Source organism: Molothrus aeneus, chromosome 3 (genome assembly GCF_037042795.1).
Source record: "Molothrus aeneus isolate 106 chromosome 3, BPBGC_Maene_1.0, whole genome shotgun sequence".
NCBI classification, from domain to species: Eukaryota; Metazoa; Chordata; class Aves; order Passeriformes; family Icteridae; genus Molothrus; species Molothrus aeneus.
Window position 1 is genome coordinate 110406150 of NC_089648.1, and position 118473 is coordinate 110524622.

General features: G+C 45.7%; 2 protein-coding genes across 2 annotated transcripts; both read left to right on the top strand.

Annotated features, from left to right (window-relative positions):
- The first annotated feature begins 2098 nt into the window (after nt 1-2098).
- PINX1 (PIN2 (TERF1) interacting telomerase inhibitor 1) lies at nt 2099-63904 on the top strand. Its single transcript, XM_066547615.1, has 7 exons — nt 2099-2125; nt 8562-8671; nt 10448-10540; nt 10863-10941; nt 14670-14762; nt 17219-17295; nt 61274-63904. Exons 1-7 carry the CDS (start codon nt 2107-2109, stop codon nt 61880-61882), a joined length of 1080 nt encoding a protein of 359 aa, XP_066403712.1. The 5' UTR covers nt 2099-2106; the 3' UTR covers nt 61883-63904.
- A 6389-nt stretch (nt 63905-70293) lies between these two features.
- SOX7 (SRY-box transcription factor 7) lies at nt 70294-74461 on the top strand. Its single transcript, XM_066545964.1, has 2 exons — nt 70294-70519; nt 72396-74461. The coding sequence occupies exons 1-2, from the start codon at nt 70294-70296 to the stop codon at nt 73313-73315; spliced, it is 1146 nt and encodes a 381-aa protein (XP_066402061.1). The 3' UTR covers nt 73316-74461.
- Nucleotides 74462-118473: the final 44012 nt, after the last annotated feature.

Here is a 118473-nt window from a genome sequence, read left to right on the forward strand (position 1 = left end):
GCCCCTGGATCCCTGGCAGTGTCCAAGGCCAGGTTGGAGCAACCTGGGATAGTGAGAGGTGTCCTTGACCAGCAGTGCCCAGAGGGCAAAGAAGGCCAAAGTGATCTAGGAGTGCACCAAGAAGAGCATGTCCAGCAGGTCAGGGAGTGATCCTGCCCCTCTGCTCAGCCCTGTCAGGCACATCTGGGGTGCTGTGTCCAGCTCTGGGCTCCTTAGGGCAGGAGAGACACAGAGCTCCTGGAGCAGGCCCAGCAACAAGGATGGTGGAGGGCCTGGAGCTTCTCCCTTGTGAAAAATGCCAATCACTTGTTTTCAAAATTTTAAGAGTTTAATAGTAATAAAATGGTTATAAAAATAGTAATACAATTAGAGTAATAAAAATTCTGGACAATTTGGATTAGGACAATATGAGACAATAAAAACAAAGAGTTACCAACGTCCAGGCACCTTTTTCTGAGCAGCAGGAGCCCGAAAAAGGACACACATTAACAAAGGATTGACCCTAAAAACAACAGCCTGTTGCATATTCATACACCTCATACATGATGCATAAATTCCATTCAAACACAGGATTCTGTCTGGTCATCCTCAGCTTCTTCCTCTGAATCCTGACGGCGTCTTCAGGACTGAGTGAGGTGGGAAGAAGTCAATTTCTTCTGATAAGAGAGCAACAAATTCTCTTTCTCTGAAAGATTCAGGTTTCCTGTGGCTGCTATCTGGTGCAAGTACCTCGTTCCTTTCTTAAAAAAAATATATGACACAGCATAGTTTCTATTTAAACCTTATGTTACAACCTAAAACTATATTTAACACACTACTCAAAAAAATTCATACAGCATAACTAACAGAACACATATAATATTCATTTGAATATTTGTGAAAAGCCAATCATAAAATACACATTTTTCACACTAAAAAGCCAGAAAATATGAAAGACCAAGGGCTCAAGAATGTAACTACCAAAAAAAAAAAAAAAAAAGATTCCTGTATAGAAGTGCTTTGATTCAGAATTCATCAGAGGGGCTGCTTCACTCCTCAAACACAATTTGTGGCAAAAAAAGAAAAAAATTTTTTCTCCCCCCCCCCACACATTTCACAGAAAGGCAGGAAGGGGATGTTTCTCAAGATGCCTCTGTGTATTCGTCCACAGTTCCCTCCCATGACAAAGGAATTTGGGGAACTCCAGGGACATCCACACCTGAAATTCCCTGGAATAGTCATCCTGCACCTTATTTCCAACCACACACAGCAAGTGCTGCTCATCCTCTTCCCCTGGCTCGGAAACAGCCGAGATGTGTTTTGAGACATTTATTATGTGAAAAATGCCAATCACTTCTTTTTAAAATTTTAAAAGTTTAATAGTAATAAAATGGTTATAAAAATAGCAATATAATTAGAGTAATAATTATTTGGACAATTTGAATTAGGACAATATGAGATAATAGAGACAAAGAGTTATGAACGTCTGGGTACCTTTTCCTGGGCAGCACGAGCCCGAAAAAGGACACACATTAACAAAGGATTAATCCTTAAAAACAACAGCCTGTTGCATATTCATACACCTGATACATGATGCATAAATTCCATTCAAACACAGGATTCTGTCTGGTCAGTGTCAGCTTCTTCCTCTGAATCCTGACAGCATCTTCATGGCTGAGCGACGTGGGAAGTTCATTTCTCTGGTAATGGAGCAATAAATTCTTTTCCTCTGAAAGATTCAGGTGTCCTGTGGCTGCTATCTTGCTGCGAGTCCTTTCTTTAAAAAAAGTATCCTACATTGCATAGTTTCCATTTTAACATGTTATAACCTAAAACTATATTTAACACACTACTTAAAAAAATTAATACAGCATAACTTTCTAACACAACACATATAATATTAATTTTAATATTTGCGAAAAGCCAATTATATAATACGAATTTTTCACAATTAGAATTGTAGCAAATTTGCAAACTTTATTTTCTTTTTTTTTTTTTTTAATTTTCACTTTGGTGGCCTCCGCGCTCGCCTGTTTTAAAACTTTTTTTAATCAGGCGCTACTCACGCCACCCTTTTTATGCGCCGGCAGTCACGAAAGTCCCCCTGCATGGAGGAAGGCCCCCAAGATGGCGATGCTGGCGGAGCGTGAGTGCCCATCCGGGTGGGAATGTCGCGGGAATGGGGACGAGCTGGGGTCCTGGGAGCGGCGTCAGCCCCTCCCCACAGCCCTGCCTGAGGGCTTCGGGCCGCGCTGCCCCTCCCGATGGGTGCGGGGGGGGTCCCAGGGCCGGATAAAGGGGTTCGGGAGGTTCCAGAGTTAAGGCAAGGGGAGTGCAGGGACTGGGAGAGGTGGGATGAGGGGTCCCTCTGTGCAGGAATTTGGGTTCCCTGTGTCAGGGGAAGGGGGTCATGGCAGGGGGAGACTCCGGGATGGCGGGGAAAAGGGTTCAGGGGCTCCCGGTGTTGAAAAGGGGGGGGGGGTGGGAAAGGCAGGAATCGGGGTTCGGAGGAGCCCGGTGTGGGAAAACGGGGGGGTCTGGGGGCTGGCAGACCCAGGCCGGGGCGGAAAAAGGGGCTCAGGAGGTCCCCGATGTTGGAGAACGAGGGGATTGGGGGTCTGAGAAAGGCAGGAATTGAAGTGTGGGGGGATCCTAGAGCCGAGGAAAAGGGAGGCTGGGGGGGCTGAGGCAGAGGAAGGGCCCCAGGGGTCCGGACTGGGGTCTGAGAAAGGCACGATGGGAGTGTGGGGGATCCCAGGGCCGAGGAAAAGGGGGGCTGAGGTAGAGGAGGGGCTCCAAGGGTCCCTGGGGGTGGGAAATGGAGGATTTGAGGTCTGGGAAAGGCAGGAAGGAGCATCCAGAGAGTCCCAGGGTTAAGGAAAAAGTGGGGTCTGGAGGCTGGGAGGATGGAAAAGGGTTCTAGGGGGACATTGGTGCAGGATAAGGGGGTGCAGGGGGGTTCTTTGTGGGGCCTGTGTGTCCCAGGGCAGGGCAGGAGCAATGGGAATGTCCCGTGGACACCTTTAGGGACAGCTCGTCCTGTCAGTGCTTGGGGCCATTTCTGGCTGTGTGTTTGAGGGGAGACACCTCCAGCACAGGGGTGTGGGTGCTGGGGACCTCCAGGGGACATGGCAGGGCCAGGTGTGGGTGCTGGGGACACCTAGAGGACATGGCAGGGCCAGGTGTGGGTGCTGGGAACACTGAGGGGATGCAGCAGGGCTGGGTGTGGGTGCTGGGGACACCCAGGGGACACAGCAGAGCCAGGTGTGGATGCTGGGGACATCCAAGGGATGTGGCAGGGCCAGATGTGGGTGCTGGGGACACCCAGGAGATATGTCAGGCCACGTGTGGGTAATGCTGAGGGGGACATGGCAGGGCCAGGTGTGGGTGACACCCAGGAGATGTGTCAGGGCCGGGTGTAGGTGCTGGGGACACCCAGGGGAAGCAGCAGGGCTGGGTGTTGGTGTTGGGGACACTGAGGGGATATTACAGAGGCGTGTGTTGGGTGCTGGTGACAGCCAGGGGTGGTGGCATGGCCAGGTGTTGCTGCTGGTGACACTGAGGGGACGTGGCAGGGCCAGATGTGGGTGCTGGGGACACCCAGGGGACATGGCAGAGCTGGGTGTTGGTGACACTGAGGGGACATGGCAAGGCCAGGTGTGGGTGCTGGGGACACTGAGGGGACGTGGCAGAGCCAGGTGTGGATGCTTGGGACATCCAGGAAATGTGTCAGGGCCAGGTGTGGGTGCTGGGGACACCCAGGGGATGTGGCAGGACTGGGTGTGGGTGCTGCGTTCGGTGCTTGGGTCATTTCTGGGGCAGAGCTGGAGCTGAGCTCACCCTGTGCCAATCTCCAGTTCTTCGGGACCTCCAGAGGAGGATTTGGAGATGGGGAAGGGTCTGGAGGGACCAAATGAGCAGTGACCAAGCCAGGAGGGGACCAAGGTCAGATGTTGGGGGTGCAGAAAGAGGGGCTCAACTGAAGAATTTAAAAGATGATTTATTGCAAAATCAGTCATGGAAGGGTGAGGCTGTGAGGTTCTTACATCCAAAGCCATCACATCAGAAACCACAGTAATTCTAGTTATAATGCCTTTTATAAGGCATTTATTATCCACATTTCTGATTTCTTAACCAATCAGCTGCTTCCACAAAATTCATTAGCATCTTCATAATTAATTGCTACTATAATAGCCAATACTATAATAGCCAATTGCTAATTGCTATTATAATTCTATTTATAATGCCTTTTATAAGACATTTATTATCCAAATTTCTGATTTCTTATCCAGTCAGCTGCTTCCACAAAGTTCATTAGCATCTTAATAACCAATTGCTAATTGCTACATTTCACATCATTTACCTCAATTTCTCTTTTTCTAGCCATAGAAAAAGATAAATATCGTATCTATCATTTCTATCATATAACCACAGAAACTTATTCCTGTATCTTCTACTTTTTATCAACTCTTCAACAAGTTCTATTGTTAAATTTGAATATTTTTCTGCTATCCTGCTTAGCATATTTGTTCACTTATATGAAGCCCATATCTACTTGCTTAAAACATATTTCAGCTTAAACTATAAATATTTATTCTTATTTTGGATCTGTTTCACTACTCTATTCTAAAGCTTTAAGCCTTCTCCAAGGCCTTAAATCAAACTCTGTATCCATCTCTATCTCTGAGCCTGCATTTCTCCCAGTCAGAGCTCACCAGGGCTGCAGCTTCTCCTGAGGGACAGCTCCAATTTCTGTTCCCTGTGACAGGGACAGGACCCAGGAATGGCTGGGGCTGTGTCAGGTTTGGGTTGGAGATCGGGAAAAGGTTCTTCCCCAGAGGATGCTGAGGCTCCCCGGGGAATGGTGACATTCCCAAGGCTGTCAGAGCTCCAGAGGGTTTGGACAATGCTCTCAGGGATGCCCAGGGGGAATTATTGGAGTGTCCATACAGGGCCAGGGGTTGGTCTAGATGATCTTTGTGGGTCTCTTCCAGCTCAGGATATTCCATAATTCTGTGAATTTTGTTGAAATTTCCCTGACATTGGAAACAAAGAGCTTCAGTTTTGCCTCTGATGGGATTGAGAATTTGGGCTTCCCATTTCTGACAGGACACCCTTGACCAAGAGCTCAGGGTCTGGTGAATTTCTTTGCTGGGTTGCAGGAAATATGGACAACACAAATAACAAATCTGGTGTACAGTGGGAAATAAAGATGTGATTTTAGGGAAACAAATCTGCATTTGCACATGGAACTTTTTCGTTATTTTCAGTGCAAACTTTGGTGTAATTTTTTCAGAATTTGTCAATTATTTTAATGGGACATATCAGTAATGGACTTATTTGGAGTGGAAGGGACCTTAAAGCTCATCCAGTTCCACCCCCTGCCATGGGCAGGGACACCTCCCACTATCCCAGGCTGCTCCAAGCCCCATCCAGCCTGGCCTTGGACACTCCCAGGGATCCAGGGGCAGCCACAGCTTCTCTGGGCACCCTGTGCCAGGGCCTCCCCACCCTCACAACCAAGAATTCCTTCCCCATATCCCATCTCTCCCTGCCCTTTGGCAGTGGGAAGCCATTCCCTGTGTCCTGTCCCTCCATGCCTTGTCCCAAGTCCCTCTCCAGCTCTCCTGGAGCCCCTTTAGGCACTCTCAGGTCACCCTGGATCCTTCTCTTCTCCAGATGAGCATCCCCAGCTCTCCCAGCCTGCCTCCTAAGCCTTGTCCTTCTTGTGCTCCCCCAGATCATCTCTGGGCACCCAGCAGGGGTTTGGATGGGAGCTTTCAGAAATTATGATTAAAAACATGCTCCAGGCATAGAATTCATCTTGGAAAAGGGATTAGTAATGGATCTTGTCCAGATGATAGAATATCTGAGTGAAGGAGTTGAGTTGTCCAGCCCTGGCTCAGCTGCCCAGGGCAGTGAGGATTCCCCATCTCTGGAGGGATTTAAATTCCATGTGGATGTGGCACCTGGAGACATGGCTCAGTGGTGGCCTTGACAGTGCTGGGGGATGCTTGGACCCGGTGATCTTGGAGGTATTTTCCAACCTCAGTGATTCTGTGATTCACTAAAGAAATGAGGGTTTTCTCCACTGGATGGTGCTGCTCTCCCAGAGTTCCATCACTGTCTGTGGCATCATTTTTGAAGCAGCCCAGAAAATTGGTGTTAAATTAGGAGCTGAATCTTGTGCCTGGTTTCTTCTCCCACTCTAAAGAGATCAGTGAACAAATTTAAATTTCTGATAAATTATTGACTAATTAGTGGATTTTGTTGTTTGTTTGGAAACGAGAGATGATTTTATGTTTTCTGTAAATGGCATGGAGTTGTGCCTGGCTTTCTTAAATACTTCTCTAAAGACGAAAGCAAGTTTGTTTGGGGTTGTTTTCATCCTATTTAAAAATCAGAGTATGTTAACCTGGCAGAAACATGAGGATTAATCCCACAGTGTAGCTAAGAAGGTTGCAATACTTAGATTGAAAATGCTGGCTGGGAAAGTAAATGTCTCTTAATTTCAAGAAATATTTGTGTTTGATGCCCTTGTGCTTTGTTACCAACAACCTCCTGGGAGCAAAACATCACAGGGGCTTCTCCATAGGGAGAGATATTCAGGAAAAACCATAGAAATTCACTTCTGAAGCTGTGATTGAAAAGAAGGGCAGCTGCTCAGCTGGGGAATGTAAGAACTGCTGGAACCCTTGAGCCAGAATCACTAAGGTTGGAAAAGACCTCCAAGACCACCAAGTCCAAACATCCCCCAGCACTGCCAAGGCCGCCACTGAGCCACATCCCCAAGTGCCACATCCACAAGACTCTGAAGTCCCTCCAGGGATGGGGACTCCACCACTGCCCTGGGCAGCTGTTCCAATGTCTAATCACCTTTTCCATGAAGAATTTTTTCCCTCGTGTTCAATCTAAACCTCCCCTGGCACAACTTGGGGCCATTTCTTCTCCTCCTGTCCCTGTTCCCTGGGAGCAGAGCCTGACCCCCCTGGCTGTCCCCTCCTGTCAGGGATTTGTGCAGAGCCACAAAGTCCCCCCTGAGCCTCCTTTTCTCCAGACTGAGCCCTGTGGTTCTCCATGGGGCAGCAGGGAATCCCAGTTTATTTGGAAGTTTAAAATCACAGACCACACTGCTGGTTCCCCATCTTTTCTTAGCACCACAGGCAGGGCTTGGAGGAGTTGCTGCTCTCAAGGTTTCCTGGTGGGAATAATCACAGAATCCCAGGATGGTTTGGGGTGGAATGGACTTTAAAGCTCATCCCATTCCACCCCCTGCCATGGACAGGGACACCTCCCACTATCCCAGGCTGCTCCAAACCCATCCAGCCTGGACTTGGACACTTCCAGGGTTCCAGGGGCAGCCATAGCCCCTGAGGTTAATAAGTTGTTTCCTGTAGAGAATGAACCAGGCAAAAGTTGGATTCCCCTCTGAGCCCTCGAGCCTTTAACCCAGTTAAAAACTGTTTAGGGACCGTTTGGAGCTTCAAAGTTTCGGAAGTGGGATAAAAAAATCCCCCACCTTGAATTCTGACAGTCTTAGTTCCTTAAAAATGAAACAAAACTGGGCAAAAAAATGAGTCAAACATCCCTGTAATATTCAATCCCTCTGGCCCAAATCCCAAATCTTGTCTTTTAGGGAACGATGACTTCCTGATTGCATTGAAAACACCTCGTTGGATTTGGCTTCTCCCTGCCTTGTGTGGCCTTGGGTTAACCGGTCATTTTTGATCCAGCATTTCCCATGGTGTTTAATGAAGTTTGTAATCTTCCTGTCTCCCATTCTTTGTTTGTCTTGTTTATTTAGGTTCTCTTCCTGCCTGGGCTTAGGTGCACATTTGGAGTGACTGGTTAACTGGGCTGGTTGCTCTTCCTTGATTTCAAGGAAGCTGTTCCTGGTGGGAAAGGCAACATGTGGGTCTGGGAATCTGTCATTTCTTTAGGAATCCACATACATCAAGGGAGCCTTGATTCTTCTTTGGATCTCTTAATTCCTGCAATAATTTCTGGCAGCTTTTCAGTTTCCCCAGAAGTCATTTTTGAGAAATCCAAAAGCTGAAATCCCACAGTTTTCAGTTCTGTCATTCCCTTTCTCTGATCACTTACCTTGGATTTTTCGCTTGGCTTTTGTTAGGAAGCCAGATATTAAAATTTCTGTGTTCTGGTTAAAAGGAATCCTGGAGAATTGGTTTTGTCCAGAACTGGGAAAGCAGCTTCATAATTTCCTCCTCTGTAGACTCCATGTTGAAGCCAGATGTAAAACAAAATTGGAATCAATATGGAATTCACACCTAAATGGTAATCTTTAAAGCCTCCCTGAACTGCAGCCCATCCTGTGGGACAGCAACTTCCACAGCAATCCCACTTTGGCATCTTTCCATTAATAATTAATATTTTCACTGAGCTTTAATTGTTGTTATTGTGTTTTTTCATTTAGTAAAATTAACCCCCAAAATGTATCGAATCTGGCATAAGTTCTGGGGTATTTTTTTCTGCAATAAAGAGATTTATTTGGACTGATTCAATACCAAGAACTCTCTGGGAATGCCAGTAAAGCCTGTTTGAATTTTCCTTTCCTGCTGCAGCCCGCAGAAAGCAGAAGTGGTCTGTGGATCCACGGAACAGCGCTTGGAGCAATGATGATTCCAAATTTGGCCAGAAGATGCTGGAAAAGATGGGCTGGTCCAAAGGAAAGGTAAGATCTAAAGGAGAACAGTGTAGATGAAGGGTCTAAAACTGCCAGGGGACAGTTTTGATTTATTCTCTTAGGTGCACAAGGAATTTGAGCAGTGATAAATTTTTACACTTTGTTACAAAGTCTTGTTTGTGCCTCTCCTGCTTTCCAGTTTCTCTCCTTTCTTTGACAATCTGAATTCCCAAGTGAGAGCTGGAGTTGGAATATTTAATCAGGTTAAAGGTTTTAAGCTGCCTTTAAACCTTCAGTTCTCTCCCTGCTTTTGATACTCTTTAAAGCAACTCCAGGACCTGCTTTAGTCTTTCACCTGGTTTTAAGATTTTTTTTCTGATCTGTTCCTTGAACCCCCAAAATGCTGTGAGCTGTGTCCCTTCCCAGCTCCAGCCAGGACCTGTGGGTGAGGGGACTGTTTCCTGACACTAATAAAAACCTCTAGGTCAGCACAGACACCTGCAAACTGCAGGTTTTATTCCACAGAGGTGCCTCAGCAAAGCTGAGATTTGGGGCTGCACATCAGGGCGTTTAGTGATAAGAATCCCCACAAAACCCCCACTACCTTTGATTATTTTTCTAGATTTCCTCTTCCAGGCTTTCCTTAAAAGGCAAAAAATTTAGGATCATTCTCAATTCTGTATATGCCTTAAAACCTATTTTTGGATTTAAACTGTTGCTTCAGTTGTCTCACAACATTTCCCACTTGAGATACTGGATCTTCCTGGCCAACAGTTGTACAAGAAGGATTTATGTCTCCATTCTATTCCAAACTTGGACAAATGGAACTTTCTCTTGGTCCAATTAAGGGGCAAAAGCCCATATGAGCAGTGAAATTAGGCTGCTTAGCACCAATCCTGTAAATGGGGAATTGGGTCGGGGAAGGATGTGTGACCAAGCGTCCTGCTTGCTTCCATACTTTTTGGTCAGCAGAAGTTTCAAGGCAAATTTTCCACCCCATTGACCAAATAAACTCTTCTTTGTTTGTAACAGCAACAGCATTTTCCAAATAGGCCTCATCTCTTCAAATCTTCCATATTCTAGGATGTGTCTGCTGGGCTTCTCTCCACTGCAACACCATATAAATGTTTATTAATTCTAACACATTTGGTGATGATTTGTGACAGATGAGGCAAATTGCAGGTAAATACCAGGAACAAAGTTTTAAACCCACAGCTTTGCCTTTTAATTTTTTAGCCTTGACCATAGAGTTGAGAAAGATAACCCTGGACCTGAATATTGCTTCATATTAAACAACCCCAAAGTTGTTTGCTCCAATATTTTCATCCACTTCTGAGGTGGAGGGAGTTGTGAATGCCCTACTGGCTCCAGTCTGCTTCTCCCCTGCCCCTCCCTGCCCTCTTTCCATGTAAATTTGGTTTGGATTGTGTGTTCTGTGTGGGTCTGCCTCATTCCCATTTCCCTTCCCAGTGACAGAGACATTTTTGGGGTGAGGCACATTCTTCTTATGTAGAGTCTTGTTTGAAAACTGTAAACAATTTGGGCTGGCTTAGGAATGTCAGGTGGCTTCCTGATTAATCACCCAACTACTTAATGTTGTTGCTATTTTAGTGTTTATAATGCTTTGCTGGAGGCTTAAGTTGTAAATTTAAAAAAACTTTATGTGTTGTATGGTAATGCCTGTGAATGAATTCAGCTACAAGCAGGCATATTAACAGGAAGTAGTTATTTTTTTGCTGTATTTCCTTGTGAACTGTCTCACAGTCCAAAAGCTCTGATTGCTGCTGTGAAATCCTTACATTTTTACTCTCAAATCCTCCTTAGGGTCTCGGGGCACAGGAGCAAGGAAATCCAGAACACATCAGGGTTAAGGTGAAAAACGACGTGCTGGGATTGGGAGCTACCATCAATCACGAGGTGAGCACTAGACCCAGGGCAGGGAAAGGATCCCATTTCAGCAAAAGCACAATTATTTGAGTGGAGTATTAGAGAAACCTGTAGTCACAGCTGGTGGTAGCATGTACCAAACAGAATTGTTTAGGATTCCAAGACAACCCTTTTAATTTCATTTCACTTTGGGGTGGCTGTAGGAGCTGTGGTTGCTGTTACCACCTGTGGGGTCCCTCCCACCAGCAAGGATTGGATATATCCAATTAATTTAGTTCTAAGTTCTAGTTTTGTAAAACTTGTGTTAATTCTGAAGACTTCTGCCTTGTATTCATGTGGGTGATATTTACAGGACAACTGGATTGCTCATCAGGATGACTTCAACCAGCTTCTGGCTGAGCTGAATAACTGCCATGGACAGGGTGAAACAGGTAGGTTCATGCTTGGCTCAATCAGATGCTGGAAGCTCAGCAGAGTTTCTATTCTGTGTCTTTAAAAAGTTCCTGAGGCCCAGTTTGTGATGCAAATAATATTTTGGATAAGATTGGGAACTCATTCCCCAAAATCACTGGGAGCCAAAGGATATGTTGCCATCCATGAGCATGGATTTGTGGATCTCAGTAGATCAGTTTTTCTCTCAGTACTCAAAGAAAGGTTTTTTCTTGGGGAAAGAAAACATAAAATGTTTAACCTGTTTATTTCATCCAGGATCACAATATTTGGGGATGCTTTCCCTGGCCTGTTCCTAGAGGAACATTTCCTTCTTTATAAAGCACCCAGAACCTGAGGGCTCTCAACAATCTCTCAGCACTGCAATGCTTTGCCTTCCTTTTGTTGATGAACTGTCACACTTTGCTTCCATGCTCCAGTGGCTTCTTAAATACCTCCTTTTCCTGTCCTTGGAGAGCTGCTCTGTAGCTTTTGCCTCAGAGTTCTACATCTCTGCTTTGAGTGCAGCATTAAGTGATTTTTGTAGCCCTTGTGTTGAGCACACAAGGGGGGAAACTTTCCCGAAAGGGCTATTTTTAAAGTCTTCTATTTTTGAAAAGCTTCTTACAAACTGACCTTGCTTTGTGAAAATGAAGTTAGGAAGTTGTGGTGGGTGTGAGCTTAGAGAAAGAATTGGTTTATCAAGTGATTTATCATCTCTCCTTTAGTTAAATGCAGTTTAAACTCTGGTTTTGTGTCTGAACACCTCTCTGGAGTACTGTTTAACCAAGGGCTCCTGTTTGGACACAGCTTGTCCATATGCTGCTGGGGCAGAATTGCCAGATTAGTGAATTTAGCAACTCTTCATTCATTCATTCTTAACCTTTGAGCACTGACTTTTCTAGGAGAGAAAATGTAGAAAGAAGAGGAGGAAAACCAGTTAGCAAGGAAGTTTTCTAATCCTGGAGTAATAGGATTAAAATTTTGAGCCTGATGCCTCAAAACATCTTCTTTAACTTGCTGTGCAAGCTGTCCTTGTGAAATCATGAGGCCACCCAGGACTCAGTGGTGTCACTCAGCTCCTGGAGAGGTAGGAGAGCTTTTCATGGGGAAATTCCACAAGTTCCTGTCTCCCTGGAGAACTAAATCCTGCCCAAGTTGCAACTTGAGCCCTAAGATCAGGGAGGTGTAACTGGTGGGAAACCTGCAGATGAGCAGAGAGCCAAAATGACTTGCTCAGGGCCACAGTGAGTCAGCAGAGGCAGACTCAGGGAGCAAGGCTTGGCCCTAAGCTCTGCTCTCTTCCCTGGGTCACCTCATGCAAAGTGACCCTTGAGAACTCTAATTTCTCCCTCTTTCACTCAGTTCTTTTGGTCCTTTTAGGAGGTGGGACAATTTTTCAATCACTGAGAACAAATTTGGGTGCACCGTGGAAATTCCAGGTCAGAGTCACATTTGGTGATTTACAGAAAGGCATCACTCTGAAACTTGTTTTTTTGGCAATTGTTGAAGCTGGCAAAACTCATCCAGGAAAAGACTCTGCCTGCAGCTGTGCTGCAGGAGCAAATGTAACATTATTGGCCACCCTCCAGTTTCAAACTGCATTAAAAGTCAGCTGAAAAACTTCATTGTTCTTAAAGAACCGGTGCAGTTGCCAGAGCTGGATTGCAATTAGAGGTTGGAAAGGAAAGGCCCTGTGGGGGTTGATGCCAACATTCAGATACCCTCAGTGTCTGTAGCTTTAGCTGTCTTTTCCTTTTTTTTTTTTTTCTTTTTTTTTTCCTAGCTAGGCACTGAGTGAGGGCAGGTTTAGATTAGATTAAATATTAGGAAGAAATTCATCTGCTGGTGGTGAGGCCCTGCCACAGGTTGCCCAGAGAAGCTGTGGATCCCTGGAAGTGTCAAAGGACAGGGCTTGGAGCAACCTGGGATGGGGAAAGGGAGTTGGAACTCCATGGTCTTTTCCCACCCAAACCATTCTATAATTCCTGGTTCTTTTGCTGGGATCCTCAGTGATGGTGACTGTCCCTTTCCCATGGATTAAAAATGGGAACAACACCCTGCAGTGCTTTGGCACATCCACCTCGATCACATTTGCTGCAAAAATGCCATTTTGGTGGCCTTATTGCCCCGACTAAATTGCTTTAAAAAGCACATTAATATTCCTGCAGCACTTGCTCAGTTTGTCAGAGGATTTTCCAGTCCCTGGAAGACACAGGGATGCATTTCCCTGCCCACTGCAAGTGCCAGCACGTTCAGTAGTGAAATTCCTCCCTGCAGGCACAAGGCGGTGCTGCTGCCCCTTTCCCTGTAGGAATAACGTGGAGGAGGAAGGCTCTGTGGAAACCTTTTGCTGTGTAATGCTCCTTTTGCTACCAGGAGATTGGAAACCAGGCTCAAAGTGCTGCCTGGCTGTCAGGATATTTTAGCTGTGATGCTTGCTTTTCCCGCAGACCCTTTTTATTGAGGATTTTTTTGTTAAAAACTGGATTTGCTGGTCCTTTCTCTTCCCATTAGTGTGGGAGAGTGGGATTCAGCCTGCTGGCCCTCAGCTCTCCCACTGCAGGCTGGGGATTTCAGTTTTAGCTCAGGGATTCATCAGGTGGCACTGCCTTTCAAACAGGGAAGTGCTGGAGTTCCAGTGTCAGAAAAGCTTGGGCAGCAGAGCTTTCCAGGGTGGGATCATGTGAAAAAGGTGACTCAACTTGGCCCTCAGGGTATGGGTTGATTTCCCTACCCATCCCACAGGCAGGAAAAAAACACCTCACCATAGTAACCCTCTGTGGAGTCACAGAGCAGAGACTCCTGTGGTGCTTCTTTTCAGGACTAGTAAGGCAGTAATTAACTGTACAACAGGTTAGCTCTCTCTTTCTGGCAATGTTTTGTAAATTAACAGGTTCTGTGGTTGCAAAGAGAACATTTGTACCCCCAAAATAACCTGCCACAGCAGAGGAACGTGATCTCTGTGCTGTTAAAGAGAGAGCTTAATCCTTCACGTGGCCTTAACCTGCTCACAGTCTCCCAAAGTACTGCTGAGTGACTCTGGGACTGAGCCAGCCCCAGAAACCATTCCCAGAGGACAGTTTAGATGCAGTCCCTCTTCTGGAAGCCTGGAAAATGAGATAATAGGGATGTGGCAATTTGTCCTAGCTGGCCTTAGGGACAGAAAAGCTTTGTCACCATTCAGTTTCCTTACACAGACGTATCAGCTTATGTCCAAATAAAGGTATTTTGTGTAGGGTTAGAAATGAAAATCCTGTTGGGGGGGTGGTTCCCCCCTTTTTCTTTCTGCTCTATCAGTATTTTATTTCCTACTATTTCTTGCATCTTTCTCAGACTCTGGTGCTGGAGATACTCTATGAAAAACAGCATTATTATTATTATTATTAATTTTCATACCACAGAGATGGATTTGCCTTTGACCTGGAGTACCTGTATCTGCCTTTTCAAATTACATTGGATTGGAAATGGGAAAGAAAGGGGATGGGGCAAAAAAAAATCAAGCATTGACATATTTCAGACAAAACTTAGAGTGCTTTCTTCAGTAATACTTTATGATATGTTGTTAACTGTATTTTGAGAGAGGGCATAGGTTGGACTTGATGATCTTAGAGGTCTCTTCCAACCTCATTATTCTGTGAGAAAGTTAATTACAGTGATGTTTGAATTTGGTGCTTAAGTGCCTCTAACAGAACTGGACCCTGTTTGCTTGGGGTTTGTTTTTTTTTAGAGTCCTCAGTGAAAAAGCAGAAAAAGACATTCAGCCTCGAAGAAAAATCCAAATCTTCCAAGAAACGTGTCCATTATATGAAGTTTGCCAAAGGTGAGAGGAGTTTTGTTGTTTCATAAGCCCTGGCCAAGATTAGAACAAACCCTGCTCAAGGTGATCTGTTGCCTTGTGGAGTCTAAATTTGGCAAGTAAAACCTGGGTTTAGAAACACCCCCTGCAGCTACTTGCTTAAAGCTCTAATATTGCTGTTCCTCTTTATTTTGGGCAATTTTGGGTGGCCTTAGGCTGCTGATGTTGGGAATAAAGCAATTCCCTAGTGAAGGAACTGAATAAAGGAGCAGCAGATATTCCAAGTGAGCAGGGATGGGAGCAGAAGGCAAAGGTGAGATGGGAGTGACTTGGGCATCTGTGTGGCACTAACCCCTGCAATCCCCTGCTCAGAGATCATGTGGATGAGATCAGGGATCAGATTAAACCTGCATGAAGGAAGAGGAAAGCCCTCTTACATCGACCAGGTACTTCATGGGATAAATTAGGGCAGCCAGAAAAACTGTCAAGAAGTTGTAGAGTTTAGTAATTTCTTTCTTTCTTAGAGTGATGAGATTATTTCAGTCAGGCCAGGTTCTGGCCCTTGACAGTTGTTGAGTCCTTTCCCTTTTGCTCTGTTCCCCTTTCACACGGTGTGTGCCCGTTTCAGGGCATGGATAGGATCAGTTTCCACTAATGGCTGATTTATTAAACTGAAAGCTCTGTGTAATGTTTTCTGACAGCAAATGCCTCTGCTAAAACAGAGCTAATTGATACCTGAATGGAGGCCAGATTTTCATATCAGGGTTTGGGATTTTTGGTGAAATAATTCAACCTTGAAGTCCAAGCTGTTAACATGAGCCTGCCACTTTATGACATTAAACAATTAAATTGGTTCAGGGCTTGCAAGTACAGAGGCCATGGCCTGTTTGAACAAAGACGATTTATTTTGATTTGGATTTAACCTTTTACTAAATATAGAGGAAAAAAAGAAGTGCCTTTTGAGCATGTAAAATACAGCTCAAGGCTTTCATATTCACAATATCCCTGATTTGTTTGGTCACATTTCCACAAGGCAGCCCCTCATTTGCTTGTACCTTCTGTGGCCTGACCCAGGGAAATTGTCCTTTTTCAGGGAAAGAGGAAAAGTTATTTGAGTAAGACTCGTGTTGTCATGGCCCTTGTTGTTAAGTCCAGTCCTGCTTCCTTTCAGACTAAACAAGACAAGCTCACACAAAAGGGGGAGAAGGGAACAGCGACGGCACCAAACGCGGCTTCCGCTCCCGGGGCTGGTTTGGAGCCTCTCTGCTGGAGGAACAGCCACCCCAGGATCTGGGAAATACACCCCAAGCTCAGATTAAATCAGCTGCTTTTCTAGTAGCTCCTCCCCTGTGATGCTGCAGGAGACTGGGGCTGTCAGCTGAGCTGGTTTTCTGTTAAAGGAAAAATGGGGGATACGTTCAGGGGGAGGCACAGAAAGGAAGCGTAGCCTGAAAATGGGAGCAGGAGGATTTTAGGTGTCACATTTCAAGCCTTGGCCAAGAGAAAGCTGAGAACAACCCCAGTCTCTTCCAGCTTGCTTGGACAAGGCCATTTTGAGGCGGTGCAGTGAGGTAGCAGGAAGCTGGGGAACACTTGCCCCTCTAGGCTGGTGTGTCTCTTTACCCTCCAGGGACAGTTAAGGATCCCAGGAAAAAGAAGAAGTCAGACTTGGGATTTTTTTGTTTTGTTTTGGGTCTTTTTGGCCATTACAAGATTCATTTTGAGGTCACTGATTTTCAAGTGATTCAGACCCCAGCATAGTCTTAACAAGTTGACCTGTCTGGGTTAATTTTGTTTCTTTAACTTTTGCTGACCTTTTCCCAAAGAATTTTTTGACAGAGTCAGTGGACAGCTCAACAACTCCTGCACTGTGGAATTGGCTAAACCTTTGCCTGTATCTCTCAATCACATCACCCTCTCCTTGCTCCATGTCTGATATCCAGCTCACCACACAACAATCAGATGGCAATAATGGCCCTCCTGGAAATCTTTGCTTCACCCTTGAAATACTTTTGAGTTGGAATGACCCAGTGGGTGGCAGAGGTGGAGGTTTTGCTTTTCAGGAGCAACATCAGAAATCAGAGAAAAGTCCCCACTGGGTAAAAATGGATTTTTTTTTTCATTGTGTGGAGGAGCTGTAACTCCCTAATTCTGTCAGAAATGGGGAATCCTCATGAGAATCCTAAGATCCCAATGCATATACACATTTCCTCTTGTGTACCTTCATTTAGTGGCCTTAGCATAGAACCACAGCATGGTTTGGGTTTGAAGGGACCTTACAATTCATCTAATTCCAACCCCCTGCCATGGCAGGGGCGCCTTCCACTATCCCAGTTACTCCAAGGTCCATCCAACCTGGACTTCCTGATTTTTGTTTATGTCCAAGAGCAGTTCCTCTCTGTCTGTTGGTCACACTGTTACCAAAATGCATCCTCAGATGTGAAGGTTTTGGGGTTTTTCCCTCTCTTTCCCCCTTCCAGGTAAGGATCTCTCATCACGCACTGAACAGGACCTGTCCTGCATTTTTGGGAGAAGGCAGAAGAGTGCCAAGACCCAGGTAAACAAGAATCTTCTCCTTTCTCTTATTTCCTTGTTTATTATCCCTTATAACAAAATGTCCAAATGTCTTCTGCCAATTTGTTTTTTCTACTTGAAGTGCTGTGCTTGAATTCTGAGGAAATGAGAGTAAATTTAATCTCTGTTTTTATGGATTATCATGATGTAACTTCTATGGAGATGGAGAACTCCAGTATTTTAATTTTTTGGTAGGAAATGTACATCACAAAGAAGAATTTTGCTTGACCTGAAAGGTCAAAGGTTGGACTTGATGCTCTCAGAGGTGTTTTCCCACCTAAATGATTCTGTGAAAGATCCATGAATATCCAAAATAAAATTGGGCATTCAGTAGCAACTGTGCAATCTCCACAAAGTGCCCTTTTTTTCACAAAAATTGGGAAAGGCTGAGGAGCTGCAAAAGATTCAGAGGTGGCCTGAACAGTGATAAATATTTGATGAGAAGACCTTTCCCCTGACTTTAGGTAATGAGATCCAGGTTTGGACCAGTTTTTATTTTATTTATGTGTTAATTAGCATTTTCACTTGCAGAGCACAGACCAGCTCTATCAGTGGATAAAATAACCGTGACATGACCAACATAATTCCAGAAAAATTCTTTGGAAAAAATACCACCTGGAAAAGCATAAATGAATATACTGCAGGAATTGCCCAGTTGGTTCCAAGTTCTTGGAAATCTCTGGTTTTAAGGGGAAGATGGGGCTTGGAGTGGAAATTTCTGGAATACAGAATACACACCCTGTAGTGTGCGACACCTTGCTCCTTGTGCTCTTGGAAGTTGTTGTGGAGCTTCACTGCAGGTCACTGGGAGCTGAAATAAGGATTTGGGAACTTGTCTGTGAGAGCTGTTGGAGCTCTCACATCCTGTGGGTAAACTTGTACCAGGGAGCCCTGTTGGTTCTGATCACATAAATACACCCTGGATCTTCTCTTGGCTCCCTTGCTTCAGATCAATGGGAGGCAAAACTGGGATTTAAAGGGACAAACTGAGATTTAAAGGGACAAACTGAGATTTAAATCTGCTCAGCACTGCTGGGGTTGAGGGAGCAGATTTTGCCCACTCATGAGTTGTCTCAAGTAGTTGGTATTGTTTTCTCTCTATGTTCTACATCTTTTGAAATTCAGAGTTGGAAAGTTGCTTCTTCTGGGACTTTTTCCTGCAGATCATTGTGGATAAACACTGCAAATCACACGGATTTTATGAAGGGTGTTTAAGTTTGTGCATGTTTTTGCCAATCCCTTGACAGATGCAGTGGTTGGCTGATGGCTGCTGTGCAGATTTCCTGAAATGGTTCAACATTCTGGCAGAAAAGTCACAGACTGTTCCCTCCTAAGCACCCAAATTTCCTCATGCAAATCCAGGCAGGAGGGCACAGAATTTGGAGCTGCATTGTTGTCTTCTGGCTGCTGCTGAGCAGCCACAGGGGGAGGAAGCCAGAGGCAGCACAATTGCTTCCCCCAGCTCCCCCTTCTCCTTCTCTTCATGGATCAGAGATCTGTGGAGTTAGCACAGAACAGAAGTGCATTGCTCAGGCCCTCCAGCTCTGAGCAGTTTCATTGCACTGCACCCATGAACTCTTATGATCCCTTTCCATCATGTCCTGGAGCCTGCTCTTTAAGGTGGCACAAAGAGAAGTGCCCTGTGAGGCTTTGCAGGAATTCTCTGGATTTGCCTTCTGGTTTGAAATCCCTGAGCTCTGCTGTGGCACAGAGCTCCCTGCAGGAGCAGGAAGGTGCTGCCATTCTCCTGGAACTGAGTTGTTCCTACATGGAGATGAGGAAGGAAGGGCCCTGGTGCCCAGCAGAGCCCTGGGTTTTCCTGCAGGTTGTAGTAGGCCCCAGTTCCCTTCAAATTTCAGCTCCTACAACCCTGGGCTGCTTTCCCTGGTGACAGGATAAGGATTTCCATGCTTCCAGAGGAGCCAGAGCTGCTCCTATCCATGAATCTGATTACAGGTTCCCAGCTGTGGGTGCAATGGAGATGATACATGGAAGTAATCCTGTTCATCCTGGAAAAGCTGGAGCAATGGCCACAGGAATCTCATGGATTTAAAAAGACCAAGTGCTGGTGCTGCATCTGGATCAGGGCAACCCCTAGGATCAATCCAGTATGGGGATGAAAGGATGGAGCAGCCCTGGGAGAAGAACTTGGGGGTACTGGTGGGTGAGAGCAGGACATGACCCAGCCCAGAAACCCCTGGAGCTGCTGGAGCAAGTCCAGAGGAGGCACCAGGATGATCAGAGGGATGGAGCAGCTCTGCTGTGGGAAAGGCTGAGAGAATTGGGATTGTTCAGCCTGGAGAAGAGAAGCTTTGAGGCGACCTAATTGTGGCCCTCCAGTACCTGAAAGGAAAGAAAGATGGAGAGAGACCATTTACCAGGACCTGCAGGGAATGGCTTCAAACTTACAGAAGACAGAGTTGGATGGGATATTGGGGAGAAATTCTTCCCTGTGAGGGTGGGGAGGCCCTGGCACGGGTTGCTCAGAGAAGCTGTGGCTGCCCCTGCATCCTTGGAAGTGTCCAAGGCCAGGCTGGATGGGGCTTGGAGCAGCCTGGGATAGTGGGAGGTGTCCCCACCCATGGCAGAGGGTGGATCTGATCTTCAAGGTCCCTTCCAGCCCAACCCAGCCCTACCCAACCCATTCCATGATTTTATACCTTCAAGTCATGTCTCTGAGGCTCTTTCTGAGGTACCATCTCCCTCCTCTGTCCTCAGAGATGCAGTTTGAGAAGCGTTCAGCACACTTGATGTGCACTGAATGACCCCCACAGAGCTACCATTCCACTCCTGATCTTTTGGCAGAGATTTTCAGCTTGATTCTTTTCCCCTTATTTCTGTTTGTTTCAGTCTGGGATCAGAAAAACTTGGGTGTAACTCCATGGGAAGATGTAGGAACTGCTTTTCACAGAATCACAGAATTGCTGAGACTGGAGGAGACCTGGAGGTCTCCAGAGGAGTCACCTGCTCACAGCAGGGTCAGCTATGGCAATTTCTTCAGGAGTTTGTCCAAACTTTTGATTATCAGCCTTCCCTAAAGCCTCCAGTTTAAGCCCATGACAAAATTTCAGTGGGTGGATAAAAGAGGTCACCTAAGGGGCAGAAGAGATCATGGAATCATGGAATTGTTAGGGCTGGAAAAGACTTTTACAATCCTCAACTCCAAGCCTGTTCACCACTTAGCCATGTACTATAGCCATATTTCTTGAACACTTCCAGGGATGGTGACTCCTCCACTTCCCTGAGCAGTCTGTTCCAGTGCTAGACAAACCTTTTCCATGAAGAAATTTTTCCTAAATCCAATCTAAACCTCCCCACTGTTGCACTAGATCTGGCTGGTTGGCTGGTGTCACACCAAACTGCCTTTAAAGGTTAGGAAAAGAGAAGAAAAAAGCAAAACACAGGGAATTCCATCTGTGCTTATGCTCCAAGGGGAATTAGTGGGGGAACTCAAGGCTCAGTGATAGTCTCTGGACCAGCAGGATAATCCTGGCTCTTCTGAAGAAAGTCTTGTCAAAAATCTGTCACCCCTGAACTGCTGCAGTGATGAGCAGGGTCTCAACAAATCAGATGTGTCGCTGTTCCAGTCAGTGCTGCCCACTCTTTTCCAATGTGGTCATTAGCAATCATTCTGTGATCCTGACTGTGCAATCTGAGCTCTCTGAACTGTGGGGCTGATCTCAGACTCCCTTTTTATCTGTCTCAGTGGCCAAGGATTGGTCTGGTAATGGATCCTTTCTTTGGTTCCACACCAGCTCTGCAGCAGTAAGTGGGGAATGCTGAAACTTGGATTATCTACCTTATCAAAGGAAGAGGGAGTTGGCCAGAGGACTGTAAAAATTGCAAAAGAGGGGAATGGCAAAGGATGTGGAAGGAAATGCTGTTTGCCCCTGAGGTCAAAAGGAGTTTCTCTAGAAGTAATAAAACTACAATGCTGTTGTTTTGATGGTCCTGGGATATGTGTTACTAATCAGAGGCAATTGCAACCTTTAATTCTCCTGAATGTTCAACATAACAGTCCTTTTTTTAAAAATTATTTTTGATAAATCATGTGTCCAACTCAAACCTCCTTAATAAACTACACAGGGACCTTTGTTTAAAACAAAAAAAAAAATACAAGTCAAAAAAATGAGGTGGGGAAGAAAACAATGGCTGGGCTTCAGAGTGGACCTAAATTGAAAACGTCTGCAGTTTTTCCCAGGGAGAGCAAGTGATCGAAAATATTGAATTGTAATTATGATGCTCTCTGGAGACCTGCAGTGAGGACCTGTTTTGCAGGCTAAGATCTGCCAGACTTGTTTTTTGCCACCACTTTTCCCCGTGATTTTCTCACTTGCTTAGGAACACTGGGAGCTGGGGAGACAGAAAAACAAATTCCATTAGTTCCTATCTGGTTGAACTTCCTGGAACCCCCACTATTTTTTTTGCTTCTCAGAATTTCCTTCCTCCATCCAGCTGTGTTTCCTGATGGAGCCTTATCACTGGAGAAAATGCTCCTGAGTGAAGCTGAGGATTTGGGAATGAGTTGCAGACAGTCCCAACTTGGTTGCTGAACAACATGGTTCTGGCACTGATTTCACTCTGGGGGCTGGGGGGGAGCAGCTCTGATTTGCTCAAATCCTGTTGGAGATGCATAAAAACCTGACTGTTTTGCATCCATCTCACATGCATGGCTCAGGCCATTCCATGAGTAATCTGCTTCCTCCAAGTTTGTGTAACTTGGATGGAAACCTGCGTAAGTTCCCTTCAGCCACCCAATCCAAGTAGCCCGAAAGTCTCAGGCTTGCAGTGATTTCTTCCTTGTTAGGCATTAGAAATGGAACTGTCACCCCTGGTGCTTTTTCACTTTTTTTTTTTTTTTTTAATCAGGAAATTGTCTTCTGACACATTTTGCAGAACTTCCTCAACTGATTTATATTTCCCAGCACTTATCAGAAAAGCATGTTGGCTAATCTTAAGGGACATAGCTGAAAATTCATTAAAGTCTGGCTTTGCCATGGGCTCCCTAAAGTTATGGGTGAATTGATACCATTCCCTGCACCTCAACTTTCTCTCTGCAAAATACCAATCATGATATTGGTGTTTGTGGGGTTTCACCATTGTGACTTTTAGGCAAGTTGCAAGTTAAATCTTAGTTGTTTTTTTTTTTTACCTGTGACCAAATTTGTTGCAGGGTTAGCACATAAATTAATTTGCTGCACCCTTCTTTGGCAATGCCAGGGAAGGGGAAAAAACCTGCAGAAGAGGAAAATGAGTTACAAATTAACACAGATTTTTCACTGTTCTGCTTTGGAGACCACAGTTAGCATGAGGTATTTGGGACTGAGAAGCAGAACAGAAAAAAAAAAATACATCAAAAACCTGGAGAGAGTCCAAAAGGATTTAGTAAAATGGGAGACAGGGTTAGAGGGCATGTCCTAGAAGGAGAGAGTGGAGGAACTGGATACGTTCATCTCAGAAAAGAGGCAGAAAAAAGATGACCTCTCTGCCTATAAATACCTGGGGGTCATGGGGAGGGAGGAGCAGAGGAAGGGAAGGGACGGTAATCAGAGTAGGCAAAAGCCAGGAATGGGACTGAGGGGTGAGAACTTCAATTAGAAAAAGGAAGACTCAGACTTACTCTTCAGCAGGCTTCCTCACAGTGATGTCAGCGGGGCACTGGAGGAGTCTCCTGAGGGAAATCCCAGCTCCTCAGTGAGTGACGCCAAGAAAAAAGGTGAATTTAACACTTTTAGACCCGTTGGGATGGGCAGAGATGGATCATGTTAAGTAAAACAGCTCCCAAAAGCCATTCTGCGAGTGGCTCCAGTACTGAAGTTGGATTCCTGTGGGTGTGTTGTGCTTGGATTCTGTATGGCTAAAGGAGATGAGCTCATGCAGGAATCCTTGTCCTTGTGCACATGGATCTCTTGGCCTTCCCTGTTCAGTCATGAAATATTTCAGAGTCTTCATATCTTTGAAACCTCTGCTGCTTCAACCAGCACATTTTACTTGCTTCAGAATTTCAGTCCCAAGTGGTAGGACAAGGGGGAATGGTCTTGAGATGAGGGGCAGGGGAGGTTCAGATGAGATATGAGGAAAAATTGTTCCCTGTGAGGGTGGGGAGGCCCTGGCACAGGGTGCCCAGAGAAGCTGTGGGTGTCCCTGGATCCCTGGCAGTGCCCAAGGCCAGGCTGGATGGGGCTTGGAGCAGTTTGGGATAGTGGAAGGTGTCTCTGCCCATGGAAAAGGGTGGAATGGTTTAAGGTCTCTTCCCACCCAAACTATTCTGTGATTTTTATCAAGGGATTTTTACAGCTTCTGTAGTACTGCAGGAACCTCTTTGGCCTCTCCAGCTCTGCTCTGCACCCCACCATGGACTCTTAACTGCTGAAAGGGTCAAAAAGAAGAGAAAAAAACAACCCCAAACCAGATTCTGCCAGCACTGAGGAGTGCAAGGCATTTGCCTCTGCCTGAGGAGCAGCCAGGGCACGCTGGTGGCAGAAAGTAACAAGGAAGACAACAGGACAGTACAGTTGAAGGGTTAAATCACAGAACCACAGAATGGTTTGGGTTGGATGGGACCATAGAGCTCATCCAGTTCCAACCCCCTGCACAGGGGGTACAGGTAGAGCAAATCTGGCAGCACAGACCAGTGGAAAGCTGATCTAAAGACCTGTTGCTTTGAGTTGGTGACTTGCAACATCCTACATAGCAAATCAGAAAATTAATTAGGCTCAAGGTGTTAATTTGAGCCATATATTTAATATTTCTCCATACAGACGAGAGTCTTTCAGGAATACCAGGAATAATTTCTTTTACCCAGCATTCTGTCCTAGTTGTGCTTTTGATAAAAAAAAAGGAGGAAGAGCAAGGTATTGATGTTTTGTTGCCTATTCTATAAGCACCTTGTTAATCAACTGGAGGATAAATTATTGCTGTCCAGATATCAGGAGAGAGGGAGAGGTGGAGATATCTCCCAATCTGGAAGTAAAGGTGCTTTTTCTTCCTCTCTTCATTGGAGAATTCTTGCCTCCACTTTTGTTCCTTGGGGGTGTTGTTAAGGAACAGAAAAAAATCTGGGGGGAGCTCTTTTTGATTTATCTTCTCTCCTTCCCTTTTGGTCACTTCCAGAGGCTTAAAGAGCCAAGTTGGCTTTAATGTGTTACCATTAGAGACCAGGCATTAGCTGGAATAACCCATCCTGCCTCACAGTGAAAAATATCCCTTGATTGGCTAATTAATCAGTCAAAGGGGAATGACATGGCCCTCTGCTTGAGGGACTCTGCTGCACAGGTAAACAGGTCATTGATAAATGGTTTACCCACAAATTCATATATCAAGAAAACTTAGTCATTTTTTAACTACGCTTGGTGTGAAAGCTGTGCTGTGTGTTTTTGGAGGTGGATTTTTGCTGCCTTTGCTTGTTTTTGCATCGTGGAAGCTTTTAGACTGTGGAAGTTTGTGAGAGGAAAAGGCCAATCAGAACTTGGTCACGATTGGAGTACTTCTGGTTTTTTGGTTCTTTTTTTTTTGGAATTAAAAAAAAAACCTCAGGAATTTTTTTCCCCTCTCAAAAAGAGGAAATCATTGACATGGCTTTGTGTTGAGATTGAGTGGGTCTGAAATCAGGATGGCTCAGTTGCTTTTGTCATTTAAATATCTTGAGGTTGCTCAGTTGGTCATATCCAGTCCTCAGGCACTGCGTAGACAAAAAAATATATCCATAAATGGATCTGATGAAATAATTGGGGAAAATCTGTGGTGTAAGAGGTAGGTCTTTGTTGGTAAAAGGCTTTAACTGAGCTGATTTCCTATTGGCTTTTGGCATTTCTGTGCTGGACCTTATCATCTGTATATTTTATAACACCTAGTGCTGCAAAGGTGGTTCTCCAGTGAGATTTTTTGCTGAGATTTAGAGAAAATAGAGGAAAAAAAATTAAAAGTGAAGGAAGGAAATCCAGCTCTAAATTAAATGGCATAAAAATGTGATTTAGAAACACTTTTATCCATGGGGTAAATAGGGTTAAAGCAGTGGAATCGTGTAAGGGACCACAAAACAATGTTTGGCATAGCTGCTTAACTGGGTGCTCAAAACAAATCCTAATTGTGCTTTTTTCTTGCAATTGTCTCTTTTTTTTTTTTTTTTTTCTTTTTTTAACTGCATATTATGTGAGAAAGTAACACACCAGTACCTAAGAATATGGGTTTGGCTTCTAGGGAATAAACCTCACCTCTTTTTTTGTCCTGTGTAATCCCTTCCTTTCAAGCAGCCCTTGCCATGGGCCTGAGCTTTATAGACCAGCTTTGTTTTGTTTTTCCTTTTAAAAATATTTGTCTGATCAAAGAGCTTTCCTTAAAAATAAAAAAAAAAAAAATTGAAAAAAAGTTGCAGTGCAGCAGTTCAAAACAAGGAAAAGTACCTTTTTTTTGATCCTATCATAACAGGATTTGTATATGGAAGTGTGAAGTAAGCAGGTGGCTTCCTGTTGATTTTTAAGCCAGGTGGGCAAGTTCTTGATGATGAGTTGGTCTCTCTCCCTGCCCTGCTTTCCTTGGGGCAGGAATTTACTTATTCCTGTGTCTGGAGGAGTGGAATTTGGGCTGACAACTTGTGGGGATAATGCTGCTGTGGGAATGAGAGGGAAACAGCAGCTTGGTCCCTCTCAGAAATCAGGGATTAGGATACATTTTATTACCTCCATCTATTCAAGCAGCCTGCAAGGACTGGGTGTTCACAGCGATCTGATTTTTGCTGACTTAGTGTCATTAAAGGGTGTCTAACCTTCCTCCAAGGGTGTCTTCTGATTTTGGCCTCATCAAACTGGTTATGAAACTGCTGGTTGGTTCAGATGGGTTAAACAAACCAGAAGCTGGAGCAAAGGAAATTATTCAGCCTGAGAAAGTGCTTAAAATCGAAAGAAACAAGCTTTTCCACTTCCAATCCAGTATTTCAGCTTCTCTGCTGGATTGTTCTTTCTTCAGCTGTGAAAATTTGCTTTTTTAACTCTCCAGTTAGGAGAAATATCTGGTGCAGGAGAGTGACTTGGTGGTAAAGTTCCCCACCAGTGTCCAAACTGGTTCTTTGTCTCTCTGAGCTCTCTCCAGCTCCTTGGCATGTTTGCAAACTTGGCCATTATTTGAGTTTTCCCAAGATTAAGACAAGGTTAAGAAATCCAGTGTCTGTTTTTCACTACATCTGCAGCCTCCCTCTGCAAACCACCATCAATCCCAGCGTGTTTCCTTTGAACAATGATGGTGTTGCCATAGAGAGAGGGACAAATGTGACAAAAGTGCTGATTAATGTCATTAATTTGACCATCTGTTAATAGCATATCCCTCAGCTAAGGAAAGAGGAAGAGGATGATGGGGAAGACAAATCATGCAGGGGGACAGTTGATGCCTTTTGTGCTCATGTGGCTTCAGCATCAGCTTTGAAAGATGTGTCCCATGTCAGGATCCTGGTGATGAGGACTTGCTGTTCTCCCTCATGGAATATGCTGTGAGAAAGGTCTCAGATTTGGGGTTAAGGATGAATATTGTCCTGTTTTGATTTGTTGAGAGGGGAGAGCAGGGACTTGTGGACCTGTTAGAATGTTAAAATCACAAGGATGCTCCCAGGGCTGGAGCCCCTCTGCTCTGGAGCCAGGCTGGGAGAGCTGGGGGTGTTCACCTGGAGAAGAGAAGGATCCAGGGGGACCTCAGAACCCCTTCCATGGCCTAAAGGGGCTTCGGGAGAGCTGGAGAGGGACTGGGGACAAGGCATGGAGGGACAGGACACAGGGAGTGGCTTCCCACTGCCAGAGGGCAGGGGTAGATGGGATATTGGGAAGGAATTCTTGGCTGTGAGGGTGGGGAGGCCCTGGCACAGGTTTCCCAGAGAAGCTGTGGCTGCTCCTGGTTCCCTGGAATTGTCCAAGGCCAGGTTGGAGCGACCTGGGACAGTGGAAGGTGTCCCTGCCCATGGCGGGGGGTGGAACTGGATGATTTAAGGTCCTTTCCCACCCAACCCATTCCATGATAATTGAAATCAGCCACAGGAAACTCAAGAGTTTTGCTGAGTTGGACAGAGTTTGGATACTCTGCTGAAAAGATCCCAAAATTTCCATGCATGCAGCATGGTCTGAAGTCTTCCCTGCACTGCATTAAGGGATGTGATCCATCTGTGGTGTGTAGTTTGTCCCTTCTCTCCTTGGGGACAGTTGTTTGTGCCCTCAGGTGTTTGGATTTGCAGAGTCACAGCACTACAAACCCAGTGGGTGTGGGGAGGAGAGGCTGGAGCTTGCTCTGGCTTTGGAGCACGAGGTGCTGCTGTCTGTGATCATTAATTCCTCAGAAATTCTTGGTTGTAGCCTGGGATGGACCTCCAGAAGGTTCTGCTTCGATGATCCTGGTGGAAAGTTCTGGAGTCCCACAGGATCCAGAATTCCCAGGGTGGTTTGGTGGCCACCTTGCAACTACCTCTGCTGGAGTTAAAAACCAGCATGCGTTGGATAAACTTTCAGCTCCCACAAAATTCAGGATCAAAGATGATTTCACCACAGATAGTAGAGTGGACAGAGGCTGAGAAGTGTGCCTGTCCACAGCCATCAATTTTTCATTTTTTATTTACTGTGATTTATTTTAAACCTGCTCTGTTTCACCAGAAGCTGACTTTTCCCATGTTCTGGGAAGTGTTTTTGACAGCAAAATCCAGCCCAGCTCAGGGTAACACTGATCCTGTGTCACCTGTGTGGTACAGGCTTTTTTAACAAATGAAGGGAAGATCAAAAATATTGCATGCCCTAAAATCCTGTTTTCCAGAATATTGAAGAATTTAAATGTCACTCAGTGTTTCAATACTTGAAAGAAAATTATTTATTCTCAATATTTTTTTACAAAGAAATATCTGAGCTTGGGAGCAGAAGAAAGTTTCTGTAGTACAAGGTAGTCAAAGGCTAATGCTAATTAGGAAATGTTTTCTAGTTCACAGAAAACACAATTTCTTTTTCTTAAAATTTCTAAAAAATATATTTTAATTTCAGATTGTCAGCTTGTGTATTTTGCAATGAATATTTGCAGTTACAAAAAGAGGAATTGCTACAAACATCTTGCTGTGGTCAAGTGCAAGCTTGAAGGTGCTTTTTTATTATTCATTAAACCACTATATCTCATAAGGGAGTAAAAAAAATCTTAGATGAGGAAAAAAATCAAGCAATTTCATTATTTTAGGAAACCCTTTAATTTATGTATTTATTCTTTGATGTCTCATAATATGGATATGGGGTTTATATTTAGTGGAGAAAAAGATGAACAGTTCAGGTACATAAGCAGAAGGTTTTTGTTGGTTCTCTCCAAATCTCATCTACTGCTTAAACTCTTAAAAATATTGAAAAAGCACCAAACACTCCAAGTGCCTGGAAAAGTTCTCAGGTTCCATGAAATATTTGTGAAGTCCTCTGGGTATCAGTGGAGGTGGAATTTCTCTCCAACTACTAATGGATTAAACCACTAAGGAATTTGATATGAAATATGTCAAAGACAACATCCCAAATTCTGTCTTGGTGCATTTTGGGGGCGGCTGACTCTCCATGTCCCTGCTGTCTCACCCAAGCAAAAGCTGTTCCTCCAACAATTCCCAAATTATTTTAGAGCTTCAGGTCTTTATTGACTTGCCTGGCTCAGCTCATCCCAGTATCAGCTCCTTAATCAGTTTGTAAACACCACATTTAGCCCAGTGGATTATTAAGTTTTCTAAATATCTCCCTTTTCTAAGGACTCAGTGCTGTGTAGCACCAGTTCAAAACTGCAGTTGTTCCATGAAGACCACCCTAATATATAAATTATATAAATTATATAAACATCCAGGTGCTGCTCAGCTCCACTCTGGAGCAGTGATATAACAAAACACATGACTGTTGAGTTATCCAACTCTCAAATTGCTTTCCCCTAAAAATATTTCTCCTCCTGACTTAAAGAGTGAATGTTCTGTGGGGAGCAATTCAGCCTTGGCCAAAGTGACCTAAATTCAGCCTTTTAATATCTGTGTCTGTGCTGATGCTGGGAGCTTAAGCATTCATTTACATTTCATCTTAAGAGCAGTGAGAATGCTGGCCCAAGCTTTGAGGTGATGAGAGAAAAATTGGGTAATCCTACACGTCAGCAAGCGGCTGGAAGAGGAAGTTTTTTGTTGGAACTTGCACACTGAGAAGGCACAATGTCCCTGTTTTAACTTCTGCCTTGCTAAACCTCCTATTAATCACTGCTTTTGAACTCCTCTCTGCCAGCCCCTCTGGATTTGGAGGATGGGATTTGTCTGTAGTGGATCCCAGGAATCTGGCTCAGGTGAGGCACAGCCAGGCTTTGGTTCCCTTTCACCACCTGCTGTGCAGCCTTGGGTCAAGTTTGCATCCCAATTTCCCAACCATTAAACCCAGGGATTATTCACATGGTATCAGCCTAATTTGTGTTGTGTGTTGTTCTTCATGAAGTGCATTGAAATACTGAGATGGTAATTGAGAATTTTGAACTGCAAAGTGTATCACTCAGGTTTCTCCTGGGGATTATTCACATGGTATCAGCCTAATTTGTGTTGTGTGTGGTTCTTCATGAAGTGCATTGAAATAGTGAGATGATAATTGAGAATTTTGAAGTGCAAAGTGTATCACCCAGCTTTCTCCCAATGGTTATTTCTGGCAGAGCTGTTGGAAGTGTTCTGTGCTTCCCTATTTACCTTTTGAACTTTACAGCCACGGCGCCCATATTGTGGTTTTAAGACATTGCAGCTTAATTAAACTTTCAAAAGTCCTGGAGCGTGACTGTCTCCAGCTTTCCTGAAATCCCTGCAGAAGCAGGGCTGTTTACATAAAATCTGGGTGGGAGAGGGGTGCTGTGCTCCAGAGCATCCCCTGAGGGCACAGCTGAGGGTGGGGGAGATTCCTGGATCTTGGGAAGTTGAGCTCAGGCAAGAAGTGCAGGAGTATCCCACCTTTGTGTAAGTGGTCAAGTGGAGCAGCAGCCCTTGTTTTGACAGCCAGGACTTTGTGTATCCCTTGAGCTGCTGATTCTCTGCCCTCCTCTCATTCCAGCATTTCCCTCTGCCCAAGCTTTCCCACCCAGAGCGCTGCAGGCTTGGGGGTTTTTCTCCCCAACAGCAGGGTCAAGTTTTTTTCCCCTTTTTTTTTTTTTTAATAAGCCTGGTGTTTGTCAGTTACCAAATGGCAAAGGAATGCTGTGTGTAGCAACTGTGATGGATGTGGTCCAAAGGCAGGGAGCGTGGCCCGTTCCTTTTTCCGGCGTTGTCGTAGGGAAATGGGCGTCTCCAAGAGACGCCCAGCGCTGAGCCCTCGCTCCGCAGCACCGCCGGCCCGGGGCTTCTGATCTGAGCACTTGCTCCTGGAAAACAGAGCTTTGTCACTCCTGGCAACTGGCTGTACAAAAACACTGATAACAATAAAGGGCTCCCTGCCCAGGCCAGGCTTGCTCTTGCTTTCTGGGAATCTTCCAGGTTAGAGGAGATGCTGCCCCTCTGCTTTAACCCACAGTGGGGTTTTGTAGGGCCCTTCTGCTCCCAAATTCTGTGCCTCCTCAGACCTAAAGCCTTGCAGGGCTGTGGCAGATCCTCTTCCAGTCACAGATTTTGAGTCTTGAAACGCCTTTCTTTCCTGTGTCAGCAGAACAAAATGCCCTTCACCTTTACAGAGTGTCTGAAGGGATGGGAACTGTTCACACTCTCAGAGGAAGCTTGGGAAGTAGGAAAACTTATCTCAAGTTCATGTCAGGCAACAAGAGATTAGAAGTTTGCCATGACATCTGTAAAGCACTTTTGGTACTAATTTTCCAAGAAGTTTTTATGGTTGAAAGTTTTGGACTGAAAGCTGCAAAACTCTTTTGTCCTAATTAGTAACTGATTTTTCTGGAACTTAGATTGTCAGGCTGTCAGACCCTGTTTTCCTGGGTCTGAAGTCCTTGAAAGAAAAGATGAGATTGCACCCAAGGGGGAGTTGTGGGGTTTGACACCACTTAAGGGCCCTGACAAAAAATCACCTTCGGGGTGTCACGCAGGAGGCACCCACTTGGCTTCATGTTTTGTCCTTCAGGATACCTTGTTGCTGTGCAGATTTCTTGATCCTGATTGATTCAAGGCAATATTCTCCAATTGTTTCAGAGTTAAGCTAAATGCCTAAAGGAGAGGGAGATTAATCCCAACTGAGAGGTCAAATACAGTGATGTAACATCTAAGAAGCAGGGGAAGAGAAAAGCTTCAGTGAAGAGCCATTTAACCTGCTTAAGGTGTGAGCTCTGCATTTGAGGGTCACCTCTCTCCATTGGACATGAAGATTTAAAGGACATATAAAGCTTCCACTAAATATTAAATATTTGTTTTGAGCTTTAGGTACAAAGCTCTTGTACCTAAAGTTCTTTTATATATATTGCAAATATATAAAAGCTTTATATTATTTTCATTTCCATATAGATACTTAGCAAGGCAATATGTTTTTGACAGTTTCTGTCTTATATTTTTCATAGAGCAGAATGGTTTAGAAAGAAACCTTAGAAGGGACCTTCAAAATTAACTCATTCCAACCCCCTGCCATGGCCAGGGTTCACATTTTTGATGCTTCTAAAAGGATTCAGTCCCATAATATGGCTAGGACCTCAAGGAACTTTGGAAGGGATCACATGTACAAAAATTATTCTGTAGATTAATGCCACTTCCTAACTTATCCTTAGATAAATGATCTTTCTGTCACTTCTGATTGCTTTCCTTTCTCAAGTTCTGCAAATAAAAATACCTTTCTGTAGGAGATACAAGCAGAAATCCTTTTTAAGGCAGAAGCTTTATGTGTCCAGGAATTTATAGGCACCTTTTCCCCAGTGTGCAGCTCTAAATCGGTACCTGGCTCGTATTTAGGAGGGCATATTATTCACTCTTCTCCAATATTTGGGAAAGCAGGACATGCTGCTCATTTGAAAATCATACCAGCTCCTTTATCACTGCCAGTCACAGTCAGCAATGCTGCATTCCCAGCTTGACACGAAGGAGGAGGTTTGCCCTGAATAAATAGAGGAGATAAATGGTCTTTCTGTTCCTCAGAGGAATTTGGGCCACTTTTCAAAGTTGGTGCCAGGAGTACAGTAGCAGAGTGGCATGGTTAAAGTTAATTGCCCTCAGATTTTAGTTAAAAGTCTAACTAGCTTGTCAGCTTTGAATTTATATTTTCACAGTTCACTAGGGAGTGATAATAGGGAGGCTTTGATGTAGCTGCCTGTTTTTTGCTTTGTACGAAATGCTCCAAAGTTTAGTAAATAAACTTTTATTGAGAGGGGGCAGGATTGACAGCTTAGAGCCAGCCAGGAGAATCACAGATATCCCCTCACCGAGGGGTAGAGGGGCAGCAGGACATTGGGGCTTCGTGGCTGGAATGATAAAGGAGATTTTCGTGGAGCACTGTGCTGAGCTCTCTAAGAAACAGTTCATCAGAGATTTGTTAATTGGGTGTCACCCGAGACTTGCTGAAACAGTGAAGCTGCACAAAGCACTACCTAATTAACTCTTTAATAGCCCTGGAATAAACTTGCTAGACCCCTCCACCAGGGAAAGTGAGGAATGCTGGATGAATCCCCTGGGGCTGCCCAAAACTATCCTGAGCAGCATTTGAGAGAAGAGAGATGAGGGACTGATTCAGAGCTTGTAACAGGAGACTGTGGTTTCTAAACCAAGAAAAGCCTCCCCAAATTAATTGATTACAAAGATGGTCATTCTGGCTTCAACTGGAACCAAAGTATCTTTTCCTTTTTTTTTTTTTAACACTTTATTTTAATTTCTGCTTACCCTTGCTCTATACTGTTCCTCTGCCCTATAGCCAGCTGGGAGGGACCCGAGCTGTTCAAGTACAGAGGCAAAAAGGCACATTCAAAAGCATTTAAAGGATTTGCTACACCTTATTCTAATATTATTATCTTATTCAAGGTTACCTAATAATGTCACTCAGAGGGTGGTGAGGCCCTGGCACAGGTTGACCTGAACAGCTGTGACTGCCCCCTCCCTGGAAGTGTCCAAGATTGGATAGGGCTTGGAACAACCTTGGATAGTGGAAGATGTCCCTGCCCATGGTATAGGACTGGAGCTGGATAATTTTTAGAGTCCCTTCCAACCAAACCATTCTGGGATTCTGTTATTGGTTAACTTTCTAGTCACAACATTATTAGGGTTGATACCTTCCAGGCAGCTTTTCTCTGGTTGAAGGTCAGATCAACTCCAAGAAATTGGGGTGCTCCCCCTAATTCTTGCTAAAATCATTCTTGGGACACTTTTTAGTTTTAATACATTTTTAATCCTTTCTCATTAAATGAGAAGGAATAACTTCCTCTCCTGTTTCACCTGGTGCTGTGTGATCAAACCATTGAGCTCCTTGGAGGTGCAAGTGGCTTTCTTGGCTCTGGAGCCAGGGTGGATGAATTCCATTGCCAGGATCTTGCTGCCATACAAACCTTGTCTCAGTGGGCTGCTGGTTTTTGTAATCTTTTTCTGAGCTGTTCTTTTCACTGCAGGTAGTTCTGCAGAGCGAGCTGGCTGCCTTTGGACACAGAGATAAACTTGTGCCTTTGTGCCTGAGCTTACACAAGCACAGATCACCTGCTGGCCACCAGGAATGTGGTCTGATCTTGTTCTGGCTGACCCCAGTGAAAATGGGAACTTGCATTGCCAAAACTATTGGAGCATCCAGTGGCTCCAAGGAGTCCAACAGGCTGCAGACAGGTTTGAACCGTCTGAGTGGGAAGGGACTTTCTGTTTTGCAAGCCCTGCAATATTGATTTCAGCACTGCCTGGCTGGGGCAGAGGAAATGTCAGCTCCTGGAGGAATAGCTGGGGCTCTGTCTGAAGGAAAACTTAGGATTTGTTCACTCTGAAACCATCAGAGTTTCAGAGTGAACAAAGTATGAACAAGAGTATTTCCCTCAGAAAGTTCCTAAAAGAGCATTTGAAGAAAAGAATCCATTTGTAAAGCAAACAATGAAATAGTTAAATGTAAAAAGCCATTATTGCTTTAACATAAAATCATGGAATCACAGGAAGGTTTGGGATGGAAGGGACCTTAAGTTAATCCAGTTCCACCCCCTGCCATGGGCAGGGGCACCTCCCACTATCCCAGGTTGCTCCAAGCCCCATCCAACCTGGCCTTGAATATAAATTTCCTCCTAATTGGAAAATTACTAATTTTTAGTAAAGTGTATGTTTGAGTTTTGGTTCAACTCAAAATTCTGGATTGTTTCACAGAGTCTGCCTGTTGTCATAAGCACTGTATTTGAAAATTATTTGTTTGAGGGAGAGGATGTTGATCTTGGGTTTTTATGGCAAATTTTTGAAAGACATGTCTCTTTAAAAAGTTTATGCCTTTGGGCTGTCTTGAAAATACTTGAATAAATACCATTCAGGAGTCCTGGAATGGTTTGGATTACAGGGACCTTAAAGCTCCTCTAGTTCCACCCCTCTGCCATGGGCAGGGAACACCTTCTGCTATCCCAGGTTGCTCAGGGCCTCATCAAGGTGGGCCTTGGATACCAATTAATAAAATCCATCAAAATTTTGGGAGATTTTCCTTTCGTAAGACACATGAGGATATCATACAAGGAATTGTGAGGATTTCAGTGCTTTGTACTTCCTTCAGGCTGGAATTGCAAATTCTCCCAGAGAGATTTTGGGCTGCTTATGCTGGAGTTGGTTGAGTGGATCAGGCCATGTCTACTAGAGGCCTTTCTACAATGCCCTTCTTGTACAGTCAGGACTTTATAGTTTATTTCATCATTTTTTCTCCTGTCTGTAATGTCACTTCTCCACATATTATACTGAACCTCATTCAAAATACCAATTTGTGTAAAAAAAAAAAAACACCAAACAAAAAGTCCCTAGAAATGCTGAATCTGAGCTTGATTGTGTAACTCGACTCTCTCCAACCCTACAATGAAATTATTTAGACAATCATAATTGTTAATGACATAATTATGTGCTGTTCGTTTCTCTGGAAATGGCACTCACATCATGAACAGCTATTGAGTTTTTTGTCGGTTTTTTTTTTTTTTTTTTTCATTTAGGGTGTGCCCTTGGTCTTTATTTACTAAATGCAATTCAAATGCTGTTTAGAAGAGGGGATTTGGAATATTTTTGCTGGGGATTTGGGAATATTCTTTCTGTGTTGTTTACTGCAGTTTTATCTTCATCCTTTCTGGTCTGGGGGTGGTATCAGGTACTTGTAGAGGACAGTTTGTTAAATACTGCAGAACAAATCAAAATCTGGAATTTGGGTGCAGCTGCCCCACAAGACAATGTAGAAATTTACTGATTTTAGGTTTGCAGGTTGAGATGGCTGAGACCTCAGCTCTTTCTGTTTTCATATTGCTTCAAATGGTTGAATTTGAGCCCAAATTCACACATCTGGAGCTGAAAAATTTTGTGTTTTCACTGCCAGTTTCTAGTGAGATAACTGAAGTACCAAAGAAGAGACAGTTTCTGATGTCAGCCCTGCTGCTTTGCTGTTCATTTGTCATACATGGGAATGCTTTTCTCATCCTTCCACATATTCCTGGATGAAAGGAATAAGCATTATTTCAGGTGATATTCATGGCTGCACAGTGGGAAGTTACTGTTTTTAATAGAGAAGCAAATTATACCTCAGGGAAATATTCTGGTCATATCACCTTCCATTCAGAAGGCTATTGCATATCTGACATGTCTGCAAACAAAGCAGACAAATTTGGAATTTTTTTCCACTATTGGATTAAATTTTTTTTTCATGTATTGACACTTCTGCCTTTTTTGCGAGGGGTTACAGTTTCTTAGATCAGTAGAGTCAGCTGGCTCACAAGGGAAGGGATATAAATACCTGGCTGGGAACTCAACCTCTGGAGTTGCTCTATTAATTCATGCCATCCATCTGGGATGCTGCTGATGGATGTCACCTTGTGAACAATGCAGGTGGGAAAATGGAGCATGAGAGCTTTCCAGACAGAGTTTCCTATAAAAATACCAGGTGATATTTTCAGAGGCCTTTGGCCACCTGAGCATAAGTGATGTCCTTGTGTGTAATACATACAAGCCTGGTGCTTGTCTGTGTGCCTGGAAGTGCTTGTGAGCACAAATTCACAGCTTGTGCCTTGCTGGCATGTTTTATTAATCAGATCCAATTGATGGCACTCCCTGGGAATTCCCTGTGAGCACTTCAGAGTGCTCCATGCACAGATTTTGATTGCTTATACTTCCAGCAGGCTGGAGTTGTGTGTGTGTGTGTGTGTGTGTGTGTGTGATTCCTGGTGCATCCCATGTGGTGGTGTGGCCTGAAGGCTTCTGGAGTCTGCAGAATTCCTCATTTGGGATGGATAAAGGTGCACAGGTACAGAGGGATTCTGCCCCACTCAGGTGAGACCTCACCTGCAGAGCTGCCCCAGCCCTGGGGCCCAGCACAGGAAGGACCTGGAGCTGCTGGAACAAGTCCAGAGGAGACACTGAAATGTTCAGAGGGATGGAGCAGATCTGCTGTGGGAAAGGCTGAGGGAATTGGGCTTGGTCAGGAGAAGAGAAGGCTTCAGGGTTACCTGATTGCCCTTTCCAGTCCCTGAAGGGAGGCTACAGGAACGATGGAGAGAGACTTTGGACAATGGCATGGAGGGATGGGACAGAGCAAATGGCTTCTACTAGCAGAGAACAAGGATAGATGGGAGATTGAGAAGGAATTCTTCCCTGTGAGGGTGGGGAGGGCCTGACACAAGTTGCCCAGAGAAGCTGTGGCTGCCCATCTCTGAAAATGTTCCAGGCCAGGTTGGATGGAGCTTGGAGCAACCTGGGAATAGTGGAAGTGTCCCTGCCTATGGCAGAGGGGAACTGAATGGTTTTCAAGGTCCCTTCCAACCCAGTCCATTCTGGGATTCTGGGATTCTGGGATTGATTCTGTGATCAAGCAAAGCACTTTGCTTGATGCACTTGGGTTACAGAGAGAAAAGCATCCCTGTGTGTTTGCTCAGTGGTCTCTTCCTACTCTGGTTTCCATGGTTGCAACCCAAACCTTTTTCCAATTTCCCATCTTCTCCATAATTTAAGTGTCCCAATCATTTCTGGTGTTTTCATTTAATATGAAACATGTCACAGTGACAATGTAGCAATCATACAGAGTTTAGACTTCACTGAAATACCTCAAAATACCCATTTTTGTGGATGCACAAACCATTTACTTGTTATTAGTGTGGAGTATTTTAAGAGTAGCAGCAGGAGGAGTATCTGTGGGTCAGGTGAAAGTTTCTTGTGCCAGGGTGTAAAAGCATCAATTATTTGTCAGTATTATGAGATTCAAACTTCTCTAATGTGTCACATTCCTATGCCATACCTTGTCCTTTTTTCCAACTCTCCAGCCTGAGCTCTGCTTTTGGGGTGGATGAGGGCAGAAAAGGACAGCTTTGTGTTTCTTGAAGAGCCATTGAATTCACTCCTGGAGAGGCAGGAGCTGTCCAGGCTTTCTCCCCTTCAGATACATGTTATCACACATTAACTTATCTTGATTAATTCTGCAGCAGATATGGGAGCAGTTCCCTGGAGTTCTTGTGAAAATGAGAGGGACCTGCTATCTCCCCATCATCCTCCCTCGGCGTCAGAGTGTCTGTCTCTGGCATGACTGGGAGCCAAGGGAAATTGCTTGACATCACTTCAATTTCTGAATCTCAGTTTGGCACTGGGAAGGTGAATTCCAAAGCCAGTTTTATCCATTGGATGGTACAGATCATGTTGACACACTTCCTTTGCTCCTTGTACTAAATCTTCCAGGAACACTTCCCCAGGTGAAGTTGCAAAGTTGCAGCAGCTTAAAAATTGAGAATTTTCTTTTTTTTTTTTTCACTTTTTCCTCCTCTGTTTTTTTTTTGTTGGTTTTTTTTTTTTTTTTTGCCAGAGGTGGGCAGATGCCGCCCTCCTCCCATCTAACCCCAGACTATTTCTGAACATCAAATTTTGATTCTGGTCACTGTAAGATCCAGATGGTTTTCCCAGTCTGAGGTAAATCCTCTTCTGCATAATACAAGCAAATTAATGAATTTTGGATAGAAAATCACATTTCTATGCCATGATTTCAGTATAATATCCAGGTAATAGGTCTGCATGTCTTCAAGACAGAATTTATTAAAACATGTCACTTTTGGCTCATTTTAGTTGATGGAGGCTTCCTTTAAAAAAAAATGCAAATAGCCTAGTTTCTGCTGGAGAAGCTTTCTTCTGAATTGAGCATGAAATGCTTTTTTTTTATTCAGAAAATCTGTTTCAGATGTGTTTCAGACTTTTCCTTTGATCAACAAATAACTTGACAATCAGCCTATTGAAATTCACTTTTCCAAAGGAGACCAAAAGAAAATTTAAAAAAAAATGTTTAGGAAGTTCATTCCAAGTTTTGTTTCTTCAGACAACACCTCAAAGCCACTTTACCAAACAGATTCCCCCTGAAATGGCTGGTGTCTGTCTTGACTGTCTTTTTGTCCTTTTTTTTTTTTTAGCTTTTCATTTTTGTTGTTCTTTGACAAGATTATCTCAGCAGTGTCAGAAAGGACCTGACTTACCCAAAACAGCAGCAGTTAACAAAATCCAGCCTCTGATCCGGGTTTTCCTCCCGAGACTCTGCTGAGTTTATTTTGCCATTCTTGAGAGCTGGTTGCTTTTCCAGTCAGCTCTGCCTTTGATATCCCAGCTAAGTAAAGCTGCTAAATTTGTCCTGGCTGTGTTTTCTTTTTGAGCATTTTCTGGACAAGTGTTTCAACTCTTCCTTTCCTGTCCTGTCTGATATCCAGGGATAAACACACCCAGACACACAAACACATGCACACACATGCTGGTTTATCCTCAATCCTGGACTCAATGCTGCTTTCATGTGATTGGAGTCTTAAAATACTTCTTTCATTCCAGTTTGAAGGAACATTTGACATTTTTTATGCCATCACTATAATTCCTGAATTGCCCAAAGAGCATTTCATCGTAATTTCCTTATTTTTGTATTATTTCAGGAGGTTTGAGTGAAGAAATTTTTCTTTATTGTGGTAGAACTTAAAGAGAAATGGCAGAATGAAGTTGGAGAAATGCTGAGCCCTCATGATTCGCCTTTTGAATTCTTTACTCAACAGCAGTAACAGTAACATAAATTTTGGTGTTCCATGTATACAGAACAGTGCTTTTCATTTAATGGGGACACTAAGTCATGTTTAAGGCTAAAAATGTATCATCAACACAATTATTTTAAAAGCAAAACTTTAGAAGCTTCTTTTAAGGAGGAGGAGAAACAGGAACTTCTAAGAGGAAAGTTCTAGTTTGCCTAAAATGCCAATAAATTGATTATTTCTTCATTGACCATTGTTCCTTTTGGGTCTCCACATGTTCTTTTGTATAGATATACAGAGTAATCTCTTTCAATCACCTGGAAAGTTAGTAGAATTTAGGATCTTGTGTGCTTTTAAAAATGAAACTGGACTGTTCTTTTAAATGTCTCCCCAGACACCTTGTCCTACAAAGAACTGGTAGCAAAAATAAGTCCAGAATTTGGGAATCTTGAAGTTCTCAAGAACTTTCTCTGCTCTGTCACATCCATTAAGTTCTCCCCCCACTTTTTGGCACCCTATGACATCTGTGACATGGATTTAACAGCTGCTGCAATTACATGAGGGGTGTTTTCTAAAATTGTTTCAATTTATAGATTGACAGTGCAGCCATGATTTAAATAATGGTATTGAGGGCTGGGGAGGAGCAAAGGAGCAATTCTTGAGGTTTCTAAATTCTCTCAATTGCCATTTGGCAATTTTGTGTGGGTATTTGCTAGATGATTTTTGGTTTTTTTCTACATTAGTAGATCCAGGTGAGGCTTTGTGGAGAGCTGGACACTCAGTTTCCATCTGGAACATTTATTTTTCACCTCTGTGTTCAAGTCTTACTTGAAGGTGCCTCCTAAAATGATGTTGAGTCCATCTCACTTATGGCTGACAATGTTTCAACAAGAAGTAGCTCCAGTTTTATAGAGGGTGGAAGCTGAAGCACCCATAATTAAATCCTATGTGGGCAGGAGATGGAAAGATGGGAGATAACCCAAAATCCTTGAAGGCTCTCTCTAGCCTGTCCTCTGCACACTGAGAAAATGAGGTGGCAGAACTGAAGGAACATAAGGAGAAGGAGGGAGCAGTAGAGAGAGAAGGAAAAGCAAAAGAAACCATGAAATAAAACTATTAATTTATAGAATGGGCTTTGGAGCAAAGGAAACCATGAAATAAAAATATTAAATTTATAGAATGGGGCTTGGAGCAACCTGGTCTAGTGGAAGGTGTCCCTGCACATGGGAAGGGGTGGAACAGGCTGATCTTTAAGGTCTCTTTCAACCCAAACCATTCTGTAATTCCATGATCATTTCCATATGCAGGGAATGTCCTTTTGCCAGCTAATTGGTTTTATTTGCAAGGGGAAGAATTCTCATGTAGTAAAGATTATTTAAGTTGTGAGGTATCTTTTAAACCCTAAGTCATCCTGGGTATGTCAGAGTAGGTCAGTCGACATTGAGAATACAGAAGATTTTAGGTAGTTTTCAGTACTCCTAAAAATCCTAGCAGAGTTTTTTCCCCAAAACTTCAATCTTTTGCATTACAATTATGAGAAATACTCTTTCTTTTTTTTTTTTTTTTTTTTTTTTTGTCCTCCTCTTGCTTAAGTTTAATTTTTACTGCCAGCCTTGGTGGTGTCTGTTCTGGAGAGTAGCAGGAAAAGCTGATAAGGGCATAGGACAGAAATCTTTGTGCTTATCTCCCTGCAACACATGGAGCTGAGAGTGCATCCTTTTCCTGTCCTAGGACAGGAGACGTAAACTGACCATCTCCTGACAGCAGGGACTTCAAACAGAGCCTCCAGCGTCCAGAGGGTAGGAATCTTCTCTCAACTTCAGAGGCCAGCTAGGTGAAAGTGGGTCACTGGCTGTTTAGAAAGCTGGGTTAGTGCCAAAAAGAATAAAAATTTAAAAAAAAACCCCACCACAGTTCTGATAACTGCTGGGTCAATAGGCATCTCTGTAGATATTGCGGTGTTTTGTGGTGATTTTTTTCCCCCCAAAGGGCGTAAATTCAGCCTGACTTCTGATTGTTTGTTTAGACTTTGACCAGAAGGTGAATTAAGTTTAAAACTAGGGAAAGAAAAAAAGTGTATTCCAAGAGAGTTTTATAAAATCAGAATTTTGCTGTCAGATTTGGAACAAAGGTCAGATAAAAATTGTCCTCACAGAAGGGGTTATTTGGACAGTGTTGTTACAGATGAGCATTCTTTTATGTATTGTCTTTATGACAACAAAGACCTAAAAGTGACCTAAAAATGAAGGGTCTAAGGCAGAGGGAGTGGGAATTGGAGCAAAGAGAACCTTCCACCAGGAATGCCTGAGCCTTGCTGTGCCAAGGCCTGGGCTGTGACTCCAGGTTGGGAACCAATTCTTGGAAAACTGTAAACACAGTCAGGAATTGGTTAGAGCAGCTCATTTTTGCACATCATAACAGTTAGGGTTCATTCCTAATTTTCACCATTAAGAGAGGCACAGAAAGTCCCAGCTCTTCTGGCTCCATGTGAAAATCTTCCTCAATGGCCTAAGCCCAGGAAGAGAAAGGCAGGAAGAAAACCAGGAGTCCCCACATCAAATATTGATGCTGAACAGTTTGGGACAAGCTGCTTCAGTGCTTCCCAGGCCTTGGTGTCCCTGGTGTAGGACAGCCCAAGAACTCCATGGCAATGCCAAGTTCAACAGAGAGGATCACAATGGGAAAGAATTCTTTGGAAGTGTTTTTCTTTTAATTAAGTGCCTGCCTGGCAGCCTGACCCTTTCCAGAGTGGCTTTGCTCTGGAGTCTCCCTTCAGGGGAACTCAGCACCAGATCTTCATTTTCCCAGAAATCCTGGGACTCTGCAGGTTTCCCAGCTCTGACAGCAGCTCACATCAGCTGAAGGTGCAGCCTCATTCTCTGAACATTTATTTATTGCTCTGACATTGGCAGGCCTTGCTGAGGCAAGTCTCATCTGCTTCATATGTTCACTTGGAGACCTCACCAAGGCTGAAGAAACAGCAATGATCTCATCCTTTCCCTTTGTTTCAGGATTCACAACAGTTCCTCCAGAATGATTGATTTGTTTTATTTTTTTTTTTTAACAGTCACTTATAGTAAATGTGAGGACTGGAGGAATTAGTAGCATTAAATCTCTAAGGTTTTCAGCTCTAGGCTGGGATTTGAGGTTTACTACCGTCCTTAATCTCAGCTCGTGGTCACATAACTTTGATAAAGGCTGGCTTTGAGTGGAAAACCAGTAAACTTTTATCTCTTCCCTCCTTCAGTCCTGTCCCAGAAAACCTCAAATAACTTCCCAAATGCAGCTCAGGCAGTGCAGAGCAGCTCTAGGACCCTTCAGCAGCAGGATGAATGGGATCCCTGGAGTCATGTGATTAATCCCATTATAATCCCAATTTCCTAATTCTCTTCCAGTCCCTGTGAATCAGATGCAAATTGTACCCCTTGGGGTTGGCTAATCTGTCATCAATAGCAGGCTCTCAGCTGCCTCTGCAGGTCTTTTGGTATTTCCAAAATCATCCTCAAACCTTTACATCCTCAAACCTTTACATTGTTGTTCTTGCACGACTTTCTGCTCTCCAGGATTCACGTTATTGTAGGCTCTGCTTTAAAGACAAAGCACAACTTCTGGGGAATGCTGTAAAAGCTTTCCTAAAGTGCTGTGAATCTGAGACCAGGTTAAATTTGCTGAGATTTTAAGGCTTTTCTGCAGTCTTCAAACTAGTGATGGACTAAAGGCCTAAATTTTAGATTCAAACCCCAAATATAGAGATGCTGAGTTTTCTGAGAAGCAGAGGAGCTGGAGCTGGGAGTTCAGCTCCCAGTTTACACCCACATCCCCTTTTCTCCAAGGCAGGAAAACTGGGAACTGGCCTGAGCACAGGGTGTGAAGATCCCAGTCTGGGAGGGAACATTCTTGTACACAGCTCACCCTTCCCCTGGACTTGGCAAAATGAGCTCAGCTTCCTCCCTCTGAATCACTTTTACCTTCTGCACTGGCACAAAGTTGCCTGCTTAGGTGGTGAACTGGGGTAGAAGATGCAGAGGCAGAAATTAGAGTTATGGATGGTTTAGATTGGAAGGGATCTTAAGGATGATCTAATTCCAAACCCCTGCCATGGGCAGAGACATCTTCCACTATTGCAGGTTGCTCCAAGCCCCATCCAGTAACTCTTGTGTAAGAAATTTGCCATTTGCTGTCGAGCCTGAAGAAAAATTCAAGTAGCTGTGGGTTCTGCAAAAATTTCTGTACTCTGCAACTGGAATTTATCCCCAACCTTCCACATCACTTGGCCTCTGCCTGAAAGGCCACATTACCCAGTAATTCCTGTTGGATGTTGCAGAGGCTGTTGCTCATCTCTGGAGCTGCCCAGCAGCATGGTAGGAACCACTGTTAGGTGAGTCCCATCAGCTTTTCCGTGCCCCGGGACATTTGGGAAGCAAATCCCACCACCTGCCAAGGATTTCAGGGCTGTCAGTAAATTCCTTAGTTCCTGGAGAAGTGTTGCCATGGAAGGTGGCCCTTTATTCCTGTTTGTGCTGGCTTGTCTGCATGAGTGTCAATAGCAGCATCAGACTGGGCAAAATGAAACCTGTCAGTAGCTGCCTCCCGATGTTAACGTTGGCAGCAGCTCCTCGGAACTGTTGTAGGGAAGGAGCTCTGGTGGCCAAATTCTTTCAAAATTCAGAGATTACCTGTTTGAATGGTTAACTCCTTCAGGAGAGCTCTCAATCCATTTCCAAGCTGGTTTCTGTACACAGGAGGTAATTTAGGAAAGGATCTAAGAGCTCATGAAATCCATCACCTTTCCTCTGAGAGGGATCAGCTCTGCTCATATGAATCTTGACAGATGTATTTAAAAATCCCTGGTGCTCTTTTACATCAACCCCACAGGCTGTTGAGTGCCTGACTAAACGTGGAAAGGCTTCTCCAGCTCTATAAAAAATGCATCTCTGCTGCTTCTGTTTACAATCATTATTTCTTTACCCCAGGGAGTAGAACATGGAGGTGAGACCATCGTTCTCTCCCAACCTTTGACATTCATGTTGCTCCAGTAATCATAAACCCCAAATCATGCATTCCTGCCTGTGTCCCTGGTTAAGGGTTTAATAGCTACTGGCACTCCAGGCAGAGATGAGGCTGGCAGATTTTCAGGTTTTCTCAATCATCAAGGCTAAATTACCATTTTTCTCCTTACAGCAAGTATAACCTGACCAGCCCTCAGTGTGAATCATGGCAGGCTCAGACTCTGAATCTGTATTCTGGCATCTTAACTATTACTGTGACCCTGAACCAGCAGATTGTTGCTGTGTCTGACCTTTCCTCTGCACATATTTTAGGGAGTTAAACAGGAAAAGACATTTAATATTGTTTAGAAAGTGTGTGTGGGAAGGGGGGAGAAGGTGGGTAGGGCAGGTTGAAAGATGAAGGTGCTGGAGCACCAGGAGTAGCTGAGGGAGCTGGGAAAGGGGCTCAGCCTGCAGAAAAGGAGGCTCAGGGGGGACCTTGTGGCTCTGCACAACTCCCTGAAAACAGATTGTAGCCAGGTGGGGGTCAGGCTCTTCTCCCAGGGAACAAGAACCAGGATCAGAGGAAATGGATCCTCCACAGAAGTAAATTCCCTCCCAAATTCTGCTTGGAAGTGAATGAGGAAACCCTCTCTGAATTTCTGGAGACAGTGTCAGAAACCCATCCCATTCCAGCCATATGGACTAGACTGAACCAAGTCTGGCTCCTTCCACGCTTCCAGCTGTTCTTTAATTCCCAAATGTGGCCTTTCAGAGGATGTTGAGCAGGTACCTTCACTTGCACGTTGGGAAAGCAGTGATGCCTGGCTGTCCTGGGTGGGCTTTGCAACAATTACACTGTTATTAATTGAAAACCAGCTTGAATACACACACACAAAACTTGTAACAAGAATTGCCACAGCAGCATCCCATGGTGAACTCCCTCTGAGCCCAAGCTGAGAGATAAATCCAAATTTCTGCTTTTTAACTCCTAGAGATGTGCAGCAAACAAGGGGAAGACTATTAGGGAATGAAGAATGTGGTCTCTCTCCAGGGAGTTTAATCTGCCCTGGTGACTTGCAGGCTTAGCAGGAGATACAAATGGTTCTGTTTCACTGCTTTTTTTAATGTTGATTTGTTTGTAGTCTGCCCGAGGTACTAATTGGTGTTTTACAAGTAGAAATACAAAGGTGTCTGCCCTGAAGAACTCACTAACAAAAAGCACTGCAGCACCGTCTTAATGACAGTGAAATTTTCTGCCTAATGAACCAATCGCTTTGATAAAATCTCTACCTCCTGGTGAATTCCCTGCTTTGATTTCCCTCTCGACTCCCATCTCCTTTTACGCCTCACTTTGTATTCTTTTTTCCACTCTGCTTTAAATTTTGGGGGCGGTTCACACTCTAATCAACATTTTACAGTGCAGCTGCTGGAAAGAAAGTGAATCACCTCTTTCATTGGGAACAAACAACACCGGGCTGATGTTGCAACTGTGGATATTTCAGCTGAGAAAGTGGAAGCCCCTGGCCTGGCACTGGATTTTAAGAGGATGGTGGCCTGTCATTAGCTTTTAATCCCTTCAACATGCTGCGGTCCCCAACAGGTTGTAACACGGATGTCAGTGCCTGCATTTGCAATGCTCATACCCAGGATAACAATTGAACAATTCCTTCTCTTCAGTGCTGTGTTGGCTTCTTACCACCTATGACTTAGCATGAATTCTTGCTTTTTTTTTTTCTTCAGGAGGTGTTGATTGTTGCAAAAATAGTCATGTTAATGGTTGCCATCCTCACCTTACTCTCACTGCTTCCATTTGGATGTTTCCACATTTCCAGAGGTGGTTTCCTCTCTGGAAGAGGGTCTGTGGCTGCTTCTTGTCTGTTTAAGCACAAAATATTTTTCTAAATGGTCTTTAGTGGTCACTTACACTGTTGTTACTTTTTTCCTGTTTCTCATTGAGTCTCACTTCCACCTTAAATCAACACTCCTTTTAGCACAAGTCCTGTTTGCATGAAGGAGGTGAAAAATGTCTGAGAAATCAGGTTAAGGGTAGTTGGAATTAATGGTAAATAGTTCTGGCACACTTGATTTTGGGGAGCTTTGGACCAATTGGCATTATAAGGATTTCTTTTTTACCTCTATCTGTGTGATATCTTGTTTTTAAAATTGTCCAGCTTCTTTTAGATATGGTATTTTAGACAAGCAGAAGCACCAATGACATCCAGTAATAGGCTGGATGAAATACATCCCAACTTTCTAATTTTATACTATTTCATATTAGGTTCTATTTTACCCAGGTGCATTTCTTTTTATTTATCAACACTGAATTATTTTGGTTTTATTTCAACTACTTAAAAGACTGCCTCATTTTTAGCCTGTCTTCCCCGTCACTTAAAGAATAGATGATTTTTTCTTTGAACACTTACCATTCTTGGAAGTGTTTGGAAGACATGTATGTGGCATTGAGGATGTGGTTTATGGTGAACATGGTGGCAGTGCTGGATTGACTTTTCCAACCTTAATGATTCCATGATTCTGGGATTTTTTTTTTTGTTCTATCCCATCCTCTCTCACTGATTTGAGGCACAATCCACAGGCAGACAAAGGCAGACAAATATGAAGTTCCTAGTCTTTGTGAAAATAAATGGTTGCATGAAAAGGAAAGACAAATAATTTTCCCAACTGGGTTCAACTGTGTCATTCAACATCAAAGAATCCACATGGAGAAAAAGTGTTAAAAACTCCATAACCACAGTTACAGCTTCTATCAGAACCTGTTAGAAGCTTTATCAGGTCCAGGATTATCCAGCCACAATATCCAAAAGCAAAGGGAGTGGAGCTTCTTTGCTTAGAGTTACCACAACCATCCTTTTCTAAATGAAAAACAGAGCTCCCACCTTGGAGCAGCCGTGACCTTCACCTGTGCTTGGAATGAGTTCTTGGAGAACTCCGTGGCTCCACCCTCCTGCTTTTCTCCGGGCATTAAGTGTGGGGAAATGAAGGGAATGAACCTGAGCTGGCATTGCTCAGTCACTGCAGGGATCTGAGATGGGATGACTTGATGGTGGAAGGACCACCCAGCTCTGGAAGCAGCAGGAGGGGTCAGCAGAGAGCAAACCCAAGGAAAGAGCAGGGCAGTGGAGGATTAACTGGAAGGAGGCAAAGCAAAATTAGCAAGGAGATTTAAGGTGGATTTTAGAGTGTAACTGGGGGTAAGCAACGTCTCTTGAAGCTTCTGTGATCCTGCTAAATGCGGGGCCACTCAGATCTGCTGGATGAGGGGACATTCCCCATCCCTGGAAGTGTCCAAGGCCAGGCTGGATGGGGCTTGGAGCAACCTGGGATAGTGAAAGGTGTCCCTGTCCATGATCTTTAAGGTCCCTTCCAACCCAAACCATTCTGTGATTCTTTATTTCCCTTTTCTCTACACCCTTTTAATGCTCAGCATCGAGCAAGAATGTGCTCTTTGCTCTTCTCTTCCTTTGCTGGCATCTGTTTTTTTCTCTGCTTCAGGACACTTAGGACTTCTTGCTGAGCTCTCCTGAGCCTTCCATGATGGATTTGAGACCCAAACCAACAGCACTTCCCTGTCAACAGCTTCTCACAGCTGAAGACCAGGAAGGGGCTGGGGACAGCCAGCTCTGTGTTGGGCTGATACATCCCTGACAGGAGGGTGCAGCCAGGTGGGGGACAGGTTCTTCTCCCAGGTGACAAGTGACAGGACCAGAGGAAATGGCCTCAAGCTCCACCAGGGGAGGTTTAGATTGGATATTAGTAAATATGGAGAGGGTTGTCCAGCCCTGACACAGCTGCCCAGGGCAGTGGTGGAATTCCCATCCCTGCAGGGATTTAAAAGCTCTGTGGATGTGGCACTTGGGGACATAGGTCAGTGGTGGCCTTGGCAGTGCTGGGGGATGTCTGGACTCGGTGATCTCTGAGGGCTTTTCCAACCTCAATGATTCCACAATTCTGTTTTCTTTTCCTTACCTGCAGACCGCAGAGCATTAGGACCAAATGAGACGTTGGGAACAAATTGGTTTTCCCTTTAATCTGACATTTCCTCTTGAGTCTTCATTTTGCTGCTTATTCCTGGAGCAGTTTGCTGCTGAGCTGTGATAAGCATCCCATTCCCACTCCATTTCCAGAGCTCCTGTGCCAGGAGACGTTCGGCTTGGAACGCGAGCGCTGCCTGCAGGGTCGCCTATCTGGCAATTATTTGGATTGTTTTGTACCCACTCTGAGCTTTAACCTGCAAGTCCCTTGGGGCACAGGTTCTGTGTTTTGTGTGGTTCACTGGGCAACCAGAGAGCTCTTCACTCCCCTCAGGGCATTACACAAAGTGTTAATAATAAAATCCTAGGAAATCTATCTGGAATTGCAGGCACGGGGATTTTCTCATTGGCGTTTTTTGCATTGCTGCAGAATCTTTATGCAGTTCCATAAAGCTCGTGCTTGGTGTAATGAAGGACAAGTGTGCCTTTAAAACTCAACCAGGTCAAAACCAGGGATGCAGTCATAACCAAAACAATAAAAAAAAAAAAGGGAAAACACCTCTTCTCTGGAGCCAGGCTGGGAGAGCTGAGCAGGTTCACCTAGAGAAGAAAAGAGTCCAGGGAGAGCTCAGAGCCCCTTCCAGGGCCTAAAGGGGCTCCAGGAGAACTGGAGAGGGACTTGGGACAAGGCATGGAGGGACAGGACACAGGGAATGGCTTCCCACTGCCAGGGGACAGGGATAGATGGGATATTGGGAAGGAATCCTTCCCTGTGAGGGTGGGGAGGCCCTGGCACGGGGTGCCCAGAGAAGCTGTGGCTGCCCCTGGATCCTTGGAAGTGTCCAAGGCCAGGTTGGACAGGGCTTGGAGCAACCTGGGATAGTGGGAGGTGTCCCTGCCCATGGCAGGGGGTGGCACTGGATGAGCTTTAGGTTCCCTCACAACCCAAACCATTCTGGGATTCCATGAAAAACAGAGCAGAAACACAAAGGTCGACCATGGAAAGCAGCCCAAAGAAGTCCAAGGATGGGTTTTTGAAGGTGGAAAATGAGGCTTCTTACTCTCAGGAGAGGAATTCAGTGTAAACCCAAGAGCAGGTTGGACAGATATGGATGTGAAACAAGAATAAATCAAATATTTTCACCTTTAATGCTTGGGAGATCACATCTGTATTGCCCATGAGCAGAAAAGCTGAGATAAGATCCTGACTGTGAGGCTACAAAGTGGCTCAACATTATAGCATCAGAGAATCACAGAAGGGCTTGGTTGGAAGGGTCCCTAAAGATCACTGAGTTCCAGCCATTCTGTGGCTTTTTATCAGTTTTGAAGGGCAAGACCTCTTCTCTTGGACATTTAAGACTTCCTTTACCACTAAAGCAGACCTGGGAAATTTCTCTCCTGTATGTGCTGATCTGAGCTGTTCTCTCCTCAAATGACCTAAGGTTAAACCAGGTGAGTTGTTCTGCAGGTTAACAGAGCCAAAGTTGTGCCAGGGATGGCAGATTTCACCAAGTGACCATGAGGATTCTTTGTCCCAGGTCACAGCAGACGTGCTCTGTCTTGCTCAGGCTGCAGGGCTGGGTGAGACATCCTGGCACTCTCAGGCTCCAGGGATTATCCATTAGTTAGTGCCAACTGCTCCATTACAGATTTTCCAGCTGCTTTGTGGCTCAAATGTGCTGTTCATTTTCCTGTTTTTAGTGGGGATCACCTCAGTTTGGTGTTTCAGGACAGGATCAGTGGTGGGTGGATCTAAAATCAGAATTTCAGAGTATGGTCATCATTGTTGATGTACTCAAGGCTGTAAAATGTGGAGATTTAACCACATACTTTCTCCCCCCTCTTTCCTCAATATTATTCCTTTGTACATTCCAAATGCCATCTTTCTCCATCCCAATAATCACTCCAAACTGATCATTTATTCTTTTCTTCCCTTTCTTCATCCTCCTTTATGCTTCCTTGGCTCCCCAGCAGCATTCTGCTTCAGCCTTATTGGAAACCTTTGTCTAATTGCTTTGGCACCTTATTTTTCAGTATTGAAGGGATGCCCAGGATTCATAACACTCCCTAGGAAGTGTGCAGGAGCCTGGAAGAGCTGTCTTACAGTAGGAAGCCTCAGGAGTTGGAAATATTTTATTTGCTGCTGAAATTAGAGCGAATTTTTAGGCTTTCCCTGATAATTGTTACCATTCCCTACAGGCTGTTGTGGGATGTGTGGATGGAAACCCAAGAATAGGTTCTGTCCTTGTCTCCTCCAGCAGTTTTTTTCATCCTAAATGATGTCATTATGTTGGTGTTGCATCTTGCTCATGGTTACAGTCATCCTGTCTTTCCTTCCTTCAGTGCTCCCGTTGCCAGAGTTAATTTAGAACCAAACTGTGTAAATACTCACAACTGGTCGTGTTAATTAGCAGGGAAAAGCAGCAAAGCCTGAAAATCCAAATAAAGTCAGAACATTTTACATCTCCTTTAAAACACAGCATTCACCTTTGCTTTTGTGCTGCCTTGGAGGGGAATTTGTGCCTCCAGGAACTTGGAAGCTGCAAGCGAGCACGGAACAATGCAAGTCTCTGCAGAAATGGGGCTGTGATAACTTGGCTTTTTTGGCCTACATTTCTCAGTGGTTATTATTTGTTAATTATGTTGTAGAGTGCTCACAAGTGGGCTAATTGCTTCCCCAGAGAGCTTGCAAGGAAATGATGGACAGAACAAGGGCAGGATGTTACACATCTCAGATAGCGAGAGGGTAAGGTAGGACACGGGCAAGATGGGTAGGGAAACACTTGGAGCAGCATTTTGAAGCTGAGAGGAGAAGAGTTGTGTTGGTTTTTGGAGGGGAGGATGAGTCCCAGTTGGAATTGATCTGAGGAGCTGATTGTCAGAAGGGTTGTTTAAGGAAGCATCGGAGAGTTGTACCTGACTGGGTTGTAGTGAATCCTTGAAAACAAGGATAAGATCCTTATGAACTGTAGCCACACTGCATGAATGGTCTTCTTTAAAAAGTAAATCCCATTCCTCAGACCAACTCTTTTCTTCAGACCATTATAGATGGGAGAGAAGGAAAAAAAATGTGCATTCACAGCCCTGCTGTTCTATTTCAAATCTAATTCTCAGTCTTGCTGTTTGTGTTTCTGCATCTTTCTTTTAGCCTACACAGGAGGGCCCTGCTGGTATTTAAGGTATTTCTGGTCTGTCCTGCCCCAAATTGGGAAGTTCTGATTCATTTCCCTGTGCTCTGAGTCCCCCTTTGCACCTGCTTAGAGGAAAGGAACCAAGCCTGATGAAGGCACACTAAAAAGTGACAACGAAGTGACACAAGGTATTTCTCAGGCTCCTGGGCCACTGCTGGTGCTGAAAAACAGGAAATGTCTTTCTCCTTGCCCAGAGGTCTGAGCTGGTTTGGATTCATGGATCAGCTCTCTGACAAATCACCCTCTCACAACAGAGGAACAGAAGAGGCTCAAGTGTCGATTTTCCTTTTGAGAAGCATTTTCTGAGGGGAAGGGGAAAGGAGCAAAGCTTTGGTTTAAATTATCTGCTTCAAATGCTCCTGGAAGCACTTTATTTGTACACAGATCTGCTTTTCCACATTTATTATTAGAAAAGAGCCAGAAGAGTTTGACACAGGCAGGTGTTGTTTTCAGATTTCAAAGCGTGTGCAGTTTCCTCTGTCAGAAGCCAAAGCTGTGCTGCTGTGACTGTGCGTGCTCTTGGAATTGCTACCAGAACTCCTTTCTCTCCTCTGGGTGCTTCCAATGGTTTTTATTCCATTCTTTCTCTCAGCATCCCAAATCTTCAGAGCCCTCATTGATACCTTTGTTTATATTCACAGTCTGGCTGGCCAAGCCCACTTGTCACTTCTTTTGGGGTTCTTCTCTATCTGTGGAGCTCAGGAAGAAATCCTGAACTCAAGAATCAGCAAGGGTTTGGTCTCCTGAATCCTTAATAGCAGCTCCCCATTCCACACACATTGCAAAGGAGTAAAAAGTGCCCAGGACATGTGGAGAAGGCTTGGATTGCTTCTGAGCATGGCACAGTACCCACAGAACTGGGGACAGGGATAGGGATGACTCTCCTGGACTTTTGAAGACTTTTTAGACATTTAGAGTCTGGATTCAGGATTAACAAAGCAATCTGCACTGATTTGCATCCCGGGCTGATCCCCAGTGTGGGCAGCAGGGGAGGGGAGGATTCTGCTGCTCTGCCCTGCTCAGGTGAGACCCCACCTGCAGAGCTGCCTCCAGCCCTGGGGCCAACAGCAAAAGGACGTGGAGCTGCTGGAGCAAATTCAGAGGAGGCCATGGAGATGCTCCAAGGGCTGGGGCTCCTCTGCTCTGGAGCCAGGCTGGGTGGGCTGGAGAGGTTCACCTGGAGAAGAGAAGGATCCAGAGAGACCTCAGAGCCCCTTCCAGGGCCTAAAGGGGCTCCAGGAGAGCTGGAGAGGGACTGGGGACAAAGGATGGAGGGACAAGACACAGGGAATGGCTTCCCACTGCCAGAGGGCAGGGACAGATGGGAATTTGGGAAGGAATTCTTGGCTATGAGGGTGGGGAGGCCCTGGCACAGGTTTCCCAGAGAAGCTGTGGCTACCCCTGAATCCCTGGATGTGTCGAAGGCCAGGTTGGATGGGGCTTGGAGCAAACCGGGACAGTGGAAGGTGTCCCTGCCCATGGCGGGGGGTGGAACTGGATGAGCTGCAAGGTCCCTTCCAGCCCAAACCATTCCATGATTTTTCTCCTGACTACTCCTTTAAAATACAGTACCTGAGACTCCTGGTGGTTTGATTCCTCACAGATCTGTCACAGAAGTGCTGCTGGGTCAGGTCTGTGTTCTGTGTCCCAGCCCCAGCTGCACATGAGTGGAATTCCAGGATTATTTCCATCCTTGTTCATCTGGGATACCTCTGTGAAGGGTCTCAGAGCACCTTACAAACCCTTTATGAAACTCTTAGCTCTGCTGTGAGTTTCATGCAGTTGATCAGGCATGTTCTGTGCTTTGATAACCTGTGCCAGAGCTGGAGGGAATAACTTCTCCAGGGTTTCCCAGCAGCTGGGAAGAGAACTTGGGAAACGTGACCTTCCCAGTCCTGTGCTCATTTTGCTGGACTGCACTTCCTCTGTTATTCAAGGTGAGAACAGAACAGTTAGAATTGATTTAGGTGCTTTTTGGGAAGATGAAGTCACTGTGTTTGGATCTCTGCTTCGTGCCAATAGAGAGATCCTAAGGGAAATCTCTCCTAGTAGTTTTGTTTATATCCAGTCTAAGGCACAGATGTAATTTGCAGGGAAATGTGAAGGAAGAGAGGTTGTGCTGGCCTCAGCAGAGGAGCTGGAGTGGAATGAGATGTCACAGGGATATCTAAGTATCCCTCAAGATATGAAAAGGATTTTCTCTGCCATGTGCTGAGGTTTTTTTTAACTCATTCCTTATGTGTTTTCAGCCTTCTGCACCTCTTGGGAATTATCCCATGGTGTATTCCCCCTTAGCCTCAGCTCCTGGACTTTACTCTCTGCCTTTGTTGTGCAATAACTTAAATAAATTGTATTCTTTTTCCTGAAAAGTGTAAGAACAGTAGGAGGAAGTGTGTGTGTGTGCCCTGTGGGACACAGTGCCAGGATTCCCAAGCTGCCCTTGGAAATACAGGTGCTGTGGCCTGACCAGGATCTGCTCAGGACAGCTGGAATGAATCCCCAGGACTATCCTTGCAATCACGTCCCTGGCCAAAATTTAATCCGTTGCACTTTTGCAACCCTGTTGTTTCCTGTTCTGCTGGTGTTTGCAGGCTGGAGGCAAAACCTGGCTGAGTGTCACAGCTCTATTGTGAAGCTCCTGTTTCACTGATGGGATCAGGCTGGGCTCCAGCTCATCCTGCACCCCTGGAAATGGATTGTTTGTATCACAAACAAATGGCATTTTGCATTCCAGAAGTATTCAGGGGGTTTTCTGGTGTGTGAATTATAAGAATGAATGAAAATTGCTAAAATTGGCCACTTGCTGAGGTAGAGGATGAGCTTTTGACAAAAATATAAAACAGAAGGACGAGACAGGCTGGGAGAATTTGGATGTGGTTTTAATAGAAACACATCACCACAGAATTTAAAACTGATATAAAAATGGAATCAGCAAATACAACGTAAATGAAAATCAAGCACCTGTAGATTGTTGCAGTGGGGTGAAATGGGTGCTATTGAATGGCGATAAAACCTCCTCATTAGGATGTCGTGCCATATCCAGGGCCAGGCTGGATGGAGTTTGGAGCACTCTGGGATAGTGGGAGGTGTCCCTGCCCATTGCAGGGGGTGGAATGGGATGGGCTTTAAGGTCCCTTCCCACCCAAACCATTCCATGGTTCTGTAATCACAACAGGGATATCCTGAAGGATGGTAAAACCTCTGTCTTTGGAGATTTAACTCCAAAAAAAGGTTCAGCTCCACTAAAAAAAGTGGAGCTGGTCTAGCACTCACAGTAGTTCTGCTCCAGAGGTCAATGATCCTATTAATAACCTCCAGATTATTTTAGGCATAGACTTACTATAATAAAATTCCTCAGCCTTTTGATTGCTAGAGAAACAGTCTGCTCTTTTGTAGTTGCAAATGTAGCAAAAATGGATCTTCATAATTCCATGGAAAACATTTTTCCTTGTCCCCTTTCCGTTAATTACTTCCTTACCTCTCTTCTTGTCCTTGCTGGGTTAGAGACAGCTGATGGCTCATGTGGCGTGTAGAAGTGAATATCAACTGCAAGTTAATATCAACACAGCTGATGTTTCAATATATTCTGGCATAGAATTTATTTTAACAGAGTCAAACAGGAAAGTGCTTCTCTGTAATAATTGGAACTTGTCCTTTTAACGAGTGTCATGTCACCCAGGTATTGGACCTGCAGGATTCTCATTCCATTTCCCATCAGTGGATCCATTGTTCTATTGGTACTCAGGATAAATCACAGTAAAATTAAACCTTCCTATGGATATGTGGCATGTTCTGGTGATTACACCACCATAGCCAACAAAAACCAGAAGTTGCAGGAGACCTGAATTTTTACCACTTCTGTCCAGGTTGAGTATCCCTGCTTCTCATCTCTTTCATTAAACCCTCATTTATTTTAACAGGCTGCCCATGGAAGTGGTGGAAACTTCATCCCAGGAGGGATTTAAAAGCTGTGTGGATGTGGCACTTGGGGACATGGGTTGGTGATGGTCTTGGTAGTGCTGGGGAATTTTTGGACTCAATGGTCTGAGAAAGCTTTTCCAACCTTAACAATTCCGTGATCACCAGGAGGTCAAATTGTATCCCTGTTCAGGTTTTGGAAGCATTACAGAACTGAAAGATGCTTCTGGAGTCCAGATCTTAAATTTTCCATTCCAATCAAGAATTAACTCCCCCTAACACTTCCCTGGTAGCTGAGTTGTCTTCAGTGGTTGAGACTCCCAATGATTGTTAAGGCCTCACAAACATACTGATTTCTCCTACTGGCAAAGCTTTCCTGTGGGTAATTTCCACCTGCTGCTTGTCCTCTTCCTCATGGGCACAGAGCAATTGTCCTGTTTTCCCTTTGCATCAGCCCTGTCTGTGCTGGGAGTCTGTTCTCATCACCTCTCCACAAGATGCTGTCTGCAATAAACCAATTTTAATTAGGTAAATTAAAAGCATTAGAGCCTCCTGGGTACCTGTTCTGATGCCAGAATTGACTGCAGAACTGATGGTATGTGGCCTTATTTATGCATGTATTTATTTTAATCCTGCTTAAACTCATCAGGCTACAGGTCTTTGTTCACCCTCTCGCCTGTTTGATCCCAATCCAAATGTTAATGCTTGTACTTAACTTGAAGTTGTCAGCTCCTTAAAGCAAGACTCTGTCATCCTTGATGTCTGCAAGCTCCAGAGTGACTCTTCAGGAATCATCTGCAGCCATTCCTGGGATGGAAAGATACAGGGATGCCCTCAGCTCTTGCCTCTCAAGTTTTGTGCACTGCATGGGGGTCCTACCAACCTCTCAGTGAGGATCTGAAGCAGCAGGAAGAGAACAGGATTATTTTAATCTTATTGTTACAGTTTCTCAGCAAGGAAGTTGGTAAGAAAGGCAGAGCAGCGGTGGCTCCATTTTAAAGCTAAGAGTGATCCTGTGTTTTCCATGGAACTCAGGCTCCATGTGCCTCATCCAGCCCACTTACTGTCATTTAAGTGAGACCCTACTAAAATAGTTTAGCTTTATTCTGCCTTTTTGCTCATCCCTTCTGGACTTCTGGACAAAAGGCCCTTCTGGCCTTTTGTGTCCTTTTTGTGAATCAGATTTCACAAAATCATTGTGAATTAGTACCAACAAAGCAAAGTCATGTGAAATTACTGGGCTTGAGTAATAGTAGTTCATATGTAGCAGACAGAGATGGTACAAGGTATTATTTTACTCCCCTGTTTTATGATTTTAAGTTTGAAAAAGGAAATACTTGCATTCTGAAGAGGAGGGAAAGTTCTCTGAATTAATCCAGGTTGCTTCTCTTGCTCCTGTATGTTTCCAGCACCCTTTGCTTTGCCCATGGGTTCTGTCTCACTTTCCCTCCCAGGGTAACGTGCAGGTGCAGATTTATTTTTGAATATTAATTATAATAATCCCAGAATGGTTTGGGTTGGAATAGACCTTAAAGCTCATCCCATTCCTACCTCTGCCATGGACACCTTCCACTAGACCAGGTTGGGTTGCAGACCCATTTGATTTCATGTAGTGTCTAAATCCCTCTCCCTTTAGGCTTCTTCTCTTGTTTTCACTGATGTGAATTCCTTTGATCATTGACCATAACTCCCTGTTTTTTCCTTTCACTAAATAACTGAAAGGTGCTCTGAGAGTGGGATGCCCTGGAGATGCAATCCTGATCCTGCAGGATTCAAGGGAACCAGGATTTCCCTCTGTAAGTTTAGTGCACTCCCTTAATGATTTAATCAGCAACCAAAGAAAGGCAGAGAAAAACACGGTGGTACATGGAGTGCTTTATGTCCTTTAGATTATTTTCCATACATTTCACTAATTACATAAACAGATGATATTTACAGGGAACTTCTGCCTGTAATTGACCTTCATCTCTTCCTGTGCACTTCCCAACCTCTCCTTGAATTTTCCTATTGTTTCCTCTTACTCATTCCACATTTAACACCACATTTCAAGCAGTCCTTTTGTTCTGCTTGGGACCATCCTACCAATTCCCTATTCCCAATTCCTTCTAATTTCATCTCAGGCAATTTTGGAACTCATGGCATGGACAAACATAATTTGCAAGGCCCAATCTTCAGGTTTCCCTCTAGTTTCAGCATAATTTCTCTTTCCCTTTTACCTGATCATCAGTTCTCTGGAGCAAGAATATTTCTGTCCTTTATCTGGTGAAAATTTTGTCTTTCAGAAGCTTCAGCAGCACAATCCACTTTTAGGGATATCTGCCTTATTTTTCTTTGATTTTTTTTCTCTGTGTTGGGTCAAGCAGGGGAGGAATTACATAAACTGTGAGGGGTTAGAGAAGACCCCTGGTTAGAGTTCAGCAGTGTTCTCATGGCTACTGGGACAGGTACACCACAGAAGCAGGAATACCTTGGCATTTAACAGCCCTTCCAGGTGATTTATGGTTTTACATAAGCTTTTCCTAAACTCAGAGGTTTTCTAGGGTTGGCACCTCTTTGCTTGTCTCCATGCCCTGTTAATTCTGTGCTCAGTGGCCCGTGGTTATTAAAATTCTTATCAATAAAGGAGTTTCTGAGCAAGGTTCTTATTTTCTAAACTTGTACATACCTTTGGAACTCCTCTGCTTAACCAAAGGAACATTTGTTTTTATGCCTAATGTACTTCATGAAAAGAAAGAAATGTGTAGAGTTCAAGTAATATTTGCCTTCAATTACAGTAATTAAGTTGTCAGGACTTGAAGTCACCAAGGCAATGAGAAAATCCTTTCCTGGTTGGCCAGGGAGTAATGGGTGTTCTGAGCCTGAGTGTGTTTTACACATCAGGGTGGGGAGGGAAACGGTTCTGGCTGAAAACCTGGGAGTCTGTTTGTCCTTTTGCAATCCAGGGTGTCAAAATCCTGCTGTGGGGGGAAGGAAAATGACCCTGCTTGCCTGGGCTTCATTAGGGCCAGGGAAGTGATTGTCCCTCTGTGCTGGCACTGCTGGGGCACCTCCAGTGCTGGGGACAGCTCTGGGACCCTCCCAACAAGAGAGACCCTGGGGGGCTGGAGCTTGTCCAGGGAAGGGAACAGAGCTGGGGAAGGGGCTGGAGCACCAGCAGGGGCTGAGGGAGCTGGGAAAGGGGCTCAGCCTGGAGAAAAGGAGGCTCAGGGGGGCCCTTGTGGCTCTGCACAACTCCCTGACAGGAGGGGACAGCCAGGGGGGTCGGGCTCTGCTCCCAGGGAACAGGGACAGGAGGAGAGGAAACAGCCTCAAGTTGCACCAGGGAAGGTTTGGGTTGGACATCAGGAGGAATTTCTTTGTGGAAAGAGTTGTTAAGCATTGGAAGGGGCTGCCCAGGGAGGTTTGGAGTCCCCATCCCTGCAGGGATTTCCAAGGAAGGCCTGTACATGGCACTCAGTGCTTTGTGCTGTGGACAAGAATGGTCACAGGATGGACTTGATGGTGTTGGAGCTCTTTTCCAAGCTAAATGATCCTGTGATGACATGGGATTCTCTGTTTGTTGGTTTAGGTCTTACTAAAAATATTTAATATAAATATAGCTCAACCGATTTATCCTGGGAATTCTGTCTCGTTAAACTTCTTCTGCCACTCCCCTTTCAAATGTAACCTGTGTGGAGACATGTGTGGATACATCCTGTTTTTACCCTGTGTTCCACATCCCTTTTCAGGCTTCTTTGCCAGAAGTTAAATAGTTTCAATTACTTCATAACCCTTCAGGAACACTACAACATATCCCTACAAGAAAAGTCCCTAATTTTGATAAGTGCCCACACAAACATCACTGGAATCTCAAGTGCAGCCTTACTTTCGTTCCACTGGAATAGCTCTCTTGAAAGCAGATGGATGAGGAAATCACCACTCTTAATGCATCACTAATGACACCAATTTTTGCATTCCTGTTCATGGGAGTAAAGGTTATGGATGCATAAGGAGCCAGACCTGGAAAACCTTACTCACAAACCCTAATAAACCCAACTTCAGCCAGCAAGTTTAATGATGCCCTCAAGAGAGCCAGGTCCCTTATCTGCAGCATCACACAATAACTATAAAGTTTTGAGATAAGTGGGGTTTTATCTCCCAGCTCTTTGCTGGCCTTCCTCTAGTATCAGGTTATGGCAGTGAAAGTGGCTGTGAAATCTGACTGCTCTGATTTGGGCAGGCAGGATTCAGGATGTGTGGGCAGAGTGGATGCTCTTACCCATCCACGCATTTATGAATGGAAAACCAAGGAATTATCTCTGACTGTAATCCCTGTGGATCCCCTTTCCTTTAGGAAGGGGTTGTAGGGCAGATATTGGTGAGGATTTTACACCATCCTTCCCAGCTTTTCCCATCCAGAGGGGGTACCTGTTCCCTGTGGTTTGTACAAGGCTTTAAAAAAACAATTAATGAGCTGGGAAAGGGGCTCAGCCTGGAGAAAAGGAGACTCAGGGGGGACCTTCTGGCTCTGCACAACTCCTGACAGGAGGGGACAGCCAGGGGGGTCGGGCTCTGCTCCCAGGGAACAGGGACAGGATGAGAGGGAACGGCCTCAAGCTGTGCCAGGGGAGGTTCAGGTTGGACATCAGGAGAGATTTCATCATGGAAAGAGTGGTCAGGCATTGGAAGGGGCTGCCCAGGGAGGTTTGAAGTCCCCACCCCTGGAGGTGTCCAAGGGGTGACTGGATGTGGCACTCAGTGCTCTGGGCTGGGGACAAGGTGGGGTAAAGTCAGAGGTTGGTCTTTATAGTTTTGGAGCTCTTTTCTAACCTGAATGACTCTGTGATTCTATGAAAATTTGGGACATTTCCAAGAGTCATTTGTGACTTTTGCCAAGCAAAAGGCTATACCACAAAGGCTTTGTTTTGAGTGCTTTGGTATGTATGTGAACAAGCCTTAATTTCAGCTGCCTTTCTGGTTTGTTTCTTTTGTAAATGTCAGATAATTTAACAAATTATACATTTCCATCTTGTGGCATTTGTTGCTTTCTCAGTCAATTCTCTTCATGCCATCCATAACATCCAGTTCCAGAGCTGTAATTTGCTTTTAGTTTGATATTTCTTAGTTTGATATTTCCTTTCTAGAAAGGAGACTCTTCACCTGCAGCTGGAGATGAGCAGCTCTTTATTTCATGTCTGCAGAAACCTTGTAAGATGTAACCTGTGATGTTGTTTGTGCCATCTGATAACGTGTGATCAAATGGAGCCTGTTTAAATAACAACATCTGGGACACCCTGACAGCAGAGCAGCTCTGAAACAAACATTTCCAAAGATCAGATAAGATGGAAGAGATGCCTCAATGCTGGATTGCTCCCTGGATTACAAGTTCTTTGCTGAAGAGTTATTCCAGGCATGGGATTTCCTTTGTGCCACAGGCTAATGGATTGCAGTGGATCATTTTTCATGCTGGTTTATGTCTTGCAGAGACATGTGCTTTGTAAAGTCAGTGTAATGTACTATGTATGGCACTGGTAGACATGAGTTATGTAGGAGTAGGTAAACTAAAACTGAAAATTGTCTTGGTTTGTTTTCTCTTGCTCCCTTCCCTCCTTCCACCTCTTTTCCCTAAACCTACAGCATCTTTCACATTAAGGACTGCCTCACTTCCACCCAAATCTGTACTTTCACAGTTAATTTTCAAAGCACCACGTTGCTTTTCAGTATTTTCCTTATTAGTGTGCAAAAAAAACAGCATTATGTTTAAAGCCATGACTCCTGACTCACTCCTGCTCCTCTCTGTTCTCTTACAGGAGGAAATTCAGGCTGATCTTGACTCCCAGGAAGAGAAGGAGAGGAACAAGTGGCTCTCCAGCCCTGGAGATGGTTCCAACACAGTGAAGAGTGCTCTCACTGTCCAGGAATATTTTGCCAAGCGCATGGCAAAGCTGAAGGGATCCCAGCAGGAAACAGAACCAAAGGTGGATCATTCCAGCCCAGCAGCTGATGAAGCTGTGGAGCCTTCAGAAGAGCTGGAAACCAAAATCAAAAAGAAAAAGAAGAAGCAGAAGAGAGATGATGAGGCAGAAAGGACAGAGGACTGGCAGAAAACAGGGAAAAAGCCTAAGATAGGGAGCTTGAATGGAAAAGAACTGGATGATCCACTATATGAATGTCACAAAAGGAAAAAAAAGAGGAAACATAAAGAGGAGAATGAAGGAGAAAACATCAGTTGTGATGAGAATACAGGCAATGGAGAAATTTCTGTGGGAATGTCTGAGGGGGAGGAACTCAGCACAGAGGAGCAGGAGGAAAGGCAGAAGAAACGCCACAAGAAGAAGCACAAAAAGCAAAAAGAGGAGACAGGGGAATGTGGGGAAGGAACACCCAGAAAGAAAAAGAAGCACTGCAAGAACATTTAACCCTTTCAGGCTCAGGGGTGAGTCTGTGTTGAAGTAGGCTCTGTGTAAACACAGCACCAATCCAGGCTTGGACACTGCTCCAGCTCCAGCTGGATCTAAACAAAAACTGGGTCTAAACACAGGCTGGATCTAAACTCAGACTCTATCTAAACACAGCTCTTCCCAGGGGGAAAACATGGTGATGGGCCAACAGGAGCTTCAGTCCATGTTCAAAAGGGATCCACATGGAGGATCAACACACCAAGACTGTGAAAGGCAGGGAATGACTTTCTGCTTCACCTGACTGTGTTTTTCTCAATCCAGGAAAAAAAATTTGAAAATCTCCCTAGTACTGCGTTTTTATTAAAATTGTTTTCACTTGTGAGAACCTTCTGGAAGCAGAGGGGTTTTGCAAAGCTGTTTGTGTTTTTTCATTGATTTTTGAAAAGTGGTGTCTAATTTTTACATTCATCTCTTTTTACATATAAAATGAATGTTGTTTCTTCCCAAAATGCTTACTCTGATTAAAAGTTTGCTCAGAAAATGTCAGCACTTAAGAGTGAAATAAAAAGACCTCCCTGTGCCTCCAAACCATTGTCAAACAGTTGAAACTTCGCACCAAAGCCAAAGGAAATGTGTATTTACCTTATCATTTATTAACCATACCTAAATCTTTGATTTCCAGGACATACTCAGGATCTCTTCACTGGTACCTCTGGAATCCAGAAGGCTGCCTTGGATAGAGCAAGGCTTTTTCCTGAAAGTGGGAGACCACAAGATTTTAAAAGCACAGTCAGATTGCTGTTTCAATGTGCCATTCACACATCGAAAACTTGCTATTTGGATTTATAACCAAACTAGGGCTTGTTTCTCATTATAAGCCTGGAAATAAGGAATGCTGCAACTGGGCACTGCCACAAGCAGTTTTGTGGGAGATCTGAAACATTCAGCTTGAACTTTGGTATTTTAATGTCATTTAGAGCTGTCATGAGAGATGGGTGGGCTTGGAAGTGGTGGAATGGGAAGAAGGATTCCCCTTCCTGGTGTCCTGTTCTGATATTTCTTTGGCCACAGCAAACTGACAGCACAACCCTGAAGACCAGAGAGTTATCTTGGCAGAATCCAGAATCCAAATCCATGAGCTGCTCATTTCACCCAGGCCTGGCTGGATTTCATCAGTGTAAATCTAAAACATCCCATTGGCTGCTCTGCTGAAGAAAATGGGTACATTTTTATATTGTCTCAGCTCAGTGGAGTTGCTTAACACGGTCTGAGGAACATTGTCAAGATGCAGATGTTAATAGGGAAAAAAATTTCCTTAAGCTGCCTTTATTGTGCAGTGGAGGAAGCTCCATCTGCAGCACCCAGACCACATGGATGGTTTGGTTGCGGCTCAGCTCTGGTTTTTTAAGATCTCTTGGTTTCCAAAGCACCTTTTTTTCCCCTGCCTTCAGGACATGCTCATTCACTGCAGCAAAATGAAGTTTCACTTCTTGTACAGGAGAACAAGATGCCTTTCCCTGGATTTCACATGCCAGGGTTTTTAACCCTTGTTGCATCTCCTTTTCAGGGTGTACAATTATTATTCACCATAATCTGCTTGTCCCTGGCTTCCTTAAATGGAAGACCACCAAATACCATCAGTTATTGTCAAACTGGGAGGAAACTCGTGCTTGAGGTGAAAAAAATCATCTTCTCAGTGAAAGAAGACAGCAAAATACTGTTTTATATTAAACTGAAGCATCCCTCCTGATTTCTTCCTCACCACAAGTCAGAATTTTTGTTATTAGAATCCAAAAGCCTGATTGTTTCCAATTATTATTTTTTAACTCTTAAGCCAACTAAACTTTACAGCCTCTCTGGGATTTCAGTTTAAAAAGGTGCTACTCAAGGAATAAGGTTTCCTTCCCCAAATATTGCTGGGCTTGTTTGTTTGTTCCCTCTGTGAATTTTCATGTGTTCCTGTGTGCTGATTCTTGTGGGTGCTTGGCCACATTCCAGTATCAGTTACAGGAAGAATAAAACTGGGAATAAACCTTTAAATTTGTGCTGTTGCTTCTGTTACATTCAGGATACCCAAGACTTAAATCTGGCTCAGATGGAAGTATCAGCTACCAATGGAAGATTTTCTATTTCTGCAATAAATACACGGCACTTTATCCTGGGAAATGTGGAATTTTAATGTGCCCCAAGCTCTGCATGTGGTTGTAGGAGGGGAAAATCATAATAAATAAATAATCATAAATCATAAATTGCTTGTATTTGACATAAACAATTGATTTAACTGCTCTGCTCTGTGTTTGTGGTCAACATTACTCAGTGAAAAGCTCTTCTTACCAGATACTGTCCAGTGAAATGGATGATTGGAACAAGAGAAACATGTCTCAGAGTAATAAATTACATATATATTTTTTGTTTGTTTTCTTCTAGTGGGTTTTGAGTTCTGTTTTAACCCAACTCTGGGTTTGGCAAGAAGGCCTTTTTTAGAAAGCACAAGAAAAAGAATTACGTCAGTGCCCAGATGGTGGAATTAGCAGAATGCGAGCACAAAGGAGCGACTTGGTTTCATTTCCGCGAAAATCAGACTTTCAAACTCCGAGGCCTTTTGTTATAAATTCATCCATTGTCCTCACAGAATGAGGTGGCTCCCAGTGAAATTACCTGGACACCAAGGAAAATGAGAATCCCTGCTCTGCTGTCGCTCCACAACGGGGAAAGAGGCACTCGCAGCACAGATATTAAAATGTTTTCAGTTTTGGTAACCCCGGGTCAGCAGTGACTGAAGGAAATTTTTCCTTTTTGCTTTGGGAACGTTCCAACACTGGCTTCTCCTGAGCTCCTCCATTCTTTGCAGGGATAGGGCTGTTCTCGGCTTTGAGGCTCGGAATTCGCTGCAGGATCCATGGCCAAGGACATGATTGGCAAGTGCAATGAGAGCAGTAATAATGGAGGTTCAATTGTGCTTGTAAGCACCTGCAGGCACCAAACTACCCTGGGAAGGAGAGACCGTGGAAAAATAGTCCTGGTACCACTGTTGGACCCAAATCTGCGTGAACTTTGTGGACTTTTGGAGTTTTGTCTGTCTGTGGAGTTTTTCTTGGTGCCAAAGATGGGAGATGGCACTGGAGCACCTCAAGTGACTGCCCAGACATGTGGTAAAGGCAGAATTCCTTGAATTTCCTCCCAAGATGTTCCAGCTCTGATGCTTCACATGCAGCCAGTGTAAAGCAGAGGTAGATTTGTAGAATCATGGAATTATTAAGGTTGGAAAACCCCTCTAAGACCATCGAGTCCAACCATTCCCTCAGCACTGCCAAGGCCACCACTGACCCATGTCCCCAAGTGCCCCTTAGTAACAACCAGGGTTTTTTAAAGCATAAATGCAAGACACCATTAAAGATTTCAGAACCATCTGTGCTTGTGTTTAAGTGAATTTGAGTCTATTGGGATGCAGCTGCTTTGTAACTTTTGTGAATTGAAGAGGCTGAAGTGTTTCCAGGGAAGGGAGCAGAGCTGGGGAAGGGGCTGGAGCACCAGGAGGGGCTGAAGGAGCTGGGAAAGAGGCTCAGCCTGGAGAAAAGGAGGCTCAGGAGGGACCTTTTCACTAATTTTGTGAATTTAAGGGGCTGGAGCATGTCCAGGGAAGGGAGCAGAGCTGGGGAAGGGGCTGGAGCACCAGGAGGGGCTGAGGGAGCTGGGAAAGGGGCTCAGCCTGGAGAAAAGGAGGCTCAGGGGGGACCTTGTGGCTCTGCACAACTCCCTGACAGGAGGGGACAGCCAGGGGTGTCGGGCTCTGCTCCCAGGGAACAGGGACAGGAGGAGAGGGAAGGGCCACAAGTTGTGCCTGGAGAGGTTCAGGTTGGAGACCAGGAGGAATTTCTCCATGGAAAGGGCTGTCAGGCATTGGAAGGGGCTTCCCAGGGCAGTGGAGGTGTCCCCATCCCTGCAGGGATTTCAAAGCCCTGGATGTGGCACTTGGGGACATGGATCAGAGGTAGCCTGGGCAGCGCTGGGAATGGTTGGACTCAATGATCTCTCAGGGATTTTCCAACCTAAACCATTGTGTGGCTCTGTGAAGTGTTCGAGGACAGCTCAGCATCGTGTCCATGGCTGCAGTTCTCCTTTCAGCTGCCCTGGTGCTCTCTGCCTCCAGCTTCTCAGCTCTCAGCAAGGACAATTAGCTGCATTCATCAGCGTAATTAACCAATTTTCTCCTGTTTAAACACACGAGACTGAAGCTGTTGCAGCATCCACCTTCAAAAGACACAAGTTACGTCACGAAACCTCCGAACCTGCCAACAGCAAGGGAAGGAAGGAAGCTCCAAGAAGAGAGGGAAACCACACAAAATCTGTTGGAAGCACTGCCCAGCATCACACCTGGCTGGAAAAAAAAAGATCTGGGAATAGTGTATCCTATTGGATACAGGGTGAGGATTGTGGGCATCTAAAGCCATCTTTTGCCTAATTCCCCCTCACTCCTGGGCAGGAGCCCCCAGGAAGGATCTGAGCTCAAAGAACTTGGGACAATAACCAAGGCTTTTGTTTCTGTACCTGTTCTATCCAAGGATAAACCAATTTTGTCTTGGATCAGCAAACTTCTAGTGATGTAGGACTGCGAAATGCAGTACAAATGCATAATTTGTGGTGGCAGAAGTGGGAATATTGTAAAACAAATTGAAGCTTCATTTCTCAGCAAGTCAAAATCCGCTTCTGAATCACACAAATACATTTTTTTCTTATCTTAATCCATCTTCATAAATTTAAAGGTGTAAGAAAGAAACTCTTCCTAGTTCCATTTAACCTAAAGGCACTAAAATATATATTTTTGTAACCTTTAAACTGCATTTTAAAAGCAGTAAGAGCAGAACTATTCAGCACAATGCTGAAAAATTTTGCATTTCAAGGGGCGGGGAAGGGGAGATTTTCTGCATTATTTTTGTGTAATGGGAAAGCTCTGGGTTTTTTTACCTAGAAAATAAATGGTCCAGGTAGCAATCCCTGGGGAAAACCTGGTGGAATCAAGGAGGATGGGCAGTGGGCAGAGTTGGAAACTACAGCACTGAGGGAATCTTCTGCTGGGAACCCCCAGCTCTCTCTGCAAAAACTCCCCTTGGGAGCCAAGAGTTTCATCAATAATTAAGGAACATGTGAATATTGAGCTAATTTAGGATTTGCACTTTCTCACATATTTTAATGTCCCTGAAGGTTGGTGAGGTGGGGGTGTGGGAGGGTGAAAATAAACCCTCCCTTTGCAGGGATAAAATTCCAGATATCGGATCCACCACAAAAAAAAAAAAAAAAAGAGGGATATTTTTAAAGAGGTGGTCGTTCCATATAGGGTTCAGCCACTCATTTTCTGCCTGGCCCATGGGAGTTGTTGCCACTGTTCCCCATCCATGAAAATGGGGGAGAACAAAGCTTTCTTCCCCCCTTTGTCTGCTCCATCTATTTTCGCTCGCGGCTTTTCGCCGTAATTTCCCTGTTCCCAAAGCCCTGGGAGAGCTCTGCTGCTTCCTGTGCCCCAGATACAGGTGAAGCCTCGCAGCAGAGAGGGGAAGGTGAGCACACACACACACACACACACACACACAAAAAAAGGTAATCCCGAGGTTTTTCCAGACTAATTACCCCGATCCGGTGGTAATTAAGAGGTGGCATTTTCACATGGCCCCAGCCTCCTTTATGTAACGTGGGAGCTTCCGACAGGACAGGTTTGACCAGCATTTTAGGCAGGGTGCAGAATGAAACCCTCCTTACTAATGCCATCAGAATGCCAGGTGCTGCAGGAGAGGAGGAGAAGGGGGGAAAAAAAAGTGGTTATTAATAATAGTAGCAGTGTTTGCACTTAAAATTCTGTGTGGGGGCCCTGGGAAGGGAGGAAATCCAAATGAGGAATATTCTGCTGGATTTCTTTGTGCTGTAACCACACAGGAGCCCCAGATTGGGTCTCGGGAGGGTCTGAAAAGCCACGAGTTGACCCCTGTGATACCTTTGGGAGGTCAAATGTTACTCCCAGGATGTGGAGGGAATAATGAGGATCAGGAACACCCAGAGAGGTACTCCAAGCGCTTCCAGGCTCTGGCAGCAGAGGCAGGAGTGGGTGCAGGTCCTGTCCTTGCTCAGGGTTTTTTCCTCTCCCAAACCTATCCACCCATCCTGCAAAATGTGGAAACACAGGGCAAGGTGGAAGTAGTTCTGTAAAAGGCATCAACTGGAATTCACCCATCTCTTTCCTTTTCCCAGGAAGGGAAATTCTGCTGCTACTACTAAAAATTCCTGGCCTCTGGGACCTCCACAGAGGTGTTTTTGTATTCATGATAGCCAGGTCCTGAACATCCTGAGGGTTAAAAAGTTACAGTGAGCCATGCAACATATTCACCATACCAAAAGTACCATCCTATTCAAAAGAAAACCTTGCAACCCCGGGCAGCCTCTTTTACAGGGCACTTCCACCCTTCCTAAAGGAACCAAACAAAATTAAGGATGTTTCAGGTTTTCTTCCCAAAATAACACTGCCAACCTCTGCAGCAGCTCCAGCCTGCAAAATGCACCCGGGAGACCTGTGCAGGGCAGGGTGGGGAGTTTGACATCCTCCCTCCCTGCCCCGTCCCAGCACTTCAAGGCGTGACAAAGGATTTTAGGAGAGATCTGGAGCTGCTGGGACAGAACAGGCTGTCCCCAGGAGCGTGCCCAGCTCCAAACCCCAGATAAAAGGCAGCTCCTCCGTGTGTGTGTGTGTGTGTGTGGAAAGGGTTTATAAATCTGTCCCGAGACCAGGAAATCTCCTGCACCTTTTAGATTTAAGAGAAGTTGCCTTCCTGTTGTATTCCCAGATAACGCAGCTCTGATGGAGCCCACTTGTAAATAGCTTAATAGATTTAATCAGTTCCTTTGGAAAATGTTGTTGCTTCCGCAGGGTTTTAGTTCAGTCCCGGGGAAGAGCTCGGGGAGGGAAGTTGCTGCTTCTGCTGCGAGCGAAGTTGTCGGATCCCAGCTCTCCTGACCCCAAAATCGCTGCAATCCGCAAGAAACCAGAGCCATCCCGCTCCTGTGCAGAGGGAAGGGAGACCAGGAAGCCCAGGCGGATCCTGCCCGGCTCGCATTTACATGAGCTCTCTCCATCACTCCTAATCTGACAAGAGTCAATAGGAACACCCAGGCACGTGGGAAACCTGCCCGAACTCCCCGGCCTGGGATCCGCGCCGGGGTTTTCCCCTCTGCCTTGGGGTCAGATGGGGCAGCCTCGGCCAGCCCCAGCCCGCCCATCCCAAACCCCCGTCCCGCTGCTCCTCTGGCAGCGCGGAGAGGAAACCCACGGCTTCCCTGCAGCCCCATATCTGCGGGTCAAAATCATACAGGAATGCAGGCACCAAATGCATTCATTCCCCAGGGCAGGCTGCAGGGATGAGCCGGGAAAGGGGATTTTCGGCGCCATCACCTTCCTGGAGATCCCTTGTCCTAGTGAGAGGAATGCTGCTTGGATGATTTTCCCACCCAGCTGGGCTCGTGGGGGACACCACTGTGTGGCTTTGGGACTTCCATCCCATCTTTTTGGGTTGCACCAGCACTCCATAAAAAGCAGCAGCAAGGAAAAGATCCTTTGTCTCCCAGTGTCCAGGGATGGGCAGCGGGGACCGACTGGAGATGTTTCATCCTCTTTGAGCTCCATCCCTGCCTTGTTTTCCCCTAAAAGCTCCCTTAGGAGTCTGACCAGGCTGGACAAGCACCCACCAGCAGGTTCATTGTGTCCCAATTTCCATCCCATACAAAGGGATCTGGAAATCTGGGGTGAAAACCCACGTGGGCTGGGCAAAGCACAGCCTGGGCTGGTGGTTTAAGCAGAAGTGGGGAAAAGTTGTCCCTGTCTGTAGGATCTATGCCTCGATTTCCCTTGGCAAACAGGGTTCCTGCATCTTGTCAAAGCCTGGGGAGGGGCCCTTTGCACCCCAGTGGGATCTTCCTTTCAGTGCCATTTTCCTTTTTTCCCCAGTTTTCAGTGCCTTTATCTCCTCTCTCTGTGTTACCCCCCAGCCTTCAAAGTTTGAAGATGCCTGAGGGGCCGGAGGGCAGCGGAGCTGTTTGGGGGCGGGACATCTCCAGCTCTCTCCTCACTCCCTTTCAGCGAGCAAAATAAAGAAAAAATAATAATAAAAGAGGGGGAGGGGGGAGTGGGAAGGAGAAAGGGGGGTGTTGGGGGTGCTGCTTTCCCGGGGGGTGCCGGGCAGAAGGGGTGGGGAGAAGTTTCCTCGCAGAAACCATCCCGGCCGGGGCTGAGGAGTTTGCAAACAAGGAGGAGCAGCGAGTCCCTTCGGTGTCATTGGAGGAGGCTTTTTCCAAGGAGCTCATAAATACGGGAGAGGCCGGGCAGGAGGCTGGGACTGCGCGGGGACCCCGAGGGCAGAGCGGCGGGGCCGGGGGGGGGCCGGGGGGCCATGGCTGCGCTGCTCAGCACATTCCCCTGGCCGGAGCGGCTGGAGGGGGACGCGGGCGAGGGGCTGTCCCCAGGGCCACCCCCCCGAGCGTCGCAGGGCGAGAAGGGCTCCGAGAGCCGCATCCGCCGGCCCATGAACGCGTTCATGGTGTGGGCGAAGGACGAGAGGAAGAGGCTGGCGGTGCAGAACCCCGACCTGCACAACGCGGAGCTCAGCAAGATGCTCGGTGAGCAGCGCGGGGGGCGCGGGTTGGAGGGGGGAAAATCGGGGACCCACCCGGGCATCCCCGGGGGTGCAAACCCTGCCCGGATCCGGTGCCCCGGGGGGAGAACCCGGGCACCCACCCGGCCATCCTGTGGGGATTCAGTGCCCAGGGGCACCCGCCGGAGATCCCTGCGGGTGCAAACCTGGTCCGGATTCGGTACCCGTGAGTCCAGCAGGGCATTCCCGGGGGTGCAAATCCTGCCCGGATCCGGTGGCACGGGGGAGGCACCCACCCGGGACTGGGATGCACACCCTGCTGGGATCCAGCGCTCCCGGCTTGGTCCCCAGGCACCCACCTGCGGTCCCGGGAGTGAAAACCCCGTCCGGATTCAGAGCATTGGGGTGGGGATCCAGGAACTCTCCAGCCATTCCTGGGGTGCAAATCCCATTCGGATCCAGCGCCCCGGGTTGGGCACCATGCACCCACCCGGTCATCCCGGGGTGCAAATCCCATCGAGATCCAGCGCCCCAGATTGGGAATGCCAGCGCCACTGGCCATCCCTGGGGGTGCCAACCCTGCCCAGGTGGGGACCCGGTCTGGCACACGGCAGGAGGGCACCCCCACACTTACCTGGCTGGTTTTGGGGTGCAAAGCCAGCCCGGGTGCAGCGCGCTGGGGCTGCAATACCTGATGGAGTTCAGCAGCACCGTGCCCTGTCAGCCACGGGGTGCTCAGCCCAGCACTGTCCCACACTCCAGGTGTGCAGCCACTCCTCAGGGTGCAAAGCCTGATGGTGTCCTGCATCCCAGGGGACAGGCACCCTGCCACCCCTCTGCTGCAAACTCTGAGGGTGCTGCCCTGCTCTGCAAGGAGGGACCCCCAAAATTTTCTGGCCTGTCCTTGCTGTGCCACTTTGTATTACATGGTTAGGGGCTGTGTGTGTGTTTTTCTGCTGTTACTTTTGGGGGATCACAACCCATTTTGAGCACACATTTGTTTCCCACTCCCCATCTACTATTTCTCCCTTCCTCCTAAGCCCCATTTTAATGTGAAACCAAGAGGGCAAACCAAAATTATCAGCCCAGACAGCCTGAGAAAGAGCTCCCCAAATTGCAACACAGCTTTGCTGCCCAACCTCTTATCCAAAGTTTGTGTTTCCCTGGACAGTTCTGTGGTGTTTTCTTTGGTGGTTTGGGTTTTCTCCTCGCTGCTTTGCCATGCAGCATCTCAGCTTATTAGTGTTATTTCTGCTGTCTCAGGCCATGGGAAGGCATCAAAGGCTTTGATGTGTATCCTCATTTCTCCCCCTTACCCTGAGGAGCAGCCTGGGACAGCCTCACTGTGGGATCAAACCCCCCTGCCCAATGCTGCTTCTCTGTGCTGTGTCTTGGGGACATTTTATCTCAAACAGGGAGGCACGAGGTCATAGGATTACAGAATTATGGAATAGTTTGGGTTGGAAGGGACCTTAAAAACCATCTAATCCATCCCCCTGCCATGAGCTGGGACACCCTCCACCATCCATACCAGCTGTCACAGTGCCCAGGTCTCCTTGTGCCCTGCTGCAAGCCCTGGCAGGGCACAAACTGGGGCACCTTAAAGGACAGCACGTCCTGACCCTCTGCTCAGCCAGGCACGGCCTTGGCTGTCCCTGCTCCACAGGGAGCTGGGAGAGTTCTTCTGCCTGGATTTATTTACTAACCCCAAACCCACCTTGTGTGGGGACTTGGGATGAAGGGAGACCCTATAGCAGCCTCAATTCCCCCCTTCTTCTCCCACCCACTCCCACCACATCCCTCTGCGGGATTTTTGGGATGTGTCCTCTGCGTGTGCCAGATGGGACATTGGGCACCCTTGGGAGGCTGTGGGTGCTAAGGGAGCGTGTCCTCTGTTTCAGGCAAGTCCTGGAAGGCGCTGAGCCTGTCGCAGAAGCGTCCCTACGTGGAGGAGGCCGAGCGGCTGCGGGTGAAGCACATGCAAGATTATCCCAACTACAAGTACCGGCCCCGTCGGAAGAAGCAGGTCAAGCGCATCGGGAAGAGGGTGGATCCCGGCTTTCTGCTGGGCAGCCTGACACGGGGGGACCAGAACTCTGTGCCGGAAAAGCGGACCTGCAGCCGGGCCGGGGGGGACAAAGAGAGCCCGGGTGAGTACCCCCCCCGCCCGGGGCTGCCGGCAGTGCGGGCGTACCGGGAGCCTCCAGGCAGCGGCAGCAGCACCAGCGTGGACACCTACCCCTACGGGCTGCCCACCCCGCCGGAGATGTCCCCTCTGGATGCCATAGACCCCGAGCAGAGCTTCTTCTCCTCGCCCTGCCCCGAGGAGCATCACCGCTCCCACCTCGCCAGTGCCACCTTCTCCGCGGAGTACGCGGGCAGCTCCCTGCCCTGCGGCCACCACCCGCTCAGCCCCATGCCGCAGCCGGCCACCTGCATGATCCCCCCGGCCTCCAGCTGCCCTTCCCTTCCTCCTCCTCCTCCTCCTCCTCCCAGCTACTACACACCCGCCTTCCCCTCCCTGCCCCCTCCCAACCTCCATGCCCACCTGGGCCAGCTCTCCCCACCACCAGACCACCACGGTTTTGACACCTTGGACCAGCTGAGCCAAGCGGAGCTGCTGGGGGAGATGGACCGCAATGAGTTTGACCAATATCTCAACAACCCCGGCCACGGTGACCACCACCACCACCACCACGGAGGGGCCTTGGCCAATGGGCACGTCCCGGGCTCTGGCAGCTCCCACAGCTCCGAGAACAGCCTCATCTCCGTCCTGGCTGATGCCACGGCCACCTACTACAATAACTACAGCGTCTCTTAGGAGCCCAGCCGGGGCCGCCTGGAGCGGCCCAGGAAGGACCCGACACTGTTCCGAGGCATCGCTCCCTCAGGGTGACCAAACCACAGGGCCCTGGAGTCTCCTTGGTGCTGTAGGTAAAGGATTTGGGTTGTTGGGTCACCACCGTGCAAAGCCTGGAGTGCTCTGCTCCCACCGTGGCCAGGGGGCACCTCCTGACGCCAAAGCCCTTTGGCCAAGCCCCTCTTCCAAAGCAGGGATGCTCCTGGGAGCACAGGAAGGCTGCCCTTCATTTTGGGGTATCCCCAGCTCTGCTTTGGAGTCAGGAGTGCGGCGGCACCCTGCAAGGGGGAAAGGCAGGGATGGGAGAAGGGAAGATTTTGCTGAAGGTCCATGAGCTGTGTTTGGGTTCTGGTGGTGGCGTTGCTGCCTGACCACCCTGACCTGCCTGACCACTCCAATGGGGATTAAAGCCCCCATCCCCTGCCCCAGAACATGGATTGGGGGCTTCATCCCTCGGGAAACCCCAGAGGGGATGGGACACCAGCCAGGAGTGGGGTAGCCAGCCCTGAGAGCGCTGAGCCTGCTCTGGAGTGGGGTAAGATCAGGGCATGGAAAGGCAGGACCCGGCCGGCATCCACCCCAGATGGGAGCAGGTCCTGGGATGAACATTTTGGCCAAGAGGTGATGATGTAGCAGACACTTTTTTTATCAAACATCCTTTGAAGGGGAAGGCTCCGTGTTTGGAGCCACAGTGCCCAATGCCTCTCCTAACTCTGGCGTTTTATTGCTTGTAATAAAGCTGTACATTGATTTATTCCTTCCATTATTCCTCCTGCCCCCCCCACCTCGGATTTTGTATTGCTCGAGTTCTCTTCCTTTCCATAAAAATGAAGCTTTATTTTAAATCAGTTATATGACATGATTAATCTTAGTGTTTACTGTATGGCACTTGGTAATGATTAGTTAGTAACGTTGTTATGATTTCCTGGTTTCAGTCCCCAAAATGTATTAATAATAATTGCAAAGAAAACTTTTAAAAAACCCCCAAAAGTTCGCCGGTTTTTAAGCTAATACATTCCATCTCTTTTGTGTGACTCTATGCATTTTGAATGAGTGTAGATATGAGTTTGCATAAAATATTTAATTTAAATAAATGTTTTTATATGATGATTGTTCGATGATTTAAATTGCTGTCGCTATTGACAACAGTTTTCAAAACAGAAACATTTCCCGTGCAAGTGCTATTTTTTTATATTTTTGTTGTCATCGTTGTTGTTGGTATTTTCAGCCAAATTTTTCTACTTCCATTTTTTTTATAAATAAAACAAAGATCTGTAGTTATCTTTACAAATTGTGGATTGCTTTCTAACAAACAGACTCAGAGGATGATGAGTGCTTACCCTCACTTTTCATGAGTGTCCCGGGGCTTAGGTCACTGTGCTGGCCTTGATTCTGCTTTTGCCTTGATGGCTTTTGCCATCTCTCAGATATGATCTTTGTAATCCTGTTTCCACATTACAGTGAAGTCAAGAGCTTTGCCTTTGGTGTCTTGGTGAGCACAGATGATGTTGCCAATTTATGGAGTGAGTGCCAGTGCCTGGAGCGTGGGTTTTAGTTGCATTTAAGGTTCTCTTTTCTTTCACAGTTTGGGTAATTCACCTTTTAATGTGTTCCACAGTGTGGGGATCTTGAAAAGGGTCCTCATTTCAGGTGCAGATCGAGGCAATGAGGCCTCAGAAATATGTGGGGGTCAAATTTGAGGAGGCACGTGAAGGTGATGTTGAGTGATGGTCTTCAGGCCTGTCCAGCAAAGAGAAAAGCTTAATCCATGTTGTTGTGGAAAAGCATCACAGCCTGCTCTTGCCAGACATTAAATCAGGCTCTGTCCCTGTTGTCCTTGAGGTTAAGCCAGGCACAGAGAATCCCAGAGTTGTTAGGGCTGGAAGGGACCTCTGGGACCGAAGGCAGGGTAAACATCTCTCAGAGCAGTGTCTGCCAGGCTGGGTCCCAAAAAGTGGAGAAGAGCGTTTCTTAGTGCCCTTTGTGATGCCACCTCTGTGTGGTGGCTGGGAGGAGTCTTCAGAGGTCACCCAACCCAATCCAACCCAATCCAGCCCAATCATGTCCCTTGTCTCCCAAAAATGGCATCACTGATCCACGAAGCCCATGATCCCAGAAGGTGGAGGCTGTGTGATTATTTGGGGAGGCACCAACATGACCAACAGAACCCTGTCCTGTTATCCTTTATCCCCCAGTTGTATCCCCTGGATTCAGGTCTCCCATCCTGCCTCTTCCTTCTTCCATCTCTCAGGCATCCAAATTCACCCTTGGTCTTTCCTTTTAGAAAGGAAATGGATGCCTTGGGGTGTCCTGCCAGCCCCACGTACTGTGGTGGCTCCCTGACTGGGGTGGCTCAGCCCAAATGTGACTCTTCCAAGAGGATTTTGGAGCTGAAGGGAGAGGGAGGTGCCAGGATCCTGTTTGGCCTCTCTGCCCAGCAGCATTGACTCACGTGGGACCCTGCCAGGAGCAGGAGTGGGGCTGCTTTTCCCTTCTCCATCTCTCCCTGCAATCCCTGTGGTGCCCCAGGCCTGAGAGACAGCAGAGAATGGTGAAACTGCCCTGGGAAGGAAGCTCAGCTGTCCCAGCTGTCCCCCAAAAATTCAGCTCTGGGTATTGCCACCAGCCTGATCTGGGATGTCACATTCTTATCCTATAGGACCCTTTCTCTAGGACATTGGCTGCTCCTACTGGTCCTTCTCCTTATTCCCATGTCCTGAGCAACATTGGGATTAACTGCACCACCCTATGAGCCTTTTCCCTCCTTGCTTTCATCCCATGCAGGGCTGCTGGAAACAAACCCAGGGTCTGATTTCCCCAGGAAAAGGGGTTTCTCCACACACCCCATCCCCAAGGAACCCATCGTGCCCGGATGAAGGAACTTTCCTTCCCTGCCAGCCAAGCCTGTCCCCACTTGCTCAACCCAGAGCCACGTGAGGAGAGCTGGGATCTTGTCCCTGTGCTCTCTGCACGCCAGGAACAGCTACAGGCCCCAACCGGGAGCTGGGGCCCCCCGAGGGCGTTGGGAGCTGCAGCCAAGGCGAGGTGCGGCTCCCTGGGAGCCACGGCCGGATCCGGGCACACGCCCAGCGCCCGGAGCAGCCGGCTCCCACCTCCAGGACACTGCAGCTGAGATCAGATTCAGGAGCACCACCCCTCCCTTCTCTGGGGGGATGGAAAATGAGATGCTATGGGTCAATCCCCTCTAGACACAGCAATTTTTTAGGATGCAGGGTGTTGCTGCAGGGAACATATGGAAAGTAAGTGGCTGGCAGAGATGGGAAGGAGTGGTTTTGCTTGGAAAATGGGCATCCATATGAAAGACTGCTGGCCATCACCATTTATGGATGTTGGAGGGGGTCTAGACCCCAAGCAGGACTTGTTCTGCATCAGTCCTGGGCATGGACTTGTTCTGCATCAGTCCTAGGCATGTTTCTTCTCCTTCCCCATCCCAAATCCAGGAGCCCATGGCTGTCTCTGTGCATGCTGAGGAGTCATGTGGTTTGTGGCCTGCTGTCCCCAGCCTGGGAACCAACAGGAAAATCAAATCAGGGCTGCAGGAAGGGAAGGGATAAAACAGCCTCACACCACATTTGGGCTCCTCTCAGGGGCGTCAGCTCGGGCAGGACAGGGGTATCTCCTTGCCACGAGGTGAGCAGGGTGTGAGCCCTCTGCCCCCAGTGTCCAGTGGCCTTGGCCAGTCCTTGGCCCCTGTGGCTGTGCAGGTCGTGGTGCCAGGCATGGGGAGCAGGGATGAGGTCACCTTCCTGGATAGCTGGAATTTGGGCTGGCCAGAAGCTGGCTGCCCTGTGTGTCATGCCCTGGGCAATTTCCCTTGCATCCCTTGAGCAGGTGTTGACTCCTCTGTCCTCTCTCTGCTTGTCCCAGTGCCACTGGACAGGGGTGGGCCCTGGTGACAAACAGCCACGTGGATGTTCCATGCCTCAGTTTCCCTGTCTGTAAAATAGAGATAATTCTTCCTTCCTCCCACCCTTCTTCCAACCAGTGCTGGGACATGACCTGTCTCTTACCTAGAATGTGAACAGGACCAAGTGCTTGTTCTGCCTTTAGCACGAGGGTCCCTGCCCTATTTGAGGGATCTGGATCCTGCTACAAAATCAGCTGGGATCCAACAATCTTCCCTGATTTTTCAAAGCAGAACCAGGTGAGAGAAGTAGAGGCAGAGAAGCTGGTGAGGTGACTGGACTGAGCTCAACCTTAAAATCAGCAACAGAGCCTCGAGAGACCCTCAACACAGCCAACTCCCCCAAGTCCCCACATCCTAAATCCCCTATTTCCCCCCTTTTTTTACTCCTTTCCCCCTCCATCCCTTTTTATCCCCCCAACCCCACCCTGACTCCGAACCCTGCTGCACTCCACGGCGGGGAGGGCAGGATCAGACCCTCCCTCCTGTCTCTCCAGAGGAGGGAATGAGACAAGCTGCTGAGTGGTTTCCTGCCCAGCACTGCCAATGGGAGCTGCTTGGGGTGCCGGGAGCAGGGGAGGATGTATCCGGAGCTGAGTGTTTCCTGGCAGATAAGGCCAACCCCTCCTGCCGGATGTTATGAGTCCAGGTCCTACCTCCACGTTTCAAGAGAAGGGGCCGAGGAAAGGCTTGGATGTTTATGTCAAGGAAAAATAACTTCTCCCTCTGTGTACAATCCTCTGGCTCCCCCAGGGCTACGTGCGGCAGGGTAAATGCTGGGAATAGGAAAACGGGCGAGGAGGAGGGTGATGGGGAGCACGGAGGGATGTGGGCAGGCTGTGGGTCTCTCCCTGCTTGGGAATGTGCCAAAGAGAGGATGGATGTGGGGAGAAGAGCCTGAGGATGGATAGTGCATGCTCAGCACTGTGGGATCAGGCTCATCATCAATCCAGGGTCACCCAGGGCTGAACCCTGGTGTCCATCTGGAGCAGATCCAGGCCAAATCAGGATTTCTCCTCATCCTTCAGGCGAGCCCCTTCAAGGCCAGAGCCAAGGCAGCCCCCACAGCTGGAGATCAGGGTTATCCTGCCCATTTCTGACATCCAGGGAATCAGAGATGCTGGCAGAGGGAGGACAGTGGCAGAGTTGGGTCTGCCTGGGGAGGAGGGGGAAGTTGTGCAGTGGGTATGGAGGGAATGAGGACAACACAGATTTTCTCCATATTTTTTGCAATGATTGAGTAGAATCCAGTGCTGGCCAGAGCATCCTCTTCAGCTTGTGCTATCCTAACACCCTTCTGGGAACATCCCCAAGGCTCAAGCCAGAGCCTGTGCACTGCCTGAGGGCTGGTACATCCAGGGCCACCTCTGGATGATGGAAGAAACATGGAAAGACCTGTAGTAGACTTAGATTGATGAAAAAATTAGGACAGGGAAGACCCCCAACTCTCAAGCATTACCATTCCCACTGAAATTACACCAGATCCCAACACAGCCATGCCCAGGCCATAAATCCTGCCCCAGGCCCAGGACAGGGGAAGTGAGGATATTCTTGGTGAGAGTTTGGATGTGATCAATATTTGGATGGGTCCAGACATTGAACAGCTTTTCATGGAGAGTTTTGTCTTCCTCACCAACAGGGAGAAATCTGATGTTAGACAAAATCTGGCAATCTCCTGTCCAGGGGGATTAACAAGAGCTGAGCTGCCTCCTACTCCCATCTCAATCCAAGAGGGACTACTGGAGGTCCCATTCCCCACCCAGTGTGTCCAAGAGAGGACTGGAGGACAAGCTGAGAAGAAAGGAGAGAGGGAAAAGCCCTGTTTTTCCTCCTTTGAGCTTGAGGAACCCAGGGAAAAGCCCTGTTCTTCCTCCTCCAAGCCTGAGGAGCCCACCGACAGCTGAAGGGCATCCAAGGAGCACATCCAGCTGCGTTCAGGGAGAATTTTGGGACAAGAAGCCTGGTGCTGGAGCCCTGACCTGTGCCCTCCTCCAGCGTCCCTCTTCCCCGAGCCCCAGGAATTCCCCCGTGTCCCATCCAGCCAGGACACCGCCTCGGCCAGGCCGAGATGTTGTTTCTTTTCCCTTTGATTTCCAGGAGCTCCCACTTGGCCCCCAGAGCTCCACGGCAAACAAAACATCAGAAGGGCAGGCTTGGCGGTGCAGGAAGGAAACCGGCTCATGTGGGGCTGAGTCACGATCCCGCTGCTCCTCCCGGCATCCCAGGGAGCGGGATTGGGATCGGGATCGGGTATCAAGGGATGCCAGGTCCCACCGACCCCTGATCGGCTGGGGCGCCAAAAATCCTCCTACAGCACCATCATCTTCACCACCCTGCTTTGTTTGTTTTGATAAACAAAGCGTGACTTGTGGGCTTTTTTTCCATTAAGCTGGAGTGGGAAAGGCTGGATTTGCTTCCCTGTTGAGGGAAAAGTCTCCACACTGCCCGTTTGGGCCCCGGCCAAAATTCAGGGAGGCTGCCAAAAATCTGAGTTTAAAGAGGTTCCTCAGCACCCCTGACCTGGGACCAGCTACTTGATTTTCTCCTCTCAGGGCCAGACTTCTTGTCTAGAGCTTCACATGGTTGTGATTGACACAACTCAGACATTTCCAACTGTCCCCCTCATATTAATGTAGATTTTTAAGAAATTAAAAATAATAAAAAATACACACACACACACACACACACACATATATACATATATATATATATATAGGGTACTCCCAACTCTACCCCTCTCATTTACTGGAAATACCAAATATACATAAATAAATATAAATATATAAATATAAACCATAGACATATAAACATAAACTATAAATATAACATATAAATATAATTTTAATATAAATATGTAAATAAAAATATAAATATAAAGATATATACATACAGGAAATATGACACATACATGTACATATATACATGTATAAGAGATCCTTGTCTATATATATATATTAGAAAAACTAGTTCAAACTTTTCAACAAGGCCAGTCATGATAGGGTAAAGTGTAATTGTTTTAAACTAAGAGAGGGTAGATTCAGATTAAATATCAGAAAGAAACCTGGTCTAGTGGAAGGTGTCCCTGCCCATGGCAGGGGGTGGAATGAGAGGAGTTTTGAGGTCTCTTCCAACCCAAGCCGTTCTTGTATTGCATGATTTTATGATTTTTTACATATTTGTGTGTGTTCACTCAGAGGACATAGAACACATGGCTTAGAGAAAGCAGCATCCCTTGGTGTCCTTTGCCACAGCTCTCGGCACAGTCTGGTGGAACTCTCAGCAGAGTCCATGTCTCATGTCTCATGCACCCTTTTAGGGTGGAGTTCAGGGAAAGGTTCCTCCCCCAGAGGGTGTTTGGGCACTGCCCAGGCTCCCCAGGGAATGGGCACAGCCCCAAAGCTGCCAGAGCTCCAGGAGTGTTTGGACAACACTCACAGAGTGGGATTGTTGGGGTGTCTGTGCAGGACCAGGAGTTGGACTTTATGATTCCTGTGTGTCCCTTCCAAATCAGGATCTTTTATGATTCCAGTATTCTGTGATTCTCACCCTCTTCTGTGCTGGGAGAGGTGACAGCCTCTGGCTGTGCCTCAATGGCCTGGTGGTTCCAGAGGCTCCAACACCCCTCATGGATGCACCTGTGCAGGAAAATGAAGGGATCAGCTCTGAACCCCACTGGTCCATCCTCTCAGCCTCCCAAAAGAGGACAACAGCACCCAAACAGTGTCCTGGGAATGATTCCTGGCCTTTGCTCACCTTGAACCTTAGCTGGGCAGTTGCATCCCTGCCACTTGATCTGGGCCAAAATCACCCCCACCAACTGGAAGGTCATTGGGAAGCCTCTGACCCTGCTCCTATTCCTTGATGGGTTCTTCTGGAGCATGGATTTGTCTGCTGGGCTTTTACCACCTTAGAAAACATTCCTGCTTCCCTCCCTCATGCCCAGGGAGATGGAAGGTGTGTTTCAGTTGCAGAACTATGTGCTCCAGGATTAGGAAAGGCCCTTTGTGCAACCTCCCTGCTCCTTCCAGGTGCCAGGAATCGCAGGAGAGCTGGAGTTGCAGGAGTTCCCAGGATGTGACAGTGCATTGGAAGGCACTGGTGGATCTTGTGATTGCAGGACCACCATGAACTTTTCTCCCCCCTTGGACCAAATCAGCTCGGGCAGATTTGGGTGCATCCACTCAACATTTAAGTTTCAACAAGGCCTGCCAGGTCCCTTCCCAGTGACTGCACTGGGCAAGCCTGATCAGTGATTAAAGGTGGTATTTAACTCCCAGGTGTGCCCAGCTGTCTCCACTCTGATTTGGAGGTCAAATCCATCCTGGTGCAGTTTTCATCTCAGTTGGTTGGAACATGGTGCCAACAATGCCATAGTTGTGGGTGTGATCCCTCTGTGGGAAATTGCCTTGAAAGCTGAACTTGATGATGCTTGTGGGTCCCTTTCAACTCAGAATATTCTGTGATTCTCACAGAAATGCTGAGGTTCTCAGAGACCTCTGGAGATCCCATATGGGATCTGCGGTGATCTTTTCCTAGGTGGAGGGCTGGCTTGGAGGCAGAAGGAGGTGGGACTCCCCTGGGGTTGTCTGTCCCTCTCCAAACCAGCATGGCATTCCAAAATGCCTTTTCCTGGTGGCCTAGAGGCCCTTCACTTGAAACAGAACCCATATCTCCACTAGCAACACACAGGTTGGGTATCTCAGCACTGTGGTCCCATAGAGGATCCTTGGAGATCCCAATTCTCCCAGGATCTCTCATGCCAGAGCTCCTCCCAATCCAGGCTTCTCTTCCCTTCTTTTACTCAAGGGAAAGAAGAGAAGGAAACCCACAGCCCAGATCCTCCACACCACCCTGCCTGCCTTCCATCCCCAACCTCCTGAAAAGCCCCAAAAGCCACTCCAAGGGAATTTCCCCAAGGTATGGGGCTCCCCTGTAAAGGACCTGCTGTACTAAATGACCCATCAGACCTTCCTAGTTGCTCTTCCCTGCTGCCTTCCCGGGTTCAAAAGGTGATTTAGGATGACATGCTCTGCTCTACATGAACTTACCAGCTATTGCCAGCTCTTGCCAGCAGTGTGACGAGACACCCCTTCACTGTACATTAATTCCAGCAGGCGTACGGCCCAGCAATCAAAGTGCCTCATTAAACTTTAATTAAATTTCCCAAGTGATTTGCTCCCGGGCGGAGAACCTGCAAGGCAAGCCCAAGCAAGTCTGTGTGTGTGTGTGTGTGTGTGTGTGTGTGTGTGTCTGGGTTTTTGGGGTCTTTTTTGGTCTTTTTTTTTTTTTTCCCAAAACGTTATCAACATTTCATAGCTGGGGTATGAAATAAAGCCAGAGGTGGAAATGCAGGCCAGAGGTGGAAATCCAGGTCAGACTAGGAAGAAAAGCCAAACTGAACAGACATTCTGCTCCTGCCACTCCTGCTGAGTGCTGATCTCCTGGAAGAAGAGTCTCCAGGACCTTCTCTTCTCCAGGCTGAACAATTTTAACTTTCCCTGCTGTTCTCCTGGAAGACCAGGAAGATTTTGCACTGCAGTCCCTATGTAGGATATGGACAGGAGATAGAAAGGTCAGGAATTAGAATTCACCCTCAGATCAGTTCCCACAATCAAAGCTTGGCAAAAAAAAACCAGAGGGACAAAGGAATTCCAAACTTGTAATGGATGGAAAACAAAACTAGATCTCCTTCTATCAATGACAAGTCTTAGGATCAGAAGGGTGAGGGTTAGAAGAGACCTTAAAGATCATCCAGTTCCACCCTCTGCCATGGGCAGGGACATCTTCCACAGGACCAGAATGCTCTAAGCCCTGCTCAACCTGGCCTTGGGCACTTCCAGGGATGGGGCAGACACAGCTTCTCATGTGAACCTGTGCCCATCCTCTGCCTTGCTGACCAGTTGGCCTGGTCTGGTCAAAACTCTTTCCAGAGCAAGGTGGCTGCACCTGAACACCCCCAGGAATAGCCCTTGGGCCCTGCTGACTCCTGGGATCATTTGGGCTCACTCCAGCAGACTCAAACCCAAGCCAGGAGCGCAAACGGGCGACGTCCAGTCCACATCCAGGCATATCCAGGTTGTCTCTGTCATTTCCTGCAAGCTGCAAGTTGATCTCCAGATTCAAATTCCCTGAAGGCTCCAGAAGCAGCCAAACCCAAGGCTGTGTTCAGGGAGCTGCACAAAACTGACCTGGCACCAACTCCGCGGATCCCGGGATCCTGCACAAGGTGAAATTTCCCTGTGTTTTTCCTTGGGCTGGAGTGGATGGATAGCAAACAAAAGCAAATACTGGAGCACTTATTCACATCGAAAGAGGCACGAGCACAAAACCCAGTCACCCCCTTGAAACTTGGAGTGAGGTGGGGATTTCCATGTATTGCCTGCGCTTCCAGATCTGCAGATAAGGGTACAGCTGGTCAAACATTTTCCATTGATGATTTCCTTGCAGAAAACATCCTTCTAAGGAAAAAAAAAAGCCCAGTAACTTAAAGAAACCTTAGAGTTTAGCTTTGTTTCCCTTAAGCACACTTAAAAAGAAAGCGCATTTTATGCAACTTTTCAGGTTTTTCTCGTAGAAAAGAAAAATAAAAGCGATGAGGGACCAGTCAGAGTGAGATTGTTTGATTTTTTTTTAATGACAAAATGTATATTTTTTTAATGTTTTTCATAACAGTATCCAAACTCCTCCAAAATGTCCATAGAAAACAGACTTTTTTTTCATGCTCTGTGCTTTTCCCTTTCCATTAGCTGTCCTTAACAGGTTCTTGGTCTAGTTAAGCTTCATCCTCATCACCAGATTCTACCAGTTTGAAGACCTATTTAGTTTTAGGGGTCAGAACAGATGATCTTCGAAGATCCCTTGCAGCCCAGTGATTTTGTAGTTTAAACCCTTTCTATTTTAGTATTAACTATATTCAGGTGTAAAACTATGAGTAAAAACAAGAGATTTTTCAATAAAATTGATAGATTATTACTCTCAATTAAACAAAGATAAAACTGAAATGAAGAAGATGATTTTCACTCTAAAAAAAAAGAATTTTTTTTCCAAAAGGCTTTTTTTTTTTTTTTAATTGAGGAAATAAGGATGAGAACTTTAACTGGGAGAACAATTGGGATTTTCCAGTGGTTTGTTGCTATTTTGCCTGTCCCTTCAGTCAAACAGGCTAAAATATTATTATGAATATTCCCTATTTTCTAGAAATAGGGAATATTTATAAAAAATACGTTTGGAAGCCGAAGGGAAACAGAGATCTGCTTCCTAACTCTGCAGCCTGCATTATGTTAATGGAAGAGAATAATTAGTAATGGAACCAGATCTCTTCACTTACATGATTTTGTTCCTGCCAACAAATCATTCCACACCCTCTTCCATGTCCCTTAACCCCAGTGAGCTCTGTCTAACCTGTGAGCAGTACTTGGATGATGATTCCTCTCCTAAGGGACCTGGGAACATCTTTTATTCCCTGCAAGGCCCTAAAGTGAGCACAGGCTGTTGTTGCTTTCCTCCAAGGTGACACGAACGAGCTGGAGAGAGCTTGGTTTTTTTAGGGAGAGATGTCTGTAGGAATAGGCTGGGCCCTGGGAGATGAGGCTGAGCATGGAAACATTTGTCTGGGAAGGAAGATCCATGGCAAAACCTGGCAAAAACCCAGCCCAGCCCACTGGGGAAGTGTTGGATAAACTGATGTGGTGATTAAGCCCAACATTCCCTCGATGCCTTTTTGGTGGGGAATATCAGAGACAGCTTAATTACAGGAGGCTGGAGGAGCCTGATGCCCACTGATTCCACTTGGAGGCTCATTCCTGGACTTTTTTTCAGGCTGGATGTCCAAAAATGAGTCATGTCCCGGGAATGGGGTTAGGGGGTGAGACCAGGAATTGACTGGGTACGCCTCGTCCTGCCTAGGCATGAAAAATCTTTCAGGGATCCTGTGGGATGAAGAGGAACAGGTTATTGTTGTGCAAAGTGCCTGGCTACCTCTCTCCAGCCTTTTGCAATTATAGGTTCAGTAAAAGTGTGTAAAAGAGTAAAAGTGGAGTCTGCATCCTTTGTGCATTTATACAGGAGAAAAACTTGCAGGAATGAAGTCCCCAAATCCTGCAGCTTTGAACACATCTCCCAGCAGACAAGGAGCAATATTATTTCTGGGGAACTGAAGGCCAGAGAGCCACCCCCTGCTTCTGATTTGTGCACATCATTGCTGAATTCCCCTGTAGTGAAAACAGCAGGATAAACCTCAGCATCTGTCTATTAATCAAGATCTTGGAGGTCTTTTCCAACTTTAAGGATTCTATGGATTCTGTGAGCACAGAATAAAAGGTAGGGTGCTGTTCATCCCACCTAAATTATGGAAACTCAGAGCTTTATCTCCATTAGTTGTCTAAATATTCTAGGGAAAGGTGTCCCTGCCTATGGTCTTTATAGTTTCTTCCAACCCAAACCTTTTATGATTCTATGATTTCGCTGTGATTATTTTGCCCAAATAACCATAATATTAAAGATTTTAGGATGGTGCACCTATTTTGCCTGTTGGGAAGCAACCTAGGAAATGCAAATGCCCAAAATCTGCTCAGGAATATTCTGGGTCTGTGCTGGTTTTCCAAGAAAAAACATTTCAGTGCCTTTGCTCTCTATCAGACAGGACAGCAGTGCTCCAGCACTGGTGCCTTGGGACTTCCTGGTTTGCTAGAAGATGAATAAGCAAAAAATCCTGGTCTCAGCTAATTTAATTTGCCTCTAGTCCAAGAGGAGGACTGACAACCTCCAGACATGTTGAGGGTATTTAATACAGCTAATTTAAAATAAGACAACTTGTCCTTTTGAAAAGTAAAAACTAACAACTTTGATCTTACTCCATTTTTCAATTTTATTCTCCAGAAGGTGTAAAGGGAAGCAAGAGCTTGGATTTCTCCAACTCCAGGGTGTTTCCTGCAGTTCAGTCAATCCCAACACCATGCAAAGAGCCTGGCAGCCTGTGCCAGGGCTTGACAACCCTCTCAGGGGGCACACTTTTCCTAATATCCAGTCTAAACCTCCTTTCTTCCCAGTATCCCATCCATCCCTGCCCTGTGTCTGTGGGAAGCCATTCCCTGTGTCCTGTCCCTCCATCCCTTGTCCCCAGTCCCTCTCCAGCTCTCCTGGAGCCCCTTTAGGCCCTGGAAGGGGCTCTGAGCTCTCCCTGGAGCCTTTTCCAGATTGAGCACCCCCAGCTCTCCCAGCCTGGCCCCAGAGCAGAGAGGATCCAGCCCTTGGAGCATCTCCATGGATCCTCTGGACTCTCTCCAGCTGGTCCAGGTCTCTCCTGTGCTGAGGACCCCAGAACTGGACACAGTTTAATGAGCCTCATCCCAGAGACTGATCATCCTGCCTTTTCCTTGCAGGAAGACATCACAGATCAGGGAATGAACCAGAAATGTTGTGTTTCTACTTCTCACTCATTTTCTTTTTCATCCAAGTTCATCTGAACGTTGGCTGCTGGAAGCTTTGAGCTTCTTGTGCTCCAGCTGACTTTGCTCTTCCAGCCTCTTGCTGGAGATTTCCCTCAATGGAGCAAAGCAGGAAGAGCCTTTGTGCTCTCTAAATATGAAATAATGCAGGGTGGCTTAAAATTCCCATTTAATCAAAGCCATACACTGTGGTTACAGCCATCACCCTCAGGATTTCTGTTAAAAAACCCTTCTAGACAGGGACAATTTCAAGGCTTGCAGATGGAATACCCAAGCAAGTCCTGCCAGAGCCCTCCAACCCCCAATTTTCATTGCTCCTTACCCCCCAGAGCTCCTCTCACTGCCCCCTCCACTGGTCCCTGTGTTTGTGGGGATGTGTGAGAACAAGAGCTGCCTCAGGATTTGTTTTTTAGTATTAATTCTTCTGTTACAGGAGAGGAAGTGCAGGACCAGCGTGAGAGCCCAAAAGGCAGTTTCTGAAATTACCCCCTCAAAAATGCACTGCCAGAAATTCATCAGGAACTTACAAACCCCTCAAGGCTCTGCTTTCCATCCTCATTTCTTAAACTGAAATTATTTTTTTTTTTAATTGCCATCTCCCCACCTCCTCTCAAAAAGAAAAGAGTTGTGGAAGTACATCCTGGCTCCTCTGCAGGACTTTGGATTGTCATTAGCATCTCATGCATTATTCAGTGAGCTGATTATGAATGAATCAGCATAGATCCCTCCCCTTGGAAGGCTGAGAAAAGCTGCAGCTCTGTCAGAATGCCCCATGGCCCTTCCTGACCCAGCTGGCTGCAGAGGGAGATGTAATTTCTTAGTGACGTTTAATTAAAATTTAATTAATTTGTGAAGAAGCAGTGGATGTCCTGAAAAGATTTCTATTTCAAAGGGAATGCTTGAGAATTGGTGCCCTGATCCTGTGTAGTGCTGGGAAAGTACTGAATGGACACTTTTTTTATTAGGATTGGGAGATCAGTGGGGCAAGAAGCACCTGGAGGAGGGTTGGGGGTGGGATGTTTGATCCATGGCTGAATTTGTGTTATTTGCAAAATAAATAAGGGATGAATGATTTTTAAGCATCTTCCGATTAGGAACATCACCAAGAAGCAAAGATCCCCTCCAAATTATAAAGCCTGGGATAAAATCCACCTAAACCCAGCAATTTCCATAGTGAAATCCAGCTGCTTTTCCCTTTTCCTCTTTCCTCCCTCTCAAAATTCACCCTGTGACAATTTCCTCAGCCTGAGAGCTGATCCCCGTATCGAATGTGCTGAATGGATAAAATCTGCAGCAGCAACAAGTTGTCTGTGAGATTAATTTGTCTCTGGAATCAACATTATGCAAACGGGACCCACCCTAATTTGTGTGAACAGGCTGTGTATGTTATCTTATGATTAAACAGCTTTGTAAGCATCAAAATATCTCACCTGGCTTCCCTGAGCAGGATCTGATCCAGGACAGGATCTTCCCTTCAGCTCTGCTCTGCACCTCCAGCCTGATCCTTAGGGCTTAGAAGCTCCCAGCACTTTTTTAGGGAGAGGAACCAATTCTGTGTCAAGTTATAAATTATTGGCATCTTAATTTCATTTTGGAGGAGCCCTAAAAGCCCAGTGGGCAAAGGTTTTACCCAGCATCAGCACAACCCCCTGTTATCCCTCTTTAGCCATGCCATGGACATGGATCACCTCCCAAACGTGGGTGAGGTGGGAAGAAAACCAGAATATTGTGCAAAATTCCATGGTGCTGCAGCATGATTCCCTCTTTTCTCTGCATTCAGTGCAGGGGATGTTTTCTCACCCAACTGTTTTGTGGAAATCTTTTGAACTGATTGATGGAGCCTCACTGGTTCCTCTCATCACTTGGTCTCTTCTCATTCTCCATGGAGGCACAAAGGGAAAAGGGATCATCCTCAACTTTCTCTTAGCTTGATCTGATTCCTGCCTTACATGCTTCAATTCAAATAAGAAAACAAATTAAAAATACCAAAAATATGGATATGAAAGAGTCCAAGAGGAGGAGAATCCTTATTACACCTTCTGGAGTGCAATGGGGTGCATCAGTGTGTCAGAGAGGACTTTTCTCCATTTTTATGGGAGGCTTTGGTACAGGTGGGACATGTCCAGAATACTGTGCCTGGTTGGAGACTTCCCAGTTTTGAGCTTTTCCAAAAGGAGGGGATTGACAAAATGAAGAGAGTCAGGCAGAAGTTCAGGGCATTTACATATATTTAAATTTATATTATATTTATATTTATATTTATATTTATATTTATATTTATATTTATATTTATATTTATATTTATATTTATATTTATATTTATATTTATATTTATATTTATACTGACATGTTTAGGGAGAGAAAGAACGGGATTTAGAAGCAGAGGCTGAGGGATCTACGTTTGTTCAGCCATGGGAGGGTATAGAGAATGCAGAGTCAGATTTTCTTCGGATGTCCAAGAGTGAAGAGAAGCGACAATTGATTTTAATAGCAAGAACAGAAATCTCAGTTAGACATTAGGGGATTGAAGAGAATTAAAAAATGGAAGGGGTGACCCAAAGATGCTGGAGGGGCTCTCCATCCTTGGAGATAAAATATTGTTGAGTATGACCCTGAGCAATGTAACTTTGAACTTGCATCTAACTTGGAATTGGGTTTTGGATCTGACACCTCCTGTCTGCGAGGAGCCTGGACATGGCCCCAGCTGCAGCTGTCCTGCCCAGCCCTGGAGGTGAAGGAAGCTCTAAGGAAGCTCCCACCAAGCTCCACGGTCACAGGTGATGATCCCAGGTGAGGGAAGCTCTAAGGAAGCTCCCACCAAGCTCCAGGGTCACAGGTGATGTACCCAGGTGAAGGAAGCTCTACTGAAGCTCCCACCAGGCTCCACGGTCACAGGTGATGATCCCAAGTGAGGGAAGCTCTAAGGAAGCTCCCACCAGGCTCCACGGTCACAGGTGATGATGAGAGCCAAGTTGGGGCACACAGGGCACATCCTGTGCTGTGAAGCTGCTCTGTTATCTCACAGGCAAACAAGGGAAGTGTTAACTTGGGATTATTTCTTGGCAGAGAGTGCAGGAGAGAAAGAATCAAACTGATGATGGTTTTAAATGGCCCAACAATGCAGATACTTCAAAGCACTGAAGGACTGAGTGGGTTCAGCCTGAAGCCATTAAGACAAGAACACTGAGGCTCTTGCAGGGGGAAGCCCTCAGGATACTCTTATTTGTCTGTGCCTAAGATATTCTTATTCTACAACCCACAAACCAACAGAGGCAACATAAAAAACCTTTATTGCAATATCTGTAGATCAAACAGTGCCTCTTCCATTCTCTGGGACTTCATCCACCTGACATGGTTTGGACATGTCCATCCTGTCAAGTTCAGCCTTCAAAACAGGGTGGACCTGTGCTGACTCCTGATCCTCCACACCTGGGATTTGCTCCTGAGAGTGGTGCAAGGTCATGCTGAAACCCTGCCAGGGATTTGACACTGGGTTTAGAGGTAGCCAAAGTTCCCATGACTCAAGGCAGCAGTCAGGTTATCCACGCACAGGCAGGAGACACTGCAGGGCTAATTCATTCCTTAAAATTACATTCCTGATGATCCTTGGGGATCACCACCGGAAGGGAGTAGAAAATGCTCCATTAAGAATCATCCCACCTCTCATTAAAGAGTTGGGACCACTTCAGTGGAGAGTCAGAGCTGGGCAAGGTGGTGACATTTTTACAGCACCAGGGATGGAAGCCCAGCAGATCAAGACATGGGGTTTGGGAGAGAAAAAGTGCAAAGGCAAGCCTTGTTCTCTGGGAAGAATCCATCTGCACTGGGATTTGCAGCAATGGCATAACCAGGCTCCTGCAAACTCCACCCAGCAGAGCCAATTTCTCTCCTCTGGACAGACTGTAATGCCCAACATGAATATAATGATCAGCATGAAGTGAGGGGTTGAATTCTGGATTTATTTTAATTTCTAGATTTATTTTAATGATTTTAAAGCCACAGTAGCTCCTTCATCTTCAGTCTGATCAGATCAATGCTACTGTGATGGAGAATCTGTATCCAGACCTGACGCCCAAGAACATCTATAAGTCCAAAGCAATACAAGTAAAATCAGTAGCAATATTTTTTACTGCTGTACAGGGCGCTGAAGTCTCAGGGTTTTTATTTAATTTTTCATTTCTGACGTGGTCCTAATCCCAAAGGGGTTAGGACAGAAGGGCTCTCATCTCCTGTGCTTGTGTTACGCAGCACACCCTTGCATTTGCTGCACCTTGTGAACATACTCTGAAAAGGCTGGGACAAGAAAAGGAGCTGGATAAAACCCAAGACCTGAGTGCAAATCTGGAGTTAAAGAGCCAGTTTACCCAGGAATCGTCACAGAGCTCTGTCTGGGAGGTGTGTGTGTGTTGAGTAAAACCCCACAGGTACCCAGAGGTGTGCGGGGGCCGTGGGCTGGACCCCTCCAGCCCAGCACCACGGGGATGTTTTCCCTGCCACTCTCAGATCCCTGCTTGGCAGGGCACAGATGGATGTTGTCATCCCTGTTACAACACAGGGAAGCTCTTCACAGCTCACTGGGAGGTAGGGTGAGGGCAGGCAGGATTTCATACCAATGTGAACACACCAGCAACCCCACCAGACTCGTTCTGCCGGGCTGCGCTCCCAGACACTTCACCCAGAGCATGACTGCTCCCGGTGCCCCCAGCAACCACAGCTCCAACAAACCCTTCCCTCCTGGGCTTATCCCAGCCTGGGGCCACTCTCAGACTGCTGTGGAGCTTTTCTGCCTGTGTTTACACTTCCTCTCTGAAACAACACTGAATGGTTTGGGGTTAGGACAAGAGGACACGGATTTAAGCCACACCAGGGGAGGTTTAGGTTGGACGTTAGGAATTTCTTCATGGAAATGGTGATTGGGCATTGGAATGGGCTGCCCTGGGAGGTGGTGGAGTGACTGTCCCTGGAGGTGTTTAAGAAAAGACTGCATGTGGCACTCGGTGCCATGATCTGGTTGACAAGGTGGTGTTTGGTCGCAGGAGGAACTCGATGATCTCACAGGTGTTTTCCAGCCTAGTTAATTCTGGATTTGAAGGAGCCCTCAAGGCCGTCTCATTCCAAACCCCCTCCACCTGCTATGGCCTGGATTTTGGGCTGAACTCCCCACACTCTTCATCTAAAACCTCTCTGGAGACATCTTTCCTGTCTGCTCTCCCCACTTCCCCTCACCTCAGGAGACACAGCGGCCAAACAGCTCAAGCTGGACCACACAAGATCAGTCCTCCATATCCTTGAGGGGCTTTGCATCTTCCTCATTGCTGTTGTAGAGGACAGCACTGAAGACCCCAAATCTGTTTGCAGTGGCACCTTTTGTGCTTGGGAGGGGTCTTCAGGGTCTGCAAGAGGCTTTTGGGAAGGCAGAGCAAAGATCTGGAGCCCCATTAGAAAATTATTGACTCCCACTCTTCCCTTTTCCAGGGAAAAAGAAAATAAATTCCTTCCCGAAAGTGAAAGAAAAGTGAAAGGGAGGAAAAAATGGAGAGAGTGCCTGGGAAGAACAGAGTGAATTAGCTGGGAGAGTGGATTTTGAGTCCCAAAAGGACACATGGTGCATCCTGTAACATTGTCATGTTAGGGAGTTTTAATACATTTCCCTTTTCAGCAAAGCCAGGAGACATCCAAGCCACTTTCCCTGGAGCTGTCACGTCCCACAGTTGTGATTAAATCTCTAAATTTCATCCCCTGAAAGTTTTTCCAAGAGGACCAGAGTTGGGTGGTGGGTAGGGAAGGAACCTCCACTTTGCACACAGTGTCATTTCCTTGGGGAAGCGTTTCTGCCCTGATTCACATCCCCTCCAGCACTTGAGGGCCTGAGCAGAGCCAGATTTCCTTTTCCTCAAGTTCTCCACCCTCTCCATCATGCTCCTGGCTTTCCTTTAGTCTCCAGCTTTTTCTGCTCTCTGAATCCAGCAAAGTGATGATGCTGAGAAGAACAGTCAGGGACAAGCACTGGGTTAACTGGTCTGTAAAAGCTGTTTGACCTCAATCCCAGGTCTGGCCCAAACTGGTACCAAAGCCCACCCCTGATCCCAGACAGGAAGCATTCACTTCATTTTGGAGGAAGTTCAATACTGTGGGCATTGCCAGCCCTGATAATTGTTGTCAGGACCAGAAAATTTCTCCAAGCATGAATTGGTTTCCTGGTAGAGATGTCACCTTCCTGTCCTGTATCAGCATCTCATCCTAAAAACTGAGGTTTGAAAATTCTAGAGTGAGCAAATCCTGGTTGTCATCACCCAACCTCTCTAAACCAAAAAATCTTTTGTGGTTTTATCTGAATTCTGAGATTATTACCCACCTCTCCCTTCCCAGCCTCTTGTGGTCATTTGTGGGACAATCCCAGAGAACACAGGACATGCTCCAGCATTCCCCAAAGGTGTCTTCAACTCCTACATCCTCTGGTTAACCATGGCTGCTGATCAGGTGAGATGAAATAAGAGTTTGTGCGTCCCAGGTTGAGAAGATTTGCTAAAGCATTCCCAGCCTGTGGCACAGCCAGGAGAGCACCAGAGCTTTAAACTCCCTACTCATCATTTCCATCACTGTATTTTGGATGTTAAAGTGTCCAAACAAACACCTCCTGGATGAGTGGGAGAGGTTTTCCCATGTGCTGACATGACAGGCCAGATCTTCAGTTTAAGGTTTAAGGAAGTTGCATCATTCCTCAGAATACAGAGATTTCCACATTTCTCCCACCTCCACCTCCCCTGCATGGCCTGAGTTTTTTCCCAGCAAATATTTCCCCTAAGGAAGATCTCCATCTACTCTGTAAATACCTATAGCTTGGTTGGGTGAATTCAGGGTGATGCAGCTGAAATTATGGGAAAAAAAATGAGCCATGAAAAACTCTGCTTTGCAGAAATTCCCTCTGGACTGAAGGCAAGGCCTCAGAGTGGAAGGGTTGGATTATGGCTGCAGCAATCAGGCAAAGCAGCTGATTCCTGCTGGGAAATTGTATCACCTGAGGAGAATGGGGAATACCAGTCTGGTCCATGTCTGCATTTGAGTACAGCTGCAGATTAGGGGTGATCCAATAGAGGCCTTCCAGAACATGAAGGGAGCCCACGGGAAAGATGGAGAGGGAATTTTTACAAATGCATGGAGTGACAGCACAAGGAAGAATGGCTTCAAACTGCCAGAGGGCAGGGAGAGATGGGATATTGGGAAGGAGTTCTTCCCTCTGAGGGTGGGGAGGCCCTGGCACTGGTTGCCCAGAGAAGCTGTGGCTGCCCCTGGATCCCTGGAAGTGTCCAAGGCCAGGTTAGACGGGGCTTGGAGCAACCCTGGAGCAATGCACCAGGGACACCAAGGTGTCCCTGCCCATGGCAGGGGTTTGGAAAGAGATGAACTTGAAGATCCCTTACAACCCAAACCATCCCATGATTCTGAAGCTCTAGAAGATGAGAAATGAGTGCTGGAAGGCACAAGGAGCAGGCAAGGATGGAGCCCTTTAAAGGCCGGGGGCGTGGAGTTGCATCATTAATCAAGTCCCTAATGCTCTTAGTGCTAATCCATTAATGCCTCAGCATATAAGGCAGTTACTTCTCTCTTAGACCAATTTTGGGCCCAAGGGGATTAGGACAGAAGGTCTCTCATCTCCTGTGCTCGTGTTGTGCAGTGCACCCTTGCATTTGCTGCACCTTGAAAGGTGAAAAAATGCAGTCCTGAAACTGCATTGCCCATTGCAGGTGCAACTGTGCAAAGGCCAGAGATTTATCCTCAGATGGCTCCCAACAGCAAGGTGAGACCCTGATCCCAGAGCCCACCCCAGTGAGAGCGTGGTCAGGGCAGGGATGTCACCCTGTGCATCTGCTGCTCGTGTGCCAGCACCGAGGGATGGAGCCCTGAGGAGATGGCAGACGACGCTCTCCAGGTGAGATGAGTGCAGCCAAGGCTGGCAAAGCCCCAGGTCTCCTTCAGGCTCACCCAGAAGAGCTGTTGCTGATGGAGGGTTCTGCTCAGATCACTGTGGGGAGCCCGGGGTTGGTTTTAAAGAGGGGCTCAGGCAGGAGGTGAGATCTGGAAGATGCTTGAGCACTCCACAGTTTTCTCTTACATCTGTGATGGACCAAAGCAAGGTAATGTCACTGTCCTGCCAGTCAAACCTCCACACAATCCATGTTTTGAGACCAGTGCTTTTGGCCTCCAACTCCTGATCCATCCCAATAATCCCACCCTGTGCCCCAGAGCCTTGTCCAAACCCTCCTGGAGCTCTGGCAGCCTTGGGGCCCTGGCCATTCACTGGGGAGCCTGATCAGTGCCCAACCACCCTTCTTTCATAGCTTAATGCATTCATACAGCTACATTTCAGGACAAACCACAGCTTTCAGGCTTGTTTGGTTTTCAGGTGTTTCTATTTTTATAAAATTCCAGAGCAAATGAAGAGCTCTCTCTTAGTGACCCTGCAAGGCTTAAGCAGGATGTGTGTTTGGTGAGGAAAGAGGAGAGATTTGGCAAAGAAATAACTTCAGTCTCAATGGCAAAGAGGAGTCTGCCTGCAGCTGCATATCTCAAGTTTCTTGACTCTCCTCATGCAGTCCTATAGAATAGAACCATGGGATGGTTCGGGTTGGAAGGGACCTTTAAAGTTCATCAAGTCCAACCCCCTGCAACAAACAGGCACATTTTCAACTAGATCAGGACAGTCTTGGTAACAGCCAGGCTTTTAGACCTCCTAGAATTGGTCCCACACTATTGAGATCACCTGAGCAAAGCAGTCCTTAAGTGCAGTCTGCCTAAAATTGTACAATTCTCATGTGTCACCATGCACACAGTGAGAATTTAATTTTCTCTGGAAATTATTTTTGTAGAGAGCAGAAACTGATAACTGGAGGTCTAGGCTCATTCTCTTTTCCTGGGCAGCACAGTCACCTCTTGATGAACACCTCTGGGAGGCTGAAGTCCTTTCACTACATGGAAAATAACTCCATAGGGAGAAAGTGAGGCCCTATTCAGAAGAGGAAAACACTGGAGGATGTTAAACATCTCCTGGAAATGAGGTGCTGGCTCATATTCCTATGGGAACAGGGGCTAAGTGATTTCCCCAAAATAATCCCAGTTGCACCACACTGTTTTTCTAGTGAAAAATTACCCAACAGCCTCAGTAATTTCACTGTTAAGTGTAAAACCTTTCAATAATGGATTAGAAACAGGTGCTAATCATATCCAAACATAAGGAGGGGTTTATGGGAGTCAAAGGGATTAGGTTCTCCCTGTATGTCAGTCAGCAAATTTCTCCTGTCTTCTGCTGAATTGCTCCTCGAGGGGCAGGAGGTGTTTAGCAAGGGAGGAGGGGATTAGGAAAGGGGACCCCTGTGTTTGTTGCTGCTGTGTCATGTTCACTGGGTGTTTGAGCTCAAGACCTTACAGAACTCTTTATCTGGGGAGGAAATAGGGTCAGAACAGCCACTGTGGTGAGGAGCTGGGACCTACAGCTTTACTTTATTAAAAAGGCTGGAATCTGGGTTAACAGTTACCCACTCTGGTGCTTTCTCTCCCCTGTAGACTTTCCTGGGGTTCAGCCTTGAATTTGAGCAGTGGTCCCAGCAGGAGTATTTTCAAGCCTAACACGTTTTCCAAAATGCCTTTTCCCCTCTGCATTCTCCCTTAACACTTAATAAAAGCTCCTCAGCCACCTTCGTGGGTGAGTCTATTTTCATTAATGCCTTGAAGTTACATGGAGATTTACAGGTAAAATAGTCCAGGGAGGCTGCCAAAATGTAATTAATTATAATAAACAATTAATTATTGAGACAGTCTCGGAGGAGAAAAGTGCTGGAAATCCCACTCTGAGCAACTCTGTGTAATCTCCTTTTGGAACAAAAACCCCAGTCAACCACAGCAGTGTGAGGTCAAGCTGATCATGTGCAGCTTTAGGTGATGAAGACATTGCACGGGGTAAAGCTGGAGAGATTCTGCCTGTTCTGATGATAGCAGCCACCAATCCCTGGGGAGATTTAACATGACACCTGCCTGCAGTTACAGCCTGCAATGTGTAGAATCCTCACACATGGCTGAAATCAGCTCCATTTTTTTGAGTCTCAGAAGGGAGGGGGTGAGGAAGGAGGTGGGAGTGCAATGCACCAAGGGAGAATCTTTTTACACCACAGTTCTTGTGGCCTTGTCTTTTGGGGTGTTATTTTGGGCCAATCATGCAGAATTTTAGATTTTTCTCTGATTGAATTTAGATTTTTACAACCATTGAATAATTGCAAGCAGCCTCTGGTCTGTCATCAGTGAGGCAAGAGTCACTTGCAGGGGTAATTCAGAGCTGGCTGAGCTTTCCCTGTTTCCCCCTAGAAGAAACAGAAGCACCTGAATGTAGGTAAGAATTTCTGGGACTTTTTATTTACAGCCACACCTCATTTAGGATTATGGGATTCATTGAATAAACTCAAACATTGAACTGTTTATGTTTCTACTGCGTATGTTTTGCATATGAGGTTATTCTTCCTGAAGGAGACGTGGTCAAGAGGGCCTGAAAAATGGTTCACCTCTTTCTAAAGCAGGGATTGCAGGGGTATCTGTCTTGCCCTGGAAGGAATATTACCACTTGTTACCTGGCTTGGAGCAATGTGGGATAGTGGAAGGTGTCCCTGACCATAGTAGGGAGTGGAATGATATGAATTTTAAGGTCTTTCCCAACCCAAACTGTTCTAGGATTCTGTGATAGCTGTTCTGTGTTACAGTCAGTTTTCACCCTAGGATGAGGAAGGATTTTGGAAAGTGCTTATCCTCCTAAATGACTGGGCATGATGAGAGGATGCACCCATCCCATGTAATTGCAGCTGCCCATTCCAGAGGTCAGTATCTGAGCTAAAATCTCAAATTTCACTTATTCCCTGAAGTGATTAGGTCATTCTTGAGGGTGAATCATGGAATCACAGAATATCCTGAGTTGGACAGGACCCACAAGGATCATAGATCCAACACCTGACCCTGCACAGACACTCCGACCATCCCACCCTGTGCATTCCTGAGAGCGTTGTCCAACACTCCTGGAGTTCTGGCAGCCTTGGGAATGTCACCATTCCCTGGGGAGCCTGGTCAGTGCCCAAGTGGGAATGAAGCCTAAGAAAACACAAGAATGATGGAGGCATCATCTGGGGTGAGGGTGTTGAGCTTGGCATTGGGACATTGGGGTCTGCACTTGGCCTTACTATGGGGAAAAACACCAGAATGTGAAGATTCCTCTTCTCCACTTAAAGGATTAAACCAGTGAAGGAAGAAAAACACTCACCCTCACCTCTCTGGGGTTGTTTTTTGTCATTCCTTATAGCTTATGATACAATTTAAGAGTCCCTGATGAAATAGTTGAAACTTTGTCCTGGATACTGAATTTTTCTTTTTGCCACCCATGAGAGTTTTTCAGGTCGGGAGAGGCTTTTGCATTCACTTAATCTGATTTAATTATTGCATATCAGAGGCTGGAGACTTAAAACATAGGCTTGGTGATCAGAGAAGGCAAGAAAGCCTTTGCCACCAGGAGCCAGCTTTTCCCTGTGCTCCAGCTCCAGGCTGAAATACACATGGACAGAGGAGGAGGAGGAGGAGGAGGAGGAGGAGGAGGAGGAGGAGGAGGAGGCACTGGGTCAGGCTGCTGCTCACAGTGATGCAAAATTCTCTGTCACCAAACCTGCATGGGGAACAAGAGGAAAAAAAACCCACAACTTTAAAACCTCATTAGCTAATCATCATCACCACAGATGGTGCCCAGCTCTAAGCTCCTTTCTGCTCATCTTAATCCCATTCCAAGCAGCTCCCCTTGGCAGAGGAGCCTGCTGGCTTTGTTATCTGCAGAAGTGGCCGAGCATGGGAGCACCTGGCACTGGGGAGAGCTGCAGGAAGGGGAGAGATGTAAAGATTTAGGAAGGGAGGTGGGGGCCCATCTCCCTGTGCAGGCAGGGACTGAGCAGAAGCATCCCACCCTTCACTTGCAGAGGAGCAGGAGCCAGAGGAATTGGAATTCTCTTCTTGGCTTTTGATCTCCACTGTCAGTGCTCGAGGAAGGCCTGGCCTGGGATGGATTACTGACCTGAGCAAAGCTATGTACCTGGATTACCTTCACTGGGGTGAGTGGAACCTGCCTCTCTCTGTGCCTCTATGAGCTCTTAAACCAACGCTGGGAAAAGGAGTGACAAGGGGAGTGCTGGAGGAGTGATGTTAGTACTGATTGTCTTTTTTCAGCAGCTCTGTCATCCTTTTTACTTTGTTTCTTACTAGGAAATTGAGTTGTTGTTGGTTACGTGGGAGACATAGGTGCCTGTGATCAACAGGAATTCTGCTTATGGGGAAAGGTTCTGATGGGAACAAGCCATAGCTGGTGGCTGTGCTTTGCTCTGTTGAGCAATGCAGATGTTATCCCTGGAAGGCCTCCAAGGGCTGTGTTTGTGTTTTCCTGGGAGGCTTTGCATCCTTTTTGAGGCATTTCCCAGGCAAACAGGTCTCCTTTCTGACCAGATCTGCATTCTGGTTTTCCTGATGGAACTTGCTGCAGCCACTTAAAGCCTCTGCTGCTATTTAGGGGCAGCAGGAGATTGAGTGGATCAATCCCATAAGAAGATCCATGCTCCTGTGCACAAAGAGGGGACTCCTGTCCATTTTAAGCAGTGCTGCCCAGGCAGGGAGCCAGGTTTTCCCCAGGCCCTGATGGGAGAGATGTCAATGTCACCACAACCCCAGCTGGAGTCTAAACCAGAATTTTTGCTCTGATTTTCTCTGTAAGAACTGAATAACCACAAGGCCCTTTTTTTTCCCCTTCCCTTTTTCTTTTCTTGGCAGCCCCTCAGTCTCTCTAAGCACAAACTAAAAGGGGGGCCTTGTGTTTTTCTGGCTAACATGAGTCTCAGGTCATTAACCCTCGACAGTACTTTAATGAATTACTATTAAAAAATGAATTGATTTCTTGGGCTGAAGAGAGATTGATACTGTTGGTCACATAACGGTAGTTTAGATAATCAAATGTGACTATTTGTACAGCAAATGGCATTGAATTTAATCCTGTAGCTCCTTTGCTTTCTGATCTTTTCACATTGTGTTGAGAAACTCATGGCAGGAGCATATAAACTGAATTAATACAGAAGGGAATGTGAGAACTGATATAAATTCACCAGAAGGCCGCAAGTCAGCATCCCACTGAGCCTTTGAAGAGAAGAACCTGGCAATCCAAGGTTGTTTCTGCTGAAAACCCAGCTGCTTCCACCTGCCTGTTATGGGAGGATGTTTTCTGCTGGCCATACCCCTCATCTGGGAATTTCTGCACCTCTGTACTCTTCTAGGGTTTGTATCAAGATTTGTTATTTCCTTTTGAAAATCTGAAACTTGAGTAGGTTCTTGGCCTGGCTGCAATCACTATGGACTATTGGTTGTGCTGGCGATTGATTTCTCTTTATCTTCCACATCTTCTACTCCCCCAAATTGCTCCTTACAGCAACTGAGGGCACAAGATAGCATTTCCATCTCTTGCTGCTTTTTTGATTTTGGGTTTTTCCCCCCTGCTTCATTGGATCTCCCTTGGCTCTCCTTTGGAACTTCAATAGGTCTTTTTCTCCTCTGTTTTAATTTATTCCCCTGTAAGAATGGCTGTCTTCTTATTTTGCTTTGAAGAAGCACAAACCTTTGGCCAAGAGGTGAGTTTTATTGCTATCAGTTGTTATTGTAACTGTAATTTGTGCCAATTAATTTAGAAGAAGGACAAACTGCACATTTAAGTATAAAATGACATTTATAAGTCTTAGGTGGTTTAAATATATTTAAAATAATTTTTGACAGATAAACAAGGCATCTTTTAATCTCTTCCCTTCACAGTGTGATTCTTTCCCCCCTGCCAGAAAACAAAACAATCTCTTTTTTCCCCACTCAGTCTAGTTTTAAATAACCTGTGGGAAGGGGCTTCCGCTCCTTCATTTGAAGATTATTCCAATCTCAATGACCTCACTTGCCCTTTTCTCAGTTTTATCCCATCACAGCTATTTTTACCCTCTTGCTCTACATTAAGCTGTTCCTCTGCATGCCCGGGAAGAGGAAAAATTAGAGCCTTAACATTTTTGACCACTTAGAGAATAAAAAAATACAGGACAAAATCAAGACCCAGGTGCCTGGCTGCTGCCAGAAATGTTGTTCCAGAAAAGACTTGATTTCATCTCTCTGTGCAGTGCCTCCACTCCTCAGCTTCCCCTCAGCCTAACTTATCTCCTGGCTCCCAGTCATTCCTCATTGTTCACTTCCAAGGGCTGTGAGCTCTCAACAATGGAGATCCTACTTCTTCCTTGGCTCTTGGCTCCCTCCTGCCTGCCAGCTCTTGAATTTTCCCTTGGGCATTAGCTGGCCATGCAGTGTATATTTAGTTCTTTCAACATTTTCTTTTCTCCCTCCATCTCACCAACCCCTCAATCACTCTGCTGGTTTTCTCCAAAACATCCCAAAATTGGCATCATCCTGCAGGCTTGTGGTTGTCCAGTGCTGCCCTCAGTCTTCCTCCTCCGGCAGGGCATGGAAGTTGAGTTTGCTGCCTGGCTTTTTTCAGTGTTTCCACTGATGTTGGTGCCCTGGATGGTGTGAGAAGGATCCTGTGCGTGCTCAGAGGGAGAGGCGAGCTATGGGGAAGGGAGAGTAAATCTTCTCATGGCTGTTTCCAAGCAGCTCACCTGGGGACAGTGGAGTTCTGTCAGATATTGGGTTTGTGTCTCTCTCTTTGCTTTAATGCAGAAATGTAAATCAAAATATTGGGGCCAAGGGGACAAAGGTCGTGCTCCTATTGCTGTCCCAATGTCCAAGCAACTGGTACTGGGCAGGTTACTTGATCCACCAGAACCTCAATTTTCCCTTCAACCTGTCTTCGTCTTCTGCCTCATTCTCTGAGAAATTGTGGATATCCAATCCTGGAAGTGTCCAAGACCTGGTTCAACAGGGCTTGGAGCAACCTGGGATAGTGGAAGGTGTCCCTGCCCATGGCAGGGGGTGGAATGGGATGAGCTTTAAGGTCCCTTCCAACCCAAACCATTCCAGGATTTTATGACTATCACTTAGGTTTCTGTCTCCACAGCTCTGATATGGGGAGACCCAGAGCCCTTCAGGCTACCCGAGTTTTCTGTGGTATGTGCTGGATTTCAGCTGGGTCTCAGCATCCACCATGTGCTTGGAAGGATCCATGCATGGATACAGGGAGAATGCAGAACTTGGAGAAGAGAAAGCTCCAAGGAGATCTTAGAGCCCCTTCCAGTACCTAAAGGGGCTCCAGGAGAGCTGGAGAGGGACTGGGGACAAGGGCCTGGAGGGACAGCTGAAGGAAAATAGATTTAAACTAGATGTGAGGAAGAAACTTTTGGCTGTGATGATCAAGAACTGGCCCAGGTTTCTCAGAGAAGCTGTGGCTGCCCCTGGATCCCTGGAAGTGTCCAAGGCCAGGCTGGATGGGCCTTGGAGCAGCCTGGGATAGTGGGAGGTGTCTCTGCCCATGGCAGGGGTTTGGAACTGGATGATTTTTAAGTCCCTTCCAACCCAAACCACTCTGATTCCACAATCTGAAGAGGAGGTTCAGAGGGCACCTCATCACTCCCTCCAGCTCCCTGACAGGAGGTTGCAGTGTGGTGGGGTCAGGTTCTCCTACCATGACTGCACTGAGAGGACAAGAGCAAATGCCCTAAAGCTGAGACAGGGGAGATTCAGATTAGATATCAGAAAAAAAATTAAAATATTTTCACTGTTTGGCTGGTCAGGCATTGAAAGGGGTTGTCCAGGGAGGTATAGGCCTAAAGCTGAGACAGGGGAGATTCAGATTAGATATCAGAGAAAACAATATTTTCACTGTTTGGCTGGTCAGGTGTTGAAAGGGGCTGTCCAGAGTCACCATCGGTGGACGTGTTTAAGAGGCATCTGAACGTGGCACTGATGTGGTTTAGTGGTTTAGGTGTTACAGTAGCAGCACTGGGCTGATAGTTGGACTGGATGATCTCAAAGGTTATGTCCAACCTGTCCTTGGACACTTCCAGGGATCCAGGGGCAGCCACAGCTTCTCTGAGAAACCTGAACCAATTCTTGATCAGCACAGCCAAAAGTTTTTTTCCTAACATCTAGTCTAAATCTACTTTCCTTCAGCTGTCCTTCCAGGCCCTTGTCCCCAGTCCCTCCACAGCTCTCCTGGAGCCCCTTTAGGTACTGGAAGGGGCTCTAAGATCTCCCTGGAGCTTTCTCTCCTCCAAGTTCTGCATTCTCCCTGTATCCATGCATGGATCCCTCCAAGCATGACCTGGATGTTAGCCAGCAGAGGGAGGCTGGCTCACGTTGTGGCCCCTGGGCAGCAGAGGTGACTCTCTGTGTGCTCACACCTGATCACAGCAAGTCTGCTCCTGCCAGCAGGCCTGGGCCTGTGCTGCCTGGCTGTGTCCATGTCCCAGTGTGAGCATTCCCCATCCAGCCTTGGAGCACTGCTGGAATCCAACCGACCAATAAATCTGTAGAAATTATACCTGCTTGCTCAACAGACACGATGCTCATCCCAAAGCCTTTAAACAAACATGGGGGTTTTTTTTGGTTTTTTTTTTTTTTTTTTTTTTTAACCCAGGTGCAGCCAGTAAAGCTGTCAGAATTAGAAAAGGACTCTTTGCTGCCTGATGGATTTGTGTGTACAGATTCCAGTTAACCTCCAGTTTCTGTGCTGGGTTGAACTGGGTTGTTGAATTTGCAGGTCACTCTGACATGGGAAGAGATGAAAATTTTTACTTAATGTTTCAGAAGGCTGATTTATTATTTTATATATTTATTATTTATTATTTTATATATTGATTTATTATTTTATATAATTTATTAAAAGAAAATTATATAATAAAAGTATATTAAAGAATAGAAGAAAGTATTTCATTAGAAAGCTAGATAGAAATAGAATGGAATGATAATAAAATCTTGTGACTGACTAGAGAGTCTGAGACAGCTGGACTGTGATTGGCCATTAATTAAAAACAACCACATGACACTAATCAAAGATGCACTTGTTGCATTCCACAGCAGCAGATAATTATTGTTTACATTTTGTTCCTGAGGTCTTTCAGGTTCTCAGGAGAAAAGATCTTAGCAAAAGGATTTTTCATAAAACATGTCCGTGACACTGGGTGACTCTGGGAGTGACAGCTGAGGAGACCCTGCCTCAGAGCCCAGAGAGCAGTGGGGCTCTGGCAGGTAACAAAAATAACCTGTAAAGCTGTAAACTGGGGAAGGGGCTGCAGCCCCAGGAGTGGCTGGGGGAGCTGGGAAAGGCTAAATCTGGAGAAAAGGAGGCTTAGGGGGGACCTTCTGGCTCTGCACCACTCCCTGAAAACAGATTGTAGCCAGGTGGGGGTCAGGCTCTGTTCCTGGATGAGAGGCAGTGGCCTCAAGCTGTGCCAGGAGAGGTTTAGATCAGAGAATAGGAACAATTTCTTCACCCCACAGGGTTGTCCAGCCCTGGCACAGCTGCCCAGGGCAGTGCTGGAGTCCCCATCCCTGCAGGGACTTAAAAGCTGTGTGGTTGTAGAACTTGGGGGTCAGTGGTGGCCTTGGCAGTGCTGGAGGAAAGGTTGGACTGAATGATATTTGAGGGCTTTTTCCAACCTAAACGATTCTGTGACCTAAATGTAGAATATTTGATCAAGAGTTACTAGGAAGAAACACATTTGCAGCAACTTTTGGTGCTAAAACTGCACCTAAGAATAATGAGGCCACTACAGCTGCTTCAGTAAGTTACAACAGTCTGGTGGAACTTTTTGTCCTACTTCTGGGAACATTCCCAGCTGCACCAAAGTTTGTTTAAAGTTGTCCCATACCAACTGCTCCCAGGTTTCTCTTGCATTTCACATTCTTTCTGCATTAGAGGACCAGACTTATTCACCAGGTGTCATCCTGGATTCTTGACTGCACAAGCCAATCTCGTGTCACTGAGATGTGGCCACGAGGCCTGGCAGGGAGGGAGTTCTGACTTGCCCTCCACGAACACCTCAGGGAGCCCACGAGCACATTTGGCAGGTGCCCTTGCCATTTAAAGTTCAGGCAAAGTGAACACTGGAGTCAGAAAAACGTGGCCCTTGGCCAACCCATGGAAAAAAAAAAAAATCAGCACAGATAATCCCAGGTATTTTTTGCTGTACTTTTCCAGATCTGTTCCCATACTGCTGGCAATCCACTCACCCATTTCAACACACTATCACTTTCAAAGCTTCCTCAAAGGCATGCAAAGCCTCTTAATAAAGAATCTCGCTATTCTTTATCACACCTGCTTTTGAGTGAGAGGCAGGACAAACAGAACAGCGTTCCCATCTGAATCCAGGTCAGGATCAGATATAAGCTGGGAAATGATGGAGCTGAGGAGCTGAGTGATCACTGCAGTGTTATATAAGCTTTGCTTTAACTCCAACATGTTTTAGAAGACCTGTGCTTTTGGGATGAGTTTGGGGCCAGGGAAAGGAGGTGAATGACAGCAAGGACTGTATCCCTACCTAAACCTTCACTTGCTGCCCATTCCCATGGTATGAAAACAATATAATGTTGCTCCACGGATTGAGAGGTTTGAGCTGGATTGGCCAAACCTTGCAGGACAGGCAGGAGCAAGAAAAATCTTCAGATCAGCTGAGCATGGTAAGGGCAAAGGTGAAAACATGGAAAAAAGCAGGAGGTTAAGCACTGGAAGGGGCTGCCCAGGGAGGTGATGAAGTCCCCAACCCTGATAATATTCAATAAACCACTGGAAGTGACACTCACTTCTGTGGTCTCCTTCATGAGATGGTGTTTGGTGACAGGTCTTAATGATCTTGGAGAGGTCTTTTCCAATCTAAATGATTCTGTGATTCTATCACTGCAGAAGTGAAGAATTTTATAGGCAGGATTTTGAATGGATCTTGTATAATACTGTGAAAACTGATATAAGTTTATGTAAGCTAAAATCACTCAGAAACAGGTATTTTACAAGAAGAGATGGCAGGAGGTTTGGGAGCAATTTCAGCCAGGATTCTGTAAGATTTGGCAGCATTCCAGATGGGAGTGTTTGGTATGAAGGAGATGAAGGTGTTGAACATGACACGGAGGTCGTGAGCTTGGGTGTTGTGTGAGTGAGGGTTATTCCAGCTGGGAGAGAGGAGCTGTGCTGGGAGATAAGGAGGTGTTCTTTTAGCTGTGATTAAAGGATGCCCAGGGATTTCATGGAGTCTCCCTCTCTGGAGGCATTCCAACCCCACCTGGATGTGTTCCTGTGTCATCTGCTCCAGGTGACCCTGCCCTGGTGGTGTGGTTGGACTGGAGCATCTACAGAGGTCCCTTCCAACCCAGATTATTCCATGATTCTGTGAGAAGTGTTGACAGAGCCACCTCTGGGGAAGCTCAGGAAGGAAAGGAGAGACCCAGCAGTGGAGAATTGCTCCTCATACCATGAATATCAAGTCTGTGGTCACCAGATGACATCACAGGGATCACAGTGTCAGCAGAGAGGGAATGAGGAGGAGGAAGAAGCACCAGGACATTCAGATCCTACCCTGGGCTGAAGGCAGCAGAGCAGAACTGTGGTGGTGTTCACAGGGGTCCCAGGACGAGGGAAGAGACGAGAATGTTGACTCCATGTTTCAGAAGGCCTGATTTATTATTTTATGATTTATATTATATTATATTATATTATATGTGTTATATCTATACTAAAATAATAGAAGAAAGGATTTCATCAGAAGGCTAGCAAGGAAAGGAATGGAAAAGAATGGAATGGAACGATAATAAAATCTTGTGACTGACCAGACAGTCTGAGACAGCTAGACTGTGATTGGCCATTAATTAGAAACAACCACATGAGACCAATCACAGATCCACCTGTTGCATTCTACAGCAGCAGATAACCATTGTTTACATTTTGTTCCTGAGGCCTCTCAGCTTCCCAGGTGAAAAAACCTGGCAAAGGAATTTTTCAGAAAACATCATGGCTACACAGAACAAGTGTCAAAAAAATGGTGTCCATTGCATGGAGGAGAACTGGATCTCAACTACAGGTAACATGGAGGAGGAGGAGGAGCAGGAGGTGACTTTTTTAGCTGTTTTGTTTTAAATCACAAGTTCAAATGCAGAATCTCTTAAAGACCCCAAACCATGTCTCAATATAACATTTCTGTTCTTTTTCATGCATTCTTTAAAATGCTTTGAAAGAGTAATTAAGGTGAAGCAAAACTTTTAATTTAATTTAATGTAATTTTTTTTTACTTTCTCATCTCTCAAGAATATCAAAGGAATGCTATTTGGAAGGTCAGCTCAGGAGGAAATGCAGTGCTCTCTGGGGGCTTTTCCCCTGTTCCTTCTCAGTACTTCAGGAGTTCACTCTCAGTAGTCCTTTTCAATTCAATTAAAAAAAATATTTTAAACATGGTCTTTGAAGGGTTAGCAAGGAGCCATTCAAGCACTCACTTCTCATAATTTAGATCCAGGACACAGGGAATGAGACAAAAAGGATGAAACAATCTTGTTGTACCCTTCTGTGTTCATCACCTTGAGCTTCTTCTCCGGACAGTGGAGAAAAACAACAGTTCTAAGATAGAGTTAATCTGAGACTTCCAGTGAAGGATTAAGGATGTGGAGCTGCTGGAATGAGTCCAGAGAAGCCCATGGAGATGCTCCAGGGTGTGGAGCCAGGCTGGGAGAGCTGGGGGTGCTCACCTGGAGAAGAGAAGGATCCAGGGAGAGCTCAGAGCCCCTTGCAGAGCCTAAAGGGGCTCCAGGAGAGCTGGAGAGGGACTGGGGGCAAGGAATGGAGGGACAGGACACAGGGAATGGCTTCCCACTGCCAGAGGGTAGGGATAAATGGGATACTGGGAAGGAATTCCTGGCTGTGAGGATGGGGAGGCCCTGGCACAGGGTGCCCAGAGAAGCTGTGGCTGCCCCTGGATTCCTGGAAGTGTCCAAGGTCAGGCTGGACAGAGCTCGGAGCAACCTGGGATAGTGGGAGGTGTCCCTGGCCATGGCAGGGAGTGGGACTGGATGAGCTTTAAGATCCCTTCCAACCCAAACCATTCCATGGGTTGAACACAGCCTGAAGGACATCCTATCTTTCTGGTGGCTCTCAAGGAGAGATGGAGTGACATTCCCAGTGGGAGTCGTTACAGACATCCATATCCAGCCTCCAGTACCCTGCCCAGCAGGATTTATATGCCTCACATTATCCATGCACGGGCTGATCCTTGTCCCAGTTCCCTGGCTGCACAGGATCTCCCTGACCCTGTTTAGGGTTTGAGCAGTTGTGGAACCACCTGACTGTACAACCCCACCAGGACATTTTGTTCTCCCAGAAGAGGACAACCCCACCAGGACACTTTGTTCTCTCCAAAACATCTGGGAAGGAGTGTTTGTGTCAGAAATACCCCCCATTGTCCCACAGCTGGCAGGGGAGGGGAAGCATTGTCCCTTCTGCTCCTGCGCAGTGCCTGAGCAGAGCAGGTGTTCAATCCCAAGGGATCCCGTGAGCTCTTGCTGGCTCATCTGATCAGAGAGTCTGGCACTGGGATTCAATGGATGGGGGAAATTAAGAGCAGTTTAATTGTGCTGAAAGTGTAGGCAAGCAAAAATCACAGAAAACACCAAATTTAGACTTTGGCCAGGATGCCAGTATTAGCAATGCTACTCTGCATGAGAGGTCAGAGTTTTGCTGACATGAACTAAAATTGAGGATAAGTAAGAACTGGAGGGATATAAATCTTGGGGTTAGAGGAAAAGTAGCAGAAAAATCAGGACTAATAATAAATTAATAAGGTAGGACAATAGTTCAAAAGTGGCTGAGTTATTTAACACCTTAAAAAAAGAATCACCTGAAGAAGAAAACGATAAGAGAGAGATTTGGACAGGATTTGAAGTGAGGAAGGAAGTCACTATAAAAAATCCAATTGGTAAAGAACAAATGGAGGAATACTTGAAAAAAAAAAGTAAAGAACATGGATCAGCTTTGCTGATCTTGACAAGTTGGATGTTAGAGAATGAACTGAGAAACCAACTCTGTCACTTCCCAAAGGCAGCTGATGTGAACTGGGATGAATAAAGGAGAAAAAACTGGGATAATATCCCTGATAATTTTTTTCTTCCTATTGCTCAAAACCAAAAGGAGTCACTCCAGGTGAGAAATTGTGTCTTCTAATACAATGGAACAAATGTTGAGGCTCAAATAAGAGTACAGCTGTATGGCAGAAGAATTCCAGACAAAAGGCCAGATAAACACATGATTCTAGAGAAATTTGACTCTTTCTACTGTTTATCAGATTTTACACAGTGCTGGATTTGGCTTGGAAAATTATTTAAAAGCATTTTTAGAAAGAGATATTGTTGGATGAATAAATGCTGTCCATGGATTCAATAATACACATTGAAAAAGTGAGAGAGAAAGGATATATATGTTGGATTGTGGAGGGAGCTGATTTGATTTAATATATTTTAAAAAAAACTTTTTTTAAGAATGTGAAAGACACCTTAATAAAAATCAGAATTGATAATCATTTGGAAGGAGCTGAGGGCATAAGAAAGGAAAGAGAAATCATATAAAGGGGCCTGGAAATGTTAACAATGGTGAGAAAAATGAGATTATGCTGAGGAAAAAAAAGCCAACATTTCATTCAAAGGTTTAATAATCTCAGGTAAATATCTTATTGGAAATGGAAAATAGGGAAATGATGGTGCCGTAGAGGAAATTGACTTGTGCCCTATGGAAATGGAAACACTGGGATGCAAATGGTTGTTGGACATATGGAGAACCACGTGCTGAAATCCAGAGGTCTGGGCAATAAAATGTCTGTGTATTTCCAAGGTTGCCTGTTGTCCTGAGTGGTTTTTCTGGAGACTGGGGAAAAAAACCTTCCAGCCCCTGCAGTTTCTGGAACCCGTGGTGAGGTCCTTCTCCTGATGTACAACCTTGAGCTGCCGGGCCAGATCCAGCTGCAGATTGGAACCTCTCCTAAGCTCATGGGGACTCTCTCAGCAATCAGCCTCTGGGTGGCAATTTTTGGGCACGGCTTGCCTCAGGTTCTGGGTTTTGTGCATATTCCTGGTTCTTCAGCTTCTCACTCCAATCCCCTGGTTTGCTTCCCTGGATGCTGAACTATCTCAGCCTCTTCCATCATTCCCTGCTACAGAGAGGAATTCCCTGTTAGAGGAATTCCCTGTTACAGAGGAGCTCGCCAGCTTAGGAGATCTCAGCTCCTTCTCTATAAACTCCTTGTGTGCCTGAGTTTCCTCCTCTGAGCTGGAAACAGCCCTGGGATGAGAGGTGGGAGGTACAGGAGCCACCTTGTGTGTCTGCAATTAAGGGATATCCCTACCATGGAGAGGAAAAAGATCTGCTAACATCTGCTCAGCCCATTCCTGATCTTTGTGATTCATGTGTGGTTTTGGAATCATGTTCCTTTCATGTAATTAATTGTACAGTTTCAGGTTTGAGTTGGGCAAGCTGCTCCAGTTTTGCCATGCTCTCTCCTCTGTCTGGTGTGATGAATAGAATAATGGAATCAGAGAATCTCCTGAGATGGAAGGGACCCACAAAGATCATTGATCCAACTCCTGGCCCTGCCCAGGGCACCTCAACAATGCCACCCTGTGCCTGAGAGTGTTGTCCAAATGCTCCTGGAGCTCTGGCAGCCTTGGGGCTGTTCCAGTGCCCAACACTCTCCTGGGGAAGAACCTTTTCCTGATATCCAACCTAAACCTCCTCCTGACACAGTTCCAACCATTCCCTCAGGTCCTATCCCTCATTATTAGAGAGAAGAGAAATAGCACCTCTGTTTATCAATTTCCTAATACAAACATGCAGAGCAAGTTGGACATCAAACTTCACCTCAGAAGGAAATACAAAATTATTCTCCCCAATATTGCCAGAAATGTGATTAAAGGGCAGTGCTGATTGCCTTTATCAATATTACTGGGAAATGCCTGGACCAGCACTAGGAGCACCCTCTGATATAAAAGCTTTGTCCCTGATCCTAGAGGTATTTCTGCCCTGTTGCTGGAGCTAAACAATGCAGACTCTGAAACACCCAGATGTGGCTGTGACCGGCCAAATGGGCTGCCCAGGGAGGTGTGGGAGTCCCAGTTCTTGGAGGTGTCCAAGGAATGACTGGATGTGGCACTCAGTGCTCTGGGGTGGGTAACAAGGTGGGGATCAGTCACAAGTTGGACTTGATTGTCTTGGAGGTCTTTTCCAGTTCAACCATTCTATGATTGAGGGTTGTTGTTTCAATAGACCACAGGTGGGTGTTGAAGAGCAGTGGCAGAACTGGCCTGTCTGCCTCTAGTTTATAAAACCCTCATTTTCATTTTAGGAAAGAAAAATACTACATTTCTTTAGGAAAAGAAAACAGTTCTCTTTGAGTTAGGTCTCGTTTGGTGGGAGAGTGTTTTAATCTCACAGTGGACTGTGCTTATCAGCATCCTGGTGGAGATGTCACAGTGTGATTGAATAGAGGGACTCTGAGATGGGGACAACAGGATGTGTAGGGAAGGGGTAACAAACAGGAATCACAGTGTCCCTGTCCCTGCTCACCAAAAATCACAGAGTCATTGAGGTTGGAAAAGCCCTACAAAGACCACTGAGTCCAAGCCTTACCCAGCACTGTCACTCACCCATGGCCCCACACATCTTTGTGTCTCCTGAACATTTTGAGGGATGGTTACTCCATTATTCCCACATGCAGCCTAAGCAGAAAGCAAAACTCGCCGCTGAGGAATTTGAACCAAGTCTTGGTTTAGAGCCAGTCTTGGTAAGGCCTGTCCTGCCTGAGGTCCTGAACCAGACCTTTAGGGCTCAGTCTCTACTCTCTGAACTGACACCAGGAGTTTGATCTTCAGCTTCATGAATGCCCCTTTTATTTGCATAGTGAAGGCTCCTCTTGCCAAAGGAATAACCACAGAATGGTTTGGGTTGGAAGGGAAACACCAGCTAGTTTCCAAAACCCAACCTCCAAAGTTTCTCAACTCATGTATTTTATTGCATGTTGAAGGCACTCAGTTTCATAATTTAAACCCATAGAAAATTATGTATCAACTGTAAAGACCTTGTTACAGAATTAACGCTTTAAAAATCAGGAACATGGGGAAAAAACACCCTGATTTTTCAGCAAATTCAGATTTTCTTTCTTTGCACCTGTTGCTGATGTCTGGAAAATGAATTAGATAATACATCTAGAACAGCAGGGAGATTTTCTGTAGATGAATCTGATCCCTGAGACTAATTCTTATCCTCCAGAAGGCTGGGCTTCTTTATTACCTGGGTTAAGTGCACTGTAATCCCTTGCATTGGAGGTTGCACTTGGAAATGCAACTTGGATTGCTGTGCTTTGAGGTTTGACTTGTTTCAAAATTATATGGACCCAAGTAAAGAAAAATAAGTACATTCTTTTAAAAAAACCCCAAACTAATAAAAAACCCTCCCTACCCTGTTAAAAAATTCCACCAATTCCCCCCTGCCCCACCAAAACCCAGAACAACAAAAAGTCACATGTGTAAATGAATATTTGAATTTTTAGAAGGAAATCCAGTGATCACAAAAGGGAAGAGCAAATAATGTTAAAGAAATTTGAGGTGGAATATTCCATCAGATCACAGAGATCATCTCTGATGATGGAACAGTGGCTGCAAAGGAGGGATCACATTAAACTGGCATTTAGGTGGATTCCAACTGCTACAGGACCCTGACCCAGTGCAGGCAACCTTTGTAGAAGCTGCCTTGCCTTTGCTAAATCACAGAACAAATTAGGCTGGAAGAGATTTCGGAGGTTCTACACTCCCAGTCTCAGCAGATCAGATGAGTTTTGAGTATCCTCGGATTTGGCTCTACCTCTGAGGCCCCAGTCTCTGATCATCATCACAAATTATTTCTTTCTCCTGCCAAAATAACCTTTTTTCTGCTGCCACTTGTGTCTGCCATGTCTCAATGCTTTGCTCTTCTGGGAAGAGTCTCTATCCCAAACCTACACCATGCCCTAGGCAGTTATAGACAAGGATGTGGGTGTTTCCAAGTCCTTCTCCAGGTTCAACAATTCCAGTGCTCTTATCATCTCTAGCCACAGCATGCACTCCTAGAATCATAGATGGGACCTTAAAGACCACTCAATTCCACCCCTCTGCCATGGGCAGGGAACTTTCCACCAGACCAGGTTGCTCAGAGCTCCATCCAACCTGTCCATGAATGTTTCCAGAGATGGAGCCTTTACCCATCCATCTACCCTGCAAATTCCAAACAAAATCCCAGAAGAGAAGGAAAATAAATTCATTATTTTAGATGCAGTGAATCCAAACCATCCTAGGAAACAGTTGATGAAAATGTTCCAAGCTGTAGGTGCTGTCAAATTGAGAAGATTTTTTGGCACAGAAGACAGAGTTTGCATCTCCAGCTTCCTTTCTGATCCAGCAGTGAGGTTGAAGGAATGGTGTCAATCCCTGAAATTTTCAACACTGTTCCTACCTGGAGGTGATTTTCCATGGGTTTAAGACCAGCTCTGACAAGGACTGGGTGAGGGAAAGTGAGGAATGGTTTAGGCTCATCTATCCATGGAATAGAATGACACGTTAGCTATCAGAAATCTCCTAAACAATGAAAACCTTAAGGCCCTTTTGATAACCCTTTCCAAGTAATTTAAGTAACAAGTTAATTGAGGAGAAAACATACATTCTATCCATTTTAGTCTCCTTCTTTCAGATAATTATTAAATATTCATAGGGAAATGGGTAATCTGCTTTCCAATTCAATGCTTTTATCTTTTTATGAATCAAATTTCTCGAAGTTTGTAATTTTCCATACATTACCTTGTCTTGGTCAGACCATAAATATTCCTTGTTAATTAAGATCACTTTGATATATAAAAAATATTTTTCTTCATCAAAAAGAGCACGGAGCAAATTGAAATGAGCTTTTTTTTAGAAAAAAAACATGGTTAAATCTTCCAACTGATTCATCTTCCTAGCTAGAAACTCTCACCTGCTCTGGGAAAAATTCCACATGAAATAATTTTGTTTATTATTTCCCCAGAAGACAAACCTGGAGTTTTCAACAACTGCATTCCAAATGTTTTGGTGGTCTGTAAATTTTTCTTCTGTCTGAAAGAAATTACTTTGCAGAAGTAGAAGCTGCAATAGCTTGTATGGGAAGAGAAATTCCTGGCCAAATTCTGCACCCTGATAAATCAAAAAAAGTCATAAAAAATTGACACTGGGACTGTTCAGGTGAGAGGAAAGACACAGATTTTAGTATTAAGTGAGATTAATGAGCTGTCACTAATGGATGGAATGGATTCTTGATAATTTAAAGTATTTAAGTCAAGTCTGGAAGCTCTTCATAAAGATCTTGAGCAGTGATGCTCAATTCACAGAGTCACATTCCCTGACAGCTCTCCTGCCTTGGCTCAGGCACCTTCTGGGTGACACCTGGATTCCTCTACTTCTTCTACCCCCCCAACAAAGAGATGGAGAGGAAAAAACCTTCAAAGAGATGGAGAGGAAAAAACTTTCCAAGATAAGAGCAGTGCAAGGGACAGAAGGTGAAGGCTGATGTGAACAGATGTTAATGCTGCAAGTGAAGGGGCCCTCCAGGAGAGTGGAGAGGGACTTTGGACAAGGAACAGGAGGGACAGGACACAGGGAATGGCTTCCTACTGCCAGAGGGCAGGGTTAGATGGGATATTGGACAGGAATTCCTGCCTGTGAGGGTGGTGAGGCCCTGGCACAGGGTGCCCAGAAAAGCTGTGGCTGCCCCTGGATCCCTGGAAGTGTCCAAGGTCAGGTTGGAGCAACCTGGGATAGTGGAAACTGTCTCTGTCCATGGCAGAGAGTGGAATGAGACGATCTTTAATGCCCCTTCCAACCCAAACCATTCCATTAGGTTTTGGCTAAGGGGTCACACAGCTTCCTCTCTGTGAATTCCAACAACAGAGGTTTGAAATGTTGAGAAGTCCAGGACTCCCCTGCCTGTTATACTTTAGTCTTCTTGAGATTTCATTTCAAACTGTGAAAGGAAATTGAAAAACAGGAACCAGCTCCGGTTCCTGGCACAGCCCTGAGTGTGTAGAAAGGCCTCCATGAGGGGTTCAGTCCTTCCCATGGATGGACTCCTACAAATTTTCCTGTAGAGCTGTGACCTCTTATACCCAATGTAAGACTACAAAGAGATGACCTTGGTCCTCTGGGTGAAGGATCCCACAGGAATGGCCTCTGGACCCTCAAAGATGTGTCCACAGCTGGAAAATGCAGTACAAAGAGGACTGTAACAGCTCCTACACTGGCGTTACATTTAGAAGATTCCTGTTAAGGATCTGAGATGTAAACCTCGCTGGATTTATTCTTGCAGGATCCCCAAATCCCTGCCCTTGTAATAGAAGCCCTTTATGACCCTGATCTCTCTGCATGTAATTTGTTTCTGCAAAAGAATGTGCTTAGTGTTGGGAGTGAGAGAGGTGCACAGGCTGTGTAAGTAGTGGAATCACAGAATCACAGTCACTAAGGTTGGAAAATACCTCCAAGATCATCAGGTCCAATCTCCAAGAATTCCAGTTCTTGCAGGAGTGAGATTTCTCACTGATTTTGCACCTAAATCCAACTGATTTTTTTGTTGTTGTTTTCATATGTGTCTTTTTTTGCAAATAGGAACTGAGAGACAAAACAGGAAGGCTCTTAGGGGTGAATTATGACAGAACAAGTTATTTCCCATTATTTGTCATTCATGTGCTTGTCTGTCTGTATTTCATGCTCAAATCTCAGTGATCCAGCTGCTGAGCATCATTCTGAAACTGTGACTTTGTATCTGCCATGGACTTGAAAATTTTGGGGTTAGGGCTCTCCAGACTTTCCTGTTAATATTCCCCTGAAAAAGTTGTTGTGGATCTCACCCATCTCTGTCCTGAGTAAGGGACTATCAGCCAGGTGAAAAGTGACAGATCCACACAAATCCTTCAGAGCCATCATTCTTACTCCAGTCCCACTGACTTCCCTGGAGTCCAAAAGTGAAATAAAATTCCAAAGCATTTTAATGATTGGGTTGGATCAGGAAAGTTTTCCAGGTCTCTGCAGGCCTTTATTTGAGAGAGGAATCGCATTTCCAGGTGTGATTTCACAACAGAGTCAGATTTATGCTGGAGTTACATGGCCACAAGGAAAAGAGGGATTGGACAAATTGTGGCTAAAGCCCCAGTGGATTTGAGAGCCTTCTTCAGCAGCTTAGGTAGCTTTTCTTTCTATCCTTAGCAACACAGCCCTGCTTAACCCTCCAAGCTGTGGTCAGTCATTTTGAGGCCAGTTTGATTGACAGCAGGTAACCTGTTAACATTTTTCCCTGCCTTTTCCAGTGTGTTTGATCCTGCAGGTGGCTGGTTGGATGTCTTGCTTTTCTAAATTATTATTATTTGGTTGGTTTTATTTTTAATCCCTTGGATATTCCGTAAGAAAAAGTCATCTTGAGCCAGAGGGATGAAGTATTTCAATGTAAGTACAAAAATATGGATTGAGACTTCTCTCTTTTCTCTAAAAAGATGTATTTGGGTAAGATGAGCATTTTCCTTTGCAGATTAACAGTAGCATTCTCTTCCAACTCTGACCCTTCAAAAGGATAATATTAAACTCCTCTGTATGGGAACTGTTTATATTGTCTTTTTTTTGGTGGATATTTGGCTTTCTAAGAGCAGATCTGAGAGACCCTCTAGGCTGGGGTGGGTAATCAGCTCTATTACCCAAAACTCAAGGAATAATATTCCTTTAAATTAGTCATCCCATAGCAATTCTATGAAATTATTTCCCAAGAAAAAATAGTATTGGGAAAGCATGTTATGGTTTGTCCTGTATTTATTTTTTTTTTCTGTACTTTTTACAATATGATTTAAAAACTTGAAAAAAAAAAAAGTACAATAAATCCTTGGGAAGCAGTTTAGATTTCTGGGAATGCAGTCAGCATATTGTGGATCACCATTTGTCCAGTGACTACAATTTGGATAATGGCTTTGTTTGGAAATGGTGCTGTCACTGTTTGAAAGCTGCAGTGTGGGGCTTGTGGAGAAAATTTGAACCCACCTTTCTGGAAGCTGTTGGAAAATAGAGAAATGAGATCTTTTTTCCCTGGAAATGATGAGTTGGAGTAATGGATTGACCTTTAACTGGGAAATAAATAAGTGAATAATTGCTTGGTGAAATGTGTACATGGAAAGAATAAATCATACTGAAATCTTTGGGGTGTGCCTGGATGTAAAAAAAAACAGGGATTTGTCACAATAATGGTTTTTCAAATGATGCCTAATGTCTTTTGTCACCTTGCTGAGCTCAAACTTCCATTTATTGCAGCATTTGCCAGCGTACAACGTGTACAAATATTTTACTTGAGGGCACTGTGGTAAGCATATAATGGTTTTGTTCTAAAATGTAGAGAAATTCAGCATTTACAGCTTTTTGAGTGCTTCAACAGTGACAAAATTCCCATTAATGGCAGTGGGCACCAAATTGACTCTCCAAAGGATAAATTGTGATTATCACAATTATTCAAACTAGAACTTCATTCAGCTGCTGCAAGAGAGGTACCCAGGAGCAAACTGAATGAACCATTCAATTATAAATACATTAACTGTTTTCTAATTCATTTGTGAGCACTAAAAGAATTTCCTTTCCTGTAAGATATTTTTTGAAAGTTACCATAGAAAACTGATACCAACTAAGAACAGAATTTGGAAAATAAATTTAATGTAGGTGTTTGTGGCCAAAAACCCCTTCTGCAAGTTGCAAATCTACTGACTCCTTACTAACAATTCAAATTATTTCCCATCTGTGAGCAGATAAATGACCTGAAGATTACATATCTAAGTGCCATTTTTAGAGTCTCCATTGAAGTCTGAGTAATTAACTCAGAGTAAACTGGAGAATCACTGCTCGTTTCATGAAATAAATGTATTGTGCTCATTGCAGCCAGTTATAAAAATAGTGTTATTTCTTTAATTTTTTTTTCATGTCAAAACCAAGTTGTCTTCTTTTTTGGGCATAATAATTTCAATCCATATGAGGTATAAATTTTTTAGCAACTGGCTTCCATGGCAATGGATTTAACAAGGGCAAGTAATAAGGAGTCTTGTCTTCATCGGGACAGTACATTAAAACCACTTGTGTTCAAAATGTGGCATGCAACCACCAGACTGAAACACCAAAATCAGTTTATCTTTTAAAAATTGGGCAGACGATCCCAACCAATCTCCAATTTTCCCACCCTTTAGCAGAACCAAGTTTTCTAGTCCTATTTGATATCTTGTGCTATTTGTTACTTGTTTGTATAATTGCCAGAAATTTTTCATCCAGAACTCAGCACGTTATGGCATGGCCTGTTCTAAAACCAGACTGCTCTGCCCCTCAGTGAGCTCAGGACTGATTGTGTGCTACAAAATATAATCACAACATGAAGAAATTCAGCTTTGTTTTGGTTTTTGTTATGCTCCAGTCCATGGGGTTAAAGGGTTACATGAGAATCTCAGTGCTGTGCTTGTAAAAATAAATTCGAAGTAATCACTGGCTCTGCTAATTTCAGAGAAAACCTCAAAAATATAAGCAAGGAAGACACAAAACTCCAAAGGAAACAATGCACTTTTTGTGGGTTTTGCTTGGGGTCTGACTCATGTTTTTTATGCCTGAGGGGTGACCGACACTGACTGGATTCCCACTGGAATCTGCAAGACCAGGAGGGTTTGACTGTGAGGAGCAGGGTT

Bases quoted from the DNA above. Each gene is read 5' to 3' on its own strand.
- PINX1 (XM_066547615.1), top strand. The intron at 8,672-10,447 runs GTAAGATCTAAA...AATCCTCCTTAG, and splicing joins TGGGCTGGTCCAAAGGAAAG to GGTCTCGGGGCACAGGAGCA. The intron at 14,763-17,218 runs GTGAGAGGAGTT...TCCCCCTTCCAG, and splicing joins TTATATGAAGTTTGCCAAAG to GTAAGGATCTCTCATCACGC.
- SOX7 (XM_066545964.1), top strand. From the start codon at position 70,294: ATGGCTGCGCTGCTCAGCACATTCCCCTGGCCGGAGCGGCTGGAGGGG. The intron at 70,520-72,395 runs GTGAGCAGCGCG...CCTCTGTTTCAG, and splicing joins GGAGCTCAGCAAGATGCTCG to GCAAGTCCTGGAAGGCGCTG.